The sequence below is a fragment of the Paroedura picta genome, chromosome 14, assembly GCF_049243985.1.
Source record: "Paroedura picta isolate Pp20150507F chromosome 14, Ppicta_v3.0, whole genome shotgun sequence".
Taxonomy (NCBI): domain Eukaryota; kingdom Metazoa; phylum Chordata; class Lepidosauria; order Squamata; family Gekkonidae; genus Paroedura; species Paroedura picta.
The window spans coordinates 20,431,008-20,544,473 of record NC_135382.1 but is presented as its reverse complement, the minus strand read 5'-3'; the positions used below and the strand labels follow the sequence as shown (position 1 = coordinate 20,544,473).

The 113,466-nt window shown below is 48.7% G+C and overlaps 3 protein-coding genes across 4 annotated transcripts; 2 read left to right on the top strand and 1 right to left on the bottom strand.

Moving 5' to 3' along the window:
* The first annotated feature begins 8,739 nt into the window (after positions 1–8,739).
* On the top strand, positions 8,740–20,085 carry AGRP (agouti related neuropeptide). Of its 2 annotated transcripts, none has more exons than XM_077309836.1 (4): positions 8,740–8,770; positions 13,550–13,728; positions 17,852–17,928; positions 19,894–20,085. In XM_077309836.1, the coding sequence occupies exons 2-4, from the start codon at positions 13,563–13,565 to the stop codon at positions 20,083–20,085; spliced, it is 435 nt and encodes a 144-aa protein (XP_077165951.1). In that variant the 5' UTR covers positions 8,740–8,770; positions 13,550–13,562. The 2 variants fall into 2 exon arrangements, with proteins under 2 accessions (XP_077165951.1, XP_077165952.1); XM_077309837.1 differs by lacking the exon at positions 8,740–8,770 and adding an exon at positions 9,126–9,260.
* A 2,863-nt stretch (positions 20,086–22,948) lies between these two features.
* ATP6V0D1 (ATPase H+ transporting V0 subunit d1) lies at positions 22,949–57,709 on the top strand. The gene is made up of 8 exons (XM_077309835.1): positions 22,949–23,176; positions 38,116–38,287; positions 46,633–46,811; positions 47,428–47,507; positions 50,395–50,472; positions 53,690–53,866; positions 54,119–54,196; positions 55,811–57,709. The coding sequence occupies exons 1-8, from the start codon at positions 23,044–23,046 to the stop codon at positions 55,970–55,972; spliced, it is 1,059 nt and encodes a 352-aa protein (XP_077165950.1). The 5' UTR covers positions 22,949–23,043; the 3' UTR covers positions 55,973–57,709.
* A 2,576-nt stretch (positions 57,710–60,285) lies between these two features.
* Positions 60,286–97,520, bottom strand: HSD11B2 (hydroxysteroid 11-beta dehydrogenase 2). The gene is made up of 5 exons (XM_077309910.1): positions 97,109–97,520; positions 66,196–66,408; positions 63,808–63,993; positions 62,989–63,126; positions 60,286–61,281 (listed from the first exon to the last, which is right to left on the bottom strand). Exons 1-5 carry the CDS (start codon positions 97,503–97,505, stop codon positions 60,920–60,922), a joined length of 1,296 nt encoding a protein of 431 aa, XP_077166025.1. The 5' UTR covers positions 97,506–97,520; the 3' UTR covers positions 60,286–60,919.
* Positions 97,521–113,466: the final 15,946 nt, after the last annotated feature.

The following is a 113,466-nucleotide window of genomic DNA, read 5'->3' as shown; positions in this document are numbered from 1 at the left end:
GAGCCAGGGACTTGGTGGAACCTTCCCCATGGCATGTTTGAAGTGAAGGCCCTTCTAGATAGATGTGAGTCCGGCACGTATAAATACACTGGTAGGGCTTCATATGTTGGCCTGATACCCCAGAACATGGAGCATTAAGTACTGCAGTGGCCTCTGACCTTTGCATTTCTTCATATCTGTTGACTTGACAGTGCCAGAGAGGCACCTTTCTGGAGAACAAGGAGCTTGCGTCTTTCCCATCTGTGCTTTTGCAACCTCTCCACTCGACTGACGCCAATGGGTGCCCCTTGAATGCTACTCAGAAACTGCAGCTGATGCAAAGACAGTCACTTAGCTTTCGGACAGGAAGTTGCACAAAACCGAAAGAGCTCAAAATGATTGCAGTTGGCTTCCACCGTGTTTCCAGCCAAATCAAAAGTGCTGATTCTCAAATGGCCTTTTTGGCACTTGGGATAAAGTGAACTCCTCTCAAGCTTCTCCTGGCCTGGCAATAAAACTTGAAGAGTGTGTGTCTGACCCCTGGATAAAAGGTAAAGGTAAAGGTATCCCCTGTGCAAGCACCGAGTCATGTCTGACCCTTGGGGTGATGCCCTCTAGCGTTTTCATGGCAGACTCAATACAGGGTGGTTTGCCAGTGCCTTCCCCAGTCATTACCGTTTACCCCCCAGCAAGCTGGGTACTCATTTTACCGACCTCGGAAGGATGGAAGGCTGAGTCAACCTTGAGCCGGCTGCTGGGATCGAACTTCCAGCCTCATGGGCAGAGCTTTCAGACTGCATGTCTGCTGCCTTACCACTCTGCGCCACAAGAGGCTCTAAGACCCCTGGATACTGATAGCTTAAAAATAAGTCTCCACACCACATAGTGTTGAAAAAACCATCCCCTTCTTTAAAAGCCTTGGTGGCACTTAAAAGGAAGCCAGGGTAGGGCTCAGGCGAGTCTTAAGGGGAAGGGCATTTAATAAATGAGGTGCTACTATTGAAAAGGCCGTGCCTTTTTGCTGCCTGCTTCACCTTTTGTCTTTATGGCCTCTGGCCTATAGCAACCTGAAGCCTGATTTGCTGGGCAGCCATAATCAACACACACAAAGGGTTGCCAACCTCCAGGTAGGGTCTGGAGCTCTGCCATTATCCCAACTAATCCCCAGACCATCGAAACATAAAATGTCTGCTTTGGAAGGTTGAGTCTGTGGTATTATACCAGGGGTAGCCAAACTGCAGCCCTCCAGATGTCCATGGACTACAATTCCCAGGAGCCTCTGCCAGCGAATGCTGGCAGGGGCTCCTGGAAGTTGTAGTCCATGGACATCTGGAGGGCCGCAATTTGACTACCCCTGTATTATACTATGCCAAGGCCTCTTCTCCCCCCCCCCCCAATTCCATCCTCCCCAGGCTCCACCTACCAGATCTGGCAATCCAAACCATAAAGTGGCACAATGCAAACCTTGAAATCTGCTTTATTTCTCTTTTTAAATTTTGCAGCATCTCGCCTGATATAGAACATGAAAGCATGCTCACTGGTAAAGTTCCATTGGGTTAGCAACCATAATGATATTATTCACATGGGTTGTGGCTTTAACTTTTGGACTAACAGTCGTAAACAACTTGAATCTCAAACTTCCAGACTTCTTTCTTTGTCAGGAAGAGTCAAAAAGACAAAGAGAAAGATTCACAGAGCTGGGGGCAAATTCCTGACCTCATTTCCTGACCTACTAAAGTTTGGGAGCCATTCCAAGGATCTGGGAGCTGGTGCCATTTTCTAGCCTCTACAGTATTCAGCTCAAAACACATCATCAAACAGAATAAACTTCTTCAATCCATCGTGGAGCGTGGATGAGGGGAGAGACTTTGGATGTCTATAGGGCAGCACAGCCCCCAAACCCGTTGACATAAATTGTTCCATTTATATAGAGCACTTATATCCTGTTACACCTGCTTGAGGCAGCTGATAATGAAAAGAGAACAATAGATAATGCACATTTAAAATAATGCACAAACTAAACATTAAAAATCCAGTGAAACTGATGAAGCTTTACAAAATCATCCCAATCTGTATGCCTAAAACTGGCTGCTGATAAAACCAATGGCATAAAACAATCTTTAGAACATATGAAGTGTCCATAAGCATGTCCAGCAGGTAGAGGGAAATGAGCCAAGATTAATAATACAACTAAAAAGTGGAATTATGGAATTAAATTTCAGTTTAAATATTTGCCCTTGCTTTATTGGTAGTTTGTCTTGAAAAACTTATCTAGTTTTATTTTTACATTGCTCATTTTGAAAGTTCAGTGAGTCCAGAGTTCATTCCAGATTTTTAATTTTTCTCTCTATTAAATGGGAGTAGGTGGGTGCCAAAGCTGTGGTTTGCCTAGGGGGTCTAAAAAACCCCTTGATCTGGCTATGGAGCACGGAGAGCAGGCCTTGGGAGAAGTATCTCAATCCTCCTCAGTGTGCATTCTGCCACATATATTCTACCAATGCAACACCCAGGCGGAATCTGAAATTCTCCCGGAATTACAACTCATTTCCAGACTTAAGAAGAAGAGCTGGTTTTTTGTACATCGCTTTTGACTATCGCCTACCCTTCCTCTCCCCACAAATGACACCTTGTGAGGTAGGTGGGGCTGAGAGAATTGCAACTGGCCCCAGGTCACCCAACTGGCTGCACATGGAGGAGGAGTGGGGAATCAAACCTGGCGTTCTTAAGCATGACACCCTCCCACTGGCTTTTACAGAGATCAGTTTCCATGGAGGAAATGGCAGCGTCAGAAGTTAAATATTACATAATCACATCCCTACTCAGCTCCCTCGCCTCCTCAGAGACTACTCTCCCGAGGCACCATTTCCAAATCTCAAGGAATTTCAAAAGCTAAATTTGGCAGGCCTAAGCAACACTACATTTCATGGGAATGGGGAAAACTTGTAGCTGGGGACATGTTGCAGAGCAGGGGTAGTCAAACTGCGGCCCTCCAGATGTCCATGGACTACAATTCCCAGGAGCCCCTGCCAGCGAATGCTGGCAGGGGCTTCTGGGAATTGTAGTCCATGGACATCTGGAGGGCCGCAGTTTGACTACCCCTGTTGCAGAGTTTATGCTCTGCTCCCTACCTCTCCCCCCGCCCACATCCTAGTTTCAGAAAAACAAGCTTTGTTGACCATGGCAGAGCTATTTGAGGGCCCATCTCTTCTTGGAAATGGCTGTGCAGAATGGAGGGGGGGGAGCTTTCATTTTGCCTTTTAGTTAAACGTTTGGGGCAGAACGTACGCAAGCCGTGGTTCCCCTAGATTAAAAAGCTTTCAAAGCGCGGTGAGGGTGGAGGGCGGACGTGGCTTCCTTCGTTACGGTGCTAATGACTTCCCCGAATCCTCTCTTTCCTTCGGTCTGGTGCCCACAGTGGCTCAGAACAACTAATCGTGGTGATGGCTGGCCCAGATACACGGGAGCCTGATAGAACATAGACCCACACGTCTCTATTCTGCACGCAATACGTCTCTATTCTGCACGGAGTAATCTGGGGCTGTACTTTTACACGGTTCCCATCCGTTTGAGGGCTGTATGAAGGTGAATGTTCCTAGGACGGTGTGCCTTGTGGTTCAGCCCCCGTCTGCCTGCCTCCACTGCAAATGCTTCTGACTTGTCAGCTCAGGTTGCCTCTACTCACATGGATTTTGACAGAGCTGCGTGAGAGCTGCAAAGGCCCCCCAGCCAAAAAGAGGGGCAGGAAGTCATGCAGGGACTCTTTCAGACGGAAGGACGATAAATAGAACAAGAGAAACCACCCAGACCGAAAACGCTAACAAAGATTTGCATTCCGGTTCTGAGTAGTTGTCATATAGGCATGGGGGATGTCTCCCTTGTTAGATTGGCTGGTGCATTTGTGTGTCTTTCCTGCTTGAGTCCCCGGGTTCAGTTGATCCCAAGTATGTTTCTGAGCAACAGTGTCCCTAGGGTGGGGAAATCAGAGTACCTTGCCTTAACTACAGATAGGCAAAAATGGGATTTTTAACAAAGTTATATATTGTCAGTTATTAAAATAATGTTGAAGTATGCAGAAACACATTTCCAAGTTGGTCGATGACAAAACCACATGCCAACTTTGCTGAGAGGCTTGGTGAGGGCAGCAAGCCTTGCAGGGTGGTAATTTCAACCACCCTGCTAATAATGCCTGCAACCTAGCTCAGCTACTGAACGCTCCTGGAAGGAGAGGATAAACTGGAAACTGGCATTCTGAAACAGCAAAGGGGTTGTTTTGTGTGCATCTGTTATGGGAGGGAACAGTCTATTTGATCGGCAGAGGAGAGCTTACATTTCAACTAAACTCCGAATACTTCCACAACTATTTGTGATTTGCCTTGTGTGCTAAATGCAACGTTTCCATCAGGAAGGCTAATTACATGACTGTTTTGTAGGGTATTTTATTAATTAATTAAAATATTTAGACCCTGCATTCCCCATAGCTCAGGGGGAAGGGCCCTTACACATTGAAAATTCAACATCCACACCCCAGCTTTATCCCTGGCTTGAAGCACAAGGTCACCTGTAGTATGTGGGTTGACCTGGGAGGCAGATAACTACTTATGGGCTGGGATGAGTGTGGCTGACCTCCATGTGGGGCCTAGGCTTCTACTAAAATGACAACTGATCTGCAGACTAGAAAGATCAAGTCCCCTGGAGAAAATGAACATTTTCTCAGCAAAGGGACATTTTTGAGAGATCCATGAGGGAAAAGGGGGCTTCCTTTCCAAATTCATTTCTGTCAAAAATGTCCCTTTGCTGAGAAAATGTTCACTTCTCAATCTAAGCATGCTGATCGGGGTGATGAAACGTCCCACGGAGGGCTGAGTGAGAACCCCCCTCAGCACCCGGGGGACGTTCTGTCCCCTCATATATCAGCCGCCTCTACTGATGGAACCTGGTCATGTTCTGTCTATTTTGGGCCCCTATCTTCCTGGAAACGGCAGTGCGGGCTAGCAGGGAGATTTTAATTTAGCGCTTTAATGAAGGTTGGGGGGAGACATTTAAAGCTGAGGTTGCTTTTGCAGATTGAAAAGCTTTCAGGGCAAGTTGGGGCCCGCCTCACTCATTACGGGATTAATCTCTTCCCAGAATCCTCTCCTGCCTCCTACGCAAACAAGCATTAATGAACTTTGGAAAGGCAGTCCAGCAGAAACACAGGGGAGTGAGGGGTTTCCGTAGGCCGGGACGCGTTTCTGGGGCGGAAAGGAATGTCCTCGCGAACGTCCCTCATCTCTGGCCTTTCCAAAACTTCCATCCAAACCATTTCTCTTGGCAGCCAAAGTTGTAGGTTTCTGTGCTTCATTCAAGCCTGGATCCGGATCATTCCTACCTGGTTTATTTTTCCAGGTTCAATGCCGTTGGGAATTTGACTTCCCCCTGTTGTGTTTGTGGTTCTGTTTGTGGTTCTGTCGAGGATTGCGCTTGAGGTTGGAGGCAGGATCAAAGCGGGCAATGTAATTGGCCAATGCCTCGCTAGATCCTATCTCAGGATCCCATCAGTTTAAACTGAAACTGACCAATCGCGCTCACTGGCAGGAACATCCATTGTTCGCGATTGTATACAAGTCAGGGTTTTTCAGTCCAGTTTTGCCTCTTGTAGCACCATGCTGAGACCCTAATAAAGAGCTGATTGAACTCCCAGTGGTCCTGGATTCCTTCGAACCCACAGATTTAACACCCCCATTGCAGATCTTGAGTTTCTCTTGCTCAAACCTACAGTTTTATTCCCTTGACTCTGGTTCTATAGAAAACAGATTGTCTCTCCCCCCCCCCCCCCCCAATCCACAAAGTTGCTTCCTATCTTGCCTTAAATACAGGACAATAGCAACTAGGAGAGATATAAGATTTGTAGCAGGGGGAAAGCAGGGTGATTCAAAAGTCTCAGATCCCGAATCAGCAATTCTCCCTCTCATAGATTGTCTGATCCACCCTAAGTCACTGCATCCTAAATCTCTTGTGTCTTGTCTGATTTGAGGTATTTACATGATTACTGATGAGTAAACTTCAGCTGCTGTCCCTGTTCCCCTACCTATTTGTGAAAGCAAAGCACTTCTTTCTGCTCTCTTTAGTCTTCGTGAGCTGGCTGATACTACCTATTGGAGGGGGGGGGGTTGCCTCTATCTCTCACAATGTGTCCTGCATGTATGTCAGCATGTACAAGCAAGGCCTTTAACTGCAAGGTGAGAAGTCCCAGAGAGCAGAATAGCTTGTGCAAACTAGACCTATACAACTGAGATGGCACAAAGATTGGAAGGAAGAAAAGTTGTGTACATAAATGTTGCTCAGGAGGATTCTGTTTGGTGACCAGATGGGCTTAACTGTTCTGGGTGGACAGCATCTCTGTCAGGCACATATTTTTCTACATTACTCTCTTTGTTACCTCTCCTGTATCCAGAGCGCAGAGTGCAGAGACAGTTTCCAGAATAACTGTCAGATAGGAAGGCTTCTGACCACTCCAGAATGTTGAAGATCATTTTGGTTGTATTAGGACACAATTCCTAATCCATGACCATCACAAAAACAACAATGCCAGGCCACACACAGATAAAGTAGGTGCCTTTATATACTGGTGGAACTTCCAAGGTATGTCAAAAATTATTGAAGAAAAAGACTTCACCTCTCCCAAAAATTATCAGATGAGGATTGAAGTTGTTCCTGGAACATGGAATGCTGAATTAGAAAAGGGAGGAGAAATTAGAATGAAGTCTGTGACAGAATCTTGGAGGGGGAGATTTTGGAGGATGGGCCCTCCACTGACATGGTTCGGAACATATAGGGGGGCATTTCCCACGGCTTAAAAATAGCACAATGGTTGCCGATTGAAAACGCTACTAATTTGCCATAACGCACGACGTCGTCAACAATCTGCAACAATCCTGAAACCGATCAGCAATAAGCGCTTCGTTGTGGCGCTTTCAGGGGAATCCAGAAAAGTGGATTCACCCTCCGGATAGCGATACACTCCTGCAACCAATCTGCAACACTAGCGCTAAAGACCTGTGCGTTACCATTGTAGCTGGTTCTTCAAAGTCCCTCCCCCTGGATCTCTCCTCCAAACTTCCGGCGAAGCGATCGCCATTTTTTTTTCTCGGAGCGAGCGGGGATAAACGCACCGGCGAGCCTCTTTCTGTTTAGAGGCTTCCCTGGCTTCAGTCCTTCACCTTTAGTCACTAAGCACAAACCACTTAAAAGCCCGTTTGCTGAAATAAAGTCCCTTTATTTTTTACACATAAATTCAGCCGAAAATCGAGCCCGTGAGAAGGGGGGGGGGAATTTTTTTTTATCACTCGAGGCAGCGTGCAAACGATCATACAATCAAACGATAGCTCACAATAGGCAGCTGGATGGGTCTCTCCGTAGCAACGAATCTACACAGATTCGTTGCTATGGGTCTGTTTTTTTTTTTAAAAAACCTTCCTTAAAGGGAAAGCGGCTGTTTGGGAGCATGCTAACGGCTGCCCATTGGCTGCTTGACGGCCAGGGGCGGGACGAGCTTGGCAATAGCGCTTCCTTTCTAGCGATTTCTGCCGAGACCGGAAGCCTGTGGGAAACGCTAAAAAACGCAACTGATTCCACTACAAAGCCAGGTGTGCAAAACGACGAATTCCACTATTTTAAATGGCGATTTTTCATTCCGCAAACAATTTGCAACAAAGATCCCCGTGCGAAATGGCCCAGGGTTTAGTAAACTTCTGATGGCACATATTAAGTGGAAACGCTGGTGGAAAGGAAAAGCTATCAAGTAAAATCTGTTTTGCTGCAAGTTCTATTTGACAATGGTGATTGGAAAATATCCCTGCGAGCTTCATTATCACTCTTTGCATTCTCTAAACCAGTGAAGTACCACATATTTTTTAAAAGCTAGTATTAATGAAACTGCACTTAGTGGCATTCTGGCCTAGCTGCTCATTGAAACTGGAAGCTAATTTAAGCATGCCGAGAGAAAGAATAATCAAATATCCAGGGCTGCTGGAAAACAGTCAGGTGTTGATCAAGATTGACTTAGGTGCTTTACATCCCAGAGCTTCAAGAACACACTTCATGGCTTCATTGTTCAATGGCATGAAGGGGACCATCTTAAAAATCTGAAAATCTTGTCTTCAATTCTTCCCTATTTTCCTTCATGCATTCCATGTACTTCATGCATTCCATGTTCTCCTTCCAATGTTGGAAATGGTGGAAAGTGTCCTCAAGCCCATGGGGGTTCTCAAAGCAAGAGATGAGCAGAGGTGGTTTGCCATTGCCCGCCTCTGTGCAATAACCCTGATAGTCTTTGTTGGCCTCCCCTCCAAGAAGCAACCAGGGCTTCCTTTGTTAGTATCCACGTTTGAAGAAAAGTCAACAAGGGTGTCTTTTATTCAAAACCTCAGAGCACCGCTGAGCCTTGGGAATGGTCTCTGCTCGATCATGAAGCATACGTAATTCCCTATATTTTCATTTGTGGGTGCCCCAACTGGGGTTACCTCTTTCAGAACTCTCTGGCTGGGGTGGCACAAAGTTCAGAGAGGAATGACTTCTCTGGATTGCTCCAAATAAATGTGTAAGTATTCTCAAGCCAGGAGGAGTGAGGAATAAGTCAGGAGGAGTGCGAGGGAAAAAACACACGAAGCAATTCAGACATGGAAGCCCACCCATCCTTTAGATACCAGTCATGTGGCCCAGGCACTTAATTAGGAGCGATTAATATAAATCGGTGGTCAACGTGCAGCTCAGAGCAGAGCCACAGCGTCAGAGCGGCAGACGAGAAGTCCAGGTACGGTACATTTCCATCTTTCATGGCAACGAGCGGATATGTAGCATGAAACAAATTCCACGGAGTAAGGTACCACCACTCTGCAAAGGTCCCAGGTTCAAATGCTGTCACCCTCAGTTAAAGGGAGAGCCATCAGAGCAGACAAATACTAGCCTAAATCGATCCCGAATGGTCTGACTCAATATGACATCTGTGCATGTCCCCCTTGGAAGCGTGCAAGGCTCTGCTGTATGGGAAGAGAATCATTTGTGATGTAAAACTTAGAGGAGGCGCATGGAATCTTTTTGGATGCCCCCTCCGCAAAATTATGTCTGTTTGGGAAGATACTGGTGTGCTGGCGGAGACTGGCCAGACATGCTTGGATCAAGCACTGCTGGCGTCTCCGGGATTGACCTTGAACTCCGTGGGAGGCTGTGCAGGTCTGGAAGGTGATGGCAGGCAGGAAGTCCAGTAGCACCTTCAAAGATTACCAACCATCTATTTCAACATTGTGAGTCAGAGTCTATTTCTCCAGCATTATTTTGGGAATTCTTGTAGGGAAAATGAATGTGGTGCCTCCTGTGCAACAGCAGCGCTGCCAGTGCCTTGGTTGCCTGGGTGGAGATCTGGCCCTGGATGCCAAGTAGAAATAGCCTGGTGTGCCACTCCCCTGTGCCTCCCTTGAACTGGACTAGGATCTGGGAAACCGAGTTCTAGTTTGCACTCTGTCGTGAAGCTTGCTTAAGTAACCTTGGGCACGACACACCTCTAGTCTAGCCTACCCCACAGGGTTGTTGTGAGAATAAGATGGGAGATGGAAGAACAAGGCAGGTCACCCTGTGTTCCGTGGAGGAAGGGCGAGATGAAAAAAGAGCTAGATGCAAGCTGTTTCATCACTTTGCTCTGGAGACCTCTAGTGGACTGAGCATTAGACTATGGAAGGGAAGCTCATTCGACTACCATTCCTCCCCCTGGCTTATTTTACTGCACTTGATTGTTGCAAAGATAAAACGGAATAACCTCTTTTTAGGTGATCCTGAGCGTCATGGAGGGTGATGTGAAAGGGGGGGGGGGAAGCGAGGTCTGCAGGAGGAGAGATTTGATTATAACATGAGGTTTTTATTTCTGAAATTTGTCTGCGAAAATGCTTTTTTTTTTTCTGTAGCAACACAAGGCCATAAAACATAGACCTATTTAAGCATCTAGCGGGTGAGTCAGTTTCCTGAAGCGATGTCTTGCTAGGGACAGAGAAAATGAAAAATGTTGATTTAGATATCCTGCATTCTACAAGGAAAGAAGCAGGGAAGGAAGCAAGAAAGTAAGGAAGGAAGCAAGGAAGGAAGGAAGGAAGGAAGGAAGGAAGGAAGGAAGGAAGGAAGGGTGGTGGGAATGAGAATTGTTTCAGCCGTTCCCTTGTTTGGTTCACTACAAGGAGCACTCACAGACTGGAGAGACTCACGTTTGAGCCCACTTTCTCCAGACAGCACACAGATCAAGCTGTACATTACGGGGAGGGGAGATTGCTTTATAGCAGGGATGGCCAAACTGGCTCCCCTTCTCTCCATGGACTACAATGACCATGAGCCTCTGCTAGGAGAGCCACAGTTTGGCCACCTCTGCATATCATTCCTTCTGGTACAGAAGAGGGCCTCATTCGTTGTCCTGGCAGTTGTGCTTGACACTGAATGGGAAGGCCAGAAGGGGAGCCACAGATGTGCATAATAGGAGACAGAGAGAATCCCAAAACAGGCAGCATGAACAAGAAAAATCCAGCCTGACCTGCAGGGTTGAAGGTTGTCAGCTCTGAGTCGGGAAATACCTGGAGATTTTGGGGATAGGGCCTGAGAAGGACATGGCTTGTGGAGGGCAGGAACCTTAGCAGTGTACGATGCCATAGTTCACCCTTCAAAGTAGCCATTTTATCCATAGGAACTGATCTTTATTGTTGGGAGATTGGCAGTAATACATCTTCACACCTTTCCTGCCAATGCTATCTGACCCGTATCTCCACTTCCTTGTTTTTATCCCATTTGTACCAAGTCCTCTACAAAGTTTCCTCCTCTAAGAACAGGATGCTCCCTACTTAACCTAGTTTTGGATAGTTTGACTGTTCAGGAGCCGGAGACCCCTTCCATTGCCTAGCCTTGTCTTACCAAACTCGATCATGACAGCACAGTAATTTGTGCTTGCTGAGGTTGTTCAGCCCATTTTTCCACCTTGGACCTTGTCTTCCTATCTGAGATATTTAACAAAGACAGATTCAGGTGTGTTGCCATGTTGGCATGGCTGAAGCAGCAGAACTAAGTTTGAGTCCAGTGGCACCTTTTAGACTGTAGTAACAGCTTTCCTATGCAAGGGTGCTTGCACACGAAAGCTTATGCTTTGAATTAAACTTTGTTAGTCTTAAGGTGCCACTGGACTTGAGCTTTGTTCTGAGAAATTTAAGAGTTCCTTGGTTTACTAAAGCATTTACTCTAGTGCTTCTGCAGTATTGTGTGGGAGATTTTGTAATGTTCCATATCCAGATCGTCTTTGTCCTTATGGCCTTGGGGCTAAAATTGATACTCTTTCATAAAACACTGGGATGTTCTTTGGTGTAGTGGTTAGGAGTGCTGACTTCTAATCTGGCAAGCCGGGTTTGATTCCCCACTCCCCCACATGCAGCCAGCTGGGTGACCTTGGGCTCACCACAACACTGATAGAGCTGTTCTGACCGGGCAGTAATATCAGGGCTCTTCTTCTTCTTCAGTAATATCAGGGCTCTCTCAGCCTCACCCACCTCAAAGGGTACCTATTGTGGGAAGATGAAAGGGAAAGCCACTATAAGCCGCTTTGAGACTCCTTCTGGCAGAGAAAAGCAGCATATAAGAACCAACTCTTTGTCTTCTTCTTATACTGTCTTCAGGAATTGATGGATTTTGCCTTTTACCATGTTTATCGTTCAATAATTCCCAAAGGGATCCCCTGCCCTAGCTGATGCTAGACAGTGATCCAAATATAACCTTATTAGGTTGAAACATTCATCCTATCATATTTTCCTTTAGCAACTAATTGAATGCTCTTTTAGTCGTGGCTTAGGATCTATTGATCAGAGTTGCTCTGAAAAAGAAAGAGACTAAAAAGAGAAAGACTGCTCTGGAAGGGAACATAAATAAATAAATAAAATTAATTAATAAATGTTGGAACTGTTAGGAGCAAGCCAAGAAATCTTTACTTGACTCTTATCAGTTCAAGCTCATTTTAAAACTTGCATTCAGTCAGCCACAACTTCCCTGGGGATCGTTGCAGGAAAGCTATATTGGCTGCACAAATTACAGCTTCTAAGCAATACTTATAGTCTCATGCCCCTTACTTAGCGAAACAGTCCCTGATTGTAGCTCCTGTCCCTGATGTCACTGCCTGTATTGCCTTTTGGGGAGAAGCCTTTCCTAAACCAGTCTTTTTCACTCCATCTCATTCTGCTCCCTTCCTTACTATAGCCTCCACGGCTTTTATCCATGCAGGTTTCATGATCCTCAGCATAGATGTTTTGGAGTAGTCAAAGGAGATCCTGTTTCATAAACTGGTTGGACAAATTTCATGCGTGTGTTCTCCCTCAATTCCTTGAGTTGAAGAGCCCCAGCTTGGGTCTACCCAATGCGGTGGTAGAACTTTAGACGTCAGCAGGGGGATAATTGCTCCAAGGAGAAAAGGTTGCAATCTAAGCGTTTATCACCTGTGCTGATTAGCCAGTTGCAGAGAAACAGGAATCTAGGGAAACTTTGAATGGTATGATGCCACCTCCTGCAATCAGTGATTCTCTCCATTCTACCACCTCTGCCTCCTCATATAACTGCGTATCTAGACCAAACAAGAGAGCAGTGGATCCATCTTGGCCATGGCACATATGAGCATGAGGGCCCCAGATGGCACATAGCCTGCCATTTCATATCTTGCAGCTTATGTTCCGTTAACTGGTCATTATAACGAATGTCTTTTCCACCTGAGAATATTCTGTCTGGGTTTGTTAATCTGCACATGGGGTATGTGTGTGTTTTATTTATTTATTATTCAGCTTATAGGCTGCCCCTCTCCACAAACAAGCTTGGGGTGGTTTACAGCAGAGCATTAAAGCAGTTTATAAAAACGTTAAAACATAAGAATGGGGAAAAGAAACAAACCTAACAGCTATCTTCAATTTGGCTTGCAGAGTTGGCTATTGGCACGGTAATATACTCTAGGGTACTCTAGGGCTTCTAGCAAATTACAGAATAACTATATTCTTGTATACAATTACAAAAACACACCCTACTGTCTTTAATCAGCTGCTTAGCAAAACTACCTGTTCTGTAGTGGGAGTGTTCTTCCTACATGCCATCAAATCACGAGCAGACTTAAAGTGACCCCAAAGGGTTTTGAAGGCAAGAATTGAACAGAGGTGGTTTTGTTCTTGCCTGCCTCTCCAAAACAGCCCCAGAGTTCTTTGGTGGGCTCCCATCCCAGGACCGATCCTGCTTAGCTTCCAAAATCTGACAAGATCATGCTAGTACTGACCATGCTGTTCATGGCAGCACATCATACAGCCTGTTATAGTTAACATAGCCAGAGATTTTGGCAATATGCTATGTTCTCAGTGTGGGCAGTTCAGGCAGCAACACCTGGGGTGTGAGCACAGGGGTATTGTGTCTCCTGTATTTTTGCATCTGAAGCACTGAAGGAAATAGTACAGGCCATCCTCAAATCCATCTCACCCCAAGTTTGGGCAGCTTCCAGGTTCGTTTTGCTTGCTGATTGCAGCCCCCTCTCCCCCTGTCTCTGCAGGTGACCTAGGACCATGCTGGGACTGCTCCTGCTGTCTTTGGGGCTCCTGCAGGGAATCCATGCTGTCTTTGCCTCGAGCTCCAGCCACAACCCTCTGGATGAGGTGGGATCCATCCTGGAGGAAGCAGGAAGGGCCAGTTACCCCAGCCTTCTGCAACTGGTCAAAGAGGCATCCCCAGGTCAGTTCCCTTTCACCACCCCCTTCATCTGCTTGTGCAGGTCAGAGCAAAAACAGGTAGAGGGTTCAAAAAATGGTCATGCTGGATTCATCATCTACCAAAGGAAACCGTCCTGTGCTTCAGGCACACATGCCAACGATTTCAGTGACTGGTCAGCTTGGCATTGCTTGGCATGTCAAGGAGGCACATTAGCCCACCATCCTGCCTTCTTCCTCATGTACTAGGTAGGATATATGCCGCTTTAGAAAACACAAAGTGGATTTGCATGGTTTTTAATGGTTGGAGTCACATGTTGGCCTTGTACCTATAAAGGATATTCTTTTTATTATGTGTATCTTTTTTATTGCATTGAATAAATTAATGTTCTTTAAGACGGAGGTCTTAAGACGGAGGTCCTGTGGCTGGGAAGTAGGGGGCGGGAACAGGAAGCGCATTTACCCACCCTGGCAGGGGCGCATCTTACCATTGCGTCCCAGGCCAGAAACTTGGGTGTGACCATTGATGCCTCCCTGACTATGGAGGCGCAGGTCAGGAAAGTAGCCGGCCAGGCATTTTTCCATCTTTGCCAAGCCCGGCTACTAGCGCCCTACCTGTCCCCCGAACACCTGGCCACTGTGATCCATGCAACGGTCACCTCCAGATTAGATTTCTGTAACTCGCTCTACGCGGGCCTATCCCTGTCTCTGATCCGGAAACTCCAGCTGGTACAAAATGCAGCCGCTAGGGTCCTGTGCTGAAAACTTTCATGGCCAATTTTTTGTATTGGTCACCCCAGGGTCAAAACAGGCAATGTGTTTGGTAAGCACCAACAGCACTATCAAGCTACCTCTGCTGCGCTTAACATGTTTTCTTCTTGAGAACTGTTTTTAAACAACTTACTAGCTGTTGCAGCAGTGGAGGCGGAGGCTGGCACCACGGGGGTTATTGAAGTAACATTATTTTCCGCAGTTCCATCTTAGGTCTTCGACATCTCCGCCTCCCCAAGCCCAATCTTTGCAACTTCTGCTGTCCCCTTCCCCTGCCCTAGCTCTTGCATGTACAAAAATTCCATGATCTGCCAAAATCATGTGTGCATGTTATTCAGTGCTCAGAAATGTTTTATACGCAGTGTGAAGGACACAAAAAACTATTGAAAAATCCCTTGCTGGTCTTGTTTATCCTGTGGCACATGTCATTTTATCAGCAACATCTGCTGGACCCCATCTGGCTGCTCTTCTCCTCTGACTGAGCTCAACTGATCAGGGAGGAATTATTTTGATGCGTCAGAGGAAAGCTGGCTGGAGGAAACCATGGTTGTGAATAGCTTACCTCTCTTTTTGGTCGTTGTTTTAGAAGCTGCACAAATCCCACTGGCATCTGATGACGCTATTATGGGTAGTTGAGAATACATGGCATCTCTATTCTATTTATATTAAATCTCATGAATCACACTTCTCAATTTTTCGCCAAAAACTTTTGCAGAAAAAGTAATCCTCATTGAATCCAGTCCAGAGAAGTTCACACTTCACAAGGTACTTAGAGCTTATTTAGAGTGTATGAGTGGGAAAAAAACTCAGGTTTCTGCAGCATTGTTTCATGTTCCTCTGAGCAAGTAATACGTTGGCGCACTTGAGGGCTTAATGCAGGTTGCCAGTTTTACCATGTCCCTGTGCTGTTTGCTGGGCTTTAGGCTTCCAGACAAGCATTCTTAAGAAGTTACTCTCATTATTATCAGAACTGATTCCAGCTGAATAAAATTTGCAAGGGTGCAAACTGCAGCAGAATAACGAGAATGAGAAAAATTTACAGTTGTTCTAGGAAGGCACAAACATAATTAGCAATACTAAGGGCCTTTTCGCACAGGGATCTTTGTTGCAAATTGTTTGCGGAATGAAAAATCGCCATTTAAAATAGTGGAATTCGTCGTTTTGCACACCTGGCTTTGTAGTGGAATCAGTTGCGTTTTTTAGCGTTTCCCACAGGCTTCCGGTCTCGGCAGAAATCGCTAGAAAGGAAGCGCTATTGCCAAGCTCGTCCCGCCCCTGGCCGTCAAGCAGCCAATGGGCAGCCGTTAGCATGCTCCCAAACAGCCGCTTTCCCTTTAAGAAAGGTTTAAAAAAAAAAAAACAGACCCATAGCAACGAATCTGTGTAGATTCGTTGCTACGGAGAGACCCATCCAGCTGCCTAATGTGAGCTGTCGTTTGATTGTATGATCGTTTGCACGCTGCCTCGAGTGATAAAAAAAAAATCCCCCCCCCCTTCTCACGGGCTCGATTTTCGGCTGAATTTATGTGTAAAAAATAAAGGGACTTTATTTCAGCAAACGGGCTTTTAAGTGGTTTGTGCTTAGTGACTAAAGGTGAAGGAATGAAGCCAGGGAAGCCTCTAAACAGAAAGAGGCTCGCCGGTGCGTTTATCCCCGCTCGCTCCGAGAAAAAAAAATGGCGATCGCTTCGCCGGAAGCTCAGAGAAGAGAGCCAGGGGGAGGGACTTTGAAGAACCAGCAACAATGGTAACGCACAGGTCTTTAGCGCTAGTGTTGCAGATTGGTTGCAGGAGTGTATCGCTATCCGGAGGGTGAATCCACTTTTCTGGATTCCCCTGAAAGCGCTAAAACGAAGCGCTTATTGCTGATCGGTTTCAGGAGTGTTGCAGATTGTCTACGACGTCGTGGGTAATGCCAAATTAGTAGCGTTTTCAATTAGCAACCATTGTGCTATTTTTAAGCCGTGGGAAATGGCCCTAATTCAGGTTAACTTAAAAATAAGTAAGGCCCATAAAAATACATACAATCTACATACCATGCATGAATTATGTTAAGTTCCACAGTCCTACAGGCTGAATCCAGGAATCCTGTCTTGATACCTGAAGGACCACCTCCCTGCCTACACCCCTCAAGAGAGCATTGTGCTCAGCCAATACCAACTGGCTGGTGATCCCTGGCCCCAAGGAAGCCTGTTTGGCCTCAACCAGGGCTAGATCATTCTCTGTCCTGGCTCCAACCTGGTGGAATGAGCTCCCTGAAGAGATCCGGGCCCTGTCGGAGCTAGCACAGTGCTGCAGGACCTGCAAAACAGAACTCTTCTGCCAGGCATTTGGTTGAGGCATTTGGTTGAGGTCAATCGAACGAGCAACATCTACTGGGCTCCCAGAACCCCTCCTCCCATACAGATATGCTCTTTAAAGACATTAAGTGGCAATCCTGCATTGAGGTTTGGGGTTACAGTTGCAGCTGATATGTTAACATCCAATCATTACTGCTGTTATTGTTACTGTTACTACTGTTACTGTTCCTATCACCACTACTACTATTATTGAATTTATACTGTACCTGTTCATGTTTTCTGTCAATCGCCCTGAGTCACAAGGGAAGGGCAGTATATAAATGAGAAATACATAAACAAAGAAAGAAAGAAACAAAGAAATAGAGGAGGTTTCACATGGTGAGGTATTCAGCCAAGTTATCTACAAGTCCTGCTCAGTAGCAATCTGGGGCTACACAGTTCTCACACTGCCCACAACCCATTTTAAGATTACAGCAGTTACATTCTGCCCAGGATGTGAACTGCTCTGTTGAGTAGGGGGAAAATAATCAGAGGGAATATTGGTTGGCAAGTTCCATCGGCATCACTGACCTGGCAGAGGCCTTATTAGTGGAGTATTCCAATATTGGCTTTCTTTATAAGTGGGGTTCAGGTGGTAGATCTTAACTGCATTAGACCAATTTAATCAGGAGCCAGGCATTTCTGCCAGCTCACAGCTATCCATGGCTGTTTCCCAGCCAAATTCAAACTGCTCTTTCATCTACACACACACACACACCTGCCCATCTTGTCTCTGCTGGGTTGCTCATCTTCTCCAGGATCTCACAAGTACTGAGAAATCATTTCCTAACCATTGTCCTCCCATCCTGCTCTTGAAGAAATAGTCATAGTGGTAACGTTATCTCACCATAGATTGCCGCGTCAGTCCCTTAGGTCAAACAGTGATGGGACACCAAACCTACAGCAATAAATGCACACATATCCAGAAACAAAAAAAAAGGGGGGGTTATGTATTCCAGTAGGATCCCCCAAATAACAGAATTGTTATCCAACCAGCATTTTTCAGATGTCTTTTTAAAGTTTCACTTTCTTTCTCAGATTTTGAACAGCTGGCTCTAGAGGTTCCAATAGCCCAAGATGACCTTGTGCCAGAAGCTGGCATGATAGAGTCACAGGTATGTTGAAAAACCCTTTCTGGGACATATGAAGCAGACTTATGCAGAGGATATCCATCAGTCTATCCAGTTCAGCGCTGCCTATTTGCAGCAACGGCCTTTCTCCATGGCCTCAGGGAGAAGAGGATTTTTGCCAGCTCTACAAGACACACACACGGGGCCCTGAGTGCTATGGGAGCCCTATTATCATGTGACTATTAAATTGGAAAGGATGATGAAGGTATGTACTCAAAAGCTCCCACACCCCATACCATATCCCACACAGGTTAAATAACGCTGCAAAATGCCAAGGCCGGAGAACATTTTATAGTGAGACTGGTGGAGCAAATGTTCAATTAACACTGAGCAAATCAGGCAGTATTTTTTAAAAAATTCTCCTTGCAGTGAATTAAACAGAGCATAATGCCTTTGGCATGTGGATGTTCTTTTGTGCAAATTTGTGCAAATGAATGGGAGCAGAGCAAGAACTTCCCAGAGGGCAGCAATCTCAAAACTTTTTCCTTTTATATAAGGCCACAGATAACTGTAGACATACATATTTCTAAAAAAAATATGAATACTGCAATAAAAACTAAAAAGCAGCTTTATTTGTAGTTAAGATTAGCGCTTGTGCCTGTACACCCACTGAAACAGCTTGCTTTTTATGTTTTTGTGGGGGTTTTTTTTGCAGTTCCATAGGAACAGATTAACACAACAGGATGTCCTCACTCAAATGCACTGCAGCCTGCTACACCCTGCTGGGGGGTAAATAAGATGGAATGGAATTATCTTTGAACAGGCCCTCTTGAAACTAGCAGGGCACTCTGGAAGGCTCTTTTTAAAGCCCAGCTTCACAATGTCTTGCAAATCAAATCCTAGATCAGGTGGTCTTCTCTTGTTCAGAACATTTTAAAACAGCGTATGTTTGCTAATGGGCACTCATATCCTCATATGGCACTGTATCAAGAACAAAAAATATCCATCAGCATTGTAACACAGTAGGAAAAGTATGGATTAGAAGGGAGGATAATATGAGGCCAAGCAACAGATACACAGAGACAGCTTTTAATTATCCCTAACATTTATTATCCCACCTTTCAGCCCAAACAGGGCCACCCATGGTGGGATATCAACTCCCAGAAGCCAGCATTGTATATTGGTGAGAGGGTAGGACTAGGATCTGGGAGACCCGGGTTCAAATCTGTACTCTGCCATGGATGGAAGTTTGCTGGGTGACTTTGGGCCAGTCATGCACACACTGCCTAACCTACTTTGCATGGTTGTGAGGATAAAATGGAGGGGAGTGATGTAAACCAATGGTCCCCAACCTTTTTATCACCGGGGACTACTCAACGCTTGACAATTTTACTGAGGCCCGGTGGGGGGGGGGGTAGTTTACTCCTCTACTCTCAACCACTGCCCTAACGCTCTCTGATCGCTATGGTAATGTTTAAACATCCCTTCAAAATAAGATACAGACACGCCACAACAATGAACATGAACATTTTATTTTCATGGAAATTTTAACTCATGATAATGACAAATCAATGGGAACCCTGAGCTTGTTTCTCTGCAACGAGATAGTCCCATCTGGGAGTGATGGGAGACAATGACACCCGAAGTGTGTTGTAAAGGGCCAGGGAGGATGAAGTAAAGGGCCGGAGGGGGGGGGGAGAAGGCATCCTTTGTGGCCCACCTCCAATTAGTCGACGGACCACATGTGGTCCGCGGCCCACAGGTTGGGGATCGCTAATGTAAACCACTGTGAGTCCCTCTTGGGGAGAAAGGAGAGGTATAAATGAAGTCAACAAGATTTTAAAAGTTTGGTTGCACTGGGGAGAAAGGTTCCAGGAAATTAAATGTGCATTTGTATGTTCTCATAGCAGTGAAGGCATTTTCAAGCTGCCCTCCCTGCCACATTTAAAATGTTGCCTATTTTTGCCATCAGCAAGCCAGAGTTATGATGTCCTGTTGCTCTCCCTGCAGATGTTGTCGTCAGCTCTGCAGGCCCAGGGACGGGAGGAGCGCTCCCCGAGGAGATGCATCCGCTTGCAGGAATCCTGCCTCGGCCACAAACTCCCTTGCTGTGATCCTTGTGCCACTTGCTACTGCCGCTTTTTCAATGCCAACTGCTTTTGCAAGAAATTCAGCAACACTTTTCCATGTGGCAAGAACTAGCCTGAATTCTGAAGGGTTTTTCTCTCGTCCTTGTGTGCAAGCTGGTCTTTCTCATGCTCCTTTTACTGTTCTAATAAATAGTCTAAGTAAAGGAGTTACAAAAGTCTTAAGTGTTTGTTTTCAAAGCAAAATCAGATCTACAAACTTCTAGCTCTCCATAAGGTGCCCATCATATTTCTTTGTTTCTCTCCTTACTGAAGACACTGCTGTGATTAATCAAAGATACACAATAGGAAGAGTCATATTCATTGGGTGTGTTGAATTCACCCCTGCAGGCCATTTCACAAGCTAAAAACTCCCTCTTGTGTGCAACCATTAGTGGTACAGGTACCATCTTCCTTTACAACTGAGCACACAAGAATTACGTTGTGGACAGAAGCAAGAAGCCAATGTGTAAAACCTCTGTTGAGCCAATTCAGAACTGTGTGTCTGAAGACATCTCTTATATTTTAAACCCTGTGGCAGACTGCCTTCCAAAACAGCGTATAGCAATTAAAACATATTGCTAAAAGCTTTGAAGTACTATAAGAAACAATTCTAACCACCACTATTATGTAAAAATCTGGCTCCTGTAACAACTTCAGGCAGCATATTGACTACACAATGTCTAAGACATAATATTTTGTGTGGCTATTATCTTTCACAACATAAAGAAAGTCAGTGGAGTAACTGGGATGTGTAAAACCGGTTTGAATATCTCCTCTGCCACAAAGCTTACCAGGTGACCTCTCACTCTCCCAAGGATGTTGAAAGGATAATATAGAAGAGAGAAGAACTTGTGCTCATTGGAGAAAGGGTGAGATAAAATTATAACAAATAAACAAATGTAGTGACCCCAAACAATCCGACTAGTAAGTTCAAGTGTTGGTCGCAACTCAGTAAATAAATAAATAAAATCAAGACTGCTGAGTTAAAGAGGTGTTGTTTTCCTGTTAGAACAAAAAATGATGGAATTTTCAAAATATCGGCTTGGCTGGAAAAGTACTCAGTAATGTAAAAACAAGCTCACCATATTTCTTCAAATACACATTTTGTGGATATCTTCACACCTGGAATAACTGTCAGTGACCCAAGTAACAGTTGGGTGGGGGCATTTCATCCCATTGTAGAGTCTGTTTCCTGGAGAACTGGAAGTTGGTTGGGGTAATGGCTGACGGTGGGAAAGCTCTTTCTTCCTCTGTATGTAAAACGTATGCTGGCAGAAGCCCACTGTTAGCAAAGTGAGTATTTAACATATACAGATATGAAACATAACAATTTATTTTGGAACTAACATTGCTGAAGGGAGGAGAATCTATACCTAAGTACATGACCAACAGAAAAGAACAGGAGAAAAAGGGAAGAAGCAGGGAGCAAGCCAAAGTATTCCATTCTGGGACCAAAAAAGGAAAAAACACTTAGAAGGAAAGATGACAATACCTATACCCCTACCTAACAGGCTTTCCCATACGTGGTACCCTGTAGGAATTTCTTCTTCACTGGCTGGAAACATTATTACGCTCCATTTGATATTCACCTCTATAGAAGTTACACTGAGTCCCTCTTGCATCCAACTCATTTTCATTACTGATAATCTGCTTGTCTTTAATAGACGTCATGATTCTGCAGGCTTCTGAAGATGGCCCATCTTTTCAAACAAACTTCTCCTTTCTTTGTGATTAAAAACTTTGGAAAAACCTTACATCATTTGTCATGTGAGCCGGTGCTCCCAAATCAGTGTACCACTAATTAAATACTTGTCCCAACATAAATCTAAAAACTCTAAATTCTCTCCATCAGTAGTGGGTGGGCCCTTTCGTTCTTGTTTTATTGTCTTGAAATTCATTCAGTATGTGTTCCCAGGCAATTTCTTTTTAGGTAACCAGAGACTCCACACAGATAACAACTCATTTCACTCTTTAGGCATGTTTTCCCCTGCAAGTCCCTCAATTCATTCCACATATCTGCAGCTGTCTCCAGTCTCCCCAATGTAGGTTAGCTGCTTATAAGCACAAAAGATGGCTGTTTTTTCCTGTTCATTCTTTTTATCTCGTGTCACTTGATCCAATGGCCTCTTAATTGATTACCCCTCACAACGCAGCCCTGGCTAGCTTAAATTCATCCATTTACACCATGCCTGACAATTCTCCCCGGTGAACGTCTTCCTTCTGATCATTGCTTCATGCAAGTGCCTTATTTGCTTTGCTGCTGTTGTGGCTTGTTCACAGCCAATCAACCCTTAGAGCAGGGGTAGTCAAACTGCGGCTCTCCAGATGTCCATGGACTACAATTCCCATGAGCCCCAGCCAGCTGGCAGGGGCTCATGGGAACTGTAGTCGATGGACATCTGGAGGTCCGCAGTTTGACTACCCCTGCCTTAGAGCCTCGGTCCATTTCTCTGCCTTCTTAATAATTCCTCGGTCATTTTGGCAATGCCCTGCCTTTTCGCATGAACCTGGGAATCATAACCCCCCCTCGCGCTTTTGTCACCATCTGTAGAACGGGGATCCCGACCATTATTTGAGCTATGAAAACAAAACAGAGGACTGCGGCAGGAGGAGTCTCCGGATCATTTCCAGGCAAAGTACCCGACGGAGGCAACGAGGGAGCCTGCGGGGCACTTCAGGCCTGGCTGCCCTCAAGGCTGAAAATCCCCCACATCAAAATTTCGGATCAACGCTCATTTTCCCCGCGTCCTGCGCGAGGAATAGGTGAAAAAACCCCCCACAGTGCCACAAACAGACTAATTTTGACAGAAGAACGTCCATAGATGATGTGGCTGCTCTAGCCTTACCCTCTCTATGTTCGTTGGGGTCGCGTGAATTAGTGACGCACCGCCGCCCTCAGAGCGCGTGACGTAGAGTCGCGCACGCGCAGCATAAATCGCCCGGCGCCCTTTGCAACGTCACGTGACAGGCCGGGAGCCGCTTCCGCCTCTGTAGCTGCCGCCGCTGGTCCATTTGGCGTCTCGCCCCCACGATGCTGTCCTCTTTCCCCGAGCTGTACTTCAACGTCGACAGCGGCTACCTGGAGGGCCTGGTGCGCGGCTTCAAGGCGGGGGTGCTCAGCCAGTCCGATTACGTCAACCTGGTGCAATGCGAAAGCCTGGAAGGTAAGGGCGGTGGCGAGCCTCCCTGTCCAGGAGCAGGTCTACCTTTCTCCCTCCCGGCCCCGGTGCCTCGTGTGAAGCTGGTAGGTGCTCTCTCTGGGTCTCTTCCCAGGCCCGGTTTAGCCCCTGCATAAAGGCATTTCTCTTGTAATCTCTGCAACGGCCCTGTCAGTAGGTTGCCTGTTTGTCTGTCTCGTTCTCCCTGCCTTTGTCACCGCAGAGGACCCTGGGTGGGTGGTGGCAACCGATGCCCAGCCGTTAAGTTGAAATATGTAACTTAAAACAGGCAATTAATGCAGTTCCCCTTCTTGTAGGTGAGGCTGTTGAAGGCTCCCTAGCAGAGGGAGCTTTCTTAGGAAGATTGCTGGGCTTGTTCGGTCATAGATATGTTCTGGCATAGTAGGTCATAGATATGTTCTGTGACCAGCAGCATTAGTTGCAAATCTGCTTGAGTCCAGATGAGTTGTCCCTTGGGTGGCCCTAAGTGGCCAAAGGCTGATCTTTTGTATGGGAAGAGTGTTTGAATAAAAGCTGCTACTCCTTGCAGCAATATCTTGGTGACCACATTGACAAGGCATACAGAGGTGTACAGACAGGGAGACTCAGAGAAATAAGGGTGGATGGGTATTCAGAATTTTTTGCAGCACTGACTGTAATGACAGGCATGTCTTCGTTTCTTTCAGTCATATGCTTCTAATCCAGATTGATCATAGCTGTTCCTCCAAGGACCTGAGATGTTTCCCCCTCTATTATAACAAATTCTGGGAGGCAGGTCAGGGGATATGGTGATAAGCCCAAGAACATGCCGCCAAGAATTACGGCTAAGCAGAGATTCGGGTGCAATTCTAGCAGCCTGATTGAGCTCAGCTGTCCTTGGCATATAATGCCTTGGAAGATAATTTCCTTTTGTTTTTCCCAGTCTTGATGAGAAGCAACAGCAACTTGAGTTGAGGAAGACTGCTTTGCATGTCTCATCCCTTGCATTTGCTACAGTGTCTAGAAGTTCTCCAGAACAGAAGTTCTCCGGAGTTGGTTTTGCTCTCAACTGTATTGAAATAAAGCCCATTCACTAGCTCTGAACAGAGAAGGTTTTTCCACTCTTGTGAAGGGGAAGGATGGGGTAAGGCAGGCTCTAGCTAAGGGCAGTGAGTTCTTTTTCCTGTATTGTGCAAGGTGGTCACATTACCCTGCCTCATGACTGGGGCTTTCTTCATCAAATTCAGTGTTCTGCAGCTATTCTGTGCCTTGATCATCTCTCTTTTCCCGTTTTCCCCACCATAATAGTGTGAATCAAATCAGAAGAAAAGAGTATCAAGGCTCTGTGAGTGTCACCAAGGCAGATAACTTGAATGGGAATTAGCTTTTTCTCCCCCTCTTTTCCCCTCCATAAAGTCTGGGAGATTCCCCTCCCCCAACCAAAAAAGTTATTGCATTGGTCAGCAACTTTTCTTGATTCTGATTATGCAAAATTGTGGAATTTAGGTACCTTTATGGAACAAATGCCCCATGGAGGTGTGCCTGGCCCCTCCCTGTTGATCTTCCAGAGGCAGCTGAAGGGAGTTTTAGTTAGGACTGCCTTTAACTGTCCTAACTGTTCTTATTTATTGGTAGTCTTAGTTGCATTTTTAAAACTAGGCCTTTCTAATGGTTTTTGTATGCATTGCTTTTCTTTTGTTTATTATGTTTTGTTGTACTTATATTGTAAGCCTCCTTGAGTTTTACAAAGGAGAAAGGTAGCTACTAAGTGTCTTAAATAAATTAGATGTAGGAGAAAGACAGGAAGAGTGTGTTTTCCTGAGAATTGCCCATCATGCTTAACCATGGCTCTACATCGAATAACAGGTGTAAAAGATACCTGAAATCTTTGAATACTACACCCACCCTTATCCCACTGGGGACTTCAGAGAGAGTCTACCAAGATTCGTTGGCAAATGATACGACAGTCTCTGCAGTTTTCATTTTACCATATTTACTTTTAAGACGAAGAGCAATGTAAACATCTTTGTTTCTGAATTAAATTGTTGTTCGTATCAGTCGAGAGGCTTGTAGCGTGGAGTGGGGTAAGAGCATTTTGTCCCCTTCAGACGGTGAGCTCTTGTGATTCCATAGTGCAGCATTAGTGTTGCTGAGTTTGTTACTATGCTCTTGCTATTACAGCTCCTATTTGTTGGTTGTCTCCTTCTTACAGAAAAGAAATATAGAGGTACTTCTAGTTGTGCTAAACTAATCAACAGCTGTAATGTGTTGCGATTCATGCATTTAGCTAGGAGAGCGACATACACATCCTAAATTCTAGTTTAGCTTGGGGGTAGAAATGATGTGAAAATTAAGGCAGCATGGAGAAGAAAGGGGGGATGAAGAAAAAGCAGGCCAGGTTAATTACTTGGTTAAGAAGAGGACATCCTTATCACTGGCAAGAAGGTGAATTGGGTACTGGTTGTAGAGAAAACACAATTGTTGTGTATTTCTTCAGTCTCACTCATTTTATGGATGTGCTTAGGACTTATGTGTTTTAAGGCAAAGCAAAATTCCAAGCTGCTCTCATCTTATGAAAAAAATCCATAGGTGTAGAGGCAGTGGTATGCTACCAGGTTTATAGAGTGACCATGATTTACTGCTAGCCCCACCCACTATTCCTTATTTCTTTTAGGTTATTTGTACCATTTCTCCAGGAATAAGTGACTGGTGCCACTTCTTTGCTGCTTGGTTCCCCCAGATTAAACTGGAAACAAGAAATGCATGTCAGTCTGGTATTTCTACAACCATTCCTGCCCCTTGTTTCCAAATTGCAAAGGACTTATTTGAGTTTTTTCCCCAATGGGAAAATTGAAAATTTGGAGGGTTGTAAGGGGCAGAAAAACCTCCTTTGAAATGTCCCCCCCCCCCATTAAAGCAAGATTTTACTCAGGATGTGTAGCTTGAAGATTGTTATGCAAAACAGTCTATATCCCTAGAGAATTATTGTTCCTGGGTAGAAACATATTTTCGAGGACCTGTTTTTGACTAATCTCACATACACTTAATATGCTATTGAATGCTATTGAAGGGATTCAGTATTCAGCTCTGCATCCAGCTATGGTGCTAGTCCTCTTGTAGCAGTGTGGGATTCTCTTTTCAAATTGTATGCCTTTTGTAAAATTTAGATTCTGTTTTCAATGTTGCTTTCTCGGATAGCAAAAACTAAGATATTAAAATAGAAAATAGTGCAGTGGCTTGCAACTCTCTAGCAATGCCTTTGTTGACAATTTATTGGCATTTACTATATTTTCCATAAAGATAGCATATAAAACTGAACTGTTGACTAAGTTATAATGTTAAACGATAAATTTAGAGCTGAAAAGGAAGCAAGTATTGCATATATCACAATACTTTCTCACCAGCATTAAACTTAACTGTTTAACATAAAATGCATTGTTTGTGTGTGCACATCTATGCACATCACAATTTTCCCCCTAGAATGTCCTTTTAATGTTTTTCTGTATGACTTCAAAATTTCTGGAAATGTTATGCCTCTACCATCTGCCCTGTAAAAAATAACCTGTTCTTTTTTGCAAATATATTTTAGTCACAATGTGGCAGAAAGATGTACCACTAACTTAAATAGTCATGTAACACCATAAGAAGTCTGATTTATATATCCAGCTGTGGGCTGTTTTCATAGCTTGGCTTCTACATTTAAGGAGCCAAAATGCTCTTTGCCATCGGAGTTCTATACTTACTTGCCTAGAAGCGAACTCTCTCAACTTCTGTGGAACTTCCAAATAAGCATACTTCAAGATGCAAGCTTTAGAAACAATTGCAATGTCTGAAGAAGAGAGAAAAATATTTTCTGTGTTGCTTTAGATACATAACATGACTGTCTGACAGCTGGATTTCTCAAGCCTTGAGAACTTGCTTTCCAGATGCCTTGCACTGGCTCCGAAGCCTCCTTTGTTTGTTTCGGACCTGACCTGGATTGCCCAGGCAAGCTTGACCCCATGAGATATCGGAACCTAAGCAGGGTCAGTCTTGGTTAGCGCTTGGAAGGGCGACCTCCACGGAATACCAGGGACATGATGTGATTGCACTGGCAAATCGTCTCTGGACATCTCTTGCCTGGCAGCCAGATAATCTTAGGATCTCCTGGCTACATTGCACACGTGCCATACGATAAATAAAGCATGTTTGTTTCTTTTTCTCATGACTAATTTATCACACTGTTGAAATATGAAGGAGCTGCCAAGACAAAGAATGTTCTTGAGATAACGGCCATAGGCGGTTCTTGATTAATGCCGTTCTTATCCGAGGTCCGTAAATTGGCAATAAAAACACTTCCCGGCATCCTGGGAGTGAAACGTTTAAAGAGGTTCCAGGGCAGAGGAGGCTGGTGGAGGAATTTGCGTCTGGTCTGCCACGTAGGGATCAGAGGAAGCTCAAGGGGCAAGGTGCCAAATTGTGGTTGGCTTGAAAGATGGTCTAACCCAGGGGTAGTCAAACTGCGGCCCTCCAGATGTCCATGGACTACAATTCCCACGAGCCCCCTGCCAGCATTCGCTGGCAGGGGGCTCGTGGGAATTGTAGTCCATGGACATCTGGAGGGCCGCAGTTTGACTAGCCCTGGTCTAACCTCATAGATCACTCTCCCTCTTTCCTGTCCTCCTTGGTCCAGCTTGGTGGGCTTTGGCTTGGCCTGGGATGTGCAAATAGGCAATTGCTCCCACCATGTCACTGGATGGAGTTGTCTTGGCCTGCTAGGATTGCATCTTGTGTGATACTCCTCCTTTACTTTTGCAAGCCCTTCCCTTTTATGGTAAGATTATTGTATATCACCCTGGGCCTTTTCAGCGGCCTAAATGACACCCCAAAAATCACATGACCTGTAAGGGCTGTGAAGGACTGGAAGACTTGGTGCTCTCACCATTCCAGTAGCCCTTAGGTCAGGTTTGGATTTTAGGCAGGCAAGTTTCTGAGTTCCCTTTTTGTTGCTTCTTGAACTGAACAACAGTTTATAAATAATACAAATAATAATAAAAAAACAACCACTATTGCAGAAGAGCTGGTTTTCCTCTTCCCTCTGAGAATGCTGATGGCCTCATAAAGTTAGGACCTTTTTATGTGTTTGATATTTGGCAGGGAGGGCCTGGTCAGTGTTTGTGTGCATCTCCCACCATTCCAATGAGGGGGAGAAAATAAAATAAAAGCAAAATCTGTTTTCTGTAACCAATAAAGTGAAAATAAAATAATGGAAGCAAAAAGCGGAAAATCAGACAACCTTTATCCGCATTAAGAGCCCATCCTCACGTTTGTGTTTTATTTCCTTAATTTCCCCATTTTCTGTGCAGGAGATATTATTGCTGGCTTTACGAAACCATTAACATAATATAAATGGTTGTAAATATCGGAATACAAATCGTCTTGTCCAAAGGATCCCACAAGCCCATGCTCACTTGCAGAGCAGGCAGAGGCCCATGTCTGGCACCTCAAGAAGCCACAAAACAAAAAGGGAAAAATGCCAGGTGATGAGAAATAAATTTATTTTACAAAGTCTCTAAGCGTTTTACTGTGTAGGCTTCGTCAAGGGGAATCGGAACAGGCACCTGGGGCTGGAACTGTCCACATCAAATGAAGCCAAGCCAATGATGAGCCACAGTAAGAAAGTCTCCAGGGTTACCCTTTGATCTCAGAGCCTTTGGGGGATCAGGGACCGTTGTAGGGGGAGGCATTTGGTGCCCCAAATAAGGCAGGGAGCCTGGTGGAGCTTCAGTGTAGAGTTCCTAATTTTTTCCTTATTGTTCAGACAATGAGTGTTTAGCACTTGCTCTTTTGTCGAAAACACTTCAGGTATGTGATAGAAGATGCCTAGGGAATGCACATCCTCCTCATATATATGTGCTTGCGTCTCTTTGGAAGAAACAGCCAGTGCACACAGGGCAGGACCTCTCCACCAGACAAGATTAATGTGGACAGGGGATTTTATTTTCTTAGAAAAATTGTAAGGGAACTGAAACTGCTGTGGGCTTTGCAGACCAGGCGTACGAAACAGCTGTGAGTCAGATAAGCTGGAGAAAATGGTCTGATTATTGTAAATATATTTCATTTTGTAAAATCAGAATTATATAAGCAAAAGCATATAGAAAACGGTTATAGAATGGTCCTATTGTTCAACTGTCGGTCTTTTCAACAATTTAGTGGTAATGGTCTTGGTTATATCAAGACTAATAGTTTTTTTTTTCCTAAGAGGAGCATGGAATGAATGTAAAAGAGAAGTTGTTTTTTTGTACCCTGCTTTTCTCTACCCTGGGAAGTCTCAAAGCAGCTGGGAAAGGTAGCTGGTTGATGATGCTCTGTTTGTATCCATGCCTGTTCTGGTGGGTGCAAGAAGGAAAGCAATACCCCCCCCCCCAAACATGGTGCAATTTTGCTGCTCCCCTTGTCTTTGGCTGCATTCTGTAGCTTCAGGGAACAAAGTCTGAATCCAGTGGCTCCTTTAAGACCAACAAAGTTTTATTCAAGGTTGGTTTTTAAACTGCCACTGGACTCAAACTTTGTTCTGCAGTTTCATAGCAATCCTCTTGAATCTATAGCGGGGGTGACTCCTGGGAATTGGACCTATGAAGAGCCACAGTTTGGCTGCCCTTGATCTACAGTTTCAGGGAGTTTCGTTTGCCAGAATAATTTTCTGTTCATGCAGTTCTCACTTCCGTCACGAGAGGGCACCTCCGGCTAACTTTCCGTCCAGCCTCTTTTAATCGGTGTGACCTGGAGATGTGCTATCCCGGGACGAGTTTCCCCATCTGTGTGCCCCTCTTGGCTGACATAGGATCCATCCCTTTGTCAGCAAACTTCAAATTTTGGCCTGTCCTTTTTTGGGTGCTGAGTCCTTGTTTGCCTCAAAACAAATAAGCAGATGTTTGAGAAGTCTTGTCGCTTGAGCTTGTATCATTGTGCCGAGTAGGGGAGGTCTGTCCCTTTGAGCTTTGCTTCTGGATCTTTCCTTTGAATGCAGTGTGGCTCTCTGGGTGAATTTTCCATTTCAGGCTCCCTCTGGCACAATAATACATTGCATTCATGGTTCCATGGTAAGGAACCATGGAACATGTACATGTAATTGTGCATGGGTACCCCAGCTTTCCTTTCAGAGCTTTCCTTTCAAAGAAAATGAGCTGTGGGGCTGGTCTGCTCTCATCCATCGTGGTCTAGGTGATGAAAGGAGGCTGGGAATCCAGGCCATCTTACTTTGAGGTTCTTGCTCTAGGAAGGAACTGTTTAAATGAGTGGTTCAGAAGTTTGATGTTCAGTAGGGACCAAGTAGAGAGAAGCTTTTTGAAGCTCCCTGGGAAAGGCCCTCATTGGAGGGAGATAGAAATGAAGTCAACCTGAGCATCATCATGCATCGCAAGGGGTGAGAACATTGGAAGAGGCTTTTGGATAGGAGCAAAACTCCACTTAATCCAGGGTTGTTTTCAACAACCAGGTGCCTCTGGGAGCCTTGTAAATCGCTGTGAAGACTTGGGGGCAGGGGAACCAAGTTCAGATCCTTTCTCTGCCATTACACTTGCTGGATGACTATTCTCTCTCTGCCTAATCCACCTCACATGTCTGTTGTGAGGATAACACAAAGGGTGGGCCACATATGCTGTTCTGAACTCCATGGAGGAAGGGAAGGCTAAAAATGAAGTAGATCAGTGGGGTAAGAAGATACTGACCCTCTCCTCCTTGCCCCAGCATCTGGGCTTGCTGGTATACTATCTCTGAACATGGCGGTCCCATTGAGCTATGATGGCCAAAGGGTGTCTCTTCCCTATTTGGCAGAGAGCCCTGGACTCTGTGCTGATTGACAGGGGGCTTGGCTCAATTAAGCGGCTTGAAGTGGAGGAGTCAATATTGCTCCATCTTGATGATGGAGGAGTCAATATTGCCTTGGCAAATGGAGAAATGGCTCATTTGAAGAAAAAGTGAAGCTGAAAGGGGGGGGTGAAGTCTGCCTGGAAAGGACACCTTCCAGTCTACAGTCCCTTCCCCTAATCTCAGATGTGTAAGGCTTCAAGTCCTCAGTGGAAGGCATAAGAGAGCATAAGAAGAATCCTGCTGGGTCAAGCAAGCAAGTTGACCCTGCTGTGTTGTTTTCTACAGTGACCACCTGGAGCCCCGTAAGGCCTTCACGGCACAGAGGGCCCCTGCCGCTGCACATGGGTGTTCATTTGACCTCTTCTTGCTAACTCACGTGGCCGAGAGTTCTGAAAAACCGATTCTGCATTGCGTAAATGAATCCCTTTCCTTTGTTGGTTGGAAATATAGCGGCCCGTTGGGTGTTCCTGGCACGCAGCGAGCATTTGCTCAGGGGACAGATTCATCTGCTCTTGACTCTTTACAAGGACTGTCACTGATAACTCCTGCAAAGCTGAGGAGTGGCCGAAATCAGTTCCAGCATCGGGGCTCGAGAGTCGTAGCAGCCAAGATGAGGCACCGTGCTGGGTGCTTGGAGGTCTTATTCTCCGGCCGGAGGCTGCGTTCTCCCCGCAGAGAACTTGGCCGGGCTTGCCCCTGGCTGCTGCACCTCCAGACGGTTCCAGCCCTGGCAGAGTCCCCGTTTCCCATTTGATTAGCTGGACTGCAACTATTTTAACAACACACGCTGGCTCCTTTGTGCGTCTTTGAGGGACTTTGTTCCGGCCCTTGAAAGAGCCTCTTTTGGAAAGCAGGCTTGAGAATCTTGATGCATCTTTGCCTCCCCACCCCACCCCCAGCGCTGGCCTGTCGGAGCTCGACCTTTTTTCCTTGGAACAGCCTGAAACCTGCTAACCTTTGGAAAAGTTCTGGAGTGAGATAAACCTCGTAGACAAATAGAAGCGGCAAAGAGGAGCCAAAACGGAGCTGTGCAGCTGGACAGAGCCAGGCTGTCCTCCTCTTTTTAGAGCAAGGGTGGCCAACGTATGCCCCCTCTGCTCTCCAGCCTGGAGCTTGGGGGCCTGAAGCATATCTTCCTGCACAGACCATCCTCTTTGCACACAGTCGAGTTCTGTAATAACACAGGTGCTGTCCTCATAAGAGAGGTTTTACAGTTATGAAACATGTGCAATACAGCAGGGGCTCATGGGAATTGTAGTCCATGAACCTCTGGAGGACCACAGGTTGACTACCCCTGCAATACAGCACCAAAGAGGTAGTGTGAACCGTACCTTACAGCATGGTTTTAAGTATGAGTGAAACTGCAGGTCAGTCGTTTATTATACCTTGATGTATATTTGACAGTTCTGCACACTGTTGATGGCTCCCCCCCCCAAGACTATAATTCTATGCAACTTTCTGCTCTTCTGGCTCTTCCCAGGGGGTGAGGGGGGTCTCTTTGCTGCAACACTAGCTTTGCCCTGCCCTGTCACCGCTGGACTCTCAAGTCCTTTGTTCTGGGAGCAGATTGGAAACCAAGTCACTGTCCCATCAAGGGTCAGAACCATCTCTCCAAGGTCTCTGGCAGAGGTCTTCCATATCACCTACTACCTGCCCTTTAAAAGCGGAGCTGCCGGGGATTGAACCTGAGATCTTCTGCCTGCCAAACAGGTGCTTTACTCCTTAGCTGTAGCCCCTCCCCTGTTGCACTCTGGGCAATCTACATGAGGTTAGAAATCATTAGTACGGGCCGTAGAAGGTGAGCTATATCGGAGCCCACCCTGAGTTCCTGGGCTGGCTCCTTGTATTCCTTTCCTGCGCACACAGGTTAGCTATGTGTGAGATGTGGCTGTATGCCCGCATGTCATAGCAGCCAGGGAGAAGTCACGCCTGCATGCGCAAGCTTGAGTTGCACCAAAGCTACACATTGTCCATGAGCGTTTCTTTGGGCGGTGTCCTGTTTCCCAGCCGAAGCTCCCCGGGTGGCTTGCGTTTGGGAAGGAATGAAAAGGTAGCAGCTTTGAGTGACAGCAGCTATTCAGTTCAAATTAATAGCGGTGGATTTTTAAAAAATTAAATCAGACATGATTCCCATGAGAGGAAACTCCCTCCCCTCTGTGCCAGTCTAGTCCGCTGGACTTGACTTGGGGAGGCTGTGGGTCAGGATCACATGAAGCAGGAAGAGACTCCAAAGGGCCATGCAAGCAAGCCCCTGACCGTCTTGGGAACTTAAAACATGCACACTCCTGACAAGTGCTCATCCAATCTCCTCCTAAGCAGGAGACCCCACCACCCTCTGAGGCAGCAGATTCCATCTACTAGCAGCTCTCACCCTCAGAAAATGCTTTCTGATATTTAAGAGGAACTTCCTTTCCCATAACATGAACCCACTAGTCCTTGCCTCTAAAGCTGCGGTAAACAAGTTGGCCCCCTCTTCAACATGTCTGCCTTTTCCGTAATTAAAGGCAGCGACCGTCCCACCCCTTGCTTTCCTCTTCTCCAGGCTACACCTACCCAACTCTCTCTACCTCTCCTTGCAAGGCACAGATTCCAACCCCTCAGCCATCCTAGACACCCTTCTCTGAACACATTCCAACTTATCAATATCCTTCTTGAATCTCCTCAGTCATCTCTTTGGTTGTTATGTCTCCCTCTCACCTTGTCCTGCTCCCATTCCTTGGCCCTTTCCAAAGATGTTGTGTGCCAGGGGAGGGTATCCCTCTGCTGCCTTGACAGCTGGCTGAGCAAAACTCTGAAATACTTTGGAGGGAGGTATGATTGCAGGAACACTGTTTGTCTGGAGGTTTCATCCAGAAGGCCGCAGCCCTCTTTGGCTCCATCTCTTATTCTTATTCAAAGGGGGCTGCGGGTTGCTGGAAAAGTCTCTGCTGACACGCAGGAAGCCCCAGGTTCAATTCCCGGCCTCTCTGGTGAAACAGGTCGGCTAGCAAGTGATGAGAAAGACCTGGGAAGCCGCTGGCAGTCTTGTAGGAGACAGTATTGACTTGGATGGGCTGAGGGGCTGCTTCAGGATAAAGGAGCATGCATGTGTGTTCGTGTATGCGGCCTCTCCAGAGACCTGCTGGAGGTGGGTTTCCACTGGTAACACAAAGCCCTTCAGACATCAGCACTAAAAAATGGGGTGATGCCACAAAAGCACAGCCAACGGGGAAAAAACCACAGGTCCATGGTCATTAAAACAAGCAGGTTATAACAACAGCATAATATGCGCACTGAGCAGCCTAGAGCAGTGTAGATACAAGAAGGCAAAGCATTGGTTTTTATGCCCCACTTTTCAATACCTGAAGGAGACTCAAAGCTGCTTACGATCACCTCCCCATCGTCTCCCCTCAACAGGCACCCTGGAAAGTAGGTGAGGTTGAGAGAGCTCTGACAGGACGAGTCTGTGAGAACTGCACTATCAGGGTTGTGACGAGCCCAAGGCCACCCAGCTAGTTGCATGTGGAGGAGCGAGGAATCAAACCTGGCTTGCCAGATTAGTAGCCGCCACTCTTAACCACTTCACCACGCTGGCTTTACCATGCTGGATCTTCCATAGAAGCAAACATTGCTGGGTTAATCAGGGTATCTTTGCCTGCCTGCATTACTAGCTGGGGACTTGGGCATGCACAGCAGGCAGTTTTGCGTGAAGGGCAATGTCCGATACAATCAAATGTTTTGCTTAGCTTGCTTATGTTGGTCTCGGTCTGTTCTCCTGACCCCCCACTGCTCCTAATCTGCAAAGTGATTTCTTCTCTCCCCCCCCCCCCCCCCCCCCCCATCGCTTCACTTTAAAGTCAAGAAGTTCTTATACAACTAACGGCTACCCTGGAGGCCTGAGAATGCCTTGAACTTCAGATTCCAAGAAACCGCCGTTGGAGAGCTCTTCCCATCTGGTTCTGTTCAGCCGTTGCCTCATCTGCCTTCTCCTCCTGGTGCCCCCTGACACCTTGGGAGGATGCGACTCTGCTCATGACCTCCCCATAAAGCTGAAGGCCAGTGGGAGCCTCAGCGCTGGGGGAGACAAGTGGCCCTTGGCAAGAGGCATTCTCCTTCTGGGTTTGGCTTGCAATCCGTAGGGGTGCTTTCCGGGAGCCGGAAGGGCGTGCCCCGAGTCCGAGTGAGGGAAGGTTTCCTTCTGTGCGTGCCCGTGGGGGTTTCGTCAGAGCAGCTGCACAACGAATGAGCTGATCACCCTGTATCTGGAATGTCTAGCTTTGCAAGGGCCATGAGAGTCTGTAAATCAGCTGGTAAGAGGAAAGGCTAAAAGAACTGGATGCATTTTGCCTGCGGAGGAGAACAGGAAGGGATCCCAAGAGGCAGCTGTCCTGGCAGCGCTTGGAGCCCGGATCCCCAAGGAGGACAGATCCTGTCCACTCGATCTGGATTCAAAAGCGAAGGGCTTTTAAGGTGGGGAGAGTGTCCTTATGTATAAGAGGAGCTGAGCTCTAGCCAAAAGCTGCTTGGGAAGGCGGATGTTTTCAAGGCAGGGTGCCTTCAGTTGAGGCTTGTGGTAGGGGGCTGGAAGCCAGTGGCCCAACTGCGTTTGCTGGGTTGACATTCGGCTGGCCTGCTGCTCACCTCTGTCCTTCCAGTGCAGGGGGGACCAAACTGTGCCCCCCCTCTGGAAAAAAAAAAGGTACAAGGCCCTCCTGGAGGTTTCTCAAAAAGGTTAGATCTCTTCAAGGAGCTCATTCAATGAAGTGGGAACCAGCTATGATGGGGAAAATTCTAGTTGATGGATGGTCCGCAGGCCTTTTTAAGTGGGGAAACAGCCAGTAGGTGGCAGCGTATCCCAGTTCCTTGGACAGCTAAAAGAATCGTGCAGAGTCAATCAAGTCCCCTCCTGGTACCCTGAGACAGACTGCTACAAGATAGCTCCAGGGAGAGTGGGGCAAGCCACTACTACTAAAGCTCCCACCTCCGACTGCTCCAGCACTTCACCCCTGATCGGGTGCCCACCCTAGGCAATGACAATTTACTGTCTCTCTCAAGTTTTCCCAGCTTTACAGACAGCCTTACCTGACTTAAAACGCTTACATACCTGCAGCTGTTCTTCCCCTTTGAACATAAATGTTGGGGAAATGGAAAAATGTACCATGCTCACTGTCATGTCAAACCTAAATTTGCTTTACCAACACAAAATGCATAATTTAAATCTTAGTATCTCAAATTGTACGATTTGGCACATTTGTTGGATTTAAAAATGTGTCTATTTTTACAAAAAAAAAAAAGGGGGGGAATATATTCAGTACTTGAGTGCAAGTTACAAAGTGTTGCTCCCTGTGCTATATTAGCACATGTATCCTAGTTTCTGACTTCTGAGAGGCGGGAAAAACATAATAGTTGAAATTCCAAAATCTTGTAGCAAGTTTGCATGTTTTTATGTCGCTGTCTTGTGGACCCTATTTCGGTGGGAAGGCTGCGTAGCAATGCTTGGAAGAGATCTACTTTCTAACAGAACTCTTTAAGTTGTTGGCAGGCACATTACGGCATATCGATGGCTGCAAAATTATTCCGTTATTCACATTTCAGCAGGAAGCATTTTTGAAAATACGTTGTGCCTGTCTACTATGTACACGCGAGAACATATCCTTGTCTGATGTTATTCTAAACCAAAATTTTCAAACTACACATTTTGAGTGAGTAAAGCCTCTTGTGGCGCAGAGTGGTAAGGCAGCCGTCTGAAAGCTTTGCCCATGAGGCTGGGAGTTCAATTCCAGCAGCCGGCTCAAGGTTGACTCAGCCTTCCATCCTTCCGAGGTCGGTAAAATGAGTACCCAGCTTGGTCATGACTGGGGAAGGCACTGGCAAACCGCCCCGTATTGAGTCTGCCATGAAAACGCTAGAGGGCGTCACCCCAAGGGTCAGACATGACTCGGTGCTTGCACAGGGGATACCTTTACTTTACCTAAAACCTTATCTTAAAAGGATTTCGCTCGTTGCAAATGAGAAAATATTGCAGAACTTTTCACAAGTGTTCCCCCAAAAGGGAGGAAGCCCTTAAAACTACAAACCGGCCCCACCACGTTTTTCTTCCAAGCCTCTATATCTCCAGCGCTCACTCCAGTCTTTCCTGACATATTCAGATCTGTTGTATCTTGAAGATCTGATCTACAGTCCTCAAAGCCTTATGCTAGAATAAAGTGTTGTCCTCAGGGTGCCACAGAGCTCCTGTTTGCTTTGCTTGCAGCACTGCTGTCCCTCTGGAATTATTCCTCCTTGAGATTTCACTCCTGTTTTCAGGAAGGCTAGGTTTCCTGCCCTCCTCTTGGAGCTCACAGTGGTAGCAACTTTCCCCTTAAAAAAAAAAGTCAGCCCCAAGGTATCTTTTGCAATACAGACCAGATGGGCATGGAACTCTTCCTTACCCCTCCCAGGGACCAGGTCAGGAAGTAGTCAGGAAGTAGCCAGCCAATCTGTGTATTCTGCCGGCCTGGTGTCAAGATGTGTGGGCTCATAGAGTCATAATGTGTGTCAACCTCCCTTTTTGCTCAGCTAGTAGAGCCAGAGAGCTGGGTGGGGACAAATGAGGTTAAAAGGCCAGTGGGGCATCCCGAAGGGAAAAAAGTTCAGTGGCTGCTTTAGCTGGCAGGACGGGGAAGTGAACCATGCAGATGGCATTTCAGTACAGCCCTGTGTCTGGCTTGCCTCTCCTAGGGCCAAAATGTTGTCCGGCAGGTTTCAGGCATTTGCTTCAGCATCCTTCCTCTCCCCTCCCCCCCTTAACCTAGTGACCTAATAAAGAGACTTTCAAGAATGTTTGCAAGGTTTTCTCTGACGAAGCATCAGCCGTGAGCCTAAAGAAGACACAAAGTTCAAGGGCGTGGGCCTCGATTCTTTTCAGAGCTAAAGACTGACCTACAAGTCAAGGGTTGAACTTCTCACATCCCCGGGGCGTGCGCCAGGCAAGGTGCAGCACATCAGCCAACCTGAGCTGCCTCCGTCCACCCAGCAGGTGTCACTAGGCCACCTTGTTAGCTCCACAGCGGTGTCTTCAGTTAGGAATTTTCCTCTAATTTTTTTCTTTTTGTCTCTTCTCTCTCTTCCCCCCCATCCCCCTCTGGGCACCCCAGATCTGAAGCTTCATCTCCAGAGCACTGATTATGGGCACTTCCTGGCAAATGAGGCCTCCCCTCTCACCGTGTCCGTCATCGATGACAAGCTTAAGGAGAAGATGGTGGTGGAGTTCCGACACATGAGGAATCACGCCTACGAGCCCCTGGCCAGCTTTCTGGACTTCATCACGTAAGCATGGGCTTTCCTGCCTGGCAAGGGGGCTGCAAGCTTGTGCTGTGGGGCAAAGGATTGGGTTGCCTGGTGGCCGGAGGGAGCGGGCCTGATGTGCCATGCTTGGTCATGGAGCCCCGTTGTCTGTCGGGGAGCGTCTTTCTTTCTGCGGTGCAACGTGGGTGACGGGTGATCACTGAGACAGTTTCTTGGCTTGCCTCTCCAAGTGAGCTGTCAAGAGACCAGCTCAGAGCAGGATTTGTTTTCTGTCTTAGAATCATGGCAATCTCACGGTCCTGTTGCTTCCTTTTTCTTGAGCCTAAAGCCCCAAGATAGAACAAGGTCATCGTCACTAGTAAATACTGCCCGGGACAGGATCTACTTGAAAACATAGAGCTGGCAGGGATCCCAAGGGTTATCTAGTTCGGCCCCCTGTGCAATGCAGGAAATTCACAGCTACCTCTAGCCGCAGTAATCCCAGCTCTGTACCCCCAGCAGGCAAGCCTGGATCGAAGCCAGTTGGCAGGGCGTGAATGGGCCTAAGGCATCCTGAGGATCCAAAACAAGGTGGCGGTGCTGATTCCCAGCCCTTTAGGGAAAGCGAGTTTCATTTGAGGACTGTCTTTTCTCCTGCACTTCTAGAGTTTTTAGCTCTGTAACAAAACACTATAATAGGCATTTCTTTACAGTGAGGTGCTAGCCCTTCTGTGGATGTTTCAGCATACGCAAAAGCAAGTACTGTGTTTGGCCTTCACCTGTTATGCATGGCAAACATCGTTCCACGGTTTCACCACACCAGGAACTGCACAAGTTCAGTGGTGGAGTGCAGACTTTGCATGCAGAAGGTCCCAGGTGCAGTCTCTGGAATTTAGTTTGGGCATTCTCAACCAGAGTTCCATAAAACCTTGGGGGTTTTTGAAGCCCTGGAAGGGTTTCCTGAATTGGTGGTAGTGAATTAACTTTTAAATATGTTTTTAAAGTTTGTTAAACATTTATTGGGTGATATGACCATATATGGTCATGTCAACCCCCCCCCCCAGCTCTCAAAACGGCCAATGATGGGCCTGGAAAGGGTGGGAAGGGGAGGGGCCCCAGGTGGGCGCGTACGCAGGTAGGCCTCCCAACCATATTCCGCACGATTGCACCACTTCTGGGGTTTCTTGAAGCCTGAGGAATGTTTCAGAGGTTTAAAGGTAAAGGTATCCCCTGTGCAAGCACCAGGTCATGTCTGACCCTTGGGGTGACGCCATCCAGCGTTTTCATGGCAGACTCAATACGGGGTGGTTTGCCTGTGCCTTCCCCAGTCATTACCATTTACCCCCCAGCAAGCTGGGTACTCATTTTACCGACCTTGGAAGGATGGAAGGCTGAGTCAACCTTGAGCCGGCTGCTGGGATCCAACTCCCAGCCTCATGGGCAAAGCTTTCAGACGGCTGCCTTACCACTCTGCGCCACAAGAGGCTCTTTCAGAGGTTTATCAATGGTAAAAAAGTTGAGAAAGGCTGCTCTAGTTAAAGGTTTTCTGCAGAAAACCTTGGGGAGCCACAGCCTGTATTGGGCTGGATGGAGTAAGTCAGTATAAGGGGATGTCTTATATTCACTTGCCAGGGAAATCTTTGCCATTTGGCTTCTGGGATCTAAGAGAGGGTGGACACCAAATCCTTCTTGTGGGAAAATGACCGTTCTGTTTGGCATGTACGACCTTGGAAGAGACTGGCGCAAACAGACTTTGTCTTAACATCCTTGTAAATGGGTCTACAAAATCTAGACGCATTTGGATTTTTACTGGCCTCCCTGTTTGCACAAATCTGTTAGTCATTTGTAGTTAACCTTGTACACACTTCAGTTCATGCGTACATGTGCAGCAAACGCACACCGGCCTTCATCTAAATTCCATCTTGCTCTTTTCTGGAACAGCTTTTACGCAACAGTAAAAAAAAAGCCAATAGCATTCTGGTGGCAGTTATGTTCTTATTAAATATTTTTATCCTGGACTCTGAGTTAAAAACTTCCGAGGCAGCATCTCAGAGTAAAACAATTAAATGACTAAAAGCAAGAGCATGAAATCAGCTATAAAGTAGGCATGAATTTTAAAAGCCGAGCAATAAAACCATGTAGTAAGCAGCTAAAAGCCAGGTTAAAAGTCACGCACACCCAAAGAAACACCTGCTTAAACAGCCAGAATAGCTGAAGCTGCTCTAGGCTAACAACTAATAGTTTGCAAATGCCTTGGAAAATATTTTTTGCCTGATCATTAAGACTTATTAACTTAGTCAGGGGAATGTTTGCAGAAAGGCAGATCGAGATTGGTAGCCATGCTAGTCTGTCTCTAGCAAGAAGAAAGAGCAAGAGGCCAGAAGCACCTTAAAAATTAACAAAATTTGTGTCAGGGTATGAGCTTTCATGAGCCACTGGCCATTCCTTAAGATATAGATGACTCACAAAAGTTCACACTCTGCCTCAAATTTTGTTAGTGTTCAAGATGCCACTGGTCTCTTGTTCTTTTCTACTCAGAAAGACAGTTCTGGAGTTAAGGGGCCACAACCAGAAAAGGCCCTGCCTGTAGAGGTTCTGAAAATGGAGGCACACAGACCCCAGGGTATCTGGAGATAAAATTAACTCATGGGCAGGCTGGCTGGCTCATGTGGAAGCAGGTGGTCCTTCAGAAACCCCAGGCATTTAGATGCTTAGAACCTACAAGTTTGGGTAGCCAAAACAGTACTCTTAAGCAGTGGTCCCCAACCCCCGATCTGGGTACCGGTCTGTGGATCAGTTGGTACCGGGCCACGGCTCCTCCTTGTCCTCCTCCCTGGCAGCTGACTCAGGGGCTGCCCTGCCACTCTGCCGCCAGCTCACCTTTGGTGCTCTCCAGCGGCTGCCATGGCTGGGGGCCCCCCTCGGCATGGCACTGTGCAACTGCTGCTAGCAGCGTCCCCCAGTGGGCGGCAGGAAGTCAGGGGCGCCAGTGGGAAAGCAAGCGGAGCAGGGGCTCAGGTGGTGGTGGTGATGTTCCTCGGCAAAAGACTATCCCCCCCCCCCCCCCGGGCCTCAGTAAAATTCTCAAGCATTGACTGATCCCTGGTGATAAAAAGGTTCGGGACCACTGCTCTTAAGTACCAAAGAAATGTGACCTCTGTGCCAGGTGACAAACTTGCCTCTGTGTTCTAATCTTGACGATGCGATCACTTTCCCGCTGATCTAATCCTAGTAATCTATCTTGATCCACACATGAATAACTGGCCAGAACTCACTGTTCCAGGGAAAGCCAGAGTTTGTGCAAATCAACCGGAGCTGGTGAAAGGCCCTGCTTGCCACAGATAAGGCCTGAGCATCTGTTTGTAGGTGTAAATCACCCGACCAGCGTATGTGCTGGAGGGAGGAGCGCCCTGTTGGCATTTACAGAGTGAATTCTTATCTAGCTGAATTATCAGGATCTTGAACCTTAGCCGGATTCGGCTTCAGTTCATCACCCCCTTCCTTTATTACTACCTCCACAATTCTGTCTGCAACATAATTTGCATAGAATGTAGTGACAGCGGGGGGGGGGAGGGATGGGGGGCCTCCTACTGTATTCACAAGAGCTCTTTCACGTGGCTGCTTGGAGGAGATTCATCTTTGCCACGGGTAATCAAGAAGGCTCCCGTTTGCAAGCCCAGCTTAATGGGAGGTGGGTGGCACCAGTGCTTCATGGAAGTTTTTTTTGGGAAAGCTACAAGAAGAGATGTGGGCTGATGAAAAGAGTTGAAATGTATTACCAAATCTGGCTTGGGCTTGACATCCCAAAATGGTTTGGGTAATGGTTTAGAGGTGGTGGTGATAGAGTACCCAAGGCCTGGGATGAGAAAACCTCTTCCCGCCCCCCCTGGCTATGATTCTTCAACCGTATCTGGAAAGCAGAGATCTTGATAAAAACCAAGGAGAGGCTGTTTCTTCTCGGAGACACCCGGGAGATGCCGGCTGGGTGCTGAGTCTCCATTTTGGTAATGACCAAGTTTCAACTCTACTTTGCAGCTGCTAAACAAAAAATCAGAGTCCAGTGGCACCTTTAAGACCAACAAAGATTTATTCAAGGCGTGAGCTTTAGAGCAGTGGTCCCCAACCCCCGGTCCGGGGACCGGTACTGGTCCATGGATCAGTCGGTACTGGGCCATGGCTCCTCGTCCTTCTTCCTGGCTACTGCCTCGGGGGCTGCCCTGCCACTCTGCCACCGGCTCACCTTTGGTGCTCTCCAGTGGCCGCCATGGCTGGAGCTCCCCCTCAGCATGGCACTGCGCAGCTGCTGCTGGCAGCACCCTCAGCAGGCAGCAGGAAGTCAGGGGTGTCGGCAGGAAAGCAAATGGAGCAGGGGCTCAGGCAGCGGCGATGTCCCTCGGCAAAAGCCAACCCCCCCCCCCCCCGGGCCTCAGTAAAATGGTCAAGCGTTGACCGGTCCCTGGTGATAAAAAGGTTGGGGACCATGGCTTTCGAGTGCAAGCACTCTTCCTCTGATTTTGTTTTGCTGTGCTGCTTCAGACCAACACGGCTACCCACTTGAATGTGGCAGCTGCTAAGTTGGATAATGCAGCATATTGGTGGGAAACAGACCCCCGCTCCCCCCGCAAAGAAGCTGATGCAATCATGTTTGAAATGTAGTTTGATTTGCTAAAGTATTACCCCTAAAACTGCAAAGAAGTAATTTGCAGCCGATAAATATTTATTTATATGCTGCAAATGATTTCTTGGCATTCTTTTATTCATGTACGGCCTCATCTAGGTTGGTTCAAGGTGGTTAGCAACAGTTTAAAAACCGTTTGCGATAAAAAGAATTTAATATTAGTATAAAAATCGCCTCCTATTTCTCAGTTAACCCTCTGAGAGTTAAGCTGATCTGGAAGGGGTTTCCTGTCTGCGGAGGAGTTCTCAAGTCGTCTCATGGCTGGCCTCAACCTCAGGCTTGGCGGAACAGCTTGGTTTTGCGGGCCTCTGCAGTGGTTTTAAGTGCCCAGATTAACTTTTGGGAACATTGGGCAAACCTTGTTCTTTCTAGGAATGAAAAGAGATAAAGCATATTTTTCAGAAATTGAATTGTCCTTATGCATTAAGACATTACGGAACACAATGTGCAGGAAGCGTGTGGGAGGTCCTAAACTGCGAGGCACAGCCTGCGAGCGCTAACCGGCAAGGGGCTCCTAAACCATCAGACCGGCTTGGGTGATTCCAAAAACCCCACCTGCCCTAGCTTGGTTACAGCTACTGGGGTGGGCGGTAGGGGGACGCTTTGAACCAAAGGCTCTTTGGGACAAGTCGATAAGAACAGACGGACTGGGTTAAATCAGAATGCTAAGGCAGCATGTGTGTGTCAGAGAGAGACAGCCAGTGAGGGAATCAGCTGTGCTTTTGCCCCCTGGATCCCAGAGAGACCTCAGAATCCTTAGGAATGCTTTCATTGGTTGGGATCAGGCAGATCAAGGCCAGTGGTGGAGGAGATCCAGCATTTCCGCCGCCTTGAAGGAGGTCAGGCAGGAGGGAAAACTCCAGTGCAGCCTCAACATTTGGGCAGGAATCTCGAGTGGAGCGCTGGCCAAGCCTTGTAAAAGACAACCAGCCTGTGACAAAGAAGGAGCGCTGTGGGCCAGGAGCAGCGGACTAGGCGGTCCTTGCCTGACCTCTCTGTACAATCTGGACCCCCCGAACGTCAGTGTGCTGCCCCCCCCCCGGTCTCCCTCCCTCCACTTGCCACAGTGCATTCTTCCTCCCACAAAAGTGCCAAGGGGATCCTTTTGCACAGACACTTTGTGTGCTGCCACCCTTGACTTGCACGCTATACTGTCGTGTGCTTCTAGGGCAAGGTCCACGGAGCCATCTTTTTCACTGCCGGTAGGATCATAGCGCTGGTTCCTGGGGTGGCATTCCTTCCTTGCTTGGGATTCATTTTTAAAAATAAGGGGTTTTGCCCTCAAACAACGGGGGGAGGGCTGGGCGAGGCAAGGCTCTCTGGGCGACCGTGAGCCGGTTAGGCACCCTCTGCTTGGGGGGAGAAGAGAACGTTGCAAGCCGTTTTGAGTCTCCTCCGTCAGGGAGAAAGGCGGGGATCTACGTGGAGTAAATGAATTAATGGAGAAGCTCCACTATTCAGCGGCAGTCCACGTGGGATCGACCACGTATTGTGAGGAGCTGCCGCTGTACCGTTCTCTGATTTCTAATGGGGTGGTGGTGGTAGGTTCCCCACCAATTGCTCCAAGCTGTCTCTGTCTTGTGCTTTGGGTGTTCCCTTTCCAGATTCCTCCCCCCCACCCCACCCCACCCCTCAAACACACATGCAACACCATTGTTGATGCTCGCTATGCTCTTTCGCAGGCCGAAAGGCGCTTCGCTGGCTCCCTGCAGCCCAGGCAGCTCTCCTTCTTGCGCAAAAACCTCTTCTGCGCCGAACAAAGCTGGCTGTTTCTCCCATCCTTTTTGAAACGTCTCGGGGAGGTGCCAGCCGGGCTGCCAGCTCACTTTTCGGTGCCTGGCTGCTGAGCTGGTAGGATTTATTGAGGCGTATAGCAGGGCATCAACACCGGGTATTAAGTGTACCTGGAGAGCGGCAAGCACTTCCTGGATTGGGTCACCCGCATTTGCCTTGTGGGCTGGGATGTTCCTCCAGCTGGCTCTGAAGTCCCCTTTTTCTGCCTTTCTGTCGAGGGCAGCTTCTCGTTGGCCCAAGCGGGGATAGTGGGAGAAGCAGCCCGCTGGGTTTTCTCCCCTTGCTGCTTTGTTCGCGTGCCTGTTTTGCTCCGCTCTCCCCGTCTGCTGAGCTCTGCCAGATGGCCAGGCCACGAGCGAGTGGAGGCTCGCCTTTCCTGGGAGACTGCTGCTGGTTGGAAATATCAGTTGATCAGCAGCAGATTATGCTCAGCTGCTGCACTGGGAACTGCCACAAACAGTGCCGCGTGGCTTCGGTGGCCGCCTGGGAGCCTGCCTCGTGCGTTATGTTAAGTTGCTTCTGACTTCTGGTGACCCTACAAATTAATATTCTCCCAAATGTCCTTCCATCGGCAGCCTTCCTCGGGCCTCGCAAACTGACTGCAGTGGCTGCCTTTATTGAGTTTGTCCGTCCGGGCTGGGTCTTCCTCTTTCCCTGCTGCCTTCAGCTTTTCCCGGCGGCTACTTTTCTTCCCCCACTGCAACCGCTAGCCTGGGCAGGCGCTCATGGCAGCCTGGAAGGGGTCAGGGTGAATCCTGCACTGCCTGGTCTGAGTTTGTGGTGACTTTTTAAAGGCCGGGGATATTTGACGTAGCGGCATAACCAGTGGGAAAGGGTAAAACCGTTTGCAAGCTATTTGGATTGTGTACATTAAGGAGGATATTCTTGTTGCCCTTTTTTGTCTAATCCGACTAGCAGCGTTTCTTCAGCGTCTCAGGGTCACCTACAACCCTGTGAGGTAGGCTAGGCTAAATAACTGGCTGGTGGTCACCCAGGAAGCTCACATGAATTGGGTTTGAATCCAGGTCGACCGGATCCTAGTCTGGTCCGCTGAGCACTGCCCTGGCCTGGTGATCCAAGCAAGCTGGTTTGGGAACATCTCTGGTCGTTAGGCCTTCCTTCACAGTTAATTAACTGGTTTATTCGTGGCCTTTATAACATCTTCTTTGCTAACACGAGTTTCAGGTGTCTGTCAATGGGAGTTTTGACTCTTGAAAGCCTCTACCCTGGACTTCTTGTCAGACTCTAAGGCAGGGATTCCCATCCCGGGGTCCGTGGCCTTTCCCTTCTGAAATTCGGCCACAAACTAGGGAACTGGCCACCTCTGCCCAGCAGGCTTGAGGGGGGGGGAGAAGCTGGGGTGCAAAAATCCAAGGGGAAGGGGAGTTGGTTGTGGCTTGGTAAGGGGGGGGGGCTTCTTTCCAGCCTACAAGAGGCAGAGCCGCCATAGTAGTAGTAAAGGTGGGGGGGAGGAAGCAAAAAGAGGGCAAAGGGTGTGGGTGGTGATGTCACTTCCGGGCAGGGAGGCGTGGCCAGCTGACATCACTTCCGAGGGCCCTCGAAGCCTGAACATTTATTTCAGGGGCTCCTTCACAGTCAAAACGTTGAAACAAGGCTGCTCTAAGGTGTCACCAGGCTTGAATCTTGCTGTTCTGTTTTTATTACTGTCATCCATAAGTATTGCTAATAAAGAGTATGTGCCCCAAATAAGTCTGGCCCTGGCTCAGTTTAAGGCTTAGGCATGGAAAAGTTATATTCTGTCCCTGCCTTTCCTCCCGCGGAGCTCCAGGGTCTTCTCTGGGAACATTTCCCTCCCCTGTCCTGTCTTATCCTCCCAGCAACTGTGGGGAGGGGGGGCAGGTCCTCACATCCCTACAGCCGAGCAACGGCCCTCGTCCACCTTGCCTCTCTGCAGGTACAGCTACATGATCGACAATGTGATCCTTCTCATCACCGGGACGCTGCACCAGCGCTCCATTGCCGAGTTGGTGCCCAAGTGCCATCCGCTGGGAAGCTTCGAGCAGATGGAGGCGGTGAACATCGCACAGACCCCGGCCGAGCTGTACAACGCCATCCTGGTGGACACGCCCCTGGGTGAGGCAGGGGCCCTGGGCTGGTGGCCCTGAGGGAGCGTAATGCAGGAGGAGGCACAAGCTTAGAACCCTTTGGTTTCTTGACACTGGTCAGCAGTGGCATGTTGGCATGGAATTGCCATGGTTCGTGGCTCTGGAACAGTAGAGCCAGCTTGGTATAATGGCTAGAGGGGGTGGCTTCTAATTTGGAGAGCTGGGTTTGATTCCCCTCTCCTCCACATGCTGTGTGACCTCAGGCCGGTCACTTTTCTTTTAGAGCTGTTCTCACAGAGCAGTTCTTTTAGAGCTCTCTCGGTCCCCTTGACCTCGCAGGAGAGGAACGGAAGGGTGTTTATAAGCCAGTTTGGAACTCCTTCAGTTAGTAAAAAGCAGGGTATAAAAAGCCCAGTTCTTCTCTCTAGAAAATCCTCCCGCTCTCATTAAACTTGACTGACCAGCATGGAAACCGCTATGGTCTTTAAATGTGAAATGCAGTTTGTTGTTTTACAGCTGAGCGTTCCTTGGAGATGAGCTTTGATTTGCCCCATGAATCAAAATTGGCCTAGACCTGGCAGTCAGGTGGGAAGGGGGCTTGGGGGTCTTAGCCACCCCTCCTGACAATTTATTTTGTCTTCTAGCTGCCTTTTTCCAGGATTGCATCTCAGAGCAAGACCTGGATGAGATGAACATTGAAATTATCCGCAATACTCTGTACAAGGTAAATATTGCAGAGTGGGGGAAGATGCTAATCTCCTTTTAGAAAATCGAGGTGGGGGGAGAGGATTGTAGAACCAGCCGTGCACCTGGTTTTAAGGCCTTTGCACCTGTACTCACCTACCCACCCCCTGCCCCCAAATGCAGCACTGGAGATGTTCTGTTCTGAATCTGCAAGCAGCATACGAATGTCTTTATTCTCTCCTTGGAGAAGGCCTGGGGGGAGAGGGCAAAGCGACCCAGGGCTTCTGCCAAGGAGCTGTTTGAGGAGCAGTTCTCCAGGTTTTCCTTCCACACTTGGCCAACTGCTCATAAGCATTTCATCCTTGAAAGAGCATACCCCAGCCAGGGCTAGAGACAGCTTTGGGAGTCTGAGAGCAAGTGGAGAGGGAGACTGTTGTCCCTGCCTTTTGGGGGCCCTCCTTTTGTGGGCAGAGGTCAGAAGAGATCCGGCAAGCCTCTTCTGTATGGCTTGGAAGTCCTCCCTGCAGCTACTGGGATGAGCGGAAACAGGGATGACTTGGGAGGATATTGGATGAAACCCTTCAGGACACCCTTCTGAGCCAGCATGGTACAGTGGTTAAAGTGTGGCAGACTCTGATCTGAAGAGCCAGTTTTGTTTCCCTGCTCCTCCACATATAGCCAGCTGGGTGACTTTGGGCTAGTTTCAGTTCTCTGGGAGCTCACAGAGCAGTTCACTGAGAGCTCTTGGCCCCACCTACCTCTCAAGGGAGAAGAAGGGAAACGTGTTTACAAGCCTCTTTGAGTAGTTAAAAGTGGGGGATAAAGAACCAGCTCTTCTTCATCTGCCTTCTTGTTGGATGTTGGTGTTGAAGGCAAGGGAGCCAATTGTACCTGACTGTACTGGCAGGAAGGCTATTTTGACCAGCTGGTTCTGCACACGGGCTCCTTCTGTTTCGCTCGCTGAAGTGCCCGGCTACATTTTGGAGAGGAAGGTCATAGCTTTCTGATCCTCTGCGCTGCCCCCCTTCCCACAAGGGGATAATGTCCTGCTTGGACTTGGGTGGCCACAGGGCCAGTTCAGAATTCCCCTTGAGGCTTAGCAGTGCCGCTGAACCACCTCCCACAAATAAGAATTATGTTTCAACATGAGCCCCAGCTGGGGTGAGAGCTCACTGGTGGGACTTAGAACTCCTAGAGCAGGGGTAGTCAAACTGCGGCCCTCCAGATGTCCATGGACTACAATTCCCAGGAGCCCCTGCCAGCATTCGCTGGCAGGGGCTCCTGGGAATTGTAGTCCATGGACATCTGGAGGGCCGCAGTTTGACTACCCCTGTCTTAGAGCCTTCCTCTTCGATCCAGGCAGCAGCCCCGTTTAAACGGGATGCCGTGCAAGAGTGCAAAGTCTCACAGGAAAGGGCCTTTGTCACTCTTGGCATCGCATTTAAACCAGTCCTGACTCCAGTGCTCATTTCACCTGACCTTAGGGGGAATTAGGCGCGTGCGAGATGCGGGGAAGCGAGGCCCCGCTCGGAACGTGGAGATGTGCTGCGGACTCCGAGGAGCCTGCCCCAGCTCTCTCTGGCTGGCATGGCCTGGTTTGAGCTGGATCCAGTTGGTTTTCGAGCGCTGGAATCAACAGAGGGATGGCACGGCGGTGGTGCTATCGCTCCAATCTCACGCCTGGCGAGTCACGGGGCATTGAGCAGATCTGTTTTCTGGGTGCCCGCTGACCCTAACCAGTTAGAGTTGGATTCGCAAGGGGAGGTTGCTTTCTGTGATAAGTGCTGGAGATTCCCAGAGGGGCTTGGCCGGCACTAAGGGGCAGAAGAGGAAAACTTGTGTGTGCACCTGCAGAAGTGTCGGTTGCAGGAGAGGAGGGGTGTGTGCGTACGGTGGGGCAATTGCCCAGCGACTCGTTGCATGAACAGTCTTACGGACTGGCAGAAAACCCTGGAGTTGCCTTAAAAGCAGTCGGCCTCTCTCTTCTACTGCCAAATGTTGACATAAGAGAGTTCGGTGTTGCGGGTGGCGGGCGGCGGGGTTGGATCTGCTGTGGGAATCCTGATGAGACTTAAAGGGAAAGGGGCAGAGAACTGCTGACCAGTCAGCCTTCCTTAAGCGATGGTGGTGGAGGGAGAATTGGAGCACTTGCATCAAGCGGCTCTAGTTTTGCTGTTTCCCAAAGTTTTCTGCTTGTTCTGCTGTGGGGAGCGTAGATTGCAGTAAGGCAGCTGGGCAAATGGATTGTGCTCGGGGCGTCGGTAGACAAGAGCTCCCTTGGCCAGATGCATGAAATTGTTGTGTGTGTGTGTTTCGGTTTGCAAGATGAAACTAAAAGCAAAGAAACAGCCTTTTGGAATCAGAGACTGTACCATTCAGTCAACCAGGGTCAGCAAGACCTCTCTTCCCCCTCCCCCCTTGCTCGCCCCAGGGATGGTCTTCCAGCATCCAGCAAAAGGCATTTCTATTTTGGTCCAGAGAAATGGTCCTTCTTGGTTCCGGTGTGTCCATTCATTCTCGCGTCTATAGAGTTTGGTAGAAGCCAGGCCTGGTGGCAACCTGGGGATGAGCCCCTTGTCTTTGTCGAGTGCCACCTGCCTGTGCGTGATCAGGGACTTTGATGGGCCACCCTGAGTGGGGAAACACCCACGGATGTGCTTGAGCCACTTCCGGTTTTGACCAGCTTTCCTCTTCTAGCGGGAGAGGGGACCCATGGGCAGCCTTGCCTGGCTAACGCATGAAGTGCGCTTCTGGTAGGGTGGGGTGAGAAAGAGGGCAGAGGAGCATGCAGGTGGGTGGGTGGGGAGCCATCATGGCTGCAGTGTTGACCCCAAAGCTTGACCTCTCCCAAGTGTGGAATCTGAGCATCTGCGATGACAAATACGTTTGTGAGGCTGACTTTGTGGCTTGGCTGTTTCTGTTCTCAGGCCTACCTCGAGTCCTTCTACAAGTTCTGCAAGCTCCTTGGAGGCACCACCGCCGACGCCATGTGCCCCATCCTGGAGGTAAGAGCCAGCCTTTGATTCTTGCAGAGGGGTGCTTCCAGGTCCATTGGCAGAAGGCAGGGGTCGCTCTCGGTGCCGGCGTTTCAGGGCTTGGTTCGCCGCGTCTCCTGCTGCAAGGGCCGGCAGACAGCCAAGCGATCCCAGTGCGGGGGAACAATCAAAGCAAGGTGTACGGCTGCTCTGCGTTGCCCTCTGTTTTTGGAGGCCTGCCAATGTTTCAACCTGAGCGTTTCCTGTCAACAACCAGACTTCTTTTTTGGGTAGGGAGTGTGTTTTGAGTTCAGCTGGCTCTTTTTGTTTATAAACTCCCCCAGGGCAGCGTTTCTGTAACTTTAGCAACTGGGATCCTCATTCTGATATAAAAATGTCTTTTATTTCCCAAGACTTTCTGGTAAGTATGGAGAGAGCCATTAGGGGCCTGCAAAAACACACTCTTTTCAGATATTCCCAATACTGATATGCTGTTCGGATTAAGTAAATGTTCAGGAATCCCAAATTTTTGGGGCTCCCTTATATTTTGTGGGGACCATTATAGTCAGTGGTTCCCATGGGGCAGACTTCCTCAGCCAGGGTTTCAGCTCTTTTTTTCAGCTCGGATGTACCAAATGCCACATTCCTATGAAGCCATGCATGTCCTTTTAAAAAGGTAAAGGTATCCCCTGAGCAAGCACCAGGTCATGTCTGACCCTTGGGGTTGACGGCCTCTAGCATTTTCTTGGCAGACTCAATATGGGGTGGTTTGCCAGTGCCTTCCCCAGTCATTACCGTTTACTCCCCAGCAAGCTGGGTACTCATTTTACCGACCTCGGAAGGATGGAAGGCTGAGTCAACCTTGAGCCGGCTGCTGGGATTGAACTCCCAGCCTCATGGGCAGAGCTTTCAGACTGCATGTCTGCTGCCTTACCACTCTGCGCCACAAGAGGCTCTGCATGTCGTCCTTTTAGTGACCCTTAAAAACTAGTTTTGGGGGGGAATGTTTTCCTTGTCTCCACATGGCCTTAGAAGTTCAGTAGTTCTCTCGGGGTATCTAGTTCTGCAGGGCCACAACTCAGAAGTCCCTGCTCTGCATTCTGATCAGTTTCACCCTTTGATTGGGAAGGATTTTGCAGCAGGATTTCCTTGTCGGGTAGCATCTTCTGACAGAGGACTACACCACAGGGATGGGATGGGAGCTGGAGCTGAAAGAAGTTTCAGAGCTGCTTGTTGGAACAGAAGAAAACCAGCATGTGACAAAGTCTGAATTCCTGAGATTCAGTTGAAAATCACCTCTGGTTTCTATGGACTCCAAAATCGTACCTCTCTATCTGCTCAGTAGGAGACAGTGAACCCATGGTCAATTTTAGGCCCAAAGTAACTAGGATAATCATTGAACCGCCTGGATATTCTTCAGCCAATTGGATCTTTGAGGGCCGGGCTCTTGAGTCCTGGCAACCAACTAGTGTATTTTCTGGGTAGTGGATGAAATCTGAAAGCTCCATAGGCACAAGGGATGCTTGAGCTTCTACCCTTAGAAAGAGAAGGAAACCGTTGTCCCCCGTCCCAGGAGGTGTAGGGCTGCCTTAGTGCATTTCTTGAAGGCTAAGAGGGATCCATTTTCTTATTAACTGGATGGTACAGATGGTGACAAAAACAGGGGGCGCTCAGGAGTGAGGGGGGTATACAATTCCCAGGTTTATGCGAAAACATAGGACGTTGCCAAAATGACGAAGGAATTATTAAGAAGGCAGAGAAATAGACTGAGGCTCTATGCAGGGGTAGTCAAACTGTGGCTCTCCAGATGTCCATGGACTACAGTTCCCATGAGCCCCTGCCAGCATTGGCTGGCAGGGGCTCATGGGAATCGTAGTCCATGGACATCTGGAGAGCCACAGTTTGACTACCCCTGCTCTAGAGTGCTCGCCAGACACCTGTTTGAAAAACACTGCCCTGTTGCATGTCAAAAACAGTCGCTTCTCACCTTGAGACTAAAGAATAGAACATTTGGTGCTGGAGGGAAAAGTCATTCAGGTTGCATTAAAGGGTATGTTTAGTTTTTCTCGGGTGGAAACTGGAATTTATTGCAGAGCTCTTGTTCAGGACGTTTGCTGCAGATGTGTTTATTGAGCCTTGCGACAACGAATACGCTGAAACAAGCGCCAGAGGCAAACGCTGCCGCTTGAACTGGGCTTGCCAGTGAGGAAGGGAACTCAGCGGAGTGTGGGCCGCAGAATCCACCCGCCAAGAAGCCTTTTTCTCCAGGGGAATTGATCTCCGTAGTCCAGGGGGCAGTTGTAATTCTGGGAGTTCTCCAGGCCCCACCTGAAGGTTGGCAACCCTAGAATTGTATACTGAACCATAGCTTCGTCCCATCCAGGTTGATATTGCTTACTCAGGCTGGCAGTGACTGTCCAGGGCCTGAGGTCTCTCGCATAACCTGACTATTACAGGGAGGTAGCAGGGATTGAATCGGGGACCTTCTGCTCGTCGGGCGGCCCTCCCCAGATCCAAGATTGAAATAATACTCGATCAGCACAAGATGTCAAAAGATGCAGGCAGTGCTTTCTGAATGCGGCACATGACAGTGGTTTGAGCAGACTGGATCGCAGTCTTCTCCCAGCTGGGCACCCCTCTTGCCTATGTTAGGGACACAATCGGCGAGATGGTTGCCGTGGCACTTAATTGATTAGTTACGTCTTGCTGTTATGCTCCCCCGCCCAAATCCGGCAGCAACCTGACAGACACCTGGTTCTTCTTTGCCGGCTGCCCCTTTAAAGGCGAGCTTATTTGGGTGAGACACGTGAACAAGCTGTGAGCTTTGCTTCAAGACAGCTCTTAACTGAAATAAAAGTGGCTAGTCTTTTCGAGGTGCTGCCAGGTGTTCGTTTTTCATTGACTACAAAGGTGGGCACGCCTTTGCAGCGTGCTTTGGCTGCCAGAAGATACTGGCACGGCAAGGTTTTAAAATCAAAACCTGCTTTTTCTCTCCTCTCTCCCTCTTTAAATTGTAACATCCGGCCTGATGAAGAATTCTGGCGAGCTCTAAAGCTCACACGCTGTTCAGTGTCCTTGCCTTGATCCTGAGAGAAAGTGCACTTTGAGTTCTTGCTATTTTGGATTTTAGCTTTGCAGCCTTGGCCAGAAATGCTCTTTGCTTCCTCCTCTTTGTCTGGCCAAGGGCTCTGTCTCCCTTGGCTGTGGCACCTTCCCCCGGGCTCATCTGTCCCATCTCTCCTTACAGTTCGAAGCCGACCGGAGGGCCTTCATTATCACCATCAACTCCTTTGGCACAGAACTCTCCAAGGAGGATCGGGCCAAACTGTTCCCCCACTGCGGGAAGCTGTACCCAGAGGGCCTGGCTCAGCTGGCCAGAGCGGATGACTACGAGCAAGTCAAAGCAGTGGCCGATTACTACCCTGTAAGCCACTCAGGGCATGCTGGCTCAGGAGGGGAGGAGAAGGTGGGTGGGCGGGCTGGGTTGGCAAACTGTCTCCGTGAGACTGGAGAGGGGGAGGCATGCTTGTAGGGTCGGTTCTAGGCCAGCCGTGGACAGAGCAGCTGTCATGACTTGAGTCCGGTCATTGAGCTTTTGCTGCCCGATAATTGGCTGCAGTGGATGAATGGTCTCTCCAAGGCCTGCACGTTCCACGGCCTTTCTTCTCTCCTGCAGGAATACAAACTTCTGTTTGAAGGAGCAGGCAGCAACCCTGGCGACAAAACCCTGGAAGATCGGTTCTTTGAGCACGAGGTGAGCAGACCTTTCCTGCCGGCCCGGCTGAGTCGTTAGGCTGGGTTTTGCCCAGCGCGGGCAGAGTCGCCAAGCGCCTCCTTATTCAGCCAGGGCAAAATGAGGGTTAACCAGCCAGCTCTGCAAGTGGCACCCCAAGGCTGGGATTTGTGCCTTGCGCTGCAGCACCGTCAGCACAGCCAGCACGCTCAGGGCTCCAAGGGGAGCACCAAGGTGGTGGCCCACAGTAGCCAGGCCTGCTCCAGAGCAGCACTTCTCAGCAGATCAGGACTGGGAACTGCCCAGGAGGCATTTCTTCAGTCTTGGCTGGATCAATCGCAGGAGTAAAAGTCAGCTAGGAGGAGGACAAGCGTGAGCGGCTGTGCTTTGGGCAGGGACACAGAGGCAGGAGCTGTCTAGCTCTTCGCGGGACCCTCGCTGGTTCCGGTGGTACCGCTTCTTTATCCAAGCAGGCTCCTGAGCCGCTGGGAGGCACAGGAATAATTTGCCAGAAGAGAAACTGGCCCACCCCGTTCTGTGCAAGGGGAACTGAATCCTCGTCAGCGGGTAGAACCAAAACAGGAAGGGTGCAGTGTGGGAGCTGCATTTGGTTTCCTGTGGCTTTACCCTGCAATGCAATCGCAAAACTTGTCTTGCGGTGAAGTGAGAACTGGAAATTTGTGCCAGCAGCCACCCAAACCCCCTTGCGTTTTGGATCGGGGGGGGGGGTGTTTGCGGAAATCAGAGGCTTTCAAAATGCAAGGCGTTGAAAAGCCGAGCACATGTTCTCCCTCCTACACTGTGATGGGTGTTCTGTGTGTGCGACATCAGAAATGTTCATATCTAGTGTGTGTGTGCATGTGGGGGGGGTTATGGTGGGGAGGAGTGGGAGGCAGGCTTATGATTCAGCAGTTTGCAGCGAGGAACACCAGAGCCAGATGCAGCTCCTTAAATAAAGGACACGAAGTCTTAAACAAGGTCTCTTTGGCGGGTTAGGTGGGACAGCAGAATAAACAGTCTTTGAAGAGAAGGGCAGGCAAATGCTGGCAGGGGCTCCTGGGAATTGTAGTCCATGGACATCTGGAGGGCCACAGTTGGCCTCCCCCTGGGTTAGAGGCTAATAGTTGCCAGCATGGTGTCATGGTTAAGAGCAGTGGCTTCTTCTCGCTCCTCCACCTGCAGCCAGCTTGGGTGAATTTGGGCCAGTCACAGTCCTGTTCGAGCTGTTCTCTCAGAGCTCTTTCCAAGACCCACCTACCTCACAGGGTGTCTGTTGTGGAGAGAGGAAGGGAAAGTGATTGCAAGCCACTTTGAGACTCTAGTGAAAAGCGGGGTATAAAACAGGTGGATTTCTGCACACTAACAATTGCAGAGGTTACTCGTGTTTGAATTGCTTGCTTATTGCGAGACCTTAAACGGAGGCTGCTTTCTAGCAAAGGACTTGTGACTCCCACTGTTTGGGCTGCCAAAATGTTACGGATGATTCATATCATGTTCAGTTGTGTAGTTTCGGCGAAGCAAGCGGGGTTTTCATAGAGCAGCTTCTTGTTTTTGACAGACTTTGGCCCTTTAACTGGGGAAGGGGTGGCTGATCCTCGTCTTCACAGTCTCTGTCCCCATCTCCGCCCCTCCTAGGTGAAGCTGAACAAGCTGGCTTTCCTGAACCAGTTCCACTTCGGCGTCTTCTATGCGTTTGTGAAATTGAAGGAGCAGGAGTGCCGCAACATCGTGTGGATCGCCGAGTGCATCGCCCAGCGCCACCGGGCGAAGATCGACAACTACATTCCCATCTTCTAAGGGCCCTCCCCTCTCCTCCCGCCGTTGGGTTCTCCCACCGATTCCTCGAGTCCCCGTCGGAACCCATCTTCTGCCACCATGGGGGCCTGGAAGGGGCTTTGGGGAGGCCGGGCCCGAGGGACTCTTACTGCAACACGGAGGGCCCAGTTTGCCCTCTCCTGGGAGGGTCCCTGCCCACCCCTCCCCGTCGTACCGTGTCACTGTATGTGCTTGTGTAGATCAGACTCAATCATTCTATATCTCAAGTGGACCGTTCTGCCCAAGGGAAAGGGGGGGACAGGCGGGGATCTTCTGGAGTCACTGTATCTGTGCTGTATGATTATGGCCTTGGAGAGTCAGGTTAGGGGCATCCTTGCACAACTGCCGGTCCCGAATAGCTGCATGGTACAAATTAAACCAGTTCTCTTTCCCAGCTCCCTTCTCTTCCCAGGAAGTCTGGGGATGCCAGCTCAGTGAGAGGTCACGGCCAGCCCTCGCAGAACTGTCATGAGCAGAGTTCTCTCTGCAGGGAGCTGGTTTAAAGCAGGGTTAGTCAACCTGTGGTCCTCCAGATGTCAGTGGACTACAATTCCCATGAGCCCCTGCCAGCGAATGCTGGCAGGGGCTCATGGGAGTTGTAGTCCATGGACATCTGGAGGACCACAGGTTGTGACTACCCCTGGTTTAAAGCACTGGGGTTCTTTTTTTGTTTGTTTGTAGAGTAGCCATGACCTTTGCACTCATTCCCAAACCCGCTCACGTGAAGCACGCCCATGTTGGCCACGGTCATTTGGGGCTCGAGTGCTCTCCGCTCCCTCCATAGCTGGCTTTGAAACCGTTTTAGCTGCTAAATGGAGGGAAAGGACTGGCAGGGCTTATGCTGTGATGTGCACACCTGTGGAGAGGAGAGGAGCATGGCCAGGTGGCACTTCTGCCCTTCATGAATCATGTCCTGGGAGCCTCCGTGGGCAAGGGGCAATTCGCTTTTCACCGGCCGCAGAATTTCTCCAGGACAGGCTTCCTTTGTCGCTTGTCCGCCCAGCTCTGAGTGGGGCAAAGGGCCGGCCACTCTTTCCCAAAGGGGCCCACCAGCCCCCCCCCCAGCCCCTGTCCTCCAGGGCCGGACCCGGCAACTCAGCCAGAGTCCGTGGCCTTCACACCCGCTGCAGGTTCCCAAAAGCAAGGCCACGGTTTGGTCTCGTATTCAGCAGGCCTGCAGGGCTGTCCTGGCCTAGGAGCAACCCAGAACCGGGATGAGGCCTGCTGCATTTGTGGCATTTCTGTGTCTCTTCAGGAGCAATCTGCAGAGTCGCAGCTTTGAATGAGGTGAAAGGCTTCCTACACATGCTTCTTGCCCCCCCCCCTTTGGGTCCCACTGCTGTGTATTATGCCAGGGTCTTACTCCCCCTCTCCTTTCCCAGCCCTGGGCCATCTGTAAAGCACTAACAATCCCAGCTTTCCCTGCCAGCTGCCTTTCCAGCTTGCCCAGGCTCTAGTCTTGGCCTTTTCCCATCATTTCTTTGGCCCCGAGAGCTCCCTGTCAGTGGTTCCTTTGCGTGCACACAACACCTCTTCCCACCCCTCCCTCCCATGACAGTGAGCTTGGGGCTACAAGGCGATCCTGACTTTGGCTGCCGCGTCGGCCGGAAGAACGCGGTCGGCTCCTCTGCCCACGTGGATTTCTGTGCAGTGGCTGTCCGAAGTGTCGTGCTTGCTGTTCTTCTTCTTCCGACTGTGACAATAAATTATTTACCAAAAGGGCTGCCCGTCTCTTTCGCACGCTCGGGACAGAACGCCGTCCCCGCCAGCAGGCGAGAAGCCCGCTTCTAGGACTGTCCTTGGCAGGGCAGAGCTGTGGACTTGCACGGGTGACGTCGAGAAGAAAAATGCAGAGCTCTGGCCCGCAGACACCCCCCCCCCCAGCACAGCGAGGGGCAGCCACAGCCGGCCTGCTGGCGGAGTGGGGTAGAAACCTCCGCATCTGTGCCCTGAGACCTGGCAGGCGCTGACAAGGCGGTCTGAGTGTCACCCTGTGGGAGCCCAGTGCGTACGTGGGTGTGCGGAGCATGTGGCTGTGTCTGGGAGAGAGTCCAAATCGGCCAGTGTGTTTCCAGGACACACCAGTGCCATTGAGAATATGACTCTCCCTGCCCTCTGCCCCGTAAAACAGACCAATAAAGCAAAGTGGTAAACAGAGCTCTGCCCAGTCCCCGCAGCGCCCTTCAGGTGATGGGAAAGCAGGGATGGAAAGCAGCCACAGCCACGGGAGTGATCACGCGGCAGGATGGAAGCGTTCCGCAGCTGGCCTCCTGCTGCTGCACGCCCCTCAGCTATGGGATGTCCCCTGGGAAATGCCACATGTTCGGGGTGTTCACCCTGAGCAAAGGAGCAGAAGCCAAGGCACCTGCCTCCAAACCTCACATGCATCGAGCATGAGATTCTCTGGTTTGCCTCACAAGCAGGGGAGCCTGCGTGGGCTTGGTGGGCTCTCTTGGATCCTTCCAGCCTGCTCCCTTGACATTTAGGGTTTGTACCACTTTTTCCTTCTTCCATAACTTGGGCATTCAGAGCACAGGTTTTGGAGATATTCTCTCTGGCCAACGGGGACTGTAGATATACTTTTAAAAGTGAAGTCCTGCACTGGGCCCAAGGTGTGTGTGTGTCTCTCATTGAACAGTGCGTGATTTTGAAAGGTTTCCCTCGGAGCCAAGTTCACAGGAGTCTGGCACAAGAAGGGAAACGCGTGGGAGCATCGGAGCTCTCTGGGCCAGTCGGGCACTTTCAGCTGAACCTCTTTTATGGGGCTGTTGGGGAGATAAACTGGAGAAAGGGAGTGTGCCCTGAGTTCTTTGGGGTTCCTGCTAGGGAGAAAAGTGGGAGTACAAATGAATTTGGGAATCTAGGGCTGGACTTCCCGGGCCTTTGGCCTGCTCCAGCAGGACTCCTCTTTTGTTCTCTCGGTCGATAACAAGTAGGCCAAATCGGTGCAGCTTCCATCAATGAGCAAAGAGATGCCTGACCTCAGCTTCCCCCAGGCTGGATTCCTGAGTCTTGGGAGGTCCCACGGCCGGTTGTGAGCTTGCCAAAAGCAGCAGCTCCCACTGTCTCTGCTCCAGCTCATCTCCCCCGGGGAGAGCAGCCGGAGTCATCTCCCGACCCACAACTGCCGGCTGGTTGCCTGGGTCCAGCCCTTAGACTAGGCTAGGCTTTGTCAACCTCTGGGGTTTCTTGATGGCCTTGAAAGGATTTCCTGAATGGGTGGGAGTTAATTTTTAATATGTTTTTTTAATTAGTTGAACATTTATCAGGCGATGTGACCAGAATGGCCAGTGATGGGCCTGGAGGGGTGGGAAGGGGAGGGCCTTGGGTAGGCCTGTCCACAGCTCTGCTTCCCAACCATATTCCGGGATTTTTTGAGCCTGAAGAATGTTTCGGGGGTTTCTCAATGGTAGGAAAAAGCTGAGAAAGGCTGATCTAGTTAGGATCTTTCACGTTACTCTGAATAGATGTGGGCTCAGGGCTGCGGTCACCTACAGGCTCACTTCGGGCCACTGTTGAAGTGTTTCACACTTTCATCCGAGCCTACCTTGCAGGGCTCTTGGGAGGATAAAGTGGTGGGATAGTGAGAAGCATTCCTCAGAAGCCTGGCATTCAAAACATGCAGTTCTGAATAGGACAAGCCCACCACTGGGAGATTATTGTATAAATCAGCCAATGCAAGACACGGAAGGAGGAATGTCACATATCTGCTTGTCCTTCTGTCAGGTCTTTGGGGCCAGGCTGGGTGCATGCACTGTGTAAATATGCCCTCCCTCCTGCAGAGCCTGTTTGGGGAAGTGGAGAATTCAGAAGAGAATGTCTGGGGAAGTGGAAAAAGTTCCAGACTGAACACACACACACTGAAGGGTGGTGCATAATCTACCCACCCACACCTGTGGGTTTCAAAGAAATGCCACTTTGGGCTACGGGGCAGTGGGCTGCTTGTTTCAAAAGCCTGTCCTCGGGTACCGCAATGGGCGATGAGAAGCCCCTTTTAACTATTGTATACATTTTTAAATCTTGGTATCCCCCCCCCTTTCTCCCCAGAAGCTCAGGATGGGGGCACAAAGAGTTTCCTCCTACTTCCTTCTCACACCAGCCCTTTGAGGTAGCACAGGCTGCCTGCCCACCGTCACCCTTTCTTTTTCTGAATGGGAATTTGATCCCGTTGCTTGTGTGATGGCAGAAACCTCACGAGACCCAGAGCTATAATGCAGGGCTGGTCCCCAGCGTGGAGCAGGCAGACTTGCTAGCCAAACACCTGCATCAGAACACCCAATGAGATGTAGCCAAAGTGGAAATAACTTATTTTTATTGAATTTTTCCTACAACGAGGGTGGCCAACGTCCCTGCCTCTTGCCGGAGGCAACGTGGCCGCCTTGGCTCAGCTCCCGCCTGCCGCTGAGACCCCGAGGAAAGGGGGGGAGGGCTTGCAAAGTGCCCCCCCCTCCGGCAGCAGCAAAGACCCGGTCGGTCTATCGGCAAGCAAAGAAAACGTCTCTCGTCTCTTGGAGGGGGTGGGGACCAACAGTGACTGAGATCACGGGTCTCCGAGCAGCAAGGCAAGGTCGGTCCTGGTCCATCTGAGTTCATGGAGGTATATCGCACAGTTGAGGTGTCAGAAAAGAGAAAGCCAAGATGGGGATCCCTTCCCCACTTAGTTCCCCACCTGGACCACTCCTACTGAACAGCATCTTCTGAGACCTTTGGTTCTCGCACTGCAGGAAAGAAAGGGGCGGGGGCCTTCTCTTCCCCAATTGACCCCCAAGTCCGGACGGAGGGGTAGCCAGCAAGGCTTGGTGGGAAGGACCCCCACATAATCAAAAGGATATCTTTTCAGTGGAAGCACATTCCACGGTGGGGGGACGGGGGACGGAAGGGGAGACGTCCTTCTTGGCTCCTCAGGTGTCCCGGGCACTCAAAGGAGCGTCAGTCGGCATGGGGCGGGTTGCTCCGCTTGGACTGCAGGGCCTTTGGCAGCTGGGGCTTGATGAAAAAGGTTCTCAGCAAGAAATCGCGGACGGTGTTGGGCAGGTAGTGGTGGACGAAGTACATCGGCCCCAGGCCCCTGCCGGGGTAGTACTTTGCAAGAGGCTGAGGGGAAAGGAGGCCTTCGGCGATGCTGCTCACCACGGGGCTGAGGTCCTCGACGGCCATCTTCATGAAGATGACAAACTGCTTGTTGATCTCCTCGATGTATTCTTCCCCGTAGTCCTCCAGCAAGTCGGGAGGCAGGGCCACCAGCAGCTGATGTTTCTTCCCCTTCCAGAACTCGGGATCACAAGTACTTCCTGCAGAGAAGAGGGGAGAATCCTTTAGGTCAGCCTTTCCTGATCTTTGACCATGGAGAAGCCCCTGAAATATTTTTCAGGCTTCGAGGAACCTCGGAAGAGGTGCCATGCCCCTTCGGAGAAGGGGGCGCAGATGTAAGAAACGGGAGCCAGCCAATCATTGCTTCTGTTGTGGAGAAAGACGTCTAAAGCTACAGGGCAAGAGGGCTCCAGGGACGTCTAGTGATGTCAGCAGCCATCTGAATTTCTGGGAAAGGCCTCATAACTCCTGCAGAGCTCTCACTGCAGGGATGCTCCTGGCCCGGTGGGAGCTTTGCAACAGAGCATCTGAAGCAGGGATTCCCAACCTGGTTGGGAATCCCTGCTTCAGATGCTCTGTTGCAAAGCTCCCACCGGGCCAGGAGCATCCCTGCAGTGCTTGTGTAATGGCTCTGCTTGACATGCAATTCAGAATCTGCTCCGAGAATCAACCTACAGTATTATTTTTTAACTTCCGTTTTTAAGCAAGTTCCTAGTCCTCATGATAGTGGGCGGACGTTTTGGCAGTGAGTCAAGAGGGTGTAGTTAGCTCCTATTTGTTCCCGGCAGACAGACCTTACAAACAGAAGAAGCGGATCTGAGTCATAAGAAGGAGGAGGAGGTTGTTATATGCCGCTTTTCTCTACCTGAAGGAGTTTAAAAGAGGCTTACAACGGCCTTCCCTTTCCCCTCCCCACAACCCCGTGGGGTAGGTGAGGCTGAGAGAGCCCTGATATCACTGCTCGGTCAGAACAGTTTCATCAGTGCTGTGGCGAGCCCAAGGTCACCCAGCTGGCTGCATGTGGAGGAGCTGGGAATCAAACCCAACTCACCAGATTAGAAGTCGGCACTCCTAACCACAACAGCAAGTTGGACACAAGATTAACAGGTGAGGTAGGAATGGTTCACAAGCCACACGGCTGAGCAGCCCAGCGATCCCGCCACCTGATGCTTTTCAACCACACAAGGAATGATTCTATGGATGTGGTTAGAGAACTAACAGTAGCATTTTCTTGTGGTCTGCTCTAAAAGCAACCATAATGCCGGAGCAGAGAGGCAGAACTGGAAGGCAGTTGGCTTGAATCTCACCTCTGCTACAAGCTCCTCTCTTTCCCTCGCTTGCAAAGATTTGCAGAACTGGCATAAAGATCCCAGCAAGACAATTGGGACTGGGCATTATTTGGATGTGGGGGAGTGTCCTGTATATATTGTCCTGGTGAAAGGACGGGGGCGGTGTTTGCCCATTTAGAGAAGCGCTGGGAAGCTGCAGAGCTGGGTCTCTGTCTTTGGGCTCTGCATTTCTAGGAAAAGGTGAATGTCCCCCCTGGCCACTGGCCGAGGATGGGGGGGGGGGGAATAGTGTTGACAGATCCAGTTTGGAGAGTCACAGATATTATTAAACAGATCCCAGGAAAGATAAGGACCAGAGTCCACCCTTCAAAGCATCCCTTTTCTCCAGGGGAGCTGATCTCGGTAGTCTGGAGATTTTGTGTAATTCTGGGGGGATCCCCAGTCCTACCTGGAGGCTGGCATCCCTAGGCCAAGGGGAAACTTTCCCAATCTGAGTGAGTCCTCAGCAGGGAGCGGAGAGGAAGCTCAAGGTAAAGGCCATGCAGGCCTTGGGAGGGGGGAGGACAGAGAACTGCTTCCTTGCCCCTCTTCTCCCAGCCCACGTAGCCCTGATCTTACCGGTTTTGAAATATCCAGGAAAGATGACGCTCACTTTGACGCCCCAGATTCCAAGTTCACTCCGGAAGGTATCCATGAGGAGGCTGAGGGCAGCTTTGGAGGTCCCATAAGCAGCCAAGCAGGGGAATGGCAAATTCCCTGTGGGGGAAGAGGATGGAGGCGTGAGGGGGTTGCTATCAGCCAAAGGGGTTGGGAGAAAACCATACTGTCATATCCCAAAGGGCATCTAGTCGACTCCTAATGGCATAGCTGTTTTGGTTTAGACTTGATTACTGTCATTGACCAACATAAGGTACAGCAGTTGTGCAAAATGCAAGCAAGTCCAGAGGGACAGCTGTGTTGTGGTCTGTAGCAAAATAAAACCAAACCTTTTAACAACTAGCAGCATTTATTCCAGCATAAGCCTTCATAAGGCAGTGCTCACTTCCTCAGATGCAATGACTGAAAGGAAATCATTACCCACATTTTTACCTGTTCACCCCCCCTTCTGTAATTTTCTGCATTAAAAATGTATATGCTTCACTGCATCTGTGGAAGTAAGCTCTGACTTACAGAAGCTCATGCTAGAAAAGAAAAGAAAAATACTCAGTCTTTAAGGTGCTATCAGATTTCTGTTTTTTGCTTTGTTTATTTCAAACTGACCCCAAATCAGAGGATGGCAAAAAGGAGTGCCACTCTCTGTTGGTAGGACTGGAAAGGAAACATTCCCACCCCCCTGTCCATCTCTGGATGCCATTTTTATGGACATCTGTCCGTCTTCATCAGGAAACAGCTTTGGGTATCAAGTTCGAGAGCCTCTGACTAGTCCCCCAGCCTTACCTGCCGGGCTGCTGACTGTCACTATCCTTCCCTGTGATGCACGTAGCAAAGGCAACAGTCCTTTGGTCAACTCCAAGGCCCCGAAGAAGTTCACCTCCATGCAAGCGCGGAAGTTGCGTAGCGGGGTCAGGTCCGCATCAGCAATGACGTCATTAAATCCGGCATTATTCACCAGGCCCCAGAGCCCTGCGTTCCGGAGGAGAGAGAGAGACAAATATGGGACTGGGGAACTCCTCTGCTGCCCTTGAAGGCAGGGTACAGGGATGAGGCTCTTGATCTTTGCACACCTGGGCAGTGGCTCTGCAGGCTCTCAGACAGAGGGCTTTCCTACCTGATCCTTTTAACTGGAACTGCCTGGAGATTCGACCAGGGGGCCTTTTGCACACAGTCCCTGGGAGCTGTGGTTGGATAATGTCCACCTTACCTAACTGGAATAGCCCGGGCAAACCCCAGCCCGTCAGATCTCGGAAGCCAAGCAGGGTCCGCCATGACTAGCAATTGGAAGGGAGACCTGCAGGGAATACCAGGGTTGTGGCACCAGGGCAGATGGGCTAACCACCTCCAAAAGACTCTTGCCTGGCAGGCAGACAATCTTAAGCTCTCCTGGTTACATTGCACATGTGCCATGCAATAAATAAATATGTCCATCTTGGTGTGGAAAAATCAGGAAGATGGCTGTTACTGCTATTTTAGTGGAGCCAAAAATGTCCTCTTCTGGTGACAGGATCTGCCCCTGATGTGCATGTGCCAGCAGACGTGGGGAGAGGCCTTGGCCTCATAGGTAAAAAGGTAAAGGTATCCCCTGTGCAAGCACCGAGTCATGTCTGACCCTTGGGGTGACGCACTCCAGCGTTTTCATGGCAGACTCAATACGGGGTGGTTTGCCAGTGCCTTCCCCAGTCATTACCGTTTACCCCCCAGCAGCAAGCTGGGTACTCATTTTACCGACCTCGGAAGGATGGAAGGCTGAGTCAACCTTGAGCCAGCTGCTGGGATTGAACTCCCAGCCTCATGGGCAAAGCTTTCAGACAGCTGCCTTACCACTCTGCACCACAAGAGGCTCTTGGCCTCATAGGTACAGTATGGCTTTTGCACTCCCCATTTCAGGTCAATAACAGGTAGCAGGATTATTTTGGGTGCCACAGAACTGAGTTAATGTTTTCCTTTGGCTTATCATGCACAGAAAGTGATCGGTGTGCAAAGCAATAGGGATGCAGAAATGGCTTGTAAGAGAATCAGGAACTAGGCACTTGGGAGTCAAAGCAACAGGCCTAAGGGTGTGCATTCAAGCACTGGTCACCTGGTGAAAGCCCCTGCTTGTCAACAACAGTTTAACTTGAAATGGAACAGCCAATTCACAATGCTGCAGCCATGTTGACATATTCCGCTGGGTGGAAAGGTACAAAAATGTGCCCTTCAAATGTCAAGAGAAGCATTTTGTACAATTGGCTCCATCCAAAGCCTCATATTCAGCGTCACTGTCGAGATCCTAAGGCCAAGGGTGCTGCTGTAGGTGTACTGTGCAGAGCGCCCATTGAGCAGAGATGATACTAACAATAAGGAAAATGGAACACTGAGTTATTCTTCTGACATTCTAAGACCACAGGGACCAAACTTCACTCCAAATGTAAATTGCCACAGTCCTGCTTTTTTGAGATCTTCGCTTTACAGATGCCTACCAGTAACTTCTTAAACTGAGACCCAGAGAATGGCCAGATTCAGCCCCTGACTTCAAATTTTATTTGATACAGCACTGCAGCCAGATAAAACAGATGTCAATAAATGCTATGCAACAAACATTACTTTTTCTAAGAATAGATAAGAGGGTTTTAAATGGTTAAAAATCCATCATGCCAGCTATGTTTTAAAATGGCATAATAGAATTCCTCCAAAACACCATGAATGAAGCTTTAGTTGTCTTTCCCTTGTATTGTGAACACAAAATCTGGCAACCTGTCTAATAATATGGGCCTTTCCATTCCACAGAAAGAATCTAACTTTTCCTTTGTCAGAGCTGTTGGAGAGCTCCCTAAGTAACGGGAGAATAAATTTATTTCTTACTGAGCTAAAAGTAGGGCACTTTAGGAGCATGTGTTTGATTGACTCTATCTCCCGAACATAACAGGGACAGTGTCTTTCATCGCCCCTGACTTCAAAAGAGCAGGAGTTTATTATTACAGGGGTAGCCAACCTGTGGTCCTCCAGATGTCCGTGGACTACAATTCCCATGAGCCCCTGCCAGCAAATGCTGGCAGGGGCTCATGGGAATTGTAGTCCACGGACATCTGGAGGACCACAGGTTGGCTATCCCTGGACTATTACACTCCCCCTGCCTTCCCCAGTTCTAGTTTGCCCCCAAGCCTGCCAAGGTGGCTGCAGAGGATTTACCTGTCCTCTCCGTCTGAGTCTTTATAAAGTGCAGGGCTTTCTGGATGTCCTCAGGCTTGGTCAGGTCCATTTCCAGCAGAGTCAGGCAGGATGAGCACTTCTGCCGCAGCTCTTGGGCCCCCGGGCTGTTCAAGTCCAGCACGCTGGCGTAGACCTTCAGTCCCAGGGAGTCGAGGTAAGAAGCTGTCTCTTTTCCAAAGCCAGAATCACACCCTAGAAAACAAGGAGCAGAGGAGCCTGCTTAGGGAAAAGGGGAGACACCAGCCAGAACCAATGATGGGGTGGACAATTGACTTTCCCTCTGCCTCATCAGTGACTGGGGAAGAGCAGGAAGAATACTCCTACTGCAGGGGGTTGTTGTTTGTGGATAAGAATTTTTTTAAAGTCTTGATCCAGCATTATTGTGTCCCGTGTAAAGGAGTTTAAAAGGACTTGATTTAGCTGGATTGTACTCAGAAGTTACATTGCAAAAGTTCACGGAAGAAATGACAGATTTAGATACAAATATCTATGGTTGCAAAAGAGACAGGGAATGTGTTTGTTTTAAAGTCATCCCAATTCCCAGCGCATTCCAGGGTTTCTGCCAATAACATAAAAGAAGATTTAAATAAGCACCAGCACCAAAGTTTAGAGAGAATCCAGTTCTCTGTGTCATTCAAGCTTGGCTGTCCAGTTGTATCATTTTCAGAGTTCTAAAAAATACATTTGTTTATAGTGGCCAGGGCATTATTCAACACACACACACATATTCAACGCCTGTAAAAGAGGATGAAAAATTTAAAATCTCACCACAGAACGGTTGATCTGAAAACAGGGCTCAAGAATTAATATATTTGCAGTCATAGAGAAGTATAAAATGCAGTTCTTGTAGTCCCCAAAAAGATGGAAGAATACTGGGACAGCTTGATTATCAAAACTCACCTAGTATCTCCTGATGTTGTACACATAAATTATCTTTCTTGGGAGTTGCACATGAACCATTTCCCCTTTAAAGGGGACTACTTGTTTAAAGAGACTGCCCTGCTTGTTCCTCCACAGAAACCAAGAAGCTAAACCATCCCAATTGACTCTGTTTCTTGAGCGTTCCTGGTAACAGGTCACACAATAACTGAACACAGGGAACTATCAATCACAACTTCAGGCTTCTGCCAAACTATTCGGTGTAATTTATGCATCATTCAATTGTCCTTGCAACTAATGCTTCAGGTTGGTCAGAAATTTTCCTTGACTCTGGATTCTTTAGAAGAAGAAGAAGAGTTGGTTCTTATATGCCTTCCCTTTCCCCTCCCTACAACAGACACCCTGTGAGGTGGGTGAGGCTGAGAGAGCTCTGATATTACTGAAAAATAAGAGTTGGTTCTTATATGATGCTTTTCTCTACCTGAAGGAGTCTCAAAGTGGCTTACAATCGCCTTCCCTTTCCTCTCCCCACAACAGACACTCTGGGAGGTGGGTGGGGCTGAAAGAGCCCTGATATTATGGCCCGGTCAGAACACCTTTATCAGTGCCGTGGCAAGCCCAAAGTCACCCAGCTGGCTGCATGCGGGGGAGCGGGGAATCAAACCCGGCTCACCAGATTAGAAGTCCGCACTCCTAACCATCATGGATAGAGTTATTAGGAAAACAGTAAATAAATATGATTTCTGTTTCGTGTAACCAGACATGATGAAAAACAGCTCTCATCTGCTTTGAGGCTTAACAAGGGCAGCAAGCCAGGTATGATGGCACCTTGGTGGCTTTCTCACTGGTGGTTTGTGACCGGTCTAAGCCCATTCATGATCAGTGTTCTCCTGGGGAAAGAAAAGTGCAACCTCCACTCACTGGTGCTCAGTAGCAGGGTAGGGGGAGGCGGTTGTGTGTGTTGAAGATCGGGGCGGCCTGCAAGAAAATGTGCCATTTCTGCCACCGTCCCCTCCAAGGCTCACAAGCGTTTGTAACAATTTTACGAAATACTTCCTACAAGAGTCATCCAAGGGCAGCACCTATGGTACAGATACTGTGAATTTCCTAACCGAGATTATATATGAACTCCCTTTTTGTTTAAAGGAACAGGCGCGGTGCCAGATCTCAGTGTTCCCGCAGAGCACTGGGAGGGGCCCCGGCGCAGAAAGGACTCTTGACAGCAACCCAGCTCCTTCTCAGAACAAGCGGAAGTCTCCCTCTCAAAACGGTGGGATGAGTCTGCCGGCAGACGCGCTCAGAGCCACTTGAGACTCTTGCCCTCAGATCCCTCCAAGCCCAATTCTCCCCCCCCCCTCCCCACATGCCCCACCGCCTTCTTTCATCTCCTGTCTTGCAACCTGGGGACATGACCTTGCTTCTGCAGTTTATTAGGTCGTGTCGCTGCTGTTCCTGCGCCTCGTGCACGTTTATCTGGGAACCCATCACATGAAAGAAAGTCACTTTAAAAATAGCCTCCGCTGGCCCGCTCAGAGTTGCCGCTCCATTGAGCTTGCCAGTTTGAGGCAGGTTTTGGCTGTTGGGCCTGAGTCACCCACATCCACCCGTTCCGGATCACAATGTTCTGGAGGCTTTCAGGTACACACCTGGGAAGGGCAGGGGGCTTAGCAAAGATCGGGCTGGAGCAGATAACCTGGCAGTAGGATTGGCTGGTCTGAGCCGCAACCGCATCTCCCGTTGACCCTATAGTTTACAGTTGCCAACAGTGACATGATCTTCAAGCAGGGCCAGGTGGGGCGATAAGGAAGCATGGAAGCCAAGCTGCCTCCCCCCCCCCCCCGACTGTTCACTGGGGCTGAGTGAGCCCGCTGTTGCTTGGTACAGCAGCCCCCCCCAGAGCAGCAGACCCCAGTGCACCAGACCTGGTTTTGCTGCTCCTGGTGCCCTAGGCCAGGGGTAGTCAACCTGTGGTCCTCCAGATGTTCATGGACTACAACTGTAGTCCATGAACATCTGGAGGACCACAGGTTGACTACCCCTGCCCTAGGCAATGCCTAGGTGTGCCTCATAGATGGACCAGCCCTGGAGGTAGGAACTCCAATGCAAGCCTGGATTCCAAGGGCCGGCTGGCCCAGCCCTTTAACTTCCCTGCTACCGGGGCCTCTCAAGATTATAAATGTTGTGGACCACGTTGGAACGGCAACTCTATGGACACGCTCCATTCAACAGTCTTAAGTGTGCGTAGGCATTGGCAACTATCTGGTAGGTTTACTAGCAAACCCTCTTGCGGAAGCCAAAGGCAGAGGCAGGGGAGGGAAGGCTCTGGCTGTGAGCACTAGCGTGAGACCGGGGCTCCTGCAGGTACACAACAGCACCGTCCTCCCTTGGATCTTGCCCTGCTGCGTTCTCCCACACCCCCAACCCAGAGTGACTGCCAGGCTGCTTGTGCAATTGGCTCACCCAGGCTTCAGCCGGATGCCAAAAGGAGATTCCTCTCCTGCAAGTGAAGCCCTTGGGCCGTGGGAATAGCTCTCTGCCCTCCCACCGGCCCAGCAGAGCAGGGTCCTAAGGCCGAGAGAATCTCCCTAAGGCAGGTAGGTAGCGTGTCTCAAGGCAGGAGAAAGAGAGCGAGAGCAAGCATAAAAGAGAAAGGAATGAAAACAAACACCCCACCCACCCCCAGCCAAGGGTACACGCTGTTCTCTTCCCTTCTGATGGCCTGGCTGATAGCTTCCTTTTCCCAGAGATTACAGACCTAGGCAGGTTTATGGCAACATTAACCATTAACGCTGACGCACCGAGTCAGCGAGGGAAGGCAACCGGGCTGTGCAGGCTGCACACGCCCTGCTTTGCCTCCAACAGCAGCCGTGGCTGTGGGCCAAGATCCTGCCACCTCTCCTGGGTTCGGGATTGGCATCTGGGCTTAATGAAAGCAGCCGGACTAGAGTTGCCAGCTCTGGGCTGAGAAATACCTGGAGGCTTTGGGTGGGGGGAGAGCCAGGAGTGGGTGGGATTTGGGGCAGGGAAGGACCTCAGTGGAATATAATGCTTCCAAGGCAGTCATTTTATCCTGGGGAACTGATCGCTTTTGTCAGGAGATGAGCTATAATTCCAGGGGTCCACAGGTCCCACCTCCCTTTGGTTTTGAACTTTTCCCGCCCAGGTCAAGTGGCCAAGAGCTCCCCCCCTCCCTTAAGCTCAGTTCAGGATGCAGAATCATAGAATCATAGAGTTGGAAGGGGCCACACAGGCCATCTAGTCCAACCCCCTGCTCAACGCAGGATCAGCCCAAAGCATCCTAAAGCATCCAAGAAAAGTGTGTATCCAACCTTTGCTTGAAGACTGCCAGAGAGGGGGAGCTCACCACCTCCTTAGGCAGCCTATTCCACTGCTGAACTACCCTGACTGTGAAAAGATTTTTTCCTGATATCTAGCCTATATCGTTCTACTTGTAATTTAAACCCATTACTGCGTGTCCTCTCCTCTGCAGCCAACGGGAACAGCATCCTGCCCTCCTCCAAGTGACAACCTTTCAAATACTTAAAGAGGGCTATCACGTCCCCTCTCAACCTCCTTTTCTCCAGGCTGAAAGCCAATTCTGAATTTATGTAAGCTCAGATGCACATGGAAATCAACCAGGGATGGGATGTTAAGATCAGAGGCAGCTCAGCGGCCCCTGCAGGGACCAGGGGACAGACTCTGTTCTGATGCAGAGCAGCCTCTGTGGGGCCGTTGGCTGAGCACGGCTTGTCCGTGGCTGTTTCTGATCTCTTCTGGAGGAAGGAGAGTAGCGATGGAAGACACTTTGGCATTGACTAGGGAAGGAGGCGACTTGTGACTCGGTGTGTTTGGTGATCTTCTCTCTCTGTGCTTGGGAGAAAGGAACACAGTAATCTTGAGAGGTGCTTTTTTGGCAAATGTCACAAATATGATTTTATTTTTTAAGAGAAAAGAATGGAAGTACACTGTTCCCTTGTCCATTTTTCTTTTTCTTTTTTTTTAAATATAACTCAGAAAGAACATCTAGAAATCAAGAGAGAACAATGAAAGTGCAAACATGGGAGAGATCCTTATACAGAAAGTAAAGCAAAGGACTGTGGCTCATTTAGAGTAAAGCAAACAGTCTCCCTTCTCATTCTGTCACACTTTCTATCAGGGCTGCCTTTGAGCACCAGTTGGAAATTTCAGCTGGTGCAAAAACACCTGAAGTAGCCAGGTCTTTTTATCTGGCAAGAGTAGATGGACCATTTGCTCTCAGTACTGGAATTCCTACAGTGACTTTCCTGTCTTTTTCAAGGCTTCCTTGAGTCTTTTAAAATCTGAAACAGTTTATTATTTGTTTGTTTGTTTGTTTTGGGGCTTGTATACCGCCGCTCTCAAAGAAACTCATGGCGGTTCACAATAAAACAGTAAAAACAACACACACCCTAAAAATCCACTTAACATATTAAAAAGATTAAAAAGGCAGTACGCTAGAGTTCAGCTCTCCACCCCCTGTCCAGCATGCAGTCAAGAAGCTCTTTCATTAGGAGTGAGAGTCCTGATCTCGCCAATTAGAAGGCAGGACATCTTAGAGAGCATTTCCGTGTACTGAGAGAGGGTTCTCAACCTCCAGGTGGAGCCTGGAGATACTCCAGCACCACAGCTGAAAACCGTTTAAACACATGCTGATTTTGAAGGACCTTTAACCATCCACACCTTTTAGCCTTTGACTACTACCGGACTATACCCATTTTACAAGATTGTATAATGGTGGATTAAGATTTCACTGTTCTTAACCTTTAAGCTGCCTTTCGATGGCTGGAAAACAGCAAATAAATAAAACAAAATGAGTCTTCTGGTCATGTTTCTAGAACAGCGAAGGCACGGAAGACACAGGGTTGGATCCAGCCAGCTTTTCCGCTAGTGAAAAAGAGACCATGCAGAAAGATCTTAAGGGAGGGGGTGACGCGTTGTCCTGCATGGACAAAAGCCAGGAGATACGGTACAATGTGGAGGAGGGATGGAGTGAAGGGTTTCATCCAACCCATGCACTGTTGTGTTTCCCATATTCAGGGCCTCTTTGAGGCACAGGTCACTCCCTGGAACCCAATGGAACATGCTACAGTATGGTATGTGAAGAACACATAAATGCCAAGAACAGAGTGCTTCTGAGCATTCACAGAGGGCAGTTCCACCTCCATGAGGCAATCGCTACCAACGATTCCTCAGCCAGAAAACTCATGGTGTAGTACCAGACCGGTTACAGTGTCTTGTAACCTACCTCACAGGTAAAGGTGTCCAGATCTGGCTGGGAAAAATTCCTGGAGATTTGAACACACACAAACACAGAATCGGACCCTTAGCCCATAAGAGTCAGTTCTATCTACTCAGACTCGTATCAGCTTTCCAGGGTCCCAGGATGAGGTCTTTCACATCACTCCCTACCCGAACCTTTCAACTGGAGATGCTGGAGATTGAACCCGGTTAAGAGTGGCAGCTTCTAATCTGGCAAGCCAGGTTTGATTCCCCATTCCTCCACATGCAGTCAGCTGGGTGAGCATAGGCTAGTCACAGTCCTGTTAGAGGTTCTGCTCACACAGAGAGCAGTTCCCCTGGAGGAAGTGGCAGGTGTGGAGGGTGGACTTTAAACCATCATAGTCTGCTGAGACCCCTCCCCAGACTATCCCCTCCTCAGGCTCTGCTCCCAAATTGGCAGGAATTTCTCAACCACGAGTTGGTGCCCCTTCTTCAAGGGACTGGGTAGAACAGGGGTAGTCAAAATGCAGCCCTCCAGATGTCCATGGACTACAATTCCCATGAAGCCCTGCCAGCAAATGCATGGGAATTGTAGTCCATGGACATCTGGAGGGCTCATGGGAATTGTAGTCCATAGACATCTGGAGGGCCGCAGTTTGACTACCCCTGGGGTAGAAGAAGAGCTGGTTATTATATGCTGCTTTTCTCTCCCCGAAGGAGTCTCAAAGTGGCTTACAGATGCCTTCTTACGTTGTGAGCAGTGACTCACAAAAGCGCATACCCTACCACAAATGTTGCTAGTCTTCAAGTTGCTACTAGACATGTGGCTTAAGAGCCAGTGTGGTGTAATAATTAATTGTAGCGGCTTACTCCTGGATTCCACATAGGCGGGCCCTCCAGCCTCCTTCCCTTCTCTTTCCTCCTCAAGCCACCCACAGCATCCCCCTGGGGAAAGATTTCCAGCCATGGATCCGGCCAGGGCCCTTTGTGCTGCACTCTCTTCTGCTGCCAACTCGGGATGTGCTTTGCACGGGTGTCATGATTGCGGCCCGTCCCTGGAAAGGGACCTTGACTGTGACGCCATCACAGTGCCAACGAACCAAGCAATGTATATTTTTTCATTCACTCTCCATAACATTCGGTAGCAAAACAGTCATAAACCGAAATGTTTGGCAAATGGACTTTCTCAGGGGAGGAAAAAAGCCGCCCGCTCCAAACACTCTGGACAGCACACATCCTGCCTCTGTTGCTACAATTGGCATTCACAGTGTTTGCTGAGGAGTTACTGATAAACAGGTTTTGCTTTCTCTGAATCCTGGCGTGGCCCTTCTCGCCTGCCTGTCCCGAAGCACTAAGCGGAGGTTTTCCCGATGAAACCGCAGCCGCTAAAGGACGCCATGTGACAGTTACCGCCAGGAGGCCAAAGTGTTTCCAAAGACAGAATAATAAAAATAAACCTGACGTGAAACTGGAATAATAAAAGATACATCAGTCACGACAGCCGTGGTTCAAACACTGGTACGATCCTGATCTAACCATGTGTTTATTTTTCACCATTGGAGACCAGGAGGCGGGACCATTTCTGCTCTGGGAACTTTGCTGAACCAGCTACTATGCGGGAGCCCAAATCTGGGGTGGACAAGGTGCACCGGGCCAAATGCTCCCCCATGCAGGAGCAGGAAGAGACGGGGCAACCCGCCCCGACTAAACTCCAGTCTGCAGCCCAGCACAAAGCCTCTAGTGTGGAAACAGTCCAGCAGGCTGGATAATGCTGCTGGATTTTCCTGTGCAGAACAGGAAAATCTACATTTAAATGGCATTGAAGGTGCTTTAGCCAATGTGTGCAGAATGGGCCCAAGGCAGAGTACATGGTTCCCTCCCCTCCTTCCTATTTTACACTCACCATATCCCTGTGAGGTAGGTTAGAAGGAAAGCTCAAGGTCACCCAGCACTTTCATGGCTGAGGGGATATTTGAATTCAAATCTCCTAAATCCAAGTCCTAGTCTGACATACTAACCTCCGTGATGCACTGGCTGTCTGAGGGTCGGGAGGATGAGGGCAGAGTGAGGAGAATGGGCCGCAGGTAAAACATGCTGCTTGCAGTTTTTAAAATAAGTGATAAGATTTGCTACTTGCCACACCGATACAGCATTGTAACACTATAATGGGGCTCTTAACTGTCTGGTGAAGCCTGTAGGCCACTTCTTAGAACAATGTTTTTAAATGCCTAGAATAAAACATATGAAATTACCAAGGGAACCAATTGTTTTGAAATACAGTTATCAAAATACCAAAAAAAACACATCACCTACTATAAAGAAAGATCAAGCCAGGAAGCTGTATTAGTGTAGCAGTAGAGAAGAATGTGTCTGGTCTGTCCGCTTCTTCAGATACCTGAAAGATATCTGACAAAGTGAGCAGTGACTCACAAAAGCGCATGCCCTACCACAAATGCTGTTAGTCTTCAAGGTGCTAAAGGACACGGGGATCTTTTCTACTACTGCCGCGGCTTAAGAGCCAGCGTGGTGTAGTAATGTGTGTGCTTTTGGATTACCTTCTGCTTGGAAGCGAAACAAGGGAGAAACAGCACAAAAACACTCTCAGAAAACCCAAGGAAACAGCAAACAGAAAGTGAACAACGCTGAAGGGAGGAAAATCAATGTAGAATGACAAAGAAAATCCAGTGGACATGCATGGTGAAAGTGGGGGAAAACACCCATGCATAATAGGCTTAAGATGCTTTGGTTCCCCATTTGGGAAAAAGGCAGAGTATAAAAAGTATAATAATACATTTCTGAGCGCAATACAGTTTAAATATTTTCCTCCGACACTCCCCTCCCAAATTATACTTCGGCAACTCATTGTCTCTGTCTCTGTTCTGTCCTGCAAAACAGAAATAACGGTGACCAGTGCATCTCAGGGCATTTTGCTCCAGGAAAAATGAGAGATTCTGAGGCTTGGCGAAACACTTCAGGAAATGTGCTCCAACTGAACGCCACACCGCAGCACAGATAAGAATGTGTAGATTTTTAGATTATGCGTAGGGAGAGTCACAGCTCAGAAGTCAAACAAAAAACAAACCTTGGAAAGAATCCAGTGAAAATATCCAGACTGGGTAGGCGGGTGTTCTTTGCGGGTGAAAATAAAAGCAAAAATCTTTCCCTTTTTGTTGAGGGAAATGGGTGTCGGCACATTGTGAGTAGCTGCTGAGATTTTTCAGTTTGGTGTCCCTTTTTAAAAAATTCCCAGCAGCACCTTCCTACCAAGGAGGGAGCAAATTTCAAAGTGCCAATGAAAACCATGAGAAATATTAAAGCTTGTCCCCAAAGAATATTGGGGAGTGGACCATCCCTGCCAAGGAATCTTAGCAGAAATGTAGGCATGCTTGTGCAAACTGAATCTCAGGGCACACACTCTCTCTGCTCCTGGTCATATTTTATAGGACACACAATGAGGAATCACAGACTTAGAAGGGACCAGCACCTGTACAGTCCTCTCCACACGTAAGATCAGCCTACCAGGTACTGCTTGCTGAGAAGAACAAGCAGCACCCAACGACCCAAATTCAGTTTAGCTGTAAACAGAGTCCACCTGACTGATCATTCCATGAAGGGGCATTGTGCAGCCCTTGAAAACGTGTTCTGACTAGCACTGCTCCCAAATCTGCTGTTCTTGAAAGGGAGAGCAGTAGAGACACAGCTAGTTCCTTTTTCCTTGGAAAATATGACTGTCACAAATTTTGCAGCAAACACATCTGACAGTCAAGTATGACGTGATGAACATAGCAAGATGGACTCTGACCATCAGACATGAATCTGTCTTCCACAGATTAGCAGACATTAACACGGCTAAGCCTTGCCTTGGATGGCCCAGGTCTTGGAAGCTAAACAGGGTCAGCCCTGTTCTTGGAGCGGAGATCCCCAAGAAGTTCAGGGTTGCTACACAGAAGCAGGCAATTTACCCATGTTTTCCTCTTGCCTTGAAACTCACATGGTCATCATAAACTGGCTGAGACTCATTGGCACTTTCCACTATTTAGGATTATTTAAATGAATACTGAACTGCAGGATATATCTTTTTTAATGCTGGATTTATCAATGATTGATTAATACAATTTATGGCTAACTTCAACGATTTCCTGCCAACTGGATCAGTAAGGACTGGCTGGGGTGGACAGAATGTGCCTGCACAGTTCGGGAGGAATACAGAGGAATGAGCAACCACAAACTGGTCAACAAATGCACAGACAGTGCATCAAAAATTCAGCTCCCTGTTCAGGACTGGTGAACAGGATGTGAGCTGAACTGCGTCCTCCCCCACTTTGCTTCCAAGTCAGCCATAACTGCGATACCCATTCAATGACTAGAAGGCTCTAAGGAAGTTAACACAGTGTATTGATCAGAATACCTGACCAGGGTCTTGGCCACCTGGGTTCAGATCCCCAGTCTGCCATGGAATAGGGTTGCCAGCTTTGGGTTGGGAAATCCCTGGCGACTTCAGAGATAGAGCCAGGAGTTCCCCTGCACAGTTTCCATTGGGCATCATAAGGGCTAGAGACTTCTCTTTACTTTTAGTTTTGAATGAAATAATTTTTTTTTAACCCAGACTTATTTCCTCAGGGATGGAAGCTTAGAAAGAATGTGAAACCTGGCCTTTGAGATCCCAATCCGAGAGACCGTTTGAATGCGCAAGAACTACAGTGACATCTGCCAAGCTGCCTGGAACTCCAGGTGAGCACTTCAGCATCCTTCACAATAGCGAAGGGATCCCAGAGGGTCAAAGAAAAAGAAAACTCGCTGGAAGGCTCTGATATTAACCAAAATTGGAGTCCAGTGGGACCTTTAAGACCAACAAAGTTTTATTCTGTGTGTGAGCTTTCATGAGCATGCACACTTCCTTTGACAATAAAACAGGAATCAACAGAGTGCAGATACAAAGAGAGAGCAAATGAGCGGTTCATTAGTGAACAGCATCATGAAGACAGCCAAAAAATATGCAGCTTGATGAAGAAAGCAAACAAGCTGCTGTTTGCAAAAACAGAAGGGTAATAAAAACGTTAAGGTTAGTGATCAATGGCAGGTACTCCCCCAATTGTGAGCAGAAGGACCTCTTGCTAGCCCTGACTATCTGTCTCCCCACAAGCAAGGAAGCATCCTCACAAGTGACAAGCTGTGCTGAGTTCAGTGTCCTGTCCTAAGAGCAGAGAAATTCTGACCAGATAAGAAGCCTATCTGGCCTGCTCCGGTGGATTTAACAACTTCTTGATGCGCAGGCAGGGTTGCCAACCTCCAGGCGAGGCCCAGAGATCTCCCAAAATTACAACTGAAATCAGCTCCCTGAGGGAAAAGGACTGCTTCAGAGGGCTGATCTGCTGAGGTTCATCCCCAAGCTCCTGCCCTAAAATCTCCAGGTGTTTCTGAACCCATAGTTGGCAACTCTATGTGCAGATAGTCCTGGGGAAATGAAGCATGGCTGTCCATGCAGCTGTGGCAACAGTCAAGTGGGTGGCAGGTGTGAAGCACACGTGACCCATGAGGGGAGGGGACTGCTGAGATTTGGTAGCGCTCAGCATCTGGGCAGATAACAAGAGCTGTCAGGGGGAAACTTATCTCATGTGGGTGGGTGGGTGGGTGAGGTGAATCCTGCCAAGGTGATTTAAGGAGTTCTTCTTTAGCATCGTATACGATGCAGGTGATAAGCAGAGCCACACAGGCGGGCAGAGGAAGGAGCAGAGATTTCCGTCAGGTGTTTCATTTGCTTTATGGCCGCGTCGTATAAAGGGAAAGGTCGATCCGAAACAGGGCAAGATGAGCTCAGAGAGTGGCCTTTTGGAGGAAAGGCAAGATAAAAGGTATTAAATCAATTAACTGATTGCAGGTGCTCTGCCTCCTGACCCTTTCCGCCACTCTCCTCCCACTCCTTATATATCAATTTAGAATCCCAGCCTGCCTTCCTGGGGCTTAAGGCAGCATTTCAAGTGACCCCTATTGGTTGGTTGCCACGTGATAGTAAAAAAAGAGAGAAACGGTTCAAAAGACCACGTGTGTCCCTGCCAGCAGCAGACCCAAGAGCAGAGATCAGGGGTCCCTTGCACAAATGAGGCTGGAATGGTGCACTGTGTGTGTGTGTGTGAGAGAGAGAGAAGGGACCCAAAGCTGTGTTTTTTGAAGCTTGAGCAATATCTGGGAAGCACCACAATAGGTAAAGGTAAAGGTATCCCCTGTGCAAGCACCGGGTCATGTCTGACCCTTGGGGTGACGCCCTCTAGCGTTTTCATGGCAGACTCAATACGGGGTGGTTTGCCATTCCCTTCCCCAGTCATTACCACAATAGAGGCTCATTCAGAAGTTTCTGAAATGCCTGATAGTAGAGACCCTTCTGCTTTCTGTCCTCAGACCAGCATCGTGCAAACGTGTCCTTCATACACAAGGGTGGGGAGCACTAGGGCCCAGAGGCACTTTCATGATTTAATGCCTCTGTTTCTCATGGCTTGTCGGTGGTTCGGTCAAGGCACACTTATTGGGATTCATCGCACTGGGGACAGGATGCCTCCTTCCCTTGGAACACGGCACGGTTGCCGGGGAGAGGGTGGCATTCTCTCCCCATTTCCTCTCACTGAACTGTCCGTGCCAGGTGGGCAGCGATAAGGTACATCACACCCATCCTGGGGGACAGAGAGGAAGAGGGCAATAAAGATAAGCCTTACATTAAAAAAACAAACAAACCATGATGCTCCACATCCCCCAATGCTCCAGGCTGGCTCTTTTATTGGCCATTACATCTCTAAATGCCTTCCACCTGGCCTCCCTCATCTCCAGCGGTGCCCTGAGGCTAGCATCAGTGGTCTACTGCATCTTGCCAACATAGCTGCTTGGCAGAACAAAATGATTTCCAACCGGAAGGTGGCTATTTTTCCTCTGCACATGGACGGAACCTGGCTTTATGGCTCTGAGGCCCACCAGCAAAGGCCTTCAGCAAGACACGTAATGGCTAACCTACAGAACAGATGGAGAGACAGCCAGGCGGAGAAGAAGAGCTGGTTTTTGATCTAGTTTTCACCCCCTGAAGGAGTCCCAAAACGGCTTACGAGCATCTTTCCCTGACTCTCCCCACCACAGACACCCTGTGGAGTAGATGGGGCTTGGGGAGCTCTAACAGAACTGCTCTGCAAGAACAGCTCTAAGAGAACTGTGATTGGCCCAAGGTCAGCCAGCTGGCTCCATGTGGAGGAGGACTGGGGATTCGAAACCAGTTCTTCAGATCAGAGGCCACTGCTCTTAACCACAACCCCACGCAGGCCTCCCATCCCATCCCAGCCCTCCCCTTCCTTTGAGCATCTTCCTGCACATAGCGATATGCTGGTGAATATCACTTCTGACTTGGAGGGGCTGCCCAAGAAGAATGCCGGAACTGAGGCATGGCAGGCACCGAGGGCACAATCTATATGAGAGAGGAGTCATTGACATGACGGGAGATCCGTCTCTGTAGCAGGAGCCTGTCCTGTTGCGTTAAAAAAAAATACAACTATATGGTAATACTAATAGTTCACTCCTAAGGAGAATCAGGGTTGGGAATTATTGTCAAGTCACCAGTTTACTTGACATCTCAAAGCTTTTAGCTTATGAAGAAGTGGCATTGCAAAAACTTATAACCCAGAGGTTGGGAGAGATAGATGCCCAAATCACACTATTATGCAAAACTTTGCTGACGTATCTCCATATTTGGAGTGTAAACTCATTAAAAAGAGTGTGTTTGCTTGCCCGTTTAAACATTTTTCCATCAAATTCGACCTGGGGCAGATCCCAACAACTTCCTCCCTTTGAGAGTCTGTGCCTCCAGGGCATAAACAGGCACAATCTATCCCCCTCCAACCCCCCCCCAGACAGGCTAAATCACAGACTGTCAGAATGCCCAAAATCTGCCCATTGCCAATCCTCGCTAGCCGACCACCCGAAGACATTAAGCATCCTTTGTGTCTACAAGAAACGTCAGCTAAAGATTCTGTTACGCAAGAGAGATTCTAGTTGCCTCCATCCTGTCGGCCGTTCTAAGAGACAACCTTTAGGCCACGAGCTTTGTAACTGCACCAAAATGTGCACGTCAATGTCAGCGTTTTGCTTTTGTCGATTCTTTATGCCAATAAAGGGATTCTGATTCAGTTCCGACTTTACGGCAATGCCGTGGGCTTTCCAGGCAACAGACCTTCATAGGGGGTTTGCGATCGCCTGCCTCCGCTAGCCTTCAAGGAACACGAGAAGAGCATAACGGTGTCCCTCGTCAAGCATCAGTAAACATAAGCAAAGCCCTCCTGGATCAGACCAATGATCCCTCTAGTCCAGCATCCCGCTCCACACAGTAGCCAGACAGATGCCCTGGGTGGCAACACAAGCCAAACGCCGAGACCAAGGCCTCCCCCTTGGTGCATTGCTATCCACTTAATGCAATATACATTTCTGGCCACCACTACCTCCGCTGGCAGCAAATCCTGCCATTTAATTCCTTGTTGCATAAAAGAAATCCCTTTTGTCCGTCCTGTAGCTATTTGCCTGTCAGCTTCCGCACACATTACCCGGTGACGAGGCCTACAACGCCCCTGCAAAGCAGGCCAGCATTTCTGCTCCCACAATCCAGATGAGGGGGAGGGGGCACGCCAAAGTGGCCACTGAGGTCCTAGGAGCAAAGGGCAAGGTTTAAGCCTGGTGGTCTCGGATCGCGGTGATTTCTCCGGGCTGCTGAAGCTCTGTCCCAGGACTGTGAACTTGCCATGTTTGCTTTAGAAAACAGCCAAACCAAACTTGATGCCAGATCCCGTTTTTTTTTTTTACAAAACACCTTCCTCAGAGCAAAAGCTCATCTGGATCGATGCCTGAGGTTTACAGATCTGAGCAGCTACTTCCAGTCTGGGAGCTGGTTGCTGGTGAGCAGCTATGACAGCTGCCCTCCTGGGCTCTGTCTCACATTATAGCACGTGCAAAAGATGGATCTGGAGCCTGGTGACATGGGCGGGGGGGAGGCAGACAGGAACCCGGTTTGCTTAAGGAGCATCTAGACCAGTGGTTCTCAACTTTCCTAATGCCACGACCCTTTAATACCGTTCCTCATGTTGGGGTGACCCCCAACCATAAAATTATACAAGTGTTCTTTCACTGAAATTAAACCAAAACTGACCAATGGCGTGAAGGTCCATTGCTCATGATTGTATATAAATTGTTTTTCCCCCCACAGCTTCTCAGTTCAGTTCTGCCTCTTGTCTCACCATGCCGATCTCGCTCTTTTCTGCTGCTCCATACAGACGAACGCTCTATCTCATTCTACCCCGCAAGGCTGTTGTGTGGATGGTGCCCCCCCTGCCAAGCTGCTTGCCCTGCTGCGACCCCTGTGAAAGGGTCGTTCGACCCCCAAAGGGGTCCTGACTCCCGGGTTGAAAACCACTGATCTATATAATGCTGTCCTCTAGTCACTGAGCACTTTGCCAGGTCTTCACCCACTTCTCTGCGGTCTTTCCCAAACCCGGTTTGGTGCAATTGTTTCAAGAAGCCTGCAGTGAAACAGCCTGTGTATTCTGTGTCAATAGGAATGGCAGCCATGGGGGGGGGGGGGGCTTAGAAAGTGTGGGGAAATTTAGTCTGTGGACGACAGTGATCGTGGCAGGGAGACAGAAAGCCATTGTCATGTGGATGCAATTAATCCTCCCCCCACTTCTTAAAGCCTGCCCCCACTTCTTCCTTTCCGCACCACCAGCAACAGAAGCAGGGAAGCCACGAGGAAGTCTTGAATAGTACTGTATTTGCCACACACAAAATAAAACAATCCAGTTCTACAGAGGTCTCCAAAGTCCAGGCACGCTCAGGCACCCAAAACGAAACTTCATCTGTACCTGCGGCTTCTTCGTGTTGACTTTGTGAGGCCAACCAGCTCTGCGGGGTATCCTGCATAGGAAAAAGTAAGATCACAATTACCGCATCGGTCACCTTGTTCAGCTCTTCACACACACTGGCCATTCTGAAATCTATAATGAGAGAGCAGTTTTCTGCTGAAAACTTTCCAGTTTGGCACATTGTACAGACTGTATGGGAGCATACAAAACAGTTTTGTGGTTGGATACAGGCTGTGGCAGCCACAGTAAAATGTCTGTCACTAACTGGCTTAAAGGGATACTGTAGAACCTTCACTGACATGGGAAACAAAGGTTGTGTCAAACTCCTGCACCTTTCCCCTTATATCTCAGCAACAAGAAGACTTCCAGGAAATAAATTAGTGGCAATAGATCATGACAGCATTTCTAGTGCAACAGTAATTACTCTGTGTGTGTGTTTAAGCCCTGCATTCGTGCAGCAGGCAAACATGTTGCAGAAATGACAGCTGTCAAGGGAGCTGATGGTGGGAAAGCAGAGGCAAAATGGACAGGACCCTTTCAGCCACAAAATGGGCACCATTCCTTCACGTGACGTGTGAACATGGGTGGAGGGGGAAACCTGGAAGAGCGTTATTATTACAGCATCATGTTGCATGGAAGTAGCCAGGGCTCACTCTGGGAGCTGCTGCTGCCTGTCAAAAGTCACAGACAGAGAAAAGTCATTCCCAGCACCTGCTGCTGGTCCCTGGTCACCCCAAGGATTGGCCCTGGAGCCAGCCATCTCTGCTCCCCTCTGGACAACAAAGCCTTCCTTCTTGCCAGTTTTGCTGTCACCTGCTTTCTTACAAAAACTAATCCGCCAGCCACAAGGAAAGATAAACAAAATACATCATGTGGCATGGACCCTGGTTTGCTGTGATGGATGTCGCCATTATCCAGCCAGTACTAAGCACACAAGAATGACACCCTGACTAGGGGCTACATTATCCTAGAAACAAGACACGGTGGTTGGAGGCTGGGGAAATGTGATCCTCTGGAAGCCCTGCCTGGAAGAAATTACTAGGAACTCCGCATTTCTCATGCACAAAACCTCCGACAGCCTTTCTAGAAACTCCTCCAGGCCTTTTTTTTTTCTTTTGAAAACCCCATCAATGCCTTTGGAACGCCAGATTCCAGGCGCTCTCGTGTGGTCTCCGTGGGAATCCGCACACAGACGGAATCCAGTCCGGACACTTTTTCGGTTTTTGTTCGAGGGGTCTGTTGCCTGAAGCTGTTAAACACAGCTTTGGCAGGGAGGGATTTCAGCTGGTTTCTGAGGCTGAAGGTGCAGTTAACCCTTTCTTCCCGTGTGGTTTCCTAGCTCTCGTTTGCAGCCTTGAGTTTAGAAGAAGAAGAAGAAGAGTTGGTTCTTATATGCCGCTTTTTCCTACCCGAAGGAGGCTCAAAGCGGCTTAGTCGCCTTCCCATTCCTCTCCCCACAACAGACACCCTGTGGGGTGGGTGAGGCTGAGAGAGCCCTGATATCACTGCTCGGTCAGAACAGTTTTATCAGTGCCGTGGCGAGCCCAAGGTCATCCAGCTGGCTGCATGTGGGGGAGCGCAGAATCGAACCCGGCATGGCAGATTAGAAGTCTGCACTCCTAACCACTACACAAAACTGGCTTTAAAAACTAAGCCATGTGATTCAAAACTATTTGATTGCAGTAGTTGTCATCTCTTGGATCAGAACTCAGGGGAACGCAAATCATTTATAATTCCTTCAGTCCGCTTGCTTTCCCTGGAAGCAGCAGGGATTGTAGTCTTGCCCTGACTCTCAGTTCTGGTGCTTGTCACCCATATTCCTCTCAGGCCCCTCCAGGTCTGCACCCAGTGCCGCCAGACAGACTGCCTTGTAGTGCAGGCAGCCCAGGGCCATCTTTCACAGCCACAGCTGGCTTAGCTGTCTTCAGCATCCTTGTTCCCATTACTTTAAGACAAGTCTCTCTCTCTCTCTCTCTCTCTCTCTCTCTCTCTCTCTCTCTCTCTCTCTCTCTGTAAGTGATAATTATGGGCTCAGAAAGTCCTGGAGTTCTAGGGGTGGAGCCTAGAGATGAACCTCAGTAGGGTATAATGTCATAGGCTCCACTCTCCAAAGTGGCCACACCCCCCCCCCGAAACAAAGAGAAAGAAGAGCTGGTTTTTATACCCCGTTTTTCACTATCTGAAGAAGTCTCAGAGTGGCTTACCATCTCCTTCCCTTCCTTTCCCCACAACAGACACCCGGTGAGGTCAGGCCCCCCCGAGGGAGCTCTGAGAGAACTGTGCTCTGTGCTCTGAGAGAACTGACTCAAGGTCACCTAGCTAATAGCATGTAGATGAGCAGGAAATCAATCCTGGCTCTCCGGATTAGAGGCTGCCACTCTTAACCACTACGCCATGCTGTCCCTCAGCCAGCTGTAATTTCAGGAGTAGGGTTGGGCGCTTTGGGGGCTAAAGCACCCAACCCTATTCAGGAGAGCTCCTGCGACTGACAACCTTGAGTGGTGGGCATGCAGATCAAGATGGGTTAGCTGCATTGGTTGGTCTGTAGAGCAGCAGAAAACAGCAAGAATTCAGTAGCCCGGAAGGGCTTAGATACCTGAAAAAGTGAGCAGTGACCCATGAAAGTTCATGCTCTGCCACCAATGGCATTAGTTTTTAAGGTGCTACTGGACTTTCGCTCTCTTCTAGTGGAACATATGTGTAAAGAGTGTTCTGTTCAGAGGCTGGTTCCTTCCCTATCCTCGGGCTATCTGAGCAGCGCAGACTGGTATTTCGATGTCCTCAATACTTATAAGTCACCCTCAGACCAGATATACCAGTTTGGATTCTTTCCATTCTTCTCTGGGCTCAGGATTTCACAGGGGATGGGGGAGACGGGTCTACCGGCTAGCCCAGGGGTGGCTAAACAGTGGTTCTCCAGATGTGCTGGCAGGGGTTTGTGGCAATTGTAGCTCATGGACATCTGGAGAGCCACAGTTTGGCGACCCCTGAGTGAGACTACAGCCCCCTGGAGGCATTTTTCGCTTGGAGGACATGGGAGACAAGGAGCAGGTGCTTGGTTTGGAGCAATTTTTGATCCCAGTGTTAAATCTTTGAAAATCTAAGGGCCAGTTCCGAAACCGGATGCTGGACTGGATGGACCCCTGTCCTGATGCTCATCAACCATTACAGAATGGGCACTGAAGAGAGAACAATTCCCTACCAAGTAGAGATTTACTAAGCTTGATACCAACAAACACAGAAAGGGAAATGCAGAGAAAATGATCCTATGTTAATACCTGGATATATGTTAAATTTCTATAGGTTGAAACTGAAAAAAATTGCTTTTGGTGGACCCTTGAAAACACATGGGGAGAACTTCAAAGGGGAAATGTGGAAATAGCAGGAAAAAATTATTCTTGCTTTGCACGAAATGTTAAAATTTAAGGAATAAGAGGCCTAGTACGAAATAAAGGGTTAACACATTCTATTTTGGCCTGGCCAGAACAAAACAGAATGTACAAATATCACTTCCAATGGACTCCCTGTGATTAACAGGCCGTGAGGTCATAGAAGTGACTAGTCGGGCCTCGTAACAGCAAAAACCACAAGTTAAAATAATACAGTGGAAACCTCAAAAACTGCCTCAAATAAACGAAATGTACCTAGTCCCGTCCCCCCTTCCCCCCCGCAGCCATCTCGAAACTGTATGCAAGATCAGGAACTAACTTCCAACCCACAAGACAGAAAAAGATCTAATATTAATTTGTTGATATTGACACTTTATTTGCAGATGGCTTCCCAGTGCTTGACCTGTTCTCCACCCTGAATCTCTCCTTTTTTGGCCATACCCAGAATATCACCTATTCACCCAAAGCCTCTCTGATACCTGCCTATTGACATCCATCTTTCTGGGCACAAATTTGGTGCGTCATTCCTAAGCACGAATCACCTTCGCTCCAAGTTTGATTTTGCAATCCACCAAGCTCAACAGGGTTTCAGATAGGAGAGAAACCCCCATAAAATGTCTGAAGCAACAGCCCAAAGCAACAAATCTCAGCCTTCCAAATGGAACAGGATGCTACAGAGACATTGGGGTCTCAAAAGGGCAGGGTTTGCTTTGAGCCAAAGATCACCATTGTACAAAACCTCTGCAGTGCTTGAGCTCATCCATGGGCCATGCCAAGCAGAAAGAAAGATGTAAATGCCTCCAATCACCTGCACTTAGATTCCCTGTACCTGAGATTCAGGGACAGCATTTCCAAGTAAAAAAAAACATGTTTTCTAGTCTGCTTTCTTTTAAAGAAGTCTGGAGAAGTTCTTCTTTCATTTAAACGCTTTGCTGTAGTGGTTAAGAGCGGCAGCCAGCTGGGGTGACCTTGGGTCAGTCACAGTTCTCACAGAGCTCTCTCAGCCACACCTCCCTCACAGGGTGTCTGTTGTGGGGAGAGGAAGTGCAAGTAATTGTAAGCTACTTTGAGACTCCTTGGGGTAGTAAAAAGCAGCTCTTCTTCCTGGACAACGCCTGTGCTCCAACACGGGCCTAGAAAATGTTGCCAAAGTTGTCAGCATTAGGAAGATCCTAAAACGTATTTCCTAAAGCAGTAAAGATTGTAGGACAGAAGGGGGGGAACCCGTGAGGTTTTCCACTGCAGAGCGCTGGAAAAAGACCCCCTAGTAACATCTAAACCAGAGGAAACAGCCTGTGCATGAGGCTCCAACCACACATGACACATTCCTGATATTGTGGTGGGGAACAACACGAGGATTTAGCATCACACGTGCAATGGGAGTTTTGTGCACAGTAGACGCACACTGGCTGTTTTCTTCTCACAACCAAAGCAGGCGGGAAGAAGCCGTTTTTAGCCCCTCTTCGCCGCAGTTTTGGCATCCGTAAACTGCCCTGCGGAGATGCTACTGGCTCCATTGGGAAACTTAACGAAGGAGCCAATAGTGAAAAGAGCAGGGAGCAGAGGCCAAAGCTGTTCCCGCCTGCCTGCTTTGGTCACAAACAGAGGAAAAGCAAGTGTGCATCCGGGAGGGAACAAACCTCCCTTACCAGAGTGAGTCGAAGTCTGTGTTGTTCTCCCAGCAAGTATGGGGACTTTGCAATGTGCAGCTGGCATATCTGGCTCAAATAAGTGGGTCCGGTATGCATGGGTGGCTGGGTGGGACAAAAAAGACAGCAACTTTCTCCACTTACCACATAACATTAGAAGTCCCAGCTGTTCCAGGGTGCCCAAATTGTTGTCCTTCTGACGTCGAGGTTTTTCCCCCCCCCAAGGATTAAACTGGCTCTTTAAGGATCACCAGCATCGTGGCTTCTGCACCCCAGCAGGGCTTCTTCCCAACCTGCTTTGGTCAAAGCTCTGAAACCGTCAGCCAAGCAACCTGAGCACTAAGGTGTATATATAGTTTGCGATGCCTGAGGGGGGCAGCAGATCCTGCACAGAAAGCGTCCCTGAGAAGAAACTGTGTGCTCCTCAAGAAAATAGATGGATCCTGGGGGGGAAAAAGGACAACAGCTTTTATTTTGTTTGTCTAAAATATTTATTAGCTGCCTTTCAACCTGATGGAAGTCAAGTCGGCTCAGAATATTAACAAAACAACAATAATAAAATGCCTTTTAAAAAACAGAATTTAAAACTGACAAAAAATCGAAATTAAATTATTCAAACGCTGTCTGAAATAAAACACTCTGTTCAGGGACTCTTTTAGGCCCATTTTAGCCTGTTGGATATAGTTTCATGTTATTTTTATGCTTCTGGCTTGTCCCCCCGCCCCCGCTCATTTATTAGTAATCATTCTTACACTTTGTTCCTTTTGCATTGCCGCAACTTCAGGAATCACCTTGCATGGATCTCTGAAGAAGCAGCATATAAACTCCCTGAACAATGTGCTAAACAAATATTTGCATCTGCACTGCAATCCAAATTCTAGTTGGCTTGCATCCACGTTATAAAGTCCTCGAGGCTGCCAGATGTGTTTCTATCACACATGCAATGGGAGCTCCCTACCAGGAACTTAATTCCCAGCGTCCAGGGGTCTTATTCCCCATCAGGTCTACGCAAGGAGAGGAAAGCATGAGCCCTTGGTCCAGCAAGGTCAGTATTGTCAGCCTGGCAGTACCTCAGGCTGTTGCCTGGTCCCTTTAACTGGAGATGCAGGGGATGGAACCTGGGACCTTCTGCATGTCAAACAGGTGCTCTGCCACTGAGCCATGGCAAAGACTTTCTCCCAGGCACTGTGTTCCCAACTTCAAATGGTACCAGGGATCCTCTATGTGTCCCACTACAAACTGTCAAGTACATGTTAAGTTTCTTCAGTGGGGCAAACAGTGGCTCTGTTTTAGCTCAGGACCACAACACCTCTCAGGAACACCCATCTAGGGCCTGACTCGGTTTTGAGTCTCCAACTGTTCTCTGCTATTTACTTTTATTTCTTCCTTTTCTTTGCCTTTTTCCTTCCCTGCTAGGATTTCTGGGGTGCCAGCAGTTGGGAAAAACCATGCTTTCCTTCCCCAGAACTGTCTGGGGGGACTTAGTATGGAGACAAGACACCCCTCCCCTCCAGCATTTCAAAGTGGAGCATTCTGCTGGGTAGACTTACCAGGACAATCTTGTCTTGAGTTTTCGGTAGACCTCTTTGCTGAGTTGTTCCTGGGGTTCTGACTTTCCTTCATTTTTTCTGGGACTTCCCCTGAGGGAGAGACTCCCTTCTGGCTTTCTGCTTGAAAGTAGTTCCTCTGTCAGGGTCCATCAAAGTAATATCCCGAAATAATGACTTCGTAGTCATTCCAGGAGGCCTCAGTTCAGAGCCCATTCAGTCATGATGCCCAGGGCTTGCAAAACTCAGCACCTGTGCTTATGAAGGGCTGGGTGGGGTATGTCTCATTCAGAAACTCTCCTTCTTCTCCTACAGCCCCTTGTAGCTGAAAGCGATCTTTGGAACGCCACAAAATACGCTGGTCAGCATCATCAAGGTGGGTTATGGCCTTGATGGTTCTGCCAAGAATTCTGTGTCATAGTTGTCAGCCCTTGATGAAGTCATTGCCATTTCTCCTTCCCTCCCCCAATGAGAGAGAGAGAGAGAGAGAGAGAGAGAGAGAGAATGTGGAACAGGCATCTGCAAGGGGAAGGGTTTGGCCATTACACCACATGGACCATGCAGAAAAGGCATCCACACAGAGATGAGATACAATCTTGGGCTCAAAGTGGTAGGAAAGAAACTGCTGGTTTTCAGGGGAATGGCCTCATTACAAGAATTCTGCCCTACTGCCTTTTCTTTTTTTAGACATCCCAGGAATCCCCAAACAGATCACGCATTGAGAAATGTTCAACCCAGTCCATCCACGCACTAGAACGGTAAAGAGGTTATAGCCCAGAAAGGAGCTGCTTACAACTTTTAGGTGCCAGATTCTGAGGCCAGGAGCCTACAATGTTTCTGAAAAGGCTAGTGGAGAATCAGCCTATAAAATAGAAAGACTATCAACGATCCCTGCTAAAGTATTTTATTTCACATCATTTTCAAAGAGCAGTCTGGATTTCCTTGACAGGGAGATTGACCAGCCAATCAACGAACATGAAAAAAACACCTTGCCATTGAGTTTCCTGCACCACCACCCCAATTAGATATGGCATTAATTTTATCTATTCTTCCTAGCACACCCTGCTGAAACAAGCATCTTGGCACATTTGTTCTGGTTTGTAAACCGCAGCAGAGCTGTAGATAGTTACTGAAACCCAACCAGAAGAAGATGAGATTGTAGGATGACCACAGAAATGTTTTGGGTAACATGCTATCTTCAAAGGCACCTCCTAGATTTTTCCCACTCTGAATTTTCTTTCCAGGAGACTGGCAGCTAAGTGCCCATTCAGTTTTTACAGCTGTCTTCCTGCTCTCTCTTTCTATTGGTAAAGGCAGACCAGGTCTAGCTGGCTTGCTGGCCAGGCCACCTCTCCAGAACTGCCTTACGCTGGCATTCTCTTGAACATATTTTAGTTATTACTTATTTCTTTAAAGCGTCTTTTCCTCTCCCAGAAAACTGAAACACAAAGCCGGTGGCAACAATAAAACCAACGCAGTGCACGGAGTCACCATTAAAACAGCCAGCAAAAACAAATCCAAAACGGAGTCAAAGCAAGGTCAAAAGTCCTTTCCAAAAGTTCAGTCTCACATCCCTTCTTGGAGCTGCAGGAGGAATTAATGTGGATCCTCTTCTGGAAAACTCTTCCGTATCATCAGAGCAGTGACCAGAGGAAAGAAAAGGGGAGGGGGAAGGAATGCCGGCGGATGGGTACGGGCCGTCAGTGTTTATATCCATGCAGGGACTGGAACCACTATGAGGCTGTTGCATGACAGAGCACAAGATCATGCTAAGCGGGTTAGGATTCTGGGCTGGCATAAGAACCCCACCATGCTGGCGGCAATGCCAAGGCAACTTAGCTGGCACAAGGGTAGTGGAGGAGTCGGCTTGGTATCCCAAGCTCTTTCAAAGCTCAGCACGCCCACCCCTGTAACATAAAATGACACTGGAGTAAGAGCAGCTGGGACAAAAAAAAAAAGAGACCCTTCCTCCACCTCCTAGAAGGAGAAGAAGAAAGAAGAAGGAGAAGGAGAAGAAGAAGAAGAGCTGGTTCTTATATGCCGCTTCCTCCACCTCCTAGAAGGAGGAGGAGGAGGAGGAGGAGGTGAAGGAGGAGGAGGAGGAGGAGGAGGAGGAGAAGGAGAAGAAGAGCTGGTTCTTATATGCCGCTTTTCCCTACCCGAAGGAGTCTCAAAGCGGCTTCCAGTCGCCTTCCCATTCCTCTCCCCAAAACAGACACCCTGTGGGGTGGGTGAGGCTGAGAGAGCCCTGAGATCACTGCTCGGTCAGAACAGTTTTATCAGTGCCGTGGTGAGCCCAAGGTCACCCAACTGGCTGCATGTGGGGGAGTGCAGAATTGAACCTGGCATGCCAGATTAGAAGTCTGCACTCCTAACCACTACACCAAAGTGGCTCTACACCAAACGCCAGGCATTGTGCCCCAAGAAAGGTTAGGACCCCATGATTCTGCAGACATTCACAGCACACTGACTACTGCAAAGAAACCCTGTTGGGACACCCATTTTGCCAATGATGGGGCACGGGTTCTCCTGAGACTACAGCCCTGATCTCCAGGCTTCAGAGATTGGTTCTCCCGGAGAAGAAGAGGAAGAAGAGTTGGTTCTTATATGCCGCTTTTCCCTACCCGAAGGAGTCTCAAAGCGGCTTACAGTCGCCTTCCCTTTCCTCTCCCCACAACAGACCCCCTGTGAGGTGGGTAAGGCTGAGAGCTCTGAAATTACTGCTCGGTCAGAACAGCTTTATCAGTGCTGTGGCCAGCCCAAGGTCACCCAGCTTGTTGCATACAGGGGAGGAGCGGGGAATCAAACCCGGCTTGCCAGATTAGAAGTCTGCGCTCCTAACTACTACACCAAGCTTTGCCAGAGAGCCAGCCCTGCAGCAGCGAAGACAACAGGAAGCTGAGTCATCACGTCTCTCTAACCACTGCTGCTGCTAGCCAAACCCTTATCATTCATTTTGCCCTTTAGGATCATACACAGAGGGCAAGGAGCACTCAGGCAGGATCCTGCACGGGGGGGGGGGCAATTGTCACAGTGGCGACAAAATGCAGGGGAGTCTAAATGCGTGGGGAATGCCAATGAGAAGGGATGTGTGGGTGGAATGGCTCTTTTCAGACCTTGTTCGCTGCTCCCCTACTGAATGCACCAGCCAGGGGTGCTTTCTTCTTTCTACTACCTGGGATTCATGACTGTTCCTGTTGTTTTTGTCCCTCTTTGTAGGTGGTCCTCCAAGAGGCCAAGGATGGCCCCCAGTGTTACCTAGGCCAAACAAGCCATCTGCTGTGACTAGAGGACAGCCAATCGCTCCCTGTGGGGCAGCCGACTCTTGTGGCCTGCCAGGCACACACTCAGCAATGGTAGCAACTGTATATGTCTTGAGAAGAGCTGGCATGGTGTAGTGGTTAAGCATGGTGACCTCTAATCCAGAGAAGCGGATCTGATTCCCTGCTCCTCCACAGGCAGCCAGCTGGGTGACCTTGGGGCCAGTCACAGTCATGTTAGAGCTGTTCTCACAGAGCAAAGCTCCCAGGGTGTCTGTTGTGGCGACAGAAAGGAAGGCGATTGTAAGCTGCTTTGACACTCTTTTGGGTAGTGAAAAGCAGGGTCTAAAACCAACTCTTCTTCTTCATAGTGGAACCTGGTGACGGCCCTCCACGCACAGTAGTCCCTTCTTCTGACTGGGTCTAGCTTTCTGCAGCTCAAAGCAGATATTGAAAGGGACCATTCTGCCTACTTTACTCTTACCTTACCTCTGTTCTTTCACCACCCTCCCATCACCTTGATCTCTGCAAGTCATATGGTTTCCCCAATTTTGGGGTAACCTCTTCCTGTCACCCAGCTGACCTTCATGTGGCTTCTAAAATTATTGGCATTCTTTCCAAGCACTAGGGTTAGATACACCCGTCATCTGATTTGCTGCCAGAACCACAGTCCTGATACTGCTCAATAAGCCTAGAACTGTTTCTCAGCCATGTTTCTGTGAGCATGGAGAGGATTCTCTGTTCTCCAGTTGATTTTGCTCAAGCAATGTGCAGAGGGCAGCCCCTGGTCACTGCTGGTGTGAGGAACTGTGCAGACAGATAAGGGCTCTGCTTTGTAAAGTAACAGAGGTCACTGACTGGCTCTGGCACTGTTTTCAGGAGTGTAGCCATGTTGGTCTGCAGTCACTAGATTCAGGTCCAGTAGATTTGGGGAGAATGGGCTTTCGAGAGTCAGACCACCCTTTGTCAGATGCTGGAGCTTTTGACTCTCAGAAGATCGGGCCCCAAACATCTAGAGAGCCAGCTTGGTGTAGTGCTTAGGAGTCTGGACTTCTAATCTGGTGAGCCGGGTTTGATTCCCCACTCCCCCACATGCAGCCAGCTGGGTGACCTTTGGCTCGCTATGGCACTGATAAATCTGTTCTGACCAAGCAGTAATATCATGGCTCTCTAAGCCTCACCCACCTCACAGGGTGTCTGTTGTGGGGAGAGGAAAGGGAAGGAGAATGTGAGCTGCTTTGAGACTCCTTCAGGTAGAGAAAAGCGGCATATAAGAACCAACTCATCTTCTTCATCATCTTACTGGTCTCTAAGCTGCTCCTGGACTTGAATCTGGTTCTGAGATAGGATTCTCTGAGGTGTTCTGCACGAGATTCTCATCTCATGTGGGTGATCAGAAGCTTGAACTTGGGCTTCCAAGCATGCGTATGCTGTTCTACATAAGCCAGGGCTTTCTTGACAACTTCTATCCAGCATCATGGGTTGCATGTGTGTTTATGTGGAAGGTCAGGGCTCTAAGCGGGGCGGAAGTGCAAGGAAAGGAGCGGTCAGTGAAAGCAGACTTCAGAGTTGGAGGAGAGTGGATGAGTGTGGATGAACCGCACAGAGGTGGTGGGAGAAAAGGGCCGATTTAGGCTTTTCTGCCCATTGAATCCGTGGCTGGTGAAACCGTGGAGAGCTCGTGACTTTGGGGGTGGATTGAGCAAACATTGAGGGCGATGGCCCCATTTCCTTGGAGAGTTTATATGTGTACGTTTGGGGGAGGACCTCTCTAAGTGGGGACGAAACTTTGCTTCACACACAAGAATGCTTCCAGGGCTGCAGAGGAAAAAAGCTGCTGAGCTAATGAAGGAAGGAGGCCCCTAGGATTACTTGTGCCGGGTAGGGGGATAGACGGAGAACGTGTCTCTAAGGTGGGAGATGCACACAGAGTGAATCAGCATAGTCAACAAAAGGGGACATTCACATCGTTCCCCACCTACCAATGAAAGGACACCACAAATCACAGGTGGGTGGGGGAACAGCGTGAAGCTGTGCAAAAGGATAAACCTTCTGAAGTTGACATTAGCAAATGTTACCAGCTTCTAGATCAGAATCACCCCCAATTTAAGGCTTTTTCTTCTAAAATTCTACGTTTGGGACAATGTATACCCGTGAACAGCTCTTTTCCATATAAATATCAATATATAAAAATATTCAAGCGGGTGGCCATGTTGGTCTGAAGCAGCAGAACAAATTTGGAGTCCTGGGGCACCTTTAAGACCAACCAAGTTTTATTCAAGGTATATGCGCTTTCGTGGGCATGCACACTTCCTCAGGTACAATGTTGTATCTGAGGAAGTGTACGTGCACTTCTGGAAAACTTTGTTGGTCTTAAAGGTGCCACCGAACTCTAAATTTGTTCACTATATCAAAAGGATGTCCTTAGCTTACAGAGACACACCTAAACAGCACACTAAAAATTGCTACAGCACGGATGTTGACTTCAGATTTTGATGCAATAGTTTAGATCAGGGGTGGGCAAACTGTGGCCGTCCAGATGTCCATGGACTACAATTCTCATGAGCCTTGCCAGTGCATGCTGGCAGGGGCTCATGGGAATTGTAGTCCCTGGGCATTCTGGATGGCCACAGTTTGCCTACCTCTGGTGGTTATTATTATTATTATTATTATCATCATCTTTCGATTTATTGCCCGCCACTCCCTTACGGCTCGTGGCGGGTTACAACATTTTAAAACCCCCAATAAAATCCATTAAAAACCCTCAGCAACAATTACAATATAACATTATCGGTTAGCAAGCTAACCTGGCAAGATAGGCTAATCAACCTCCCCCTCCTACTACAAGCAGGTGGAGAGGGGATACTGATGGTACTAATCCCCAATCTCAATCCCAGGTCCCGGGTCCCTGGGGGGGGGCATAGATGTTAGCCTCGTTTAGAGCAATAGGTGTCAGTTATCAAATGCTGTTAAATAAAGGAAATACTGTATGAGTGTCGATATTTTAAGTATGTTTGTATTTTGAGTAAAAAATAATATTGCTAATTGAGTTTGCCTGTGTCCTTTATAAAGTTTATATCTCTGCTACCTGACTCTATATTTTATTTTTATATATTTCCAATCTGGCCATCGTAACCAATAAGTTCCACACCTCTGAGCTAAACAAATAAGATATTTCTGATTCCAGGAGCTGCCAGCCAGATGGACAGTGCAGTTCAAAAGCAAAACATATCTGTTTGTCGGCCAGAGATAGGCTGCCCCTGAACGTGGAAGTTCCATTGTGGTCCTTGTCATTGTGTAAAAGGAAGATAGATTCCTCCATGCCCTTGCTGGGAAGTAGGACAGGTGTTATTGTATTACTCTGGACCCCCTTGCCAAAACTATATCTTCTCTGTTCTGTAATTCTATAAACAGAGACATGCAGATGTTTTCTGCTTTCAGTTATCATTCCTGGGAACCGTGGCAAAGTCATTTGAAGTTTGCTTTTCACTAAGACTGTGTTCCAACACGAGAAGTTTCTCTTTACCCCTGCCCCCATTGCTGCGCCTTCTAAACCCAACCCAGGAACTCTGCTCTCTTTCGACACTTTTCCCACTGCCTGGTCCCTCCTAGGGCATCTGGTCACAGACCTGCCATCCAATTTCACAGTGACAGTGCAAGGAAAATCCTTCACATCTGCTGCTGAACCAGAAGTGCCATCTCAGAGATTAAGACCTCGTGTGAGTTACTTAGAGGCATGTCCCACTGAGCACAAAGGAATGGGAGGTTGACCTCTGCCCTTCTGCAGTTTATAAACAAGTCTTAGGAGAGGGGTCTGGAACCGATGACCCCCTTAGCACTGGTGAGAACTTCCCCAGCAGGGGAGGGTTGATGGAGGGCAGAGGCAAAGGACAGGTTTCTCCTGTCTCTTCAACCTCTGCAAATTCCAGAGATTGATCCCTCTGAGAAAAGGTTCTCCCCTAACATCCCAGACTTGGGCAGGGTTCTGATGGTATCTTCAGCCCTTTGTGGAGCTGTTGTCACAAGGCTGGCTCTTGTCTGTCCCTGGTGGGGGGTGGGGTCTAGTCAGTCTCCAGACAGTGCCCTGGGGCAAAAGACCATCTAATTGACCCCCGCACGCAAACACACTCTCCCAAATGCTCACATTCCATCGTAAGCACCCACAGCAGTCAGAGCATCACTGGTCAAGAGCACACGAGGCTTGCTTTAGTTAATATGATTGTGTATTTCAAATAAAACTAAAAATATTGGGGGGGAGGGAAAGAGCACATGAGGGCATCACACACAAATGAAAAGAAGCCACGTTAAGAAACGGGACACTTTTTCTTCTTTTTGCAAACAAGAACCGCTTTCAAGCAAGATGTTGTTAAACTTGGCTCAGGTCACCGTGGCCTGGATGAATCGGCCCCTGGAGCACAACCTGACCTGGGGGGGGGGGCACCCCAGATTCATCCTGGCATTGACAGATTCAGGGAGGCTGCAGGGTCAGCCCCACCACTCCCTCACCCAGGCCCAACAGCCTGCTCGGTCCACACCGTCCAGGGGGCTCCAGCCCGCTAGCTGAGGGGCATCCCACCAGGGGAGGCCAGCCACTGCCCCACTGGGACCTGTGGGGAGGAAAGGCTTTCTTCTGGCCCCACCACAGCTAAGAAGGAGCTGGCCACACAGAGTCCTTTGCACGTGGAAATGTGCAAAGTGGGAGCCTCCCTCCTGCTCTCAAGTTGCCCAGGCTCTCCAGGGTAAGGTGACAAGATTGTCCCACTTTTGGAGGGACATCTGGGGCTACCTGGCAAATTGTACTTCTGCTGAAATTTAAACATATATATTACAATACTATTTTTGCATTCCATGCGTTCTATGAAACTTTCTGTTGCTCCATGTAGACCAAATTTTAAATCAAGAACCCCACCGGCCAATGTGGTCCCGCTTCACCCATGTTAAAATCTGGTCCCCTTACTCCAGGGTCCCTCTCCCGGGCCACCCCCTTCCAGGCGAAGCGCCCGGGCTGGGCAGGCCAGGGGCGAGCGAGCGAGCGGCGTCCGGGCGCCTCACCTGTGATGAAGACGGCTTTCCCGGCGACGGGGATCCTCTGGCGTCGCGCGGCGCCTCCCAGGACGAGCCAGCAGGCGGTGCCCGTGAGGGCGGCGCTGAGCGGCAGGGGCAGGAAGCCGTGGCCGAGCGCCTGGAGCAGGACCACCAGCCCGGCGTGCAGCAGCAGGCGGGGCGTGAGCCACAGGTCGCAGCGCAGCAGCGTCTTCAGCAGGCACCACAGGCAGCCGAGCCACACCAAGTGGCCGCACGCCCAGCCCAGCTCCATGGCCCGGCGGGGAGGGAGAGGGAGCGGGAGGGGAAGGGGCGAGGCCGGCGGCGGGCGGATGCAGCGAGGGCCAGGCCGGCGGGGCCCCAGGGGCGCACATCGGCGGGACTGGGGCGACCGCGAGCGGCACATGATTTATACCGGAGCAGGCAGTGGGGAAAGGGGAGGAGCTGCCCCTGCCCTGCCAATGGGAGAAGTTCAAGGCTCCCGTGGAGGGAGACGCACAAGCACACGCACCCAGCCACAGGCGCCCTGGCCCCGGGGTGGCCGCCCGGCTCCGTCGGGGAGGGGAGCGGCTGTTGCCCGGCTGCTCCGCCGGCCGCCCTCCAGCTGCGGCTCTCCCTCCTCCGGGACAGCCCGGGCCTGCTGTCCGCCGGGTTGGCCTCTCCCTTCCCCCGAGCGGCCCAGGCAGGGCGGGCTTGGCTTGGCTTGGCTAGGCTTGGTCTCCCGCCGCCCCCAGGTGTCCAGAGGGGCGGCCAAGGGCAGCGACCGATGAGGGCCGGAGGTGGGAAGGAGGGCGCCTCACCCGCATTCTTCCGTGGCTCCTTTTCGCGCGATCGCTGCCCGAGGCGGCCCAACAGTCTCAAGGAGCGAAGGGGGGATGCCGGAGCGCTCGCGGTTCACCTGGCCAATTTTGGCTTGCGTGATTCCCGCGTGGCGTCTACGGCGGACCGCAGAATCCACCCCCTGAAGCTTGGCTGTTCCTCCAGGGGAACTCACCTCTGCAGTCTGGAGATCAGGGAGCCCCCAGCCCAAATTGTAGTTTGGTAACCCGACCTGGAGCAGCAACCCCAGCTTGTGCCGTCCTGCGAGTTAGTTACAAGGTTTGGGGGGGCTATCACCTCCAGCTCCCAAATGACCTACTAATCCTTCAGTCCCTCCACTCATAGGCAGAGCTCATTCTAGAGGAACTTTGGGTAGTTTGCTGAGCCTCCCTGGGAGCTTGAGGAGCGTCGACCCCCGGCTTACTCTGTGGCAGGAGCAAGGGGAACCTCAAGGCAGCTATCCCGCAAATGCCCAGCAGGTTGCGCAGTTGCATCATCCATGCAGAAAAGGAGACGGTAGAGTTGAACAGTTCCCAGGAACCTGGAGGTGAACCATGCGCAGATTTATGCCGGGACACTAAAGCACAAGCGTCGTGTATGTTCCTTACTTATAGACAGCAGGAAAAGAAAAGCAGAGGGTCATGTTTTGTGTCACCACCACACACACAAACGCACATATACACAACGGCAACACGATCAGGGAGGAGGAAGATCCGATCCGTCTTCATTAAAGAAAACTGTAAATGATGGATTTGTGATTTCTATTTAAATAAGCCCCATTTGGAAATAGGACAGTCAAACCTTTCCCAAGTTTAGGGTCAATCTGCTTTAGATGCTTTGGGCTGATCCTGCATTGAGCAGGGGGTTGGATTGGATGGCCTGTATGGCCCCTTCCAACGCTATGACTCTATGATTCTATGATTCTATGAATCTGGATAAGCCTTATATGCATCAATTGCATTTTACATCCCATCAGTCTTGGGAAAGCATTAGTTTTTCTCTCCTCTTCCTCTTTATCCAGATGGTTCTCCATTTTTAAAAAGCACTATCCATCCTGCGTAAGAAGGGAGAGGGAGGCGGGTGTGAAGGGGGGTCATTAGAGGCGGAGGTAGCGCTTCTTCACCTCCATACATTTCTTGTGCTGGTAGACTGCTGCTTGTCTGTTGGGTGATAGCGCTTTTTAGGTTGGTGAATCAACTTTTTGGGATTCACCGACTCGTGCTTTAAAATGGCGGATGTAGTGAACAGTTTTCTGGACAGATGCAGGAGGTTGGTGACGTCATGCAGAGTGGCCGGAATATAGCATCTTCAGATGGTAAATATGATGCTAAATTTATGGTGTTCAGAAAAGCCCCAGGTTTCATCCCTGCGCTTTCAGCAGCAAGGCAGAGCGCTTAAAATCGGTCTTCAGGGGAGCAGACTGAGTTGAGCTTGATTTTTAAATGGGTACTTTTCGTACATTTAACTAGCAGAAGAGCCTCTTGTGGCACAGAGTGGTAAGGCAGCAGATATGCAATGTGAAGCTCTGCCCATGAGGCTGGGAGTTCAATCCCAGCAGCCGGCTCAAGGTTGGCTCAGCCTTCCATCCTTCTGAGGACGGTAAAATGAGTACCCAGTTTGCTGGGGGGTAAAATGGTAATGACTGGGGGAGGGAATGGCAAACCACCCTGTATTGAGTCTGCCATGAAAACGCTAGAGGGCGTCACCCCAAGGGTCAGACATGACTCGGTGCTTGCACAGGAGATACCTTTACCTTTAGGTTGTCATTGTGGTTTTGCTTCAATGGGCATTTTTTAATCCTTTCTTTTTCTCATACACAGTTTGGGGCATTTTCTAAAGACGGGGCTGATGCATTTACAAATGATCAAATGTATAATCTTCAAGGCAGGGCCAAGGAATGGTAGTTCTTTGCCCCAATCAAACTAACCCAAAGCCTTTCACCTCCTTCCTTACTGATAGATGGAAAAGAAACAGACTTATGTGTTATATCAATCCTGACTCATTGCATTACCCCCCCCCCCAGATTACTTGGATGCCTGGCCAGCACAAAGATTTTTCTGGCACCTCCCTCCCCACCTTCCACAGAGAAAAAACAGAGATGTCCAAGATGAGCATTTGACTTACTGAGCATTCAAAATGAGCCATGGTCAAATAAAAACTGATAAACTCTTTATAAGCCCTACATGTTCCACCAGAATAGAGTCACCAGATTCTCAAAATAGTTAATGCCAAATTTCCTTTCAAGCCAAGAGCAGAGGTTCCTCTTGACCTTTTTGGCAGCCTCAAAATCTGGTTCCCTATAATTACATAAATTTGCCTAATGATTGTTTGAGGTGACTTTCTAATTCAGGGCTGTCAAGTGGGGAAACTTGGCTGTCAAGTGGGGAGAGGTTGTAGCCTCTCTCCTCCCCCTTTCCCCCTCTTTAAGGACCAGAATCCATTATGCACATGTTGGATAAAGCACTTTGAATGCAAAGTAGATTATCCTGTTCCGCACAGGAAAATCCTGTTGCAAAAGTGCAGAGAGGGCTAGGTTTGGGGAGGCGATTTGATTCAAAGAGATCCTGCACACCTTTCAAAGAGACGATTGGTTGGATCCAGCACACCTTTTCAATAGCTGCAAGGATTTATACTTGTAGAGTGCCACTTGTGTGGTTTCCCCTCCACAGCCGTCTGAAATATCTCAAATCCTTAACTGGCTCTGGTGCTACGGGGCCCACAGATCTTTAAACCTGGGCCACACCCCTCAAGTGTCGCAGTTGTCCCTCCCTCTCCCCCAAACATTAATAAATTTTATTAGTGAATGATTGCGTTACAACGCTGCCTTTAAGGAAAAAAATAACCACAGTCTTGATTTTAACACAGCGTTGTAATGCCATAAACTCAGTTTTTGGGGTTTCTTAAAATCACATACAGTATAGTTGAGGGGGAAGTGGGGGAAGGTGATCAAAAATGAAATCACATCTGAGGAAGGGCACAGAATGCTGGAAGGATGGGGCACATTGAAAATAAAGAAATTGCTCAATTGGGCACCATTTTGCAGAACATGTGCAGACTAAAAAATTCTTAGAAAAGGGGAACAGGAACAAAGCATGATGGGATGCTGCCTCCTTACAAACCAAATGTGGAAGATATATTGCAGATCTTGGCCTGGGAAACGGAGGGAGAGATGCCCAAAGGCAGCAAGCCCTAGTATTGACTCGTAGCATCACATGGAAATCCAAAATGAGGCTAAAACTAGGTATGTTTCAAATGCAGAAACGATCTTGGTGGGGAGGGATAAGCTTACCCTCCAGTCCTGGCCAACAGCCAACACAGAGGAGATTCTGGTAGCTTCAGTAATAGCTCACTTTATTGCTTCCAGCAAGAGAGAACACATTCACCCTAACTGAGACCATCGCTGCTTTGGGAAATTCCTAGAAATTTGGGAGTAAAGTCCAGGGAAGGCAAAGTTTGGGAGAAGGGAGCAAGCTCAGCACGGGTCCAAAACCATAGACATCACTCCCCAGAGTGGCCATTCCCTCCAGGCAGGAGTGGTTTAAGGATTCACAGGGCCCATAGCACCACAGGCAATTTAAGGATTTGTGGGACCCTAACTGAGTACCATTGCAGCTGGAGCAGCCAGACTGAGGACAAAGAGCCCGCCCCACACACATTGGAAAGAGTGTCCCTCCAAGTGTACTTAAAGAGGAGAAAGGGGGAGGAGAAAGGCTGCAGCCCTGATCCATGGAAGTACAGGACCCATAGCACATACTGCATGTCGGCCCTTCCTTGAAAAGGAGCTGTTCTGTTTTGTCCAGTCGCAATTCTGGGGCATCTCCAAAGTCCCACATGGAAGCTGGCAACCCTAGCTCCTCAGCCAAACCAAATTGTTGTGGAAAAGGCTGCGTGGAGGCCGAGACTCTGGAACAACCCCTCTGTGCCCCAGGTGCTCACGCGCTGCCTCTGAATCCCGCTCAGCCTCGGAGCTGTTCGGCTGAACGGAGCGTCAGTCTTTCGCTTTCCCTTCGAACTTTCCTGCCGCTGTGCATTTTTTAAAAGTCACGCTGAGCCAGACAGAGTCCAGGCCTCCGCTTCACCCCTGTTTTCCCAAGACCTTTGCCTTCACCAGAGGCTCCCGGCCTCCTCACCCCCGGCCTGAAATCCCTTTCCTGACCTCAGGTTTATCTGGTAATCAAGCGGCAGTCGGTAACCATGGCGAGGGCCAGTCGCATTCCCCACACAGACGCTCACAGATTCTCAGTGTAGTCGCCCAAGGCCTTGACTTTGATTACTGAGATGAATGTCAACATGCCCCAGTCGAGATCGTTTGGGAAGGAACTTTCCCACACGCCGAAGGTGCACGACCATCCGGCCGTTTAAGGTTGCAGTCCTCCTCGCACAGTTTCCACGGAGTAAATCTCATGAAACTCAGCAGGATGCAGGATGGTAATGCACAAACCATGCTACAGAATCTAAACTTCTGGACAGACGAATTTAGGCTTCAGATTACTGCTCTAAGCAAGAATGGTCAGGCCAAGAGAAGCCAACCGAGACAGCTTTGTGTGTCAGAAATTAACTAAACGCTGGACCCATGCGAGGTGAATCTCACTTAAGAGATTTCCTGGCTGCCACAGGAGTTATACAGGCCTGGGCAATATGCTCTTTCCCTCACCCTGACACAGATGGAGAAACTGACCACCTGAAAGTAATGTATTCCTTAATGTCCTTTCATGACAAAATCATCCCTCCGGTAGCTTATTCCTGTCCTTAATCACTGGCACATCAAAATCCCAGTAAGAGAGGGTCTGCCTCATCTGAACACCCCTTCCAGCCCAAATGCAGATGTGGACAACACCTGGGACACGCCCAGAGCCTTAAGTCATCTCCAGAGATCCCCCAATAAGCCCGTTAATGATTCTTTATCGAAGCTTGGTTCATCCAGGGGACTGAAACGGGGAATTAAGTGTATCAAATGAAGAGCATAACCTGTCTTTCTCTGTATTAATAATGTATACTATTCGTACTGTTTTATCTTTAGCTTTGGAAAACAAAATAAAAATTCTGTAAAATAAAAAAAAAAGTTTGGTTCATCCATTAGTGAGCGCTCCATTTCTTTGACATTGCTCAATCAATCCTGTCAGATATTGTCTCAGGAGGACCTCCGTGCCCTGTCCCTAGCCCCCAAGTTACAAGCCGTTTCTGTTCTCATGTTTGGTTCTTTCTTGCAGGTGGGCTGCTGCTTCTTGACTCTTCTGTACTCCTCAGACGATAACTATCAGCTTTCTTTGAACCAAACTTCGCTCCCTATTGCACCCAATCACCTCTTTGCTTTTTCATCTGTATGATCACGCTTAGCTTAAACAGAACGTAAGGTGTTAGGTACCTTTTTACTTGTTGTAATAAAAAAACCCTTTTAATTAATTTTTAAGAACTGCCTCTGCCCAAGATTTCTGACCAGATACTCTATTCATATATGCTGGTAGATTGTTGCCTGTCTCTCATAGCTTATTGTCTCCTAGAATTGCTAATTCCTCCCCATCATAAATTCAGGAGACAGTCAGGTAACATCTTAGCTGACACAACCAACCCCCACTTGGCTTTGCTTGCAGTTTTTGTGAGTTATCCTGGAAGAACGTGTGGAGAATGCCTCCAATAAGCCAAAGAGAAGCAGTATTATTTCCGGGGACTTCCATGCTTTATGCATCTCCTTGCACTTCTTCAGGACCAGCAGGAAGGGAGTAAATTACTCCATTTTAGCCAATGAGTGTACATCTGCATAATCTATGCAGGGTGCAGAATTCAGCCCCCATCACTTCAATGTGGGGTTATACTGCCCTGCTGAGCAGCTAGAATGCAGACTTGAAATTGCCCTGGGGAGTGGGGAGTAGGCTGGGATGCCCCTCCCCACCCTTTGCAATGAATCTGGACCTAGTAACCCAAAGTCCAAACCCTCCTGCTCTTTTCTGGTGCTTGCGTGTCCTTTCCCACTCTCCAGTCAGCTTGTTTCAGATGGCCACACACCCCGTCCCCCCAGCACTTGTTAACAAAACACCTCCTGCTCATTGCGGGGAGAAGAATTACCTTCAAAACCAGTTAGTCTCACTAAAATGCTGAGGCAGGGGCTGAGCCCAGCAGCCTGTTTTCTCTTGGAAATGGTCTTTCAAGGTCAAGGTCTTTGGCGTTCTCCACTTCTGCACGTACCACATTCTGAACAGGAGGCGAATACCTTCTGTGATTGTGGGGGAGCCACAGTTTGATTTAGTTTTGTTTTTGTTTTGTTTTTGTTTCAAAACGAATGTTTAGCCTTTGTTGCTGTGTGGGAAGAAGGTGCAGCTCACAAGAAGGCAGGTTGATGTCTGCAGAGGCTTTGACTGGTGATGGGAACCGCTGTCCAATGCTAGAACCACAATGATAGACCTAACGTGTTTTGACCCAAAATTAGCGCCTTGCTCAGAAGTCTAATCATATGTGAACATACATTTGATACAATAGGGCAGTGGTTCTCAACCTTCCTAATACCGCAACCCTTTAATATAGTTCCTCATGTTGTGATGACCCACCAAACATAAAATTATGCATGTGTTCTTTCACAGAAATTAAACCAAAACTGACCAATGGTGTGAAGATCCATTGTTCATGATTGTATAGAAATTGTTTCTTTTTGGGGGTTTCTCAGTTCAGTTCTCCTTCATGTCCCACCATGCTGATCTCACTCTTTTCCACTGATCCAGACAGATGAACACTCTATCTCGATCTACCCTGCAAGGCTGTTTTGTAGATGTCGCCTCCCCCAGCCAAGCTGCTTGCCCTGCTGCGACCCCTGTGAAAGGTTGTTCGACCCCCAGGTTGAGAATCACTGCAGTACGGAATGCAGCCAGTGAGATTTAAAAAATTAATTTATTCTCTATGAATATCCAGACAAATAAAAATGGAACAGATAGAAGAGGTCCATTTATCAAGTGTAAGTCTGGCATTTGTACATGCCCAGAAGCTACTGACTCACACCAGAACTTAGTAGCAACTGTGGAGAAGGAAACTGACATTAATCTCTGAGGTCATGACAAAATGGGGAAAGGGACAGTGGCTGGAGAGAAACAAGGGGTTCTTTTTTAGCAATGTTTCAAAGTGGGCCACTGGAGGTATTTTCTACTCTCCCCACTTTTCTGCATAGTCACACCAGGTTACAGGCTTCTATAACCTGCAAAACTTGTTTGACCGGAGACAACAGACGGACAAATGAAATGAGAGTGCATGCCATAGGCAACAAGACCGTCTCAAAACCCACGTTCTTCTGGATAGAAGGACTTCCTGCCAAGAATTACTGTACGCCCACTGGTGCAGAAAGTTCCATGGTGGGCTACTGGTAGCCAAGATCTAACAGAGCTCAGCCCCAGGAGCTCTGCCAACACTGCTAAGATGATGTGGATCTTGCCACTGGTTGGAGGGAATGGGTAAGCTGGGGCTCACTGTAGGTTGGCCAACTCCAGCTTGGGAAATGGAGGAGAGTTCTTTTCTGTTGCCCCAGAGGGTCAGACCAGAACCAATGGGTTGGGGTTAATTCCTAAGAACTTTCAGGTAACCATCCAGAAGAAGTTCCTGACAGAGTGGTTCCTCAGTGGAACAGGCTTCCTCAAGAAGTGGTGGGTTCTCCTTCTTTGGAAGTTTTTAAGCAGAAGCTAGATAGCTCTCTGACAGAAAGGCTGATTCTGTGAACTTAGGTGGATTGTAAGTGGGTGGACAGAAGGGATTGTGTCTCAGCTTGGCTCTTGTGTCCTTTCTTGCATGCCCAGGGAAATGCCTCTCACTGCTTTAGGGCTGCGAGAAGAATTCCCTCTAAGCCAGACTGATTTGGGATTCTGGTTTTCTTGTGGGGATCACCTGGGCATGAAATTGGGGTCACTGTGGGTGGGCAGGTAGTTGTGAGTTTCCTGCCTAAAGTCTTGTTAACTTTTCCTGCACATTTACAGACCCTCCTTCTTGTTCACTCCACTTTCTCTGGGTCAACGGCCACCCTCCAAATCCGGTGCACCAACAACTCTGACCAGAAGAATCTGGTGTGAGGAAGTCATTTGCAAGGATCTCAGGGTCAGATGTAATCGCATAAGTTAATTTGGTTCCCTTCCTGGCAGGTAGCTCATTCTCTCTCAGTTGAATGATTAATGCATCAGGCAGATCATTAAAAAACACACCCCAAAATGGTAAGACACCCTTTCTAACAGAGAAGCCCAATGCATTCCACTCCAGTCCAACCAGATGAATTGTAGACCCTTGCCAAGCCCAGAAATTCCCCCCAACCAAAGGAGGCAGGGTACTGCCAGCCCAGGAAACAATAGAAAAAGAAGAAAGAAGAAAGAAGAAGAGTTGGTTCTTATCTGCCCCTTTTTTCTACCCAAACAAGGCTCAGAGCGGCTTACAGTCACCTTCCCTTTCCTCTCCCCACAACAGAAACCCTGTGAGGTGGGTGAGGCTGAGAGAGCCCTGATATTCCTGCTCGGTCAGAACAGCTTTATCAGTGCTGTGATGATCCCAAGGTCACCCAGCTGGCTGCATGTGAGGGAGTGCAGAATCAAACCTGGCATGCCAGATTAGAAGTCCGCACTCCTAACCACTACACCAAACTGGTTCTCAATCGACCACTACACCAATACTGTGCCTGATGATCTAAGACCAGTAGTTCTCAACCTGGGGTTCACAACCCCTTTAGGGGTTGATTGACCCTTTTCCCAGGGGTCCAGAGTAGCCGTGCGAGTCTCGTGAAGTACAGATCCCTGTACAACACTAGGACCTGTCCCCTCCCACACACACTTCCAGGCCCAATGAGGCAGACTGGGAATATGCCCCCCTCTCTCCCAATAATATCCTGACACATGTGCTTAATTCTCATCAGAGGAAGACTCACCTGACCCTGACTCATTGCCTTTGTCCTCATGCTCCCATGTTCCCTGAGACTTGCACTTCCTGCTGCACCTATTCTTCTGCAGTGGATGACGCTGGACACCACTGGACCATGGCAAGGGGCTGACAAACAGGCAGATCCTGACTCCTGTTCCCCCAGGATCATTGAATGATATGGACCCCACAGCAGAAAGCAGCCTTTTGGCTCTGCTCATGTGCCGGTGCCAACTGTGCTGCTGTCATTGACTGCCTCCCACTTGATCGAAGGGCTCTGAGAGATGCACCAGAGTCTGCGCAATCCCCAGCAGCATGGCTGAATTATCAGCTGCTGGGGTAGCCACGGGGGCATTTCCAGGGACAAGGCTTTTTGCAGGGTTGGTGCTCTGAGACCTTGCCAGTGCTTGGGTCATTTTTTTTTTGTTAACAGGCTGAGGCCAAAGAGGAGCCAGAGAATCATGAGGCTGGTTCTTAGCTGAATTTTTAACTGGCTTAGGTGAAGTTATGATGGTCTCGCCCTTGACGTTACTGGCATTCTTTGCAGGGGGTACCCAACTCTCAGCTGTCTCGCCGCCGTTGCTGGTGGAAGCAGCCTGCTTTGAAGGCGTCTTGCCAAATGAGTAACACAGATTCAAAGGCTAAAGCAACAAGTAGTCAAGAAAACAAGGTTCCGCCTGTGAGACACTAAATTAAAGATTGCCTGCAGGAAATCACAGCTTAGCTCAAGCTTTTCTAATCACAGTAGCTGCAAATGGAGTGAATTAAGCCAGATGAGCCTATTAATTAAAACAGCAAAGTTAAACTTATAACAGACAGGATGTACAGGGCAGCAGGAACACACAGGACCTTCTGAAGTTTAAAGTGTGCAATATTAAAGGGCAAGCCACAGGAAGGTTGAGAATGGAAGAACAAAAACAACCCAGGCTACATACAAAAACCTATCACCTGTTCCCCAAGCACCACCACCATTATTATCCAGCTGTAGTGAAAAAGGATCCTGCCAGCTCTTAATTAGATTGACACTTTAAATCAGGGGTAGTCAAACTGCGGCCCTCCAGATGTCCATGGACTACAATTCCCAGGAGCCCCCTGCCAGCGAATGCTGGCAGGGGGCTCCTGGGAATTGTAGTCCATGGACATCTGGAGGGCCGCAGTTTGACTACTCCTGCTTTAAATCATTTTACTTAAAAAAAAATAAAAGCGATTTTAATATAAACTGCTATACCCCAAATCCAACCAGGAGAGTGGTTAAGGAAACCACATGGCTTGTGCATCAATACCTGGGCTTCCTTGGGCCCTTAAACTTTTGGGAGCAAAGCACACACACACACCCCTAAGCCTCTAGCTTAACTAGATATAGCAAAATAGAATCAGAGTCCAGTGGCATCTTTAAGACCAACCAAGATTTATTCAGGGCGTGAGCTTTTGAGTGCAAGCACTCTTCGTCAGACTTAGAACTCCTTATATGACCGTGGGAATATATAGCAAAAATTAGTTCTGTTACATTAGTAAACTGTGTCGCACATCCAAATACAGCCAATGATAATTCTTTGCCAAAACAGCCAATCAATCCCCTTGAAATTCAGTTGTTATTCGCACAAACATGGGAAAAATAAAACTGTCTGTGAAAGTGATCAAAGGCTGTCACATCACCCAAGATAAGATAGTTACTGGCAATTACCTTCTAAGAATGTTTCACACTGGTATGGGAACAGATGGGGAAGGCACCTTTTGGTGATGTGATAGCCTTTGATCACTTTGGTTTGGTGTCATGCCCAAGAAAACTCTCTCCTGGTTACCACCCACCTAACCTCAGTAGGCTGGGGCACCCTAAATGGGTCTGCAGAGATGACCATAATGGCTGGATGGGATTGTAAGTGAGTAGGCAGGCCTTTAGGTATGCTGGTGCCAAACATTGTCTGGTAAATAACATCCCAATACCTTCACTTTTGACAAGAAGGGACTCACAGTACAAAAAGAGTTGGAGCTAAACTCAGGAGAGTTGATGAATCTTGGAAAGGCCTCAGATTCCCTATGAGTCTTCTGCTGGTGTATTCTGCTGCTATGTGTTCAAGGCCAAACTCTCCATTCTTGTTTTGAATAAGGCCCAGGAAAGGGTATGGATACATTTGATCTACAGCTGGTTTTTGTCTTTCCAATGGAAGGGTGCTGGTTTTAGTTACTAGTTCTTCCAACCATGCAGGGGTGCAACCTAATGCCTGCATCATTTTAAATCAGGGGTAGTCAAACTGCGGCCCTCCAGATGTCCATGGACTACAATTCCCAGGAGCCCCTGCCAGCAGGGGTTCTTGGGAATTGTAGTCCATGGACATCTGGAGGGCCGCAGTTTGACTACCCCTGTTTTAAATGCACGTGTCTGCTCAGCATCTTACTGAAGATGGTGACAAGGCAGGGTTTTAAGATTGTGACCCAAGACATCCGCTCCCCCTCCTCTCTTTGCAACATCCCGACCAGTGAAGAGTTCTAAGAACTTGAAGGCTTGCAAATTGAGTTGTTTTATTTGGGTTCATTGTCATTACAAAATATGGCTTTTGTGTTTGGATGTTTGTGTTATGGTTAGGCTATCTCAGGGGTTAGGGACATTCATCTCCCTCCCAGTTCTGTGGAAAACATTTGAGATACCCCATCTTTCCACATCCGGGGCAGAGCTCTGTCTCCCAAAAGCATCCGGGGGAGAGCTCTGTCTCCGTGTTAGCTTTCTACCAGCAGGGTTCCCAAGCGGCGTACAAAACCTAAGCAGAAAAGGGAGAACAAAACCTGGCCTACGTGAAGGCAGGTACATAGCCCTTTCTACCTCAGCCCAAGACTTCAGGCTAACCGATGGCTGTCCAAGGCTTAGGGTTGCCAACTTCGGGTTGGGAAATTCCTGGAAATTTGAGCGTTGAACCTGGGGAGGATGGGCTGTGGAGAGGGATCACATTGGGGATGTCATGCTGTAGAGCTCACCCTCCCAAGCAGCCATTTTCTCCAGCGGAATTGCTCTCTGCAGGTCTGGAGGCAAGCTGCAATTTCAGGAGATCTCCTGGCCCCAAAGGCATGGGAATAGATCAAGGAGGAAACTGGGACTAAACTGTATGTTTAAAAAACAAAATAGCACTTCTGAAGGCTGGCTGCCAACGCTGAGGTGTGAGCATAACAGTGTCTCCAGTTGATAGATGGTGAGAGATGAGCTGACAGGAATTTTGTGTCCTCATTAATGGCTGATGTCTCACGCTTGTTTTATGGGTTTTGACCTGCGTTTCACCCGAAAATACTTGCCAACTTTAACAAAGTTCCAACGCAGCCTATGCAGGAAAGACGAAGGAAGTCTAGCAGAACAGGCACAGAGGAAAAGAAATGTGTCTCAATTTGGGCCCAGCATGAAAAGGGCCACCTTCTACTGCAGAATTAGTTAGGGTTGCCAGCCTCCAGGCCTGACCTACAGATCTCCCAAGTGACATAGATCAGTTTTCCTGGAGAAAACGGCTGCTTTGGAGCATGGACTGTACAGCGTTATTCCCCATTGGGTTTCCCTTCCACCTGAAATCCTGTCCTTCAAATAGCTTGGGATTCTTCAACCCGGTGCTGGCAAAGCTAGCAGCACCACCCCCAGGGCAAAACCGCCCCCCCTGCTTGACCAGGGCCTTTCCCTTCCCTAGGCCTTCATTCCACCTGCCTGGGAGTGTAACAACCTAACCTGGCCTTTTTCACCCGCCCCCCCCCCCCCAACATTTCCAGACGATCTGTCCCATCTCCAGAGGCTGCTGATGTCCCCAATTCAGCTTCAAGCCCTCCAGGGAAGGGTGCAGCTTGGAGGGGGGGTAGCTGATGAATAGTTGCCATTCCTGCTCTCCCTCCACTTCTTTAGCCTGAAGGAGAAATAAGTCTGTCTCCTCCCCAGTGGCGCCTTCAGGAGCCACCAGCAAAAGGCTCTCGATTCTGGAATCAATAGAACTCCCTTCATCTTCTTTTGACTCTGTATGCCGGTTCCCTTTATTCAATAGGAAACTTAGACAGAATGGTGGAGTGGTTAGAGTATCAGGCGAGGACAGCCGTTCTTAACTTTTTTTACTTTCAAGAAACCCCTGAAACATCCTTCAGGCTTCAAGAGACCCCAGAAGTGGTGGGATCATGCAGAATATGGCTGGGAAGCAGAGCTGTTTGCATGCCCACCTGGGGCCCCTCCCCTCCCCTCCCCACCCCCCCTCCAGGAACATCATTGGCCATTGGTGTGGGGGGGAGGTCAACATGACCATATATGATCATATCACCTGACAAATATTTAACAATTTTTTAAAAAAAGTTAATTAATTTCCACCAATTCAAGAAACTTTCTCAGGGCTGTCAAGAAGCTCCAGGGTTTCACGAAACCCTGATTGAGAAAGCCTGGGCAAAGAGCTGGGAGGCCCGGTTTCAACTCCACACTCTGCTAGGGAAGCCTGTTGGGTGACCTTGCTCCAGTCATACCCTTGTAGACTAACCTACCTCACAAGGTTCCTGTGAGGACAAAGTGGAAGAGAGAACAACTCTGCGTCCCCATTGGGGAGAAAAGTGATCTACAAATAACTACGTCATACAGATGAAGGATATAACTGCACCCCCTCAAACCAACAACACCATTCTGCCCGTCCTATTGTTTTTACCCACAGTCAGGGCCAGGGGTTTCCCAGCAGAACCCTCCATACAAATTCTTCCCACAATGGGGACTCAAAGGACCTTCCAACATCATCCACTCCCCCCACCCCAATTTTGTTTTCACAACAAGAAGAGTGGGTTCTTATATGCCACTTTTCTCAACCCAAAGGAGTCTCAAATTGGCTTACAATATCCTGCCCTTTTGTCTCCCCACAACAGACCCCCCTGTGAGGAAGGTGAGGCTGAGATAGCCCTGATATTACTGCTCAGTCAGAACAGCTTTATCAGTGCTGTGGTGAGCCCAAGGTCACCCAGTTGGTTGCATGTGGAAGAACGGGGAATGAAACCCAGCTCGCCAGATTAGAAGTCCGCATTCCTAACCACTAAACCAAAACCAAGTTAGGTTGCAAGTAACTGGCTGAATGTCACCCAGGGAGATTCCTTGACTGAGTGGGAGATCCGAACCTAGGTCTCCTAGATCCTTGAACCACTATACCACTTTAGAAAGCGACTTGAGCTTTCTGCCAGTTCGAAGAGCTGCTTGCCAAGATATTTCACAGAGGCTGGTGGCTTTTAAATATTGCCGTGCAAGCAAGGAAGGTGGCAAAAGAGCAGGAGATGCCATAGCAGGTAGCCTGGTGATGCCCATCACAAACGCTGCCAAAGGCAAACATACCTGCTACGTGAAGGAGGACATATGAGTGGACCTGAGTTGTGGGAACTGGATGTATCCAGAGAAGATCAGGCTACCAAAGTATGCCACGACAGCCCTGCTCTAAGGCAAAGGCTTCTTGGCCTTTTTTGCCTTTTCCTAGAAAATCACCTGCTTTTTTTTGTCCCCGACAGTTGTTCTTCCACCCTCAGGCTCAGAGCTGAACACAATGTTCTTATGAAGACGTGCCGGTGAGGCTACTTCCTAGGTACCTGGAAATAGGCCTCAGCAACTTGGTTCAATCCCCTCTGAGCAGATTCTTGTCCTCTCCAAGTCGACAGAAGCAATATGTTGACTTACGCACAATGCAGATCTTTGGAACAAAAAACTATTTTGTCGTTTCAAGCAGCCTGGGGCTTCGTATCTCTCGCCTGTTTAAAACTCTGCCAGGATAATTAGCATCTGTCACATCCCACTCCTTGTGCATATTAATTGCTTCAGTTATACCCCTGTCATCCGCCGTTGTTTCTACTTATTTCATGTTTTGTTTACCTGAGAATAATTGGGAATGTCTTACACCTATTCCGAGTGAAGGGATGACTCTAGATCTGGCTTTCTCAACCGGGGTTTTGTGGAACTCTGGGGTTTCTTGATGTCCCCAGAAGGGTGTTCCAAATGGGTGGGAGTTAACGAATTTTTAATTATTTTTCAAATTTGTTAAACATTTATCAAGTGGGGGCAGCTCTGGACCATGGTGGAGGGAGGGAGTTTTTACTGTTACCAGAATATGTGATTGTTGTATGGGAGGGTTTTAATGGGGTTAAAACTTACTGGATTTTATGCTGTTACCTGCCATGAGCCACTTGTGGGAGTGGCGGGCTATAAATTCAAGAATGAATGAGTGAATATCCTCAGCTGCAAAGCTAAAAAATGGATTGAAGGTGCCTTATTCTGCATGTGTGGAAGTCAGGCAAGTGCTGGGAGTACAAGCAGGGTTCATAAGGCTGGCTGCAATAATTCTGAGTTTGGTGCCACACAATGTAAATACAACCTAGTTTTTCCTTCTGGCTTCTCTTTTCTTTCAGCAGTCCATCCAGTGGGAATTGTCTATGTCCGTTAAGGTTCTGTCTATGTAAAGGAGCTAACACGACAAAATTCATTTCTCAATGCTAAAGGTAAAGGTATCCCCTGTGCAAGCACCGGGTCATGCCTGACCCTTGGGGTGACGCCCTCTAGCGTTTTCATGGCAGACTCAATACTGGCAACATCTACTGAGCTCTCTCTAGAACCACTATCAGTGCCTTCCCGTCATTACTGTTTACCAGTGAGGGACTGCCTCGCTGCCTATGCCCCCCCAAAGATTACACTCGGCCAATTCCAACCCGCT

Excerpts from the sequence above, each read along its gene's own strand:
- AGRP (XM_077309836.1), top strand. The coding sequence starts at position 13,563 with ATGCTGGGACTGCTCCTGCTGTCTTTGGGGCTCCTGCAGGGAATCCAT. Across the intron at positions 13,729-17,851 it reads GGTCAAAGAGGCATCCCCAG|ATTTTGAACAGCTGGCTCTA; the intron begins GTCAGTTCCCTT and ends TTTCTTTCTCAG. Across the intron at positions 17,929-19,893 it reads CTGGCATGATAGAGTCACAG|ATGTTGTCGTCAGCTCTGCA; the intron begins GTATGTTGAAAA and ends CTCTCCCTGCAG.
- ATP6V0D1 (XM_077309835.1), top strand. The coding sequence starts at position 23,044 with ATGCTGTCCTCTTTCCCCGAGCTGTACTTCAACGTCGACAGCGGCTAC. Across the intron at positions 50,473-53,689 it reads CCATGTGCCCCATCCTGGAG|TTCGAAGCCGACCGGAGGGC; the intron begins GTAAGAGCCAGC and ends CTCTCCTTACAG. Across the intron at positions 53,867-54,118 it reads CAGTGGCCGATTACTACCCT|GAATACAAACTTCTGTTTGA; the intron begins GTAAGCCACTCA and ends TCTCTCCTGCAG.
- HSD11B2 (XM_077309910.1), bottom strand. The coding sequence starts at position 97,505 with ATGTGCCGCTCGCGGTCGCCCCAGTCCCGCCGATGTGCGCCCCTGGGG. Across the intron at positions 63,127-63,807 it reads GACAGTCAGCAGCCCGGCAG|GGAATTTGCCATTCCCCTGC; the intron begins GTAAGGCTGGGG and ends CTTCCCCCACAG. Across the intron at positions 61,282-62,988 it reads TCCTGGATATTTCAAAACCG|GAAGTACTTGTGATCCCGAG; the intron begins GTAAGATCAGGG and ends TCTTCTCTGCAG.